This window comes from Perissodus microlepis, chromosome 17 (genome assembly GCF_051167445.1).
Source record: "Perissodus microlepis isolate ML-2025 ecotype Zambia chromosome 17, ASM5116744v1, whole genome shotgun sequence".
Taxonomy (NCBI): domain Eukaryota; kingdom Metazoa; phylum Chordata; class Actinopteri; order Cichliformes; family Cichlidae; genus Perissodus; species Perissodus microlepis.
This window is the reverse complement of record NC_140477.1, coordinates 2,179,037-2,323,215: the sequence shown is the minus strand read 5'-3', so window position 1 is coordinate 2,323,215 and position 144,179 is coordinate 2,179,037. Positions and strand designations below refer to the sequence as shown.

General features: G+C 41.8%; 5 protein-coding genes across 16 annotated transcripts in view; 1 reads left to right on the top strand and 4 right to left on the bottom strand.

Moving 5' to 3' along the window:
• Window positions 1–3,672, bottom strand: part of pde4ba (phosphodiesterase 4B, cAMP-specific a) — a 203,624-nt gene extending 199,952 nt beyond the window's left edge. For both annotated transcript variants that reach the window (XM_084909579.1, XM_084909580.1), the window contains exon 1: window positions 3,251–3,672. In XM_084909579.1, the coding sequence (XP_084765705.1) occupies window positions 3,251–3,266 (16 nt within the window). In that variant the 5' untranslated portion in view covers window positions 3,267–3,672. The remainder of the gene's footprint in view (window positions 1–3,250) is intronic.
• A 23,720-nt stretch (window positions 3,673–27,392) lies between these two features.
• On the bottom strand, window positions 27,393–38,823 carry LOC146369007 (uncharacterized). 2 transcript variants are annotated; one of them, XM_084910514.1, is made up of 10 exons: window positions 38,710–38,823; window positions 34,866–36,585; window positions 34,207–34,312; window positions 33,401–33,548; window positions 33,245–33,292; window positions 33,062–33,139; window positions 31,596–31,733; window positions 29,315–29,398; window positions 29,012–29,062; window positions 27,393–28,842 (listed from the first exon to the last, which is right to left on the bottom strand). In XM_084910514.1, the coding sequence occupies exons 2-10, from the start codon at window positions 36,325–36,327 to the stop codon at window positions 28,732–28,734; spliced, it is 2,226 nt and encodes a 741-aa protein (XP_084766640.1). In that variant the 5' UTR covers window positions 36,328–36,585; window positions 38,710–38,823; the 3' UTR covers window positions 27,393–28,731. The 2 variants fall into 2 exon arrangements, with proteins under 2 accessions (XP_084766640.1, XP_084766641.1); XM_084910515.1 differs by lacking the exon at window positions 38,710–38,823 and adding an exon at window positions 38,339–38,690.
• A 2,423-nt stretch (window positions 38,824–41,246) lies between these two features.
• Window positions 41,247–89,618, bottom strand: anos1b (anosmin 1b). Of its 3 annotated transcripts, none has more exons than XM_084910478.1 (15): window positions 89,026–89,618; window positions 76,774–76,821; window positions 59,610–59,672; window positions 58,768–58,972; window positions 58,302–58,486; window positions 56,513–56,642; window positions 51,784–51,871; window positions 51,013–51,256; window positions 46,236–46,374; window positions 44,801–45,055; window positions 44,325–44,419; window positions 43,824–43,992; window positions 43,381–43,613; window positions 42,076–42,219; window positions 41,247–41,974 (listed from the first exon to the last, which is right to left on the bottom strand). In XM_084910478.1, the coding sequence occupies exons 1-14, from the start codon at window positions 89,200–89,202 to the stop codon at window positions 42,079–42,081; spliced, it is 2,172 nt and encodes a 723-aa protein (XP_084766604.1). In that variant the 5' UTR covers window positions 89,203–89,618; the 3' UTR covers window positions 41,247–41,974; window positions 42,076–42,078. The 3 variants fall into 3 exon arrangements, with proteins under 3 accessions (XP_084766604.1, XP_084766605.1, XP_084766603.1); XM_084910479.1 differs by having other exon boundaries at window positions 43,830–43,992; window positions 58,768–58,975; window positions 89,026–89,617; XM_084910477.1 differs by having other exon boundaries at window positions 58,768–58,975; window positions 89,026–89,616.
• Window positions 89,619–96,767: 7,149 nt separating this feature from the next.
• On the top strand, window positions 96,768–123,847 carry swt1 (SWT1 RNA endoribonuclease homolog). 6 transcript variants are annotated; one of them, XM_084909261.1, is made up of 17 exons: window positions 96,768–96,856; window positions 97,240–97,312; window positions 99,266–99,339; window positions 99,466–100,120; window positions 103,959–104,079; window positions 104,599–104,700; window positions 105,110–105,301; window positions 106,075–106,168; window positions 106,611–106,852; window positions 107,106–107,254; window positions 107,477–107,615; window positions 110,387–110,526; window positions 110,730–110,860; window positions 111,177–111,323; window positions 113,931–113,997; window positions 114,113–114,180; window positions 121,729–123,847. In XM_084909261.1, the coding sequence occupies exons 2-17, from the start codon at window positions 97,244–97,246 to the stop codon at window positions 121,826–121,828; spliced, it is 2,490 nt and encodes an 829-aa protein (XP_084765387.1). In that variant the 5' UTR covers window positions 96,768–96,856; window positions 97,240–97,243; the 3' UTR covers window positions 121,829–123,847. The 6 variants fall into 6 exon arrangements, with proteins under 6 accessions (XP_084765387.1, XP_084765389.1, XP_084765384.1 ...); XM_084909258.1 differs by having other exon boundaries at window positions 96,812–96,967; XM_084909260.1 differs by having other exon boundaries at window positions 96,840–96,998.
• On the bottom strand, window positions 123,715–136,002 carry ivns1abpa (influenza virus NS1A binding protein a). Of its 3 annotated transcripts, none has more exons than XM_084909265.1 (15): window positions 135,803–136,002; window positions 131,499–131,653; window positions 130,613–130,902; window positions 130,280–130,414; window positions 129,668–130,006; window positions 129,390–129,563; window positions 128,666–128,791; window positions 127,132–127,242; window positions 126,470–126,611; window positions 126,129–126,353; window positions 125,822–125,943; window positions 125,487–125,613; window positions 125,256–125,387; window positions 124,996–125,169; window positions 123,715–124,901 (listed from the first exon to the last, which is right to left on the bottom strand). In XM_084909265.1, the coding sequence occupies exons 4-15, from the start codon at window positions 130,388–130,390 to the stop codon at window positions 124,639–124,641; spliced, it is 2,046 nt and encodes a 681-aa protein (XP_084765391.1). In that variant the 5' UTR covers window positions 130,391–130,414; window positions 130,613–130,902; window positions 131,499–131,653; window positions 135,803–136,002; the 3' UTR covers window positions 123,715–124,638. The 3 variants fall into 3 exon arrangements, with proteins under 3 accessions (XP_084765391.1, XP_084765392.1, XP_084765390.1); XM_084909266.1 differs by lacking the exon at window positions 131,499–131,653 and having other exon boundaries at window positions 129,668–129,743; window positions 129,837–130,006; XM_084909264.1 differs by lacking the exon at window positions 131,499–131,653.
• Between the last annotated feature and the right edge of the window lie 8,177 nt (window positions 136,003–144,179).

The window sequence follows — 144,179 nt, the reverse complement described above, 5'->3', positions numbered from 1 at the left end:
ACATCTTTTGGGATCAGACCTCCACAGAGGGGTCCCTGGCACATATAGTAGAGATGTAGAGATAAACAGACCCATCAAACATGAGCTGCAATGTCCTTGCTTCACCTTCACTCGAGAACTATAAGGAACCTCTTTACTTCCAGCTTATTCCTGACTTCTGCCTTACAGAAACAACACCTATCATGGTTGTAGCAGCAGACTACAAGTTAGTCTCAAGATCCCTTGAGATCAATGCTGCAAGAATCAGCAAAACACGAGTTGAAGTGTGTAGTCTGACTTTGTAAAGCTATTTACTCACCGTGCCTGTTGCTTGTCTACTGTGTAAGAGGTGAGCTGTGATCTAGGGCATGTGTCAGCTGGGTCTTGTTGGAAATGGATTGTGATGCCCAGAGCTAATCAAAGAGTACCTCTGGAGTCACGGTGCTGTATGGGCACTGAATTACTGCGAGTTAAATCCTGCTCGTTCTCCTATGTTGTTGTCTGACAGCCTGAGCAGTCTCTGTTTTCATCTGCAAAATGAAAATGAAATAAAGAGGTGAGCGGATGGATGCTCGTTGAAAGAGCTGTTATTCTAGGCAACGGTGCTGATGTACTGTGATCATATTGTGTAGCTGCTTACCGGGTGAATGTATAGAAGATGATTCTAAGCAGGCTAATTAGCTGGCGTGCACACTGGGTGAGAAATTACTGAATGTACAATGACTCCAGTTAATATGAAGGTTTATTGTGCATGGAAAGCCCACTGTATAATCCACATCGTCACCATGCACATCAAGGCTGCCACATTACAAAGTGTTCACTGTGGGTTAGTGTAACCAGTTTCTACCCTCATAATGATGCTAATTAAGAATTTGAAGATACCTCAAGTCAAAATCAGAGCTAGATACACGTGCTGAGGTGTTGGATATGCTGGTGCCTCTCCACTAAAGTCTGCTCAAAGATCAATGTTTTTTCCACATTTGTACATGGTGTGTAAGCCAACAGATCAATAGAGCCCAGAGTTTTGGATGGAGCAAGTCAAATGGATGAAACGCTGCTACATAGTTCACCCATCCAGTAAGGAAATGGCAGCTACAGAGAGACGGATTAAAGGTGAGGGAGGTGGAGGCATGAAGACAGGATAAGAGAAACAGAGAGTATCAGGGCATCTATAGGGGGAAGAATCAGAGCTACACATGAGGGATAAAAGGCCAATGAGAGAAAGGAAACACACCTGCCAGTAAGCCCATCAGTACATTGATTTTTGTGCTTGTTCACAGTTTTAGCTCCCAAAGAAAGACACCTGTCAGGTTAGGATCTCCCCAGAGTTCCTATTGTACATCTCCATACAGCACGGACCTTAAAAAACCCAAATATCCACATCTGCAGTGCTTCTTGACATAGAATAGCCCTTTACTGTAACTGTACATGTGCAACGAAACTGTGAGTGCTCCACACCAACTGTGCCGGAGTTAAATTTAAAAATATTAGACAGCAGGAATAAATGGCAAACAGGAGAAATATGTACAACTGATACAGAAAAACAATAGAAACAGAACATGAAGACGTGAAATGTCTGTAACTGATTCAATAATAACAGATTCTGAGTTCACACTTAAACTCTAAGCTGCTGTTATTCAGGATGAAAACAGATTTAAGGTGGAACTCTGGGTGAAATTCCATTTTTGTCCTCGTGGCCATTAGCTGGAAGTTTTGCCAGTGCCAGCATGAGGGGGCGTAGAACACAGAGGAGGGACAGTTAATGCTGATATAATGAAATCCAGAAATTAATTCCATTGACAAAAAGATCCTCTGTGAGGTTGTCTCACAGTGGCAGAGACTGAGGTTGTTGTGTGATATTGTAAAAGCAACTAAGAACCAAGATGTCTGTGCACTTGTCATTCTTCCACTTAAGTTTGGCATTACAAATGGTAAATGGACTGGCACTTATATAACACTTTTGTACCCTTATTGAACACACAAAGCACTTTTTATTACAAGCCTAAGTCACCCAATCAAGTCACCAACCTTGTGACTGGTAAATGACCCACAGATTAAAAAGCTATTTATTCACAGAAGATTATGTATTCCTTTGTTAGAGCTTCTGAGCGACAACTGAACGAAGGGTCGTATTTGTTTAGGATTTGCAAATAACAAGGGTTCCTGAAGTTTGGCAAGAAAAGCAACAGCTCTGTGCAGTGCTGGAAACCAAACTCAGTGACAGGCAGGTACATTGACAGCTCTCTAAATGTGGGAACATAGTAACGTAATCCTCATGCAAGAATGGAAAATTCATCTCCGTCCCGGCTGAGTGCAGGGGTTATAAGCGAACAGCTTTAAAAACCATTCAGAGAACAATAGAACAGTCGTGCACTTTTCTCAGGCTTCTCAACTTGACCTATGTGCACGCTTAGCGCTAATAAGCACTTTTGACAGCTGAGTCTGCTGTGGATGATTTTTATAACAATGCTGCAGACAGAGCTGTGACACCAACACGTCATTTTAAATCACTGACACTAAAGCTGGTGAGCAGGTACCAATAGGTGACAAAAAAAACCCCCAAAAAACCGCAACATATAGTGTCGAGGGATGCTGGGTCACGACATATGTGCCCGTTTAAATTGAGATCTGGTGACTGTGGAAGCCTTAGGATATGATTCTCAACCTTTTCATATTCATCATGTCGTCCTAAGGATGGAGACACTGTCAATGTCATCGGGCTCACATGTTAATTGGACGGTTGGTCACCCAGAACAACTGACCCATGCAGGAAAATGCCGCCAGTTTTGAAGCTTCCTTTTCATGCATTGTGCATTTGTAGCTTTTGGACTCAAAAGTAAATACAGATCAATAGATGAAAACTAATTGTAAAACCTCACATAGGAAATGATTTTATGTTAAACGCACAAACTTAAGCCTAAAATCCCTTAAACTCTTATGTAATTACCTTAATTCTATGTAATATTTATAACACAATTCAAAGGGTTGAGAGGACGCAGCTTCCTATGTTGTGATAAAAAGCAGGTGAAACACCTGAGATCACCGCCTGGGGTTAGGCTGAACTTGTCCATGGTGACAAGAGACAAACAAAGACGAACAAAATCCACATCATCAATCTAAAATCACTTTCATTCAGTAAAAATCATGTTCAGCGCTGCTATTTACATCAACACAAACGACATCGCAGATGTTTAAAGAAAGAAAGAAAAAAAAAAAAAAAAGCACAGTAAACCCAATGCGATATGATAACATTCAAAAGCGTCCCGATTACCTTCTTCACAGCGCATCCACACGTGGGGACAAAGGGAATCCCGGCGCCTCTTTGCGCGTTGTTTTCGGACGAGATCCGCTGTCACTACATCGGAAAAGGTCTTTTATTCCGTCTCAGCAAGTGTTCTCGCCATCCTCTGCTGGGATATGTTCGCTCTACAGCTCTTATCCAGGCTCGTTTCTTTCTCTTTTTTCCCCTCTTTCTTTTATTCACATGATCAAAGGTCTCTGGTTTACCCACTTTTTCCGAGATTTAAACAAAAACTGTAACAAACCCGAAACGCTTGACCAAACTGGTTACCTTTGGTCTCAGTTGCATATCCTGTCGTTTAACAATTCGGAAGCTCCGTTCCCAGACCGAGCTGCTTTATGTGTTGATGAGGGAGGTTGGAGAGCATGTGCGAGCTTTCGCATCTGAAATCCATCTGAAAGTCAGTGCGCCCGAACGATCATCCCTCCCTCCTCAGCCTCAGCAGACACGGAGCGCGGACCAATTGAGAGGCAGGAAGAGAGAGAGCGAGGCGAGATGAGAGCATGCCAGTCTGGTGTGGGACCAGGGACGTCAAACACGCAGGGATCAGCAGAGTAAAGCACAAATAAAAAGACAAGGAGACCGTTTGGACACATTTTTAAAGGACCCAATAAAAATAAACGTTATGTCACCGTGTAACTCCTATACATACAAAGGAAAATGGAATTCAACATAATAAATAATGTCTGCTTACAAATTCAAAGAATTCATAGACACGAATTTTGTTAATGAAAACCAAAAGACATAAAACAAACCACCTACAGTAGGTGTCCTCAGTGACACATGCACAGACCAGCCCTGTGAATCATTACCAACTATCACTATCTTATGAGTTATAGAAAGGCCACGGCTCTGGTACCCAGACATTGTCTTAATGCATGTTTTTGGTGCATGTGCTCCACTAGATTTTTTTTTTACCTGGCTACAGTTGCCCTTTTAAAAGCTTTAATTAAAATCTGTAAATGGTTTTACATTTCTGCACACAGACCTTTGTTATAGCTGAGCTGATAGGTGTCCTACCTGGTTGGGTTCAGGTTAAACGCGTTGCAGACATCCTGGGCAATCCGGTGAAGCTGTTAACACACTAACATCACAACCCTGAAAGACACAGTTTCGGGTATGTAAGCAGAGATGTGGATGTTTGGAGGCCTCCCTCCAAAAATTTGTTTTGGACCTTCATTTTTGTGCTCTGATCCCTGGGACAGGGGTGGGCAACTCCAGGCCTCGAGGGCTGGTGTCCTGCAGGTTTTAGATGTGTCCTTGATCCAACACAGCTGCTTTAAATGGCTAAATGACCTCCTCAGCATGTCTTGAAGTTCTCCAGAGGCCTGGTAATGAACTAATCATTTGATCCAGGTGTGTTGACCCAGGGTGAGATCTAAAACCTGCAGGATGCCAGGCCTCAAGGCCTGGAGTTGGACACCCCTGCTGTAGCATGTACAAATCCAGTTTTAATAAAGTTGAAACCCTGTATAAAATGTAAGTGCAAACAGAATACACCCAGATTTTAATCACAGTAAAACATAGAAGACATATCAAATGTATTAAGTGTTTAAACTGGGGGAAAAAAGGTCATTTTGAATTTGATGGCAGCAACATGTCCCAAAAGTCAGACAGTCCTGGTCTAGGTTCTGGAGGACTTGTTGTCCATGTTAATTTCAAATGTTGATTAATCTGACCACAGAAGCATTTTCCACTTCGTCTCAGTCCATGCCCAGTGAGCTTTGGCCCAGCGTTTCTGGATCACGCTCACATATGGTGTTCACAGACGGTGGTTTCTGGAAGAGCCCATGCGCTGATTTCCATGACGAATCGTGCCTTTCTTTAATGCAGTGCTGCCCGAGGGCCCAAAGATCACAGGCATCCGGTATTGATTTTTTATTTTCTCCAGATTCTCTGACTCTTTTGATGATATCATGTACTGTACAGGATGAGAGAGTTAAATTCTTCACAGGTTTATGGTGTGAAATTATTTCACAATTTGCAGTCAATTTGTTGCCAGTTAATCTAATTGGTTAAAATGATCATCCAACTCTTTCTTTTTAGCGCCATCAAACAAAAAATTGACCTTTTGTTTTCCAGTCCTGGCTTTTTAACTTGTTGCTGCCATTTTCTGATCTCTGTTGTAGATAAAATATCAGATTATGAATTATATTGTCTCTAAACCCACGACTGCAGTTCGACCCACAACAAAAACTCCTCATCAAGTTTGGTGATGACACCACGGTAGTCTGACTCATATCAAAGGGAGACGAGGCAGACTACAGAGAGGAAGTCCTGAAGATGGCAGCCTGGTGTTCAGAGAACAACTTGGCCCTGAACACTAAGAAAACCAAACAGGTCATTGTCGACTTCAGGAGGCACAGCACTGACTTAGCCCCCCTATACATCAATGGGGAGTGTGTGGAGAGGGTCCAAACCTTCTGGTTCCTCGGTGTCCTCATCTCCGCTGACATCTTTTGGACAGACAACATCACAGCAGACGTCAAGAAGGCCCAGCAGCAGCTACACTTCCCGAGGGTCCTCAGGAAGTACGAGCTGGACTCCAACCTGCTGCTGACCTTCTACCGCTCGCCCATTGAGAGCCTGCTGACATGCTGCACCACAGTATGGTACGGCAGCTGCACTAAAGCGGACAGAGTGAGGCTTCAGAGTTTAGTCAAGGCAGCACAGAAGATCATCGGCTGCCCTCTCCCCTCCCTGATGGACATTTATTCCTCCCACTGCCTCGGCAGAGCATCACACATCATCAAGGACAGAGCCTGTTTTTGACCTGTTCAACCTGGGAAGCGCTACAGGTGCATCAGACACGCAAGAATAGTTTCTTCCCAAAAGCCACGACCAGCCTGAACTCACACATGCACTGACAACGCAATTCCTTCATCCCTCCAATCCAAGGATTTCCCTCTATAAACCACCACTGTGCAATTCATGTACTTATTGTACATCTGTACAGTGACAATACAGGCATTCTATTCTATTCTAATAACAAAGAGATGAAAGAATTATTTAATCACTAAGTCTCTTTATTTTGTACATCTGATGAACTGTTTAATGATGAGTCCAAATAATATTAGTTAAACGTCAAACTGTTCTTTACATTTAGCTGAGTGATTTCACGCTCCTCCTGATTGTTTTGATGCACAGCTTACAGCTGCCGACTGTATGAATATTCATATTCATCGAGCTATTATTAACCTTTCAGCAACACGATCCCACAGAATTCCCAAATTCCCTCTTTTTTAAAGTACCAATCACTTTTGAAGTGATTCCCATGTTGCAATAAATAATCTTTGTTTGTAGTCAACAACATGAAGAATAATGTGGGGACATTATTTTTACTCTGCTGTGAGGTCGTGAATCTCTGATTTTGGCGTCCCCCGTTATAAATCTGCGACTAAACCGTACGCAGTATGTCACTATATCACGTTACGTGTGTGGTTTCCATCTGGCTTTGTTTATTAAGCACCACCAAACTGTGCTACACAAACCATTTATAGGTTGATTTGTACCCACGAATATATATTATTTGTCACGAATGATTCAAGTAGTCCACGAGAGCTTTTGCTGACCTAGATTAATCAAAATAATTTCAGAAAGAAAAACTCTTCCTGAGCTCTTTCAGGCTTTCAAGCAGCAAAAATCATAATCTATATGCTGTCAAAACACAGCTACAATTTATCAAAGAGAGATAAAAGCCTAATGTTAGTTGTAGCTGAACATCACTTGATAACTTTCTGCTGCTTTAAGTTGAAAAGATTTCTTTTACAACAGTCGGCCTTAAATTATGTCCCAGAGTGAAAGCTTTAGTCGTGTAATGAATTTCTACTCTAATCCAAGTACAAGAGCTGTGTTTCATTTCAATCCAATAGAACAGATTTTAGCTATGCAAAGCTTCCCAATATGAAACAATGACATATCATTGCTTTTTATCGTTTCCCCTTCACTTTCAGCCTTGAGTTGAATTTAGAGTGACTCAAGTGACCGTGAAATGGCATTTCAAACTAATATATTGTTGCTCATTATGACTTTGATTTTTCCCTTAAAGGTTTGTTTCTTTCCTTCTTTCAATACCATCACACAGCATGTCTAATCTTGTCTTGCAGCTGTGCAGGTTTCTGCTCAAACTGTTAGTTTTGAAAAGAAGCAGCAGCCCATATATAGCAAATGACAGTCAGCTATAAATGCAAAAATGTACTTTTTTCTGGCAGCACATTATTGACCCTTTGCAACCTCTTGTGTCAAGTATCGTCCAGGTTTAATGTGGGAGAGAAGACGATCGTGCACGTGGGAGTGCTTAACATCGAGACCGAGTTATGCAGATCAGTCGGCTTAGCATTGTGAGAAATCACACGATAAGACGTTGCGGTTTTAGATCTCGTGTTGTGCTGCCAGTGGCAGAGCAGTTTTGTCTAATGATGCATCTGGAGCGCTGTTCAGTGTCTGTATTTCACAGCTTTACAGACCTCAGAAACATATTGATATGAGGACAAAAGGGAAAGGTGAAATCACTGCTGCGCTGTTTGTTCAGAAAGCCAAAAAGGCCCAATTTCTCTGCAGCTTTATTCAAAAAAAGGCCCCATCCGCCCCACACCATCTCACACTGTTCATTACTTATTAGTCTGAAGAGCTGTTATAGACTTAAGGTCAGAAATTTTCATTCAGCCTCAGCGGAACAATTCAGAAGCTCATGAATGAGTCAAATGTCCTTAAAGAGAACTGATTTATTCATTTTGCCCAAAGTGGTAAAAACGTCCGTCAGTGTGCCTGCGCAGCCAATAACATTTAATTTGGTCTGAATATTTTCACTCTATAATAAAAGTATTCAGGGCATGGTTTTAGTCTGGTTAGAGTAGAGAGTTGTAGAGCAAATTAAAAGACTCAGCCGGACATGTAACATAAACACTTTGTCAGGATGAAATGAAGTGGAAGGTGGAAAATTAGCCCATTACCTAATATTAGACTAACATTTTCCAGCCTTCAACATGAGGCATTTAAAAAGTCTTTTTTCTGCAATTTCTTATTTAAAGGAAGATATAGGGTGTTTATTTTGGGAGAGTTGGATGGAAATGTTAATACTGCTCTCATGTAGAACTGGCAGCAATCTGTACTGCTTGTTTTCATTCGTGTGATGGAAACAAAGGAGAAAAATTCTTTCTGTGACCAACAAGTTTTTACAAATCCACCTATTTCTTAAAAGGCTTCCTCCCACAGTCCAAAGACATGCAGTTAGTGGGGTTGGGTTAACTGGTCATTCTAAATTACTCAGGGTTGTTAGCCCTGTGACAGACTGGCGACCTATGCAGGGTGTCGCCCTCAAGAGAAGCTCAAGAGAATAGATGGATGCATTTGATCCCTGCAGCTTGTATCATTTTGAAAAGCTCTATATTTGTTTTATTTAAGCCCACTGATGTGTGTGTGTGGGAGCCAACAGGAAGTCAGGCTGCTTGGTCGGTCAGACTGACTCTTATTCATGCATGATCTCCAATGGCTCAGTCACACTAGAGTAAAAATAGTATGACAACCTCCTTATGACTATAGGGAAAATGGGCGGTTGCCTGGTGATTGCATTGATTTTTTTTTTCTTCATTCAGTGGGCAAATGCAAGAAGTTGCATTGACCAACTGGAACACGCAAAGACATCAACCTCTGGGTGACCGTTTTAGATCAAAAGGCAACTGCACAGGTCGCCTGGTGGGTTTTCAAAACATTTTGCACAAGCTGTTCAATAATTACAGCCAGTTACATACATAGTCCACCATTTTTAAAAGTTCCAAATTAACGGGACAGGTAACTGACAGGCAGGTGAGGCCTGTAAATGCTAGATTTAACAAAATGCTGCAAAACTCACTGGACAGTGCTTCATATTGCAAATGGATTTATCCCTTATTAAATGCAAAGCTGAAGGCAGAAATACCCCCAGATAAACAGACACCGAGGATGCCATAAAGATCTCGGAGAGCATGTCAAGGGAAAAAATGCACCATTTATTTGATCTTTAAAGGTAAGATTTTCAAATTCATTTTGAGCCTCTGAAAATGCAGAACTGTGTATAAAAATGACTTCGGCAGCTTTAATGGGGACTGTGCCCCGATTCCCTGATGCTATGCTACACTAAGCTAATTGCTTTTAACATTAGTAAGGAGAGTGGTATTGATCTCCTCACACACCTCGGGAGAATAACGCACACTAGCAGCATATACCCAAAGCATTAAAATACTCCCTTAAACGTGCATCTAGAACTCTTTGGAAAGTTTTCTGTGAGAATCAATTTATGAAATAAAGTCGTGCTGACAGCAGTTTATGAAGAAGAAGCAAATCCGAAGCAAAATACTTGATTCCAGTGAATCTGAGCTGTGTTTGGTCTTTCTAGTGAGCGGAAAACCACAGAGATTGCAGCCTTTCTTTTCTATTTGAGCCTCTGGGAGCTCTCCACACACACTCCCTTTTCTGTGTCTTCACACACAGCTGCACGCACAGAGCTATTTAAACCACCTGCGTCCGCTAGCTCAGGCTTTACAGACATTTTCTGAGACTATTCCATCGAGTTCAGGGTAATAGAGGAGCAGGGAGACGGTGAACACGTGATTAGCCTTTGCCTTGTGGAGTCAGGGATTGTGAACGCACAACACACCCAGCGATGAGAAATTCAGCACCACCTCCACAGCAAAGATCTCATCTGTCATACTGCAAAGAATAAAGTCCTACACTGAATAGATATGCTTACAGGAGATAAGCATTTATGTGTAAGTGTTAGCTCTGTGTGACAACAGATTGAGATGACATAAATCCATTTAGGCCTATTTATACTCTGAAGCTGGGCTGCATTTTATTTGCAACCAAAGAGGGAAGAAAAGGATTTCGGTGAATTGAAAATGGAACAAAGGTGGAAGTGAATGCAAGTCAATTCAGTCTCAGCTCTTGGATCCGAGAAGATTGACTGAATTTCACATGCAAACAAGCCGTCGCTGATTTTAGCTATAATATCTCTTTAAATACACCTTGAGGCTATCTAAACTGTAGTAGAGATCAAAACAATGCCACTACTGCAATACCACAAGTCATATTTTTCACGAGCATCCCCGCTGATCTCATAGCCCTTTCTTCTACTTGTCAAATGCAGGCCCTGGGCTTCAAGGCAGATACGATTGGACTCCACAGCTATCATTGAGATGATGCCATCATGCATGACCAACTGCATTTGTTCAAATTATGAAACTGTGCATTTTGTACTTCTAATTAGATGCAGAGTCTCCTGTGATGAATCCCACTCGACCCGCATCCTCCGACCAATCCGAGGACGTCTGTTTGCGTCATCTTTACTTAATGGCGAGTGCAACACGTGTCACCGCAAGGTTAGGACATCATCATGTGGTGTGTGTGTCTGTGTTTATCTTGGTGTTTGCATATGGATGAACTTATGTGTAGAAAGTGAGCAAATAAAAAGATTGGCACGTGTGTGTGTGTGTGTGTCTGTTTGCATTGGGTTTTTTCAACCACGGGGATTTACTACTTAAGTAATGCAAGCATGATTAGGAAACATTGCCATCTGGTAGTTTGAGGGGGTGCTGAGACACATGCACACGAGCATGTGCGCTCGCTCAAACAAACACACAACAATGCACACATGCAAACAGGTGCACGAGACGAGACGCGCTCAGAAATACCATCATGTAATAAATAATTCAAATAAACTGAGAAAAGACAGCTACATCCTTCACTGTCCTCAGATTCTCATCAGGCAATCACACGCCTACAGTATACTCACAAAACACATACGTAAACATTGCTACTGCGCCACAAGAGGTTTGTCTGTGTCGGCTGCTGATCTCACCGATTCTTCCGCTAATATAAAGCACGGTGCACAGGTACACTGCAGATTTACTTTGATTATTGTTTCCCTTGTGAGAAAATATTCACCATCTTTTATCTCAGGTGAGAATAAACTCACTGTGAGGTCTGCAAGCAAAAATAGATCATTCCCAGGTGATGTTTCTTTAAAATCCCTTTCTGGATTACATTTAAAGCTATTTTATGTCACTTTTTTCTTTTTTTAAACTGTTGTCTCATGTGCTAAACAACCATATGCTGTTATTCATGTGCACAGCAGCTTGGATCAGTCTGACCTTGAAAGCCACAGAGCCGAGTGGATGAACCAAGCTCAGTTGCGGGGTGACTGTTGTTTTTCTCCATGATTATAGATATAATACTTCTTGGTGGTCAGATTTTTTATTGTGATAAAGGTGTCAAGAAATGATACCTTTGGATGGTAGGCAGTAAACAGAGGTATCAGTCATGACCTCATCTGGGAAATTTGTTGCATTTATTTAATTTCTTAATAAGCAGTGGAGCAAACTTGATTATCACAGCATCTTTAGCTCAGAGACGACCTTTTCCCTTTTCTGCCAACGTGGCTGCTGATAGCAGTGATGCCTAAATATCCAGTTACGTACATGATTTGATGTCATTTTAATCAAATAGCCAACACATGATTGAAGTGCAGACTTTCAGCTTTAATTCAAAGGATTCAACAGAATTACTGCATTAACTGTTCAGGAACATTTTTTATACACAGTGCAGAGGCTCAATATTAATTGAACAGCTAACTGACAGCCAGTTTTACGGCCAGGTAAGGAAGCAGATGTAGTACCTGAAGTTGATTTAAGGTGTTGCATTTTTATTTTACAGCTTTTCAATGTAATTTTACATATGAGGATGGAGGGAGGCTATAATTAGTCAGGAAAGTAAACTTATCAGAGAGATAGCAAAAGCTTTAGAAGTTGGCAAATCGAGAGTCGGTTACATTTTTATAAGGAAGAAATACAAAAAGGCCTGAGAAACCACAGAAACCATCTTTGGATGATGACAGAATAGTTTCCATTGTTAGGAAAAACAACTACACAAAATCTATCTTGTATCTCCGGACTTAAACAAATCTACAGCAGAAAAGTTGGGAAGAGTTAACTGTGCTTTCAGACTGCTGCTCAGGAAAGTTCATGTGAAATTGCTAATTTCACACATTTTACCCTGATTACAGATCATGACAGATCATGTTCTCTGTGACCAACTGCGTCACACTCTGATTTTTTTTTCATAAAGCGACATTAAACAAATATGAGTGTAGTGCTGTATAAATAACTGCTCTTCACACACATGCTCATGTCTCATTTAGAAAGCGTGCGCTGTTTTACTTTTCGGTGTGTGAGGTGTGCTGAGAGGTGCTGCCTACACACTGCTACTTCACTCTCTTTGAGTTTAACTGTCAGTCCTCACAGCAGGATTTCCAGACATGACTCACTGGCATAACCCTGCATGTGTGAACACACACACACACACACACACACACACCACTCATAATTGCTGGCATCAATACAGGTTATACAAGTAAATGTGGGGGCAACACTTTAGTCATTTTTATTCCTGCTTGATGTTCAGTCTAAGCTTAGATGACTCCACACAAACAGAGAGAGAACCAAACAGTGCGGGACACAAAACTTTCTTTCACATCTGCACTGAAGATACTCACAAAAACAAAATTGTACCTTCGTGGAGCCTGACTTATTCATCAGTCACACATCCAGCTTTTTACAGCAAAGAAATGATCGAACAAATACAAATGTCCTTTTTTCCTTACCTCTTTCAGAAGGGCTGAGAACATCAAAAAACGTTACACACTCTGTGCACCATCTGTTTAAGCTCATCATGTCAGGCAGGTGCCTCAGGTCAATCCACACACACACACACACGCACGCACGCATACGCACACACACGCACACACAGAATAAAAACAGCTTGAAAAACAGACATTTCACTGTCTTACATGTTATTTAAAGGGCTGTGTAATATTTAATGAAAGACTTCATTTAAGACTTCACTACTTGTTATATTTAACACTCATGTTGAAAATGTTAAATACAATGATCCGAGTCATTCGTTTGCTATTACTTACTCTTTTTTTTAAATGTCACTACGATCCTTTTTTCTTGGTAAATAAGTATAAAGTGTAAATGCACAATTTGAGGTTGTTGCAACTGAATTTCCATCATGCTTGGATCTTAAATTTGACCTGGAGTGGTTTTTGTGCCATTCTGATTCTGCAGACCTGCAGTCTGAGAGAGAGCAAGTAACCATCCAAGAGCCAGACAGGTTTATTATTTCAATCAGCAGACAGTTTGTCTGCAGCTCCGGGTGAGCACAGCGATGCACAAATAGTTCAGTGGTACATGTCAATGTCAAGAGTCCATACATGAAAAAAATTACCCATATAGTCAGTCATTCGCACGTTTTTACAAACAATTTTGAATCAGGTTAAAAATCACACACTCATGCAGCTGTAGTGTCACCAGTGTGCGCTGGCCGTGTGGAGTGGAGAGTTGTGGACCCAAACGCAGACAAATCACACGTGGAAACGTGGATACTAACGAAAAGCGAGCCGTTTGATAAGGCTGGTGAAAATAATACAAAACAAAAGGGTAAAGGCAAAACAACATGAAACTGAACAATAACCTAAACTGGGAAAACTAACATAAAGCAAACAAACTGGGAACACGGGGAGACGCGGAAGGTTAACAGACAATCTGACGGACCGAAAGACGGCTAAAGACCTAAATACACACGAGGGTGACGAGGGAAAAGGAAACACGGGAACGCAGCTGGGACGAATGAACATAAAGACAAGACAGGAGGAAGCAATCTGAACACACAGAATGTGGGACGCAAGACTGTCAAAATAAAACAGGAAGCACGGGGACAAAGACACGCAGGCTTGTAATAACATCAGGGAAATAGAAACGGGAGACCGAGCACGGCCATAACTAAGAAACAAATGCAGAGAACCTGATGGCCTGATGACACGAGGGAGAAAAAGACATCACTGAGACACACAGAGGGCGAGGGAGTTGTGGACACGGGGACCTGACTTACAGACTGCACACACAACACCAAAACCAACATAGGGGGGAAGCAGACACAAGGACACGCACATAAACAGAGACAGGGACACAGTGGACAAAGACACGAGGGGAACCTAATAAACAAGGAATTAAACTGTTCATAAGTAAATTCAGAGACGTAATAAGAATGAAATCTTAACTAACCAGTTAACCAAAAATAATCATAATAATAAACACAACAGACACCAAAACACAAGAAAACGCTGGGTCACATGCTAAAAAGTTCCTACAGAATCAACCCTAAACTCTTGCATTAGCCTATAATATGCTGCTAATCCAGCATGCTTTACTGAGATCATGTGCGAAACACTTTATAGACATAGAGTTATACCGGAGCCAAGTTTTAGGCTGTGTGTAGATTCCATTAAGCCACTGAGGGAAATCATACTGCGCTGTCTCTTTATTTATGCCTATAAATGTTTGTCTTCATGAATGCCAGCGGTAGAGCGAAATGTAATGTGTGTTGATGGAGTTCATGTCACGGTGGTGGAACGGACTCAGGCGCAGACTGAGAAAGCACGGTTCAACAATACTTTATTAATCACACTGGTGCGCTATGTACATGTGAAGGGGGGGAAACACCAGGGTCCAATCTCCACACAAGCAGCCCACTCACACTCACGGGGTCCAGGGGTCACAAAAGGGCTGATCCAGGTAAATCTATTAACACAGACGAGGGTAAGTCGGAGGCAAGCGCGGGACCAACAGAATCGCAATGAAGCCAGGCAATACTAACGAGAGTTACTCAATATTCCAGCGACGAGTAGCTTAAGAAGAGCTGCAAATCACCGGAGATCAGCTGCAGGTGCGTGGGCCAAGGGCGGGAGCCCAATCAGAGCTCCGCCCAGGCAGACAGGTAGGAGAGAGAGAGAGAGCAAGGCCACACTGTGGCCACACTGGGCTGGCCGGGGAGGCACAGGGACCATGACAGTCCTGTTTTTGTTTTATCTATGAAAAGGCTCCAGTCCAGTGAAAGGGTAAGTAAGGTAAGGTATCCTTTATTGATCCTTGCAGGGAGCTCGTTCTCTCCATTTATTCCATCAGCCCATCCTAAATGTTAAGAATAGTGGAGTCATCATGGAGCACCTCAGGGCCTTGTGCCTTGGTCAATAACAAAGTGGCATTAGGATTAACCTGAAGAGCCTCGCTGTGAGGCTATAGTGAATTTTTTATCACTGCCTCCATCAAGGAGGTTTTTTTCAGTTTGTGTTTGTGTCATTCTGTCTGCAAACACACAAAAAGGTCAACTTATAACTTATAACTTAGAAACTATGACTCTTACAAGTGAAGTGTGCATTTTCAACATATAGAAAGCACCATATAAAGATTTAAAATATTACAGCACCAGCTCCGTAACCAAGAAGGCCCAACATCATTTCTACTTCCTGCTGAAGCTGAGAACAGCCCATCTCCCTCCACCCATTCTCACCACCTTCTACAGAGGGACATCATCACCGTCTGGTTTGGTAACTGCAACGTATCGGATTGCAGTACCCTACAATGGATAGTGAGAGCAGCTGAGAAAATCATTGGAGCCTCCCTTCCCTCCATCACAGACACTTATCACACCCTCTGCATCCTGCTGCCTTCTGGCAAGACATACTGGAGCATCCGGGCCCTCACTGCCAGACTGCGAAACAGTTTCTTCCCCCCGTCAGACTCCTGAACACTCGGTGACCCGAATGACACACACACACACACGCTTTCATGCACCAAGTGAATTTTTGCACATTTCTATTGCACTGTTGTGTCTGTATCGTTCTGTTCTGTCTGGTGTTGCCCTGTCTTTGTTTTGGTTTTTTGCAGTTTTTGACATTGCACTTTATGTCGTCCTGTGTTGATTGTCTGTTATAAGTCATCTGTAGCACCGTGGTCTGAAAGGAACATTGTCTCGTTTCACTGTGTACTGTAGCACTGCACATGGTTGGAATGTCAATAAAGCCGCTTGCCTTATAGAAGTTTGATCCTTGTTTTATATCAAACAGCTGTTTTAAATGTTCATTGCAATGAATGTGGCAGGTGTAGTCTGCTCTGAGCGTGTTGAGAGAATAGCTAACAGCTCATGTTTGTGCAGTTTGTTTGTTACAAGCTATGTGAATCAAACAAAGTAGCTTTCAGTTTCTTTAATGACACAAAATGTAATGCAAATAGATAAATAACATTAGAGTCTTATAGCATAGAGGCCTTTTGTATATAAGACAATGGCTACAAAAGTAATGTATATTGATAGTTTCAGGATTTTATTTTTTTCAATTTATATTTTATTTTATTTTTTGTCAACATATTATTTACATGAAATTGTGGGATCTTTTTTGACTGTAATTAAATGAGGAAAAAACACTAGTGTCATCGAACAAATGCAGTAAGACCTACGAGGCCGATGGGTCTGTCATTTCAGTGTCTTTGTATTCCAGTGAAGGAAGAAATAGAAACTCAGTTGGCAGAAAATCTCATAATGAACCACATTCTGCTTTTCAACTCCAACACAACAGCTGTTTTTCTGAAGCTGCCTCTTTCTCCTCTCCGACATGTCGCATTAACATCTGTGTCAGTAAAATATGTTCCTACAATTTCCTCAGGTTGATTGACAATGCTCTGATGAATGAGTGTTCAGAGAGCAATCGGTGCAAACTCAAACACTCTGCATAAACAGCATTTACAGCACAGCCTGGGAGTGTAGACCTATGACAACGGGTGGAAAAAAAGGCACTTTGTCCATACAAGGAGGTTGGAAATTAATAAGTTCTCCTTTCCTTTTCAGACCCTTGCATTTAGTCACTTGGATGGGATAAAAAAAATATCCAGGCTGATGATATGAAAATGTAAAGGTTAATTTTATCTGGTTTTAGAGAAAAGCGTGAATTTTGCAGATTTGTTTTTAGATGTATTTGCCATCTGAAGTTCCTGCAACTCGTCTGAATGAATAATATCCCAAATGATAAACGTACAGTAAAAAGAGAACATTGCATTATAATGGGTATGCCACAGCTGCTGAGAAGAGTCTGTTTTAGTAATGAATGAAAGCTTAGGTAGGATATTGACATTGGACATGAAGGACATTGTCATGGCAATAAGGAAAGGTGGTTATTTTCAGCTCTCATGAGACAGGAAGACGAAGGAGTTACAGTAAAGTAAACATAAGTGTACTGTACGTGTGCGGCTGTGTTTGTGGGGAGGCGTCTGTTCTACATCCAAGTCAACAACAGCAGCCTGTGGGGTTAAAAACGTGACCTTTAACCTGATCTGTGTGTCTATCCCTGTCTTCCCATTTCCCTGCTGTTTCAAACCTCAAACGAGGTGGGACTAGTTCTATCGAGTAATGTCTAAAATAAACACTTAACAGAGCTAAGACTGCTTTCTGTTAATATCCCACTAAACGTTGCATCCATCTACACCAGCCAGGAACATTTACAAACTTATCTACCATCACAAATTAAAAATCCCATGTCACTGTTGTTCAAAGCATAATTTACCCCACTGAGATCATAAGCTGACCAAACGAGGAAGCTCTTTACCATGCATGGAGGGTTTCACCCAAAATCCAGCACCATGAGACAGCAAACAGCCATGTACATCAGGAAGATGGCTGCAATTAACTACATGCTTAATGAATACTTCAGACAGCAGAAACCTGAGAAAGGAGAGGAGCAAGGAGAAGAACAATCATGGAAGGAGAAGAAGTGGCAACATCCAGAAGTCCAAAGCTGGACTGAAAGACAGCACAGAGGCACTAATCATGGCAGCACAGGAACAAGCTCTGAGCACAAGATCCACAGAAGCTGGGGTCAATCACACCAGGTAAGACCCCAGGTGCAGGCTGTGTAAAGATGCCCCCGAGACAATCCAGCACATAACACTTGTAGTGGATGATGTATGTGCAGCTACCAGCCGAGAGCTGCAGCAGCGGAATGAATAAAGATGTCTCAAAACTGTGATCTCTGTACCCGCTGTGTCTCATTCACACCACACAACTGTTCAGAGGAGACTGTGTGAATCAGGCCTTTATGGTCAAACAGCTGCTAAGAAACCACGACTAAGGAAAAGCAACAAGGAAAAGAGATTTGTTTGGGCCAAGAAACACAAGGAATACACATTAGACCAGTGGAAATCTGTGCTTTGGTCTGATGACTCCAAATTTGAGATCTTTGGCTCCACCTGCCGTGTCTTTGTGCGACACAGAAAAGGTGAAAGGATGCATGGTTCCCACTGTGAAGCATGGAGGAGGAGGAGTGTCCTGTTGGAGACTGTTGAATCAATCCCCAACAGTGGTCACACTGTTGGGGATTGATTCAAAATTGAAAGACACATGAACCAGCAGGGCTACCACAGCATCCTGTAGCGACACGCCATCCCATCATTTATTTTTCAACAGGACAATGACCCCAAACACACCTCCAGGCTGTGTGAGGCCTATTTGACCAAGGAGAGTGATGGAGTGGCCTGGCCTCCACAGTCACCTGACCTAAACCCAGTGGAGATGGTTTGGGATGAGATGAAGCGCAGAGTGAAGGCCAAAGGTCCAACAAGTGCTCAGCATCTCTGGGAACTCCTTTAAGACTGCTGGAAAACCATTTAAGGCGACGACCTCATGAAGCTCACCGAGAGGACGCCAAGAGTGAGCAAAGCAGTAATCACAGCAAAGGGCGTATATTTCAAAGAATCTGAAATTTAAAACATGTTCTCAGTTATTTCACACTTTTTTATTTACTACATGATTCATTATGTGTTCATTCACAGTGTTGATGCATTTCAGAGAGAATCTACGACGTAAATAGTCATGAAAATAAAATAAAAAACACATTAAAACCATTAACCATTAGCTGCAAACTTTTGACTGGTAGTGTGTGTACATATATAGATATATATCTATATATATACCTATTGATTTGTCATGGTAAAAAGAAAAGCTAGTCTGCTACCAAATTAGCTGATTTCAGTGTTTATTTTATTCTGGGGGGGGGAAGCACGCTGCATCAATCTTGTGTCTCTGGTGGTCAGACCAGACACCATTATGCTATAATAGTAGTGTTATTGGAGGAGGGGATGATGAGGAAGATTAAGATGACCATCTGTTGCCTGACAGTCAGCTCAGATCAGCATGTGGATGTAGTGACTGCTACGAAGCTTATGCTGAAATTACTAGAAATGGGAGCTAAATGTGTAAAGAAAAAAGTGTGTATAGATAGATAGATAGATAGATAGATAGATAGATAGATAGATAGATAGATAGATAGATAGATAGATAGATAGATAGATAGATAGATAGATACTGTATGTACCAGCAAAATACTGTGAGGCAGCCAACAGGGAGGCTGGGTTTGCATAAAAACGATCTAATCCTCACTCACTGACTGAATAGAAGAAATGAATTATTGAATAACTGAATGAATCAGCGTATTGCTGAGTTACCCTTGAGGTCTCTTACTTTTTTCAAAGGTCTTTAGAAAAGTAATCATTGCTTTACTTTGATTACAGCAAAATGATCTTAATTTTAAGACTAACAGCTACAACGTTAACATAATACATACAAAATGTCTGTTACACAAACTTCTCGAGATTAAAATAAAGTCTGATTAAACTTAAAGTCAATATATTGTACAATATTCATGTTTAATACATCAGTTTTGTGGACGTTTTATTTTGCTCCATTTCACTAATCATAAGTTAAGCAAAGTGGACTTTAACAAGTCTCTGCGTGTGCTTCCAAGTCTGACCTCATTTGTCATTCACATTTTATATAACTACTCCCAAAGTCTTTAATTCATGTTTAGCTTTTGACCTGATATGAGTGATTACTGCATACTTCCTGCCCCATTCAGCGCCTCATGCCTATCTGTCGTCTCTTAATCCAGCCCCTTTACCTCTTTTCATATCCATCTTTGTCTTTTTAAGACCCAAACTCTTCTTCCGATTCTCATCTTAATCCTCAGTTTTGATTTCCATCTCAGTCTCTGCACAGTTAATCCCGCTTTTCATGCCCCTTCATTCCTCCCGCTCTTTAGGTCAACCTGCTTCTTCTACAAATCCAGTTAGGAAAAAGTTTGGACTCTGTGTCAAAATTAGAATAAAAATCCCCAAAATGCAACAATTTGCAAACCTCATACAGCCACATTTTATTCACAGAAGAACATAATAAGCATATCAAATAAGAAAATGAGAAAATGTACCACTTAGGGAAAGATTTTAGCTTATTTGAGTTTCATGACAGCAACACTTTAGGACAGTGTCATGTCTGCCACGACGTAGCATTCCCTCTTCTTCAAACAGCTGTCCAGAAACGTCCGGTAACCATGGAGACCAGCTTCTGGACTTTTGTGATGTTGCTCCATTGTTGTCTGATAGACGATTCTAACTGCTCAACATTCCTGGGTCTTCTTTGATGTAACATCTGGAGTGCAAGCAAGTCACCTAAGCACCCACACTCTTCTCCTATGAAGCTGTGCTGTTGTACTAGATGCAGAATGCAGTTTAACATTGTCTTACTAAAATGTGCAAGAGCTTCGCTTGGAAAGAAATAGTCTGGATGGTAGTACATGTTGCTCTATACCACAGGTGTCCAACTCCAGGCCTCGAGGGCTGGTGTCCTGCAGGTTTTAGACGTGTGCTTGATCCAACACAGCTGATTTAAATGGCTAAATGACCTCCTCAACATGTCTTGAAGGTCTCCAGAGGCCTGGTAATGAACTAATCGTGTGATTCAGGTGTGTTGACCCAGGGTGAGATCTAAAACCAGCAGGACACCGGCCCTCGAGGCCTGGAGTTGGACACCCTTGCTCTATACCTTTCAGCAATGATGGTACACTAAAGCACCTGCATGCTATCAGAGATGCAGGTTTTGAACTGAGAGCTGATAACAAAGGACACAGTTTCACTCCTCTTTAGTCTGGAGGACAAATTTCACATTTTTATTCTGACCACAGCAGTTTTCATTTTTAAATTCTGGCCTAAAGTTTTCTGGCTCTTGTTCACAGATATCTTCATCTTAGCAGAGCTTTAACCTACATTTGTGGATGACACAGTGAACTGTGTTCACAGACTGAGAATGGAAGTGATCCCAAACCCAGGCGCTGATTTCCACGTGATGACAGAACCGTGACTCTTTTAAATGCATCCTTAGGCCCCCTCATAAGGAGCTGATTGATGCATCAAGAAATGTTATGTTGACAAATATTATTCTGCAATTTGTAAACGTAGTTGTGAACCCCCGTCCATCTTTACTTCTGAGAAAATCATACACTTGTTATACCTAATCATGTTATTGATTAACCCAATTATCTGCAGCCTTTCCCTACAGCTCTTTCTTTATAGTACTACTAACTTTTCCAGCTTTTTGTTGCCCGTCTCAACTTTCTGAGATATGTTATCAAAGTCAAAGGCAAAGTGTTTGTGGTATATTGACTACTGTAAATGTCCTGCAGAGCCACTGACTCTACAAACTGGCCCAGATTTGACTAATCAGTTTGCAGATGTACTGTTTGAACATGATGCATGTGTCAAACTAAGTAGGTCATTCCAATCAAATAAGGATCTATTTTTGGTGCATATAAAAGTTGCTGTTGCAGAAAAAAGGCAAACCTGAAATATACAAAACTCCTTTATAATGGTAACATAATCTCACTGGATAGTTTTTACTTCAAAGAAGCTTCCCAGTGACCTGAATAGTTTTTATCTCACAGTTAATACTTCTATAATACTCATTTCTAGAGATGAATAACCGGTGTGGCTTTTTCAGATTTGCTCCTGTAAATGGTGCGAAATGTAGCGAGCTGTACCGCTCTAAGGTCAAAACTTGAGCTTATGAAAGGTCAGGGTTATATCGTTTTATCAGTTGGTTACTTACTTACATGAGCTCAGAGGCAGTTGTTGAGTGCTTTTATGCATTTCAGCCTGTGACAGACAATACCGAGGATGTAACTGTCCTCAAAAGAAAAGGTCCAAAAACTTCTTGTTTGTTACACACTGGTCATATTCAAGGAGCTGCAGCCGAGACGGTTGGATGATATTTGAACATGCTGACGTTTTAATTCAGCATTTAAAGTTCCCTCCATGCTGCTGCATTTTGCTGTTTATGGAGTTTTTCTGTTATAAAAAGCCTCTGTTGTTAAATGCTTTAACAATTCAGCCCAAACCATCAACATGTTTTTTTAGACCTCATTCCTACAAGACTGCTCAAACAAGTCCTGCCATTAATGAATGTTTGAATGTAAAATCTGATCAGTCTATTTTTATTAATGGGCTGTGTGGCCGAGGCCTTTAAGGTAGCACTTATTAAATCATTACTATCATTTGACTCAGCTGACTTAAAGAACTTTAAGAGACAGTTTGGATTGCTACCTTAAATGCTACTAAATTACCAGCACTCAATGATGATTTAGATCTTTCGCCATTTCTCTGATTGAGCAATTTTTGTATATGTTGTGCAGTTGTCATATTGGTATTGGGATATATTTATTTATTTATTATATCCTGCCTTAAATAGGAGCAATGACCTGCTGTTTGTTTGTGTGTTTTTCATGAATGTAACTGTCCATTGTTCTATATTTATTAGGGCTGTCATGTTAACGTGTCATCACGATTAACACAATTAAAGTTTTTTTTGTTTTGTTTTGTTTTAATGAGAGACAAGTGTACATTAGTTTACAATGACAATACAATCTGTTCCCCTCACATATTTGTTAGTTTTTCTTACATGAACAGATACAATAATACACACACACACTTAAATAAAATTGAAAAAACAAACAAACAAACAAACAAAACAAAACCTAAGAAGAAACCCAAAACAAACACAAACAACAAACCCCAAAACACACACACACACAAAAAAAAAAGGGGGGGGGGGGAATGATATTAATCAGCTGGTAGAGCCAATTAAAGTTTTTAACGCAGGATCGACAAACTTTGGACAAACTAACCGAAATGAGTTGACAGAGAAATTTCTGGGATTTTGAGTCATTCTGCGCTGAAGATGGGTTGATTGTGTTAAAAATTTTAATTGCGTTAATCATGATATCGCCGCATTAACGCGTTAATGTTGACAGCCCTAATATCTATATATTATATATTTGACACAATTCATTTTTTTGACTGTTTGCTTGTTTTGTTTTTTTAGGTATAGCATTGATGTATTATTATTTTTGCCAATATACATAATTTGAAGAATTAAGTACTATCGGTAATCATCTCCCTTTATTTAGTTATTTATTTATTTGTTTAGATAAATAACAGCAAACCTTTTCAACAACATAATTAGATTCAGTATTAGTTATTGGTAGAGTCTTTGTGTGCTAACACACAGCACATCACAGCAATTACAGGAAATGGTGAATACGTCTCATTTCAGTAAGCTGATGGTGGACACAGGCTGGAGTGTCTCTACCTGCCTCCCTTCTCATTAAATCCTTTGAAAGGACATTATTTGTGGTAATGAGCAAAGCTGCTGCAAAAATACAGTTTGCAGTTTAATTTTGCCCAAAACAAAGAAGAAACATTTCAGGGTTTTTTCTTCAAAGTATTAAATGTTTTAATGTGGTACGACTCCCTGCATTTGGTACTTTACTCATACTGTAACTAATACGCTTTTATAGCCTCGGAGGGTCAACAGCAAGTCTGAATAATCTCCTGATGTTGGGGTTTATCTCTCAGGAGTGCCTTTGACCCTGATCTGTTATTTATTCCAGTTATATTTTAGCTTCATTGTCCTGTTTGTGGGATGCTTTTATGAGTATTTTAAGCTCTGGCAGCCAACCAAATTTCCCTCCAGAGAGCAGAGCTGAAGTTGAAGTTAGGGGCTCCAGACAGAATGGCATCAAAACATAAATAAATAAATAAAAAAGAGAGAATGTGGTTGCATTTAAAAGGCCAACGGAGCCCAGTGGACTATCTGGAGAAAAACAGGACCAAGCTCAGCTGCAAGATGAAATCAGTCAACATTTTCCAAACTCTCACCAAAGGGAGAGCAGCTTTCTCTGACCTCTTATTGGGTCGTGCTGTTAGCTGTAGTTTCCCCACATTAGTGAGAGAAAGCAGTGCTTAGTAGCACTCAACCTGCCTGTGCAGAGCTGAATTAGATTTAATGGGAGAGGAGGCAGACAGCCTCACCTTCTACTGTACAGAGACGCTGTCCTACATCACCACATACCAAGTCGGAATAAAAAAACAAACTTAAGGCAAGTTGGTATATAGACATATTTTTATATGCATACAGGCAGTGGGCTCTTAGCCCTCTACGTTGGTCCAGACTGAAATATTTCAGCTCCTGGATGGATTTCTTTGAAAACACCATCACAAATCCCTCTGTTTGCTCAGGCAGTGGACATCCCAACGAGGACAGAATGCACAATGCTCCAAGACTCTGCAGCTCTCAGTTAGCATGTAAAATGCTGTACACAACAGTACAGTTAGAAAAAGACTGAACAAGTGTGGCTTGTTTGCAAAGCTTACCGGTAAAACCCTCTTCTGTCTAAAAAGAACTTGGCAGCAACGAATCACAAGATTTCTGGAACAATGTCCTTGGGGTGGACAATGCTGAAGTTGAGCACCACGTCTGGAGAAAACCAAGCAGGATATCAACACAAACACTTCATAATACCATAAACTCCTCTTTGTACCGAAGTATTCTCAGTCCAGGCCTCACCTTTTTCACTCACCATGTGTTAACAGACCTCTCTGCACTGAATCATACTTGTTATTAATCTCCGTCTCTCTTCCACAGCATGTCTTTGTCCTGTCTTCCTTCTCTCACCCCAACCAATCACAGCAGATGGCCCCGCCCCTCCCTGAGCCTGGTTCTGCTGGAGGTTTCTTCCTGTTAAAAGGGAGTTTTTCCTTCCCACTGTCGCCAAAGTGCTTGCTCATAGGGGGTCATATGATTGTTGGGTTTTTCTCTGTATGTATTATTGTAGGGTCTACCTTACAATTTAAAGCATGTTGAGGCGACTGTTGTTGTGAGTTGGGGCTGTATAAATAAATGGTAAATGGCCTGCATTTGTATAGCGCTTTACACTACATTCAGTCATTCACACACTGGTGATGGCAAGCTAGCAAGCTGACAGAGGTGAGGCTGCCGGACACTGGCACCACCGGGCCCTCTGACCACCACCAGTAGGCAAACATGGGGTTAGTACAGGGGTGGGCACTCTCAGTCCACGAGGGCCGGTGTCCCTGCAGGTTTTAGATGTGTCCTCGAACCAACACAGCTGATTTAAATGGCTAAAATAGCTCCTCAACATGTCCTGAAGTTCTCCAGAGGCCTGGTACCAAACTAATCATGTGATTCAGGTGTGTTGACCCAAGGTGAGATCTAAAACCTGCAGGGACACCGGCCCTCGTGGACTGAGATTGCCCACGCCTGGGTTAGTATCTTGCCCAAGGATATTTGGCATGCAGCCAGGAGGCAGCCTGGGATCGAACCACCAACCTTCTGGTTAGTGGCTGACCTGCTCTGCCACCTGCCACCCCATAAATAAAACTGAATTGAACTGAACTCAACTGAAATGCTGTAGCAGGACCTCAAGAGATCTGTGCATAAACAAAGGGCCTCAAAGCTCAAGAAACTGAAGCAACATTATAAAGACAGGTGGTCCAAAACTCCTCGACAACATTATGAGAGACTGATAAAGCTGTACAGGCTGTTGTTGCTAAAGGTGGCTCTACAATTTAAATTATGTTAGGATGGGAAGTCTGTTTCTTTTTCCCATCTGTAGGTCTAGACTCAGTCTGGTTAACAGTTACATTAGCACCGCTTTTGCTTTAAACCTGTAATGTGTAACATGGTTAATCACTAAATGCCACATGTTAGCTGTATGTTGTCTTTGCTGACTAAGATTCGCTAGGTTTCTTCTTCAGTAAAGTTCACAATGGCTGTCTGGTCAGTTGGTGAAGAAGGGATATATTTTTTAAACATCTAAATTATTGGGAATAAATAATTCCACAATGATGGGCATTATCTAGCAGAAACAACTGCAAGTAACGCTGTTCTTACAGACTCTCAAAGAAGGCGTGAAATTATTTCTTTAAAGGTAATGTGTTCCTCTTTTCCAGAGAAGACAGTTTAAATAAGTTTAACAGTTAATCAAACTTTTTATGAATTCAGTTCCTTTGGTTACTGTTTGAACAGTGAATACAAATAGTTATTTGATTCATTTATTCATATGTGTGTGTGTGTGTGTGTGTGTGTGTGTGTGTATACATACAGTGTCTCAAATTAATGTGTCATCTAATTACAGAGTTTCAAAATACCTTACAGCAAAGACAGAGAATAAATTAAAAAAATCTGTGTATGGTGGAAAAGATGGATATGTTTCAGATGAGCTCTGTGATGGTGATGTTGGGGAAATGTTAATGGAAGAACAATGAAAAAGGCTGACTGAGACTTTCAGTAACTCCCATGATGACAATACTGTTGAAGAGTGAACCCCCCCCCGCCGCCCAAAACCCCCCAAAAGCCTAATAATCAAGTGCAAAGCAGTTAGCACAGCACTGAAAATCTGAACAAGGCTCGTGTAACTGAGCTCGTGGGACGGGAGACACAGAAGCACGACTGAAGAAATAAAAATCAGAAACCACGCACGAGTGCTCAAGTCTTTCCTGGAGCGCCACAGAGTAACACACTTTGTGTTAAATAACAACTGTTGATATAGAGCCCCCTCTTCTGGTAATTATCTAGAAATGCAGGAGCTCATTAGCACCTATAGCTTTCAAAAATTCTTTCAATTAAGTTTCTGGTTTTTCCATCATCCACTTGTCTAAAATCTCTGACGACAGCAGAGGATTAGATGGTCAACTCTGTGAATTCACACACGACTGGTAGCATAGGGACAGATTTAACCTGAAGGTCATCCACTTACTGAAAATATGGATATAAAATGATAAGTTCACCGCACTTTGTCTTGAGTTTTAATGATATAACAATACAAGTTCTCAGTCTTACTCCAACAGGAATGGCTGTTTATTTACCGTTTCTATATCTCGAGGACGTCAGCTGGAAGAGAAAATTTTACGAGGGTTTGTAAGATAAATGTCTTGCATACATCTCTCCTCCCCCCCAAAATCTTTTTAATTTATCTTTTTTTCATGCTTGTACGGTTTATTTATTTATTTATTAATGAGACCGGGGGCTTTTTTCTTGTAAATAAATTACAGGAAATCATGCAGCAGTGTTTCCAGCAGTATTGGCCTTTTAATAACAACAATAAAAACAGTCCAGAAACCACTGTGGTTCTTAGCCAGAGCAAGCACATACAGTAGTAGGCCAGAAAAAGGAACAATACAATCTGTAAATACACATAATTGAATATAACAACTAAATCCATGTCGGAAAAAAACGTTGAATGAAAATAACTGAGGTCTACTTGTTTCTCTGTTCGAAAGCCGCTCTGTAACCACAACTTTCCTCGTCTGTGTTAATGCATCCGTATGAAGCAGGGACACTAATGCTGGAGAATCCACCCTGGTCCTTAGATCAGCAGCTAGCAGGACAGCTCAACTGCAGATTTACTGAAAAGCACAAAAATCTGATGGGTTTAAACGATATAGTTTAAAGACACGATTTATTTTTGCAAAAATGTCTGGAAAAGTCCAGTTTGAAACTAACTTACCATAAGGTCATAGAAAAAACAGGGGTCAAACTAAAAAGATAACATGATTCAAAACCTGGAATTTTATTAAGGTATCAGCTGGGATAAAGTCTCAAAAACCTGAAACTTTACTCGAAAAAACAAAAACTAAAAACTAAACTCTCCCTGTTTCAAGCCATTAGCCCATGTGGTGCAAAGAAGAAAACATGGATGGTACATTCAGTTGAAATTCTAGACTTCGTTGGCCTCTAACCGTGCAAATATCTCGTCTAGTCCAAGAGAACGAAACCAGCTCCAACCTTCAAGTTTTAAGTGAACGTCTGGTCCACTGTCACTCATACGTTAGCTTTATTAACATGTTGTAGAACATGCACATGACTGCGAGTGTGACGCTGCTGGGGAGTCCAGCATAAAACAAATGGTTAAAACTGTCATTCAGTTTAAAATGGCCATCTAGCATTAAGGCCACTCCATGTAGGATTAAAGGTCCTTCCTATTGGTCCAGGCTGATGTAACACTTGCTTCTTCAGTCAACATTAAGTGTTCAGTCTCTTCTTTAAAGGGAGGGGTCTCGGAAACAAAATCCTCTGAAGGTGGTAGCTGTAGAAAGCTGAAACAACCCTAAGTGTACAGGTCAGTAGGGGGCCACGTCAGTAGTTCTTGAAAATTTGCGAATCTAAAAAACAAATCTGCTGAGCTACAAGACTGTAATTGAACTCCAAAAGTGACCGAAAGACAGCCGCTCAGCTTTCAGTCGGGCAGGCAGATGGGCAGTTAGGGCTCCCTGGAAAACAGATGGCCAGGTTGTGTTAGCTTATGTAACTGGCCATCAGTGAAAAAGGCCATCTGACACACTCGGACAGACCATCACGTGTAACCAGGCGAACAAGTTAGTGAGCGAAGGCGGCCGATAATCGGTCGTTCAGTCGTTGAGACGACGGTCGCACAGCTCCTTGTAGATTCTCTTGCGAATGCGAGGCATGTCGTCCTGACTGAACAGCAGCGGCTGCTTCACGGAGAGGCGGCGGCAGTACTGGCAAACAGAAAGACGGACAGTGGTGAGGTTTTTCCTCTGTGTTATTCGCCCTCCAGTGAGGGCCAACAAATCAAATTTGTGTAGAAACCCAAGGCAGGAGAAACACTCTATATCTATTTTATTTCCTTTTCTGCCAGGGAGTCGTGAAAGAGATGCATAATCTCACCTCAAGGACAAATACCCCACAGTCGCTGTCGTTTTTCTGCTGAGGAATACCCTGAGGAATAAATCACAGTCAACATTACAGCTGCAGCTTTTGGGCTGAACTGTTTGCATATATTTCAGCTTTATTTACATGCATGCCACTTTATAATTTGACTTAGGACATACAAAGTGAAAGATTTACGTGCAAAAAATAAGCAAACTTCAACTTTCCTGAACTACTCTGGGCAAAATAAATAATCTTCCCTGTTTTAAAAGAGCAAAGGTAAGTGGGTGTGTGTTTACACAGGTCTGGGATTAGAGTTACCTTGATTATAGTAATCTTCCAGCCTTTCTGGAAAGCTGTCTGTTTCTTCTCTCTTGCTTCAGACTGAAGGTACTTCATAATGTTCTGATGGGAGGTCACACAGACAGAACCGCTACAGTGATTACGGTGCAGAGATGTAGCATTACAGCACAACCATGTATTTTAGTACAGCTAAAATTCTGCGAGACAGCAAGGTCGGAAACTACATTTATGTAAATGTTCAGGGAACAGAAGATGCTGTGGATTACACAGGTCTGCAACCAAAAAGCTGCATAGGATTTTTTGACAGTTTCTTATAGACGTTTACTCACTGAAGCCGGGAAAAATATTTGAAAAATTCCATCTCGTCAAGTTTTCATGCAAAACTCGTGTTTTTAGTGTAGTTAAGTGTATACTTTCCCTTTTTAAACTAAAATCTGGTGTCCTACAATTGAGTCAAAAAAACATGCGGTATTTTCCGCAATATAAGGAGCACTTAAAATCCTTTAATTTTCTCAAAAATGGACAGTGCGCATTATAATCCAGTGCGCCTTATTTATGAATTCTGGTTGTGCTTGCTGACATTGAACCGTTTTTATGTGCTGCACGGCGCTCAAAAATCAAATGTCAAAACATGTTTTATTACGACTTTGGTAGCTACGAAGCTGCACGCTTGATGGATTGTTGGAGCATTACGGCTACCGTAGTCAGGAGCCTCGCGGAGTAATCTGGGTCCTAAACTCAGTCTACTTCAGGTCCCAAAGTCAAACAAACACTGTGGCATCACTGGGAGTTAAAAACTGTCTAAATTCTTTCATCTTTAATAAAATCATCAGTGTTGCTGCTTAACAATTAAGTTTAACATCCAGGCATCCATGAAAACAGAATTGATTACATTTAATGGAGTTAGAAGTTAGCAGGAAGTTAGCTCGCTAGCTTCCACCTAAACATGATATAGCATGTTCTGACTGAGAGATTTCTGACAAATTCAAACGTACAGCTCTGCTATCACTTCCAACATAAATGAAGACAGAAAACTAAACAGCAGTGACGTTTGTAGGGTTACTGAAGTTGAGCTAGCTGGTATATAATGATGTGCTACGTGATCGCTAGCAACACAGCTATGTTAGCATAACATAAACAGTGAAGCTGGAGGATGAACGCTAACTTTTTTCCACTCGATAAAAGTTAACGTGAGGGTTCCCGATGGTTAGGGACAAATGCAATCGCATGGCAGGATGCTGTAAACAGAGCAAACTTCAGTCAGGAGAACAACTGAGATAATCCATCCACAATATGAGGTTAGTCATTAATATACTGCAACAACATGGGAATAGAGCAGCTGCAGAGAATTCAACATTAATGAATCGATGGTACAGAAGAGGAGGAAGCAAGAAGAATGAGATGAGTAAAATTTGATCCATCTGACTGTTTTGTTTCGCTTAATGTGCGTTATAATCCTGTGTGCCTTAGGGCCCGAAAAATACGGTATCCAATGATGATTTCTTACATTAATTCAACATTTCTAAGAGCCAGACTCAAGAGAAATACACATAGAAAATGTGAGGAATAGAGGGGGGTCAGTAGGAGGGGGAGGGGACAGTGTGTTTGGCAAAAGGAGCTCAGATGATCGTGTCCACAAAGCAAAATTTAAGGAAAGTTAAGGAAATTATGCCTAGTTAATTGTAATAAAATATGGATTCTTTTTCCATCACTGTTGTGCTTTTTCTTCTCTTCAATGTAGACTCCTCCTGTTTTGCCCCCCCCCCCCAAAAAAAAAAAAAAAAAAAAAAAAAAAAAAAAAAAAAAAAAACCTGTACATGATGGATGGAGATCATTTTTGGATTCGGCACCCTAAAAAAAAAAAAATTTACCAAAAATATTCCATGCAGCCTTTTTTCCTTTGTAGCAGACTTGTGTGTTCAGAAGTTTAAAATTCTCCATATACAAGAATACAGACTTATTCTAAGACACACAGTCAAGCTATAATCTAACCAGTTATCTGAAATTTTGCCTATAATTTATAACACAGTGTGGCGAGATGATTAGGACTGTAGTCACAATGCTTTACCGACACCCAGGAGTGTGAATGAAACAACAACTGATTTGGAGTAAGAATTAAACATAATCCTTATGATGTAATCCCTGGATTTCTTTAAAAATGAAGAAATGAACTGAAAAATGATCTATTGAACCCAATAATTTATTTGTCTAAGGAGCAGAAAAACTGAATTCCTGCCTCGTTCTCTGAAACTGAGAAAATACGACACAAAACAACATCAACATGCGCGGAGTTGCTCACATCTGTGGTGTGTCTGAACACGATGCCTTGGCTGTCATAGTAGCTGATGGTTTTGGTCGCCATGGTGACCGTGACGAGGGACCAGTGGATTTCTAAATGGATGGGAATTAGCAACAGCCACTTGGAGAACAAGTCGACCTGAAACGACCACACACAGAGTCAGAAAGGAGCGCACTACAGGTCAACAATTGTCAATTAACAATCAGCAATATAACAAACAAAACTCAAATTCTATGATGTAGTTACAGGTTTGAGAGTAAAATGTATCTGAATCACTGTCATTGTTTACATTTCCAATAATACACGAGGTGAAAGCAATCGTTCAAACCACACATTTGTGTTTTTGTCACGCTGTGTTCTCTGAGGTTCTGGAGCATACTGGTTTGCACCTGACGTGCAAAAGATCCCAGTTGGATTCTGGGAGATGTGTGCCCAGCCTCGTTGTGTTGTTTATGATGGAGAAATGGCTCTGCAGCTTTTATATTTTTACATAACATTTACTCACTGATGCCAGTTAGATATTAAAAAGTAGTTTGGACAAGGACATAAAAATAAGAAAACTCCTCAGCAGAGATGGGCAGTAATGCGTTACTGTAATCTGATTACTTTTTTCAAGTATGGAGTAAAGTAAGGGATTACTATTTCAAAAAAGTAATTAGATTACTGTTACTTTCCTATAAGCACGCTGCATTACTAAACCATGATTCTGTTTGTGAGAGTGTCTCATGACAGTGATGTAAGCACCCCCGGATCCCCCCACTGACATGACCGCTGTGGACAAACCTCCACTCGCCCCACTCCTGCTAAACAGGTGACTATAGATTTAAGAGCGACAGGACTCAGTGCTGCGGAATCTGTGATTTTATTCATTTTTACTGTGTTTTACTTGCATCTATTTGAAAGAGTGTAAACACAAAACATTATTTTATCTTATGTGCTGGAATATGCAGAAAATAAGTTTAAATGTTAATGAAATTTCTTCCAGTGAGAGAATGTTGCAGATAATTTAATTTTTGCTTGATGCATAAAGTTAAAAGATTAAAACTAATTAAAAAAAAAGAGACTTTTTCCATTTGATTCAGTTTTATATGATGGATTATGCAGAATAAATAGAATTTGGCTGAAAGGTCTATTTCTTTATTACATATTCAGGTTGTGTGTCACGTTTTTAAAAAGTAACTAAGTAATAAAGTAACTAATTACTTTTAAAAATAAGTCATCAGTAGAGTAACTGGATTACTTTCTTGGAGAAGTAATCTGTAATTAGTAACTGGACCAACACTGCTCCTCAGTTTCACTTTAAGAGTGCAGTGTTCCACCTTTTCTGGAAACCAGGCTGTGGTTTGTATTTAGATGATGGTTCTGAGCAGGAGCACACAGACGCCACAGAAACATTTCCAGTAACTGAACCTAGTTTTCTGCAGCTTCCAGTAAAAACTGACTCCAGTGAAGCCAAATGTCCTTACTTTCTTAGTCCATCTCTTCACGCCATCGTAACCTTTGGCCACAAGCTGCTTGTGGAAAAAGCTGTTGAAAAAATGAACCTAAGAAAAAGAAACAGTAACTTTTTTTGAATATCTAGATTCTCAAAAATAACCAGTGAATATTTTTTTAATCAAGCATGACCCTACAAACACACCCAGTCTTACCTTGTGCTCCGTAGCCTCCATAATGAGTTCTCCATACATGTTGATAATCTGACGAAAAGGTAACGTGATATCAGGACTGAAGGTGTAATACAGTTACAGCATCACTAACATTTAAAAAAAATAAACAAAATATAAATACTGTATTCCTCTCTTTACCTGATCATTGAGCCAATTCTGTTCCTCCAGTGTGCCGAGGTCCTCCAGCCTTAGTGTGTGTTTATTATACATGACCATGAAGCCTGCAACAGGAGCAGAAGACAGCCCCGACTTGTACCGAGACATCTCCCTTTTGATGTCCAACCCACTAAAACAGACACACGGAGAGAAAAGAATGTTAATCAAACTTCTGTATATGAGGTTCATCTGTTTATTTTACCTTTAATGACAGTCTAAGTGAGAATAGCGCTGAAAAAGACAACAGAAACTTCTAGAAGACGGATGCTAATGTAAGCAGCTCTGCTTCCACACCGATTTGTCTAAATTCTGTTGGAGCAATAAAGCATTATTCAAACAGGGATGGTTTGCCATCAGCATGTTGAGTTTTGAGCCAGTCCTCATTTCTTTATATGAAAATGGACGCAGAGATTCATTGAAACATATGCCAACATCAATGGAAATATAGACAAATGCAGAGTTTGTACAGTTCTAACAAGCTTGTGAGTCAATATTTGGTAAAAGAAAGAAGAAGTAAGCAGTCAATGTCAAAACCTTTAGAAATCCTAGAAAACTTTTGTTCTAGACGTCTTTAAGAATAACAAGAAAGACTCCACAGAAGCAAAATAAATATATAAATATAAATATATATATATATATATATATATATATATATGAGGGTAACACCTCTCAACAACGCATTTTAGTTTCCTCACTGCAGTTCAGATATTACTCCAACTATCTCAAAAGTGCAGATTATCTACGTTAATAACAGTCAGACAGGTAAATCAAACTGAGTTTGTGCCGACCTGTTGCTGAGGTCACACTTGCTCTCCTTCTTCAGATGTTCCCGGACATCAGATTCACTGAGAGGAATGAAACTGCCGTATTTTATATAGAAGCTCTCCAGAAACTCTAAAACAGAGGAAGATGTCATGAAAGTGATTATGTGACCCAGTGTGTTTGCTTTTTAATCCGAGAAATCCGCTAAATGCAGGGAATGCTACTTTTTTTTGACAGTCTTGCTTCCTGGTCAGTTTACCTGCAAGCCTCAGTAATGTCAACAAAATGCTGTCCTGGAGGAATTTATGTTGTTTCAAAATTTTAAAAGAGAAAAAAAAAAATTAACCTTTTTGTTGAACAGAAAACTACCTAACCAAAAACTGATTATTATACCATCAATCAAATCAACACATGCATTTAGTTCTCCTTCTGGGAGCTAAGAAAATATGTCATGAATGATTAATCATGTATAAACATGAGCTTAGATCAAATGTGTGCACATTAACACTTACTGGACAAGGCCAGGAATGTTTTATGGATCTTTTATGACATAAAAAAAATGCTGATCCTCTCAGCAGTCGCTTCTTTGTGTGTAAAACATCAATCATTTACCAAACGGAGAGGGTGATGAATATATTCATGCTCAGGCATGGGTTCGCACCGTGAACCCCAAACCACATCTTACCATGGATGGTATCAGTAAGCTGCTCCAGACTCTCTTGATGCTGCATCGTTCCATCTGTGTTTTCTGACCGATTCTCGTGCATCATTTCATCCATCTGGTCTTTCTCCCAGGTGCCAGGCTGACAATACAGTCTGTGGTCACTTAATGCCCAGCCATGTTGGATGCTGCTCACTGTAACAGGGCAGTAGTCTGGTGGAGGAACCGCAGCCGGACGAGAACTTTCCACCTCCATAGTTGTAGATCCACGGTTGTGGTCTGTTGGTGCTATAACATTTCCATTGGACAGCGCTACCAACAAAGCAACTCTGTCTGTTCCGTCAGGGACTTGATCCACCTGCATCTCAGAGTCAAGGTCCCGAGTTGTTCCTGATCTTGAAGCGGGGCCTGACTGCCATGAGATGGACAGCTGTATGTTTCCAGGTTCGGTCACTATCATGTTGTTTTCCTCTCCTTCTTCATCGGTGTCAGACAGGTCTACCGTGTCGCCGTTTCTAAGTGGACAATTAACTGAGCTGGGGTCATTCTGGTCCCCGTGGTGCATGTGTGCATCTTGAATTTCCCTCTGCACCACTGACGGAGCCAAGGCCTCGGTTTTAGAACAGACAGCAGCACCACCTGTATCTCCCTTTTTAATTTCAGTGTTAACTTGCATATTCGATGCGCTTGTGGCTTTCATCATTCCCCTTCCTTGACCTCTAACCACTAGTGACCCCCCGCCCACAGTACCTATCAATCGGACATCTGCGCTCTTGTAATCCCCACCTCTTTTTTCTACTACATCAGACGCTGCGGAGCCGTCTATCAACACATCCTCCTTTTTATGCGCATCTGCTTTCTCCGGAATGACACAGTTCCTTAGGGATTCTTCCTGCAAGGGGACGGTGACAGCCTTGGCAACAGGCGTATGTGACTGTGTATTAGCCAGTGCAACAGGCATTTGCACCTTATCTTCATCATTTACTTCCCCCTTGGTCAAATCAAAGCTCTTGATATGCGTCAACTGGTCCACTTTCCCTTTAGGAGTGACCCCAGGTTCCCTGCCGGCCACCCTTCCTCTTCCTCTCCCCTTTCCTGTCCCCGAGGTTCTGACATTGTGCCCCGTGCTGTTGGGGCCACAACAGTCACAGGACTTTGGAGTCCTCTTCCTGCCCGATGTGCGGCCATTGACTGGGCCCGGAACAGGTGTTGGTGTCTGTGCAGAAGACCACACTGATTCCTGGCTTGACTTAGTACTTAATGCTTTGGCTGGAGTTACAACAGGCTGCTCTGTATCAGCAGGAGTGCCGGTCTGAGTCAGAGCAGAGTTGGACGTAAGGCCTGCGGTGAGGAGTTTAGCAGGGGACTGGGTTTGGTCCTGATCTGTAGTACCTCCAGACGGAGGGACTAAAGGAGGTGCTGTAGTTAAATGAGGTGATGCTGACGGTGTTGTGTTCATTGGGGAAGCAGAGCCGCTGTGAACCATGACGTCCTCCTTTGGCTTCTTAACCCCATCCCAATACCCGCTCTCTGCTCTCCTGTCCTCGCTTCCCTTTTGGTTTGTTGGACCGGCAGTATAACAGCCTTTCTAGATGTTATGCTCTCGCTTCCCTTTAGGTGTTCTTCTAGCCAGTACATTTGCCATTGTTCTTAAGCTTTTCCAACCATAGATGGTATTGACGACAGCAGACATGAATGTGCAGGTTGGACACTTTTCTGTGTGTTATAATTCCGCTATGGTCTCCTAATTGGTAGAGAAGAAAAAAAAGGAGAGAGAAAAAGTCGGTTTGTTTTTGCTCTGCGAGGCTCAACTTCAACAAACGCGTTTATATCAGCAGCACAAACGCAGATAAAAGCAGGCCTACAATATAATAGCAGGTGGGATTTCAACTGTGGCAAGGAAACCAAAACAATTAAAAAGATGCACACATTGCAGTGCACAGAAAATAAATCAGACATACAAGATGTGCATCAAATAAAATTTGCCCTAGCTTGTCTCACTAGTAGGAGTGTTCCTCGTGCTGTGCACACTGACTGTTTTAAGTCGGGGAGCAGCTGGAAGCTGCTTCTATCTCACCCCATCTTTAGTGTCACCTTCTGTCACACCAACCCTACTGCACATCCTCCTTCACTACAGGAATCTGCACTGCGGTCTCTTTTCCTCCTGCACAGCAGCTCCATCTTTAACATCCTTTGCCGAGCGCATCCTCAATCCCTGCTTTACACATGTCCAAACCATCTCATCTTCCTGACGCTGAAAACTGCCAAATTAAGCTCAACAGAACTCACTAAATGATTAAGCTGGTCTCATGGGATACACCACAGGACTCTCCACCATCTTGTAAACTTTTCTTTTCACTCTTGCTACCATCCTTCTGCCAAAAATCACCCCTGACACTCATCACCACCCACCCCGCCCTGTCTGCAGTCTCTTTTTCACCCATCTTTTGCAGTGTGCATGGATTTCAGTGGCTGCTCGTGGGTATTTTAAGTCGTCCACCTTCACTCACACATCTGTATCCCTCCAATTCACAAACGTGGAGTGAATTGTTAATGATTAATTTCCAGGGACATGTAAACATCAACATGGTTGCCTTAAGATGACACAGGGCCATTTCTCTACCTGATACTTTAAATTAAAAAAAAACAAACAAACAAACTTTGAACCTACAAAAAAAAGAAAAAAAAATAGATAAGACAAGGCCACAAGCCTGTGTACTCTAGTTCTGGTCTCGGGCCTGAATAAATGGGGAGGGTTGCATCGAGAAGGGCATCCTGTGTAAAATCTTTCTAAAATCAAACATGCGGAACATCAAGGAGGAGATTTCTATACAGGATCGGTCAGGGCCTGGGTTAACAGCGACCGCTTCCCAGTGCTTGTAGAAACTGGGCTACTGTTGGCCGAAGACAAAGGAAGAGGGAAGGAGGAAGGCATGTTCAGAAAGGCAGGTGTGTGGGAGTGAAAGCAGGGCCTTTAAATGTAGGTACTATGACTAGTAATGGTTTTGACATGTGCAGAGAAGAAATGCTGGACATATTGGACAAAGGATGGAGCTGCCAGGAAGGAGGAAAAGGTTCATGGATGTAATGAATGAGAGGGTTGGTGTGACAGAGGAGGATGCTAGAGACAGGGTGAGATGCCGGCAGATGATCCCTTGCTATGACGCCTAAATTGAGGAGCCAAAAAGAAAACAAAAAACCGAAAACAGGCACTTTGATTATTTATCTGCTTGGTTACAAAGCATCCAAGTACGTCGCTGTTTGATTAACAGGTGGTTTGATGTTCCGACAGGATTCACTTGTTGTTACAGCGCGCCGTCACTTTTTCCCACAAATACTAAGCACATGACTAACACTGCATGCTACTGTCCTCTTAAAGTTAATGCTGCCTTTTAAAGAGTATTATGTGGCTCGGGGAAACTCTGAGCGTGATATGAATTAGCAACTACACAGGGAGAAATTGCTGTCGTTACAAATGCCTGGTAAAATTCACTTACGTTATTAAGTTAAATGAAAACTGTCCCGTTAGCTGCCCCAGTCTGACATTTGGGCTCCCACAAACGGAGCAGGTCCGCGCATCATTCAGCAATATAACGCACCACCAAATTATTTAACGGGTGGCATAATATGACGTTGCACAAAGTTCTGCACAAGTTTGTCATTGCGCTCAAGCGAGCTAAGTTAGCTAGCTGCAGCCAAAGCACAGGCGAAAACACAAAGCAACGACTACACACATTTCCTCCATTTTCAAGAGGAAGTTGGGGGCGCAAAAAGACAAAGAACGAGCTGCGAGTCATTACTCGAAGTCTGCCGGATTTGATGAGCCAAACCACAGCAAGAAGCTACAAGAAACATATTTCTACTATACCTTGTCAGTCAAACAACAAACTGAGTTTTGTCTGGCCACGATTTGCACAAATAACAATCAAAGCTGTCGTCGCTCGTTGATTGCGTCACGGCTTCGGGGTGCGCTTCGGCTGTGTCCGGAAGCTGTCGCGAAGCATCCTTGAGATTTCAGGTTCTCTCTTTTTATTTCATTTCTAACACGATGTAAAAGACAAAAGCTTTATTTAATTTATTTAATTTGATTGCATTTGTTTTGTTTTTATTTTTTATTTGTTTATTTTTATTGTTCATGTTCAAAAACTTTACGTCCATAGTTCTTTTTTAACTGGGGACGTAAAGTCTGTCAATAAAGATTGTGAAAAAAAGGGTAATGTTATAAAAGCTCCTGTTTTAACAATACGGTGAACATTTCATTGTTCGGTGTGTACACTTCACGCGTTCATACCCAGTGTTGGGCAAGTTACTTTGAAAACGTAATTAATTATAGTCAAGTTATATTTTTTACTGTAACAACCACAAACATGTTTATTGAATCATATTTCATAACTTTAAATGCAAATATAAGTTGTCAGTTTTAAAATCCTATGCACAAGTTTTGCAAAAAACAAAGTTACTTGCAGCCGTTTACCTTTTACCCTTTAGTATAACCGTTTCAAACTATTTACATAGCAATCGGGTGTTCTGCATTAGATAAGATGCCACACAGATTATTTGTTTGTTTTTATTTTTGGTCATAAGCAGAGAGTGCTTGCTGCGAAAAAACGCCGCGTATATCTTGTTTATCATGACTGTGGTTTTACGTGGCCTATCAACACAATTTAAAAACTGGCATATATCACCTTGTTGCTTTGTCTTTAAGTGGTCGTGTGATTGGCTTACCACGACTGCTTTATTCTTCCTCAGTCAAACAGCAGCACTCATGCGATTGTTTTTCCCCCTTAGCTCCAGGTGTTTTGCCAAAAAGTGATCGTCGGGCAGAAAGTGATTACCGTCTGCGGGAGCGCGCAGCTGCTCAAAGCTGTAGCGCCCAGATTACTTACAGCTGCTTCCGTGCAACTGATATAAGATGCGGTAACCTGAACACAGCTTCAACGTCTGTTTGTTGAAAAATAGTAACGCGACCACACCGCATTTTCTTATTAGTAACGGTAACGGCCTTGTAAAGATAGGAATAGTAATTAGTTAGATTACTCGTTACTGAAAAAAGTAACGCCGCTAGTAACGCCGTTAGAAACGCCGGAGAAAGTGCTGCAGCCAGATCAAACCAAAATCAAGCTCTCTGGCATCAACTATAGAAGAGATTATATGATTATAACACAAAGAAGAAGCATTGAGGGGCCATGTGCATGGGCGAGAACCTCCTTCCCTCAGCCAGAGGACTGAAGATGAGTCATTGATGGTTTTCCATCATGACAATGGCCCAAAACATACGAGCACGGCAACAAAAGAGTTGTCAGGCAGCAGCCAATAAACACGACTGAGAGAGCTTCTGTAAAGAGGAGTGGGTCAAAATCCCTCCTGAGATGTTTGCAAACCTGGTGACCAACTACAAGAAACATCTTGCCGATGTCCTTTCCAATAAGGGTTTCTCCATCAAGCGCTAAGTCATGTTTTGCTTGGGGATGAAATACTTATTTCACTCACTAACATGTAAACCAGTTTATAACATTTATGGATTTTTTTCTTTCTTTTTGGTTGATTCTCTATCTCACTCCATTAAAACGAAAGACCCATTAAAATTAAAAGTTTTGTAGTCGTGGTATTGATGATGTTGATGATTTGGTGTAAAATTGATGTCATTTTTATTAGACCTTAAATTAATTTTTCAGCCCTGTAAATGTTCCTGCACGAATCCACTGTGAGCCTGTAACTTGAAAAAAAAATAAAAATAAAACCAGCTGATTCTGGAATAATCAGTTGGGACGTATTCACTGTTTTTTCAAGAAATGACCGATGTTTAGTAAAAATTGAGCATGTCAGCCCAGAGTTTCCCGATGAGCCTGAAGAAGTTACTGTTTATTTTATTCGATCGATGTAAAACATATAAACGGCTTAAACTGCAGAAATTTCCCCCCTTGAAATATTAAAGACAGCTTGGTTATAAAAGCTGATTAGATGTTAATCAGCTTTTATACATTTAAAAAGCTTTGGACTTACTGTAGTTACTGTTATTATTGATTACCCAGCTGGTGTCATCATGGACAACTGCAGTGATAAAACCGAGAGGATTCGATATCAGCATTTAATAGCTCAGACTTCACGGTTGCAGTCAACATTTGTTCTGTGCTTTCACAAACACTATGAGCATCATCATCTTTTATATTTACCACATCAATGACACAACATATACCATATTTTGATCATCTTTAATTACAAAAAAAAGGACAGGAAAACAATAAATAAATCTACTAGTAAAAAAAGTAAAAGCTTAAACTACAAATTATGAACAGGAAAAGGTTACATAAGAGAATATTAACTTACCGGTTGCACACCAGCAGTTTCCAACAGACTTAAAGCAACAATCTGACTTTTAACAAAGGAGTCTGACGACCACAGGTGTAGCTACGTTAGCTTTCATCGTTTAATGACATGGGCGTACTATTATGTAAAAAATTATTCACACAGCCCGGATTTGATCGAACAATTACATTTACAAAAGTAAAAACAAGCAAACAGGTTAAAAACATACGAACAAAATATGAAAATGTCTGAGCTTACATTAAAACCGCACTAACCTCAGAGATTATGCAGCAGATTATGCATCGAGATATAACAGTCGGCCTGTTGTTGCTATACATAACTTATTGTACATAAGGTCAGTGCTATGTTTTCTCTACTAGCATGATCAAAAACAACAGACACACAGAGTCTCTGTCCAAGTGTCATGTGGCTTGAGTGACGTAAGGTTTTTAGACTGAATCTCATCTTTATACCAAACGCAGCCGTGCGAGAAGTCTCACTTTTTACAGACATGAGAAAAATAAAACAGGGACGTGGTTGTTGGTGCCAACACAAACTGGCACCATGCATATGTACAGTTCATATAAAATTCTTACAAAATGATAAAGGCTCATGCTGTTAACCATTAGAGCAAGCCTGCAACCTTCATAATCTTTGCAAAGTGATTCAATGAGAGAAAAAAATATACAAAAGAGGAAATGTCTTTAATCTGAGAGGAATCTAAATTTCTGAGATTAATGTTCTTTATGTTATAGTTTAAGTCATGTTCCCTTAGTGCACAGTGGAAGACTACAGAAAAGTGATGGTGGAGGTGCTGCAGCTGGAGCCTGCAAGAAAAGATCGGTACAGGTAAGAGAACCAAAGAGAAACCGATTTTTAAAAAGTGAATGTTTCAGAGAAAAAATAAATCATGTGCTTATGTGATTACCTATTAACGCGTTGTGTTGATAGCTGGAGTATATATGGTCTTGGAGACTGCGGTGCCACTGCTGCCCCCTGCTGTTAACACCTGGAGCTGCAGCTGGTAAACGCTGTTGGCCTGAAGACCATAGACGGTCACCGACCTCTGAGACTGCGGAGGAAGAAGAAAGTTCACAAAAAACTAAAGTAAAAGCATAAATAGGATGAAAAGTAAAATGAAGAGGCCAAACCTATTTTTTCTTTCTTTTTAAATGGTAACAATTCCCCTTAGCTTTCACCTCCAGGTTTATCCCTTTAAGGTGCTGCTTACTAAGCCGTATCAACCTATCCATCACAAAGTGGGTCACAATTATATATATATATATATATATATATATATAAATGTTGGTAAGCACTGTAGTTTTAAGCACAGGATATTTAAACAGAGGTAAATTAAACATTTGTTGGGGACTACTTTCAATTCAATTCAATTTCAATTCAATTTCTTTATTGTTCCACAAGGGGAAATTAGTTTAGCAGCAGGATATAAATAAACAGAACAATACAATAAAATAATAATGACAATAATAGTGATAGAAAGTCCTAGGACAGTTATTTGCCATTGAGGAGACAAGATGCAGTGGGGATAAAAGAGACCTGGAGCCTTTTAGTCTTCCTCACAGGTACTCTAAAATGGCGGCCAGAAGGCAACAACTCAAACTCACTGTGAAGTGGATGGTTCAAACAATTAATAATAGAATGAGCCTTTCTAAGCACATTTCTATTGTAAATGCCCAAAAGTCCATCTTGCCAGCGCCCTGAAATTTTGCTAGCAGTTTTTACCAGAAGTCCCAACCGATTCTTATTCTTCACCGTCAGGTTACCAAAACAGGCAACGATACAAAAAGACATCACAGATTCGATAAAACTTCTATAAAACAAAGACAACATCTCAGATGAGACATTAAAAGATCTCATTTTCCTTAAAAAGAACAGTCTTTGTTGAACTTTTTTAGTAGTGCCATCAGCATGAGATTCAAGCATGTGTGTGATGTTCTAGCAGCACAACTAAAAAAATAATAAACTACAATCAACGGTGTGTCATTGATGGGTTTTTAATAGTAAGCTCTGAAGTCTGGTAATGTTTATTATATTTCTTATTGAGTGATTATTTTTTTGTTCATTTCATCTTTGATTCCCTGAAGCTTAATTCTCTAAAAGACAAAGGCAAAAAAGAAACAGGACGTGAAACTCTTTTTGACTCACACAAACACACCGTCTCTAGTCATTTTCCTCGATAGCTGTGACTATCTACGCTTTCGCTTTGTCTCACCGGTGCGATAGTCTGTGTCTGGGAGATGAGCGTGTCTTCCAGTCCATCGGCTTTCCCCGAAACCTCTGACTGAAGCGTCCAGGTAAACTGGAAACCCTCGACAGCTGTCGGGTGAAGCGCGTGCTGGGACAACCTCCAACGAAAGGTGGCGAGCAGAGTACCGTTGACCTGTTGGAACTCTGCGGTCAGTCGTTCTGGACGCAGTACTACCTTTCTGCCTGACAGGAGGCGCTCTGATGCAAAGGAAAGCCAAAACATTATCTGAATGATTTAAAACCAGGTTAAATTAAGGAGTTTGATTCAACTACTTAACTGAAAAAAAGGCTGTTTAGCAAAACTACTTGAATGTTGTGGTTTTTCAGTGCTTGTATTCAAACTGATCATCAAAAAGGTATTTTAAAAAAGGATTAGTGAACACCACAAATACATCTGTAAATAGTTACCCCTACTCTCAGTGTTGCACAGCAAACTTTTGCCTCCCCTGACCCTGACAGAGGAGCAAGTCGGGGTTGTAAGCCAGGCAACAGCCTCTGACCGTGGGTCAGCTTTCAGCGCCACAGCAACCCGGTACTTACAGGCAAACAGCAAACCTGTGATGGTGTGATGAGTGCCCTGGAGAGAGGGGAAATTAAGCCAAGTTAAGGATAAAAAAGGAAATGTTTATAGTTAAAGTTTAAACTGACACACATTTTAGCCCTATTCTTGTCTCCACACCTGTCTCATAAGCAGCTTGTAATATAAAAAGTGTATCGAGTATTTCTTAGAGACAGAAACTACACACACAGACTGAACTGTACTGCACCATAGAAATGTACTTATTTGTGTTATGGTGATGAAATGTGATGTCTAATCCGTGCACACACACATAGTTGCAGTTACAGAATAACAACACATCTTTACAGTGTTACAAACGCACAGATCAGCCCCCACCCGTGTGCGTATACCTGCACCGTAGTTGTTCTCTCCATGCTTGTCACATTAGTGCTGCAGGTATGCGGTCGCCACCTCAAAATGTACGGGCCAGCGTGTCTCTGTCTCACTGTTAGCGAAAAGACCAAAGAGATACTTTTTGTGTAAAAATAAATGATATAGGAAAGTCAATGCTTCTTTTGTCAACTTTTTTAACTTGTTATCAGCTTGATTTGAAGAACTAACTGTTGTTTTTTCTGTGACTTCAACATTTCAGTGAGTGGATTCGAGTGCAAAAACCAAAATCATGCATTTGAAATTGATTAAGCCTTAAAAGTCAGGGGCTGGAAGGCTCGGCTTACGCTAATTCGAGTTACTATAGTGGACCTGTGGGATTATCTAACACATAATAAAGCTTCGAGCCGACTGACCTTACTCTTATTCAAGTTGAATGTTTTCATATTCTTACCAGGAGTTTGTTCAGTTGTTTAGTGTTTCTAGACCGACTCACCATGCTGAGGCCACTTCCAGAACACCTTCACCTGGAGCTGGTTGTTATGGTAATGAGGGGCGGCGACCTCCAGCCGCAGGTTTCCGAGGGCAACGGGGCTCAGAGGGGTTTCGGGGTGAGGGAGAGAGGAGGAAACCGGGAGGTCAGAGGAAGAAGGCAAGAAAGAAGAGATCGAAAGAGAAGAGGGAAGGGAGGATGAAGATGAAGAGGAAGAAGAGGGGAGCTCATTGGAGAAATCGTCGCCTTTGGTCGAGTCTGGTCGAGAGGACGGAGAAAGAGATGGAGGAAAAGAACTCAGCGTAAAACTTTACTTTTGTGTGTCTCCAAATTTTTTTCTCTGTGGATAACAGATTGACCATGTGTATGTTTTGTGTATACAGACCTGTTACACAGCACATGGAACTTATACTGTGGCAGAAATATCATAAACTGGTAATGAGACTGCAGCTGGTAGCTAGCGGAAACACTCCTTGGCTTTATCTGGCCTAACTGACCCTCATTAGCGATGAGCAAACAGCTAATACACAGAGACTATGTAAAAATATTAATACTCCCAAATTATGAATGGCAGTATGTTCCATATAAAGTTGTATGTGGTTTGGTAATAGAGCTGCAGCTGGCTATAATCCTCTGCTGAGCTGACCCGATAGGTCACCTATAAATACCTCTGTTGCCTGGAAGACCATTAACATCACCAACTTTCCACTGTACTCTGTGTTTCAACAGCGCAGCTGTATGTAGACAGAATATGTCGAGAGTCAGCAAACGAAGCAGCCCTGAACTTACAGGAAAATCATTAACTCAATAACGTATGGCTCTGCTAACAAACAGCTTCTGTAGACTGTGCTGCATAAGCAGTATTTGCTAATTTCATGACAAGCTAGCAATGACACATTCAAAATAAGTAACTAATAATTGCTGGCTTTCTTGCTGAATCGCAACAACACTAAAGTTTAAACTTGGCCAGGAAGGCTGCATTTATTTAGCACCTCTTATATTTGTAATGTTTATTTCCACATGACAAAAACTCTCCAAAATCCACTGAAGGCTCGATGGTAATCATCCAAACTGTTGATAGAGATGGCTTGGATTTATGGTAAACTATGTAATGCAAATGCACAAACATTTACACCTAAAAATAATTACTGAAAATGAACTACAGCTGTGAGAAGCAGTGGCGCTGCCATGCACTCTCACACACTCAAGTCCCACCATAAAAAAAGCACATTTATACTTGACTGAAATTAAATGAATGCTTCAGACGTTTTGGGAAATATGCTTTCTTGCTGACAGTTGGAGGCTCCAGGATGGCGCTTGCACATAACCCCACCCCGCTGTGCAATTTTACTCTTTTTGCATTGAAAAAATGTACTTGGCATTTTAACTGTAAAGTCAAATCACCTGGCCCCACAGGACAGCTGTTTGCTTTCATTACCTGCATGAGGGATGGTAGTGAAGACAAGCTGCGCTCTAGGACTCTTCAGTCTCTTCTGACCCCAGTAGGCCACCGTCTGGACAGAGAGTAGGTAGGAAGTCGCAGGCGGTAGACCGTGCAGCCACACTTCACACTGCGCCTAAAAGACAGGAATAGAAAGAATGATTATAGAGACGGAATTTGTCTTGTTTTGCACGTGTAGTCCAACACATTAGCAATTTATCAGTCTGTACTGATGCAGATTTACTAGCTAAATCTGGACAGGGATCAAGTAAAGAGTGACAAAAACACTAATGATACGTCTGCTGCAGACGAGGTCCAAGAAAACCTGCAAACTTTGATACGTCGTCAGCATCATCGCCATAGAAACCCCAGTTGTCTCCATCATCCCTCCTCAGGACTGACAGTCCAGGCCTGTTCTGCATTAGCCTGCTGTTTGACTGACAGCTCGTTAACAGGCTCTCAGTCAATCAGGTCTGTTTGTCTGCGTGGACTGGTACTAGTCACAACAAAGAGATGATCGCATGATAAATCTGTGTGTGTGTGTGTGCTTCCTGCACACAAAGTGGGGTAAAAGGATTTCCATTACCTTCGAGATAGACAAAACATATGCCTTGTACAGCTGTGTGTGTGTGTGTGTGTGTGTGTGTCTGTGTGTGTCTACGTGTGTCGTTTGTGTAGCGGATAGAGTGAGAGACGTTTGGAATAATGTCAGTGGACATTACATGTAAGAAAGCAATGAACTATATATTTAAAAGCACTGATTCAGCAGAGGGGTTTTTTCACATTTGAGTACTTCCTCTGAATTCCCCACTTTACCACGAGGCTTAAATGCTAGCTTTCTCCACTCCTGCAGAAATTCCTGATTGACAGGATATGTGTTTTATCCCAATCCTGGGAATATAACATGTTGTGCTCACAGACTGCTTTCTGTGATATGAAAACAGTTTCACACAGCATAGCTATGTTAGCTATGTTGTTCTGGGTATTACCTACCTGTTGTGATTCTGATTTGTGTGTATGTGTGTGTGTTTGTAGATGCAGCTGCAAGTAGGAAACACTAGTTAGGGGGGCTCATTTAAATTCCAGACCTCCCAGCCAAGCAGAACAGAGGACCAGACTACAGATAAATGGCTCCACCAGGATCAGTCTGGGATCGCCATCACTATTTAGGATAGCTATGTCCATATGAGTGTGCCGCACTTTGATGTTTATGCTTGAGCTTTTTGTCTGAAGTAAATGTTAACATCATACTTCAAAAAGAGCATCTAAAGCTGAAGAGTCTCGTACAAGTACTTTGATTGTGTTTACCATTTGGAGGAAAAAATGTTCAGTCAGTGCACAGGCTACCATACCTGTTACGTCAAAGCTGTAATATCTGTGTTATTTACTGTGATTATGGGTATTTTGGTACTGCTGACTGGACTTAACTGCATCATAAGCGTATTTCATCATCATCATCATCATCATTCCTATAATCAGGATAAGAAAATCCTCCCCGTTAAGTATTACGGCTGCATTAAATATAATTTAAACAGTACATTTTAAAAAATCTTTCACAAGTTAGAAGTCACTGAATTAAGCAACAAAACAGCAATGTGTTACTTTGTAAACTTCATATCCCATCATTCTTTGCATCTCATTCTTGCACCACATGAGTACAGATCGTTTTTAGCATCTATAAATTGGAGCTTTATCAATTTTGGTGGAAACGTTTCACAAACATATTTAACAAAGATAAAGAAGAGCATGTGTTTTTTTAATGGCTTATTATTTGAATCCACATCTTGAATTAAGATGCACATTGTGTCATTTGAAGGATGATTCAAAGGCCTGTTAATGTTTGTAACGCTACACCTCAGACATGCGGAGTACATCATACACGCTTAATGGGTTTTTATGAGTTGTCAAAGTTTGCTACTCCAGCACAGTAGCTGAATCAAATCCTGTTTAAGTTTAAGTGTTTAAGATTTTACTGCACAGGCCTGTAAAACCACCATAGCAATCACAACGAGGACCGTGTGTGTGTGTTTACGTGTTTACATATTATTGTGGGGACCAAATAAACGACGTTTACTACACTTGTGGGGACCAACAGTCCTTATGGGGACAAAATCCCGGTCCCCACAAGTTTGAAGGCATTTTTAAGCTAAGATAAGACTTTACTGATCCCACGGTGGGGAAATTTGTGCATTACCTCACCTGAGGTAGAGATTCACAATGCAGTTTTAGTGAAAGGGTTACAATTAGGTTATGGATAGGTTTAGGGTAACGGTTAGGGTTAGGCATTCATTTTTGGGTTAGACAAGGGGCTAGGGAAAGCAGTATATCAATTAGATGTCCCCACAAATATATGAAAACCTGTGTGTGTGTGTGTGTGTGTGTGTGTGTGTGTGTGTGTGTGTGTAAGGTGCGTGTGTTTACAGGCATAATAAAACCTCTCGTGTGCAGCTACACCGCTTGTGTATTCAGGGTATGTGGTGTTATTGTGCGCTGTTATACTTCACAGGAAATATATAATATATGTCCTACATCTTATTCCTATTCAATTCAATTTTATTTATACAGCACCAAATCACAACAACAGTTGCCTCAAGGCGCTTTATACTGTAAGGTAGATCCTACAATACTACATACAGAGAAAAACTCAGCAATCATATGACCCCCTACGAGCAAGCACTTTGGCGACAGTGGGAAGGAAAAACTCCCTTTTAACAGGAAGAAACCTCCGGCAGCACCAGGCTCAGGGAGGGGCGGGGCCATCTGCTGCGACTGGTTAATGACACTGTACTGAAAGGTGGTTGCTCACATGATAAACAATAAATAGGAGTTTGAGGTAGCGAAAATGGAATATTGATCTTATTAACTGATTTTACAATTTTCTTTTAAAAAGCCAACTTTGCAGAAAAGAAAGTCCCATCCATCTGTTATTACATGCTGATTTGCTAGAAAGGACCTAATGCCAAATGCAGCCATTTGTTTATGCATAACTGTCTTAAGGTCCCGTCACAGAACTTCAATAAGGTCTAGACTTTGACTAAACCATTGCAACACTCCACTCTTTTTTTTCAGCAAATCTATCGTGGCCAATATGGTGTCACTGTCTTGTTCCATGACCCACTTTAGGCCAAGTTTTAGCTGTCAGGCAAATCTGACTTGAGAATATTTTTGTGTACAGAGGAGTTCATGGTCAACTTAATGACTGTGAGGGGCCCAAGTCCTGTGGCTGCACAACAAGCCTAAATCGTCACCCCTCCACCAACCTGCTTGACAGTTGGTATGAGGCGTTTGTGCCCACATGCTGTGTTCGGTTTTTGCTAAAAATGGTGCAATGTATCGCAGACAAACATTTCCATTTTTGTCTCGTCTGTCCAAACGGCATCGTTCCTGAAGTCTTGGGATTTGTTCAGATGCAATTTTGCAAACCTAAGCTTGCAGGCTTTTTCCTGATAGCGCTTCCAAACAAGCTACACATGTTCAGTCTTTTTCTAATTGCATTGCCATGAACTTTAACATTTAACATGTCAACTTAGACGTGTATAGTCTGACACGTAGGGTTTGTAGTTCCTGTGAACACTGCACACTCTGACCTTGGAGTGATTTTGCTGGGACGTAAGTGCCCATTCATGGGAACACTGGCAGCTATCTTGAATGTTTTTGTCTTGTGAATAATCTTTCTCACTGTAGAAAGAAGACTTTCAATTGTTTGGAAATGACCTTATAACCCTTGTTCCAACCATCACTTCTTTTTTCTTTTCTTTACTCTTTGGCATTGTGTTAACACACACCTGAATGCTCCAAACCAACAAACCAACAGACTTCTGCTTTCACAGAGGTGCTCACTCATGCTGATGATTAGTTAATCAAGTGTATTTTATTAGCATCTCTGGCTCTCTTCCACAGCGTGCTTTTGTCCTGTCTTTCCCCCCTCACCCCAACAGGTCGTGGCAGATTGCTGCCCCTCCCTGCTGGAGGTTTCTTCCTGTTAAAAGGGAGTTTTTCCTTCCCACTGTCGCCAAAAAGCTTGCTCACAGGGGTTTAAAATGGTAAATGTATAGCGCTTCACTTAGTCCCTATGGACCCCAAAGCACTTTACACTACATTCACCCATTCAAACACTGGTGATGGCAGCTACATTGTAGCCACAGCTGCCCCGGGGCGCACTGACAGAGGCGAGGCTGCCGGACACTGGCGCCACCGGGCCCTCTGACCACCACCAGTAGGCAACAGGTGAAGTGTCTTGCCCAAGGACACGACGACCGAGACTGTCGGAGCCGGGGATCAAACCGGCAACCTTCCAATTACAAGACGAACTGCCAACTCTTGAGCCACGATGGCCCACGATTTAATCTGATTGTTGGCGTTTTCTCTGTTTTCTTTGTATAACCGTAGGGTCTTTACCTTACATTAAAGACCCTACAGTTGTGATTTGCCAATGTTTAAATAAAACTGAGTTGAACTGAATTGAATAGCAGCCCCTGAGGGCTCTCAGTTTCTGTTAAGACAGTAAGTACCTACATACTGCTGAGGTTGGATTTACCTTATTTTAAGAACTGAAACGTGAAACGTTATATTTGAAAGAGTGCACTTTCTTTTTCACCTTTTTCAGAGCCTTAAGAAAACAGATATATCTTGAAACATCATGAAAATTGAAACTGAAACGTCTCAACGTCCACTTACTATATGTTTATGTTCTTGAAATATTCTACGTAAAGAAACAAGATAAATGACCACATTTTTTATTTTGTATAATTAAACTTGCAGAAAGTTGACTTACCCCCTGAGTCACTCTGCTGTTGCTCTCCTTCCTACCCTGTGCTGGTGTACGTGACTGTGCAGGTCGTGCGTGCGTGTTACTGGCTACTGTATGCGTGTGCGCTTGCAGCGTGTGTTTGTGTTTTTGTGCTGCGTGCGTATGCCGAGACATCCAGGTGATTCGGTAGTTGTGCACAGGGAGGTCTCCTTCCTTGGGGGGCTCCCAGCGTAATAAGACCGCCACTGTGACGCCACTCTCCATCGACCTTAGGAGGCAAAATTTATACAACGTTACGGTGTAAATGTAAATAGTCCCATTATTGAAGAAGCAAAAAGTGCAGCGCTTCCCTAACAGTGAAAATTATTCTCTGCTTGTTTGTCAGCTGCTTTCAGCATCGGGTTTACAATCTCTATCTAATCTCTATTTACTCCCTGTATGTATAGACGAGGCTCAGACACTTTATATCATCCTGAACAGAAGCTACAATTTAAGTCATCACCTCTGTTATTAAATGTTATTGGAATATCGCTGTTGATCCAAGCCATGGTCTGAACTTTAAATGACCTTGTTTTGCAGAATGAAAAATAGAGAAGACACCGAAGGATGTAATTGAACAAGGATAAACTGTAATTTCAGCTCATATACACAATCACACAACAGAAGACGTGTTTTATAGGGCTGACCACAGTTTATGACTGATTTCCCAGCTGCAGTGGTAAATAGATGTATTTTAAAGATTATATATAAAATGATGCATCTGATAATCCTTCACTGACATAGCTTTTTAGATACCTTTCTGTGAACTGGGACGCTGATTGTGTCCTATTCAGTGCCTGGTTGCTCACTCTGACATTCGTGGGCGGTTCTGGGGGCGAAGGGTCTGCATAGAGACACAGAAAGAAAAACATAAAGTTAGGCAATGTTGCAGTTCTTTTTTCTTTCACTTCACTTGACCCCTGACCTCTGCTGAAGTCACTGGGATCCCAGTGAAGACAAGGCCATCACCCTTCTCCAGCTCTCGCTGTCCTCCACAGCTCTCTGGGACTCTGCCTGTCCACTCTTGGATGTTGTCCTCCCATCTCTTTCTCTGCCTACCTTGTCAGCTCTCTCCTGGTGTGTGTACGAGAGGGTGGGTGAGAGCAGACAATCCAGGGGGAGTTCAGCTGTAGGACCAAACCAGCTGCCTGTGTTCCATTCATGAGAACGGCGCCTGTGGCCTTGTCATCCAGTTGTTTGATGACTCAAACAATGTTAGTGGTCCCCCCAGCCAGCTGCAGCAGATGGCCCCGCCCCTCCCTGAGCCTGGTTCTGCCAGAGGTTTCTTCCTGTTAAAAGGGAGTTTTTCCTTCCCACTGTCGCCAAAGTGCTTGCTCATAGGGTTTTTTTCTGTAGGGGTTTTGCTGAAGCCTGCCTGTTCTTCAGCAATGATAGACTGCTATGGACACAACACCTTGGTTAACACTGTCACTGACTTAACATGTTACTATTTAAGTAGAATTACATAAAATAATGTCAGATTACTCAAAGGACCTTTTTTTTTCTTAACCAAAATCCTTTAGCTCACATTAAAAAGACATTAGTTTATTTAAAGATTCCCATAGGACACCTTAAAAAATTCTATATTTGTTCATGTTTTTCTTTTTTACAACTATTAATTGTCTAAATAAATCATAAAATTAATTTTTTTTTCTTCTGATTAAAACCCCAGAATCTATAAATTTGTTTTCATTTTTCTATATTAACTATTAAAGTTTAACTGCTGCACACAATCTATCTCTTGCTTCGTTTCACTCACAGCCCTTGAAGTTTTATGTTTCCAGACATCAAATTTGGACAGTGGAACATCCAAAGAGACAAACTGTGATTTTTATTTAACACCAAATTAATGTTAAAAAAGGTAACATTGCACATAGTGTTTTCTCTTCAGCAAAAAAAGGAAAAATAGCAGAGTACAAGCTAAAGGCTTAATTTTTGTTACTGGGTGTTAAAACCTGTTAATTTGTTTGTGTAATTTGTGTCTAAAGTTGACACTTTTGCAATTTAAATTCTGCCAAATTTTTGATATCAACAAAAAGGAAGAGGAGAGGAGTGAGTCCTTTACAACAAAGACCTTTTACCAGCTTGACTTACTTTTTCTCGGGGCTAAAAGCGCATTTCCTCTTGGTTTGATTCAAGTCTACAGAGCCAATTAGATTTAACGCATCAAAGGTGGGTGATACTGGAGAAACCTAACGTCCTTTTCAGTAGCTGCCACAACACAGACCAAAGGCCATCACTGCTGGTAACCGTATGAGTCTTTCAACAGTGACTCTGTATCTCATTAGAGCCCAAAATCCCTGATCCTGTATTTGATTAAAACTACAAAATGCATCTGATTAGAACTACATTCCCCATGGCAGGCCTCCCACAGCCCCAGGCTGTGCTTGGCTGACCTAAATGCAAAGATCAAAGTTGGGGCAAAACACTGGAAACTCCATGACCAGGACTGCTTGTGCGTATGCATACGTGGTGTTTTGTGTTAGATCTCAGTGCCAGCAGTAATTGCCAGATGAGAATCAAAACATGTTCTTCTCTGAGGGCTTTTCCTGTCACTTTCAATGAACTAATGTTTTATGTCATAAAGTGAAGACATCAAGATTACTTTTCTGATCCAAATATCCCTTCGTGATTACTACTGGCAGGTCCCACGTAACACCAACATTTTAACAAGATGTAAAGCGGTTTCCAAGTTTCACTCTGGTTAGCGTCAGGTCACCATGCAGAAAGCACAACCCTCTTAACAGCTGTCTCCCAATTCAGGGTCTGCAGCCTTAAAGTACGCATTTCAAGGCCGATTACGTCACAGCGGCGCGCCGGAGGCTGTCCCAATTCAAAGGCTGCTCGAAATGCGGCCCTGAAATGCGTCCTTCATTTCCCTGAATTTTAAGGCTGTGGCAGTGTAGACTTCGTGGTCCCATATATCCCACAATTCATAGCGCGGCAGTCGGTGTGGAGAATTCTGCCGCAGATGGCAGAAGCGGAGCGGCCGAAGAGTAAACTGTGAAAAGTAAGTACTGAATATTATGTCACTTATTTATGTGCAAATGTTTAATAACGAAGAACATTAAACATTACTGTTGGCCACATGTCGGCAAAGTCATGTGACATTAGTGACGTTTGTACTAACTTGGTTTTAAAGCCTTTACTTTAAAATATACGCCGTTCAATAGCTGAGCTTAATCTTACAGAGAATGATCAAAGCTCATGTAGAAACAAACAAACAAATGAACAGAAGATTTTCTCCTTCATTTCTGTCAAACAAAGCTATGACACGTTTCCAGCTGTTAGTATCATGGTTGCTAGGCAACCTGGGCAGCGCAACGGAGGCTAGACCATCCCATTTCACAAGCCTCGCACTTCCGGCCTTAGCGGTCTTTGAGTACGCGGCCCTTGAGGATCGTTGAGGCTGCGTACTTTAAGGCTGCAGACCCTGAATTGGGAGACAGCCAACATCTGCCAGCTTCCGGATTTGTGACCCCTGACCTCCAACCTCTGACTAATCAGACTAATGAGGTAGAAACAAGACTCTGGCTGCCATCTGATGGTATTTGAAATGTTCAAGTGTGGCTCTAACCTTTAACCCTGGTTCTCAAAATACACTCACAAACACACACCGTGTCACAGAAGAAGAACTCAACATTTCGACACTGAGCTATTGCCTCTTTCTTGCACAGATTTAGATTTTGAAGACTGATCACCCTTATTTAGTTACTTTTTCTATAGGAAACAGCCTGTTAGGTTTGCTTTGCATTAATACCATGTCTGTAAACTACACCATGTGATGATGACTTAGAGCAGCGGTCCCCAACCCCCGGGCCTCGGACCGGTACCGGTCCGTGAGTCGTTTGGTACCGGGCCGTGAGAGTTGAGGCTCAGGTGTGAAATGTATAGTTTTCAGGGTTTTTATCGGTTTTCAGCGTTATTTTGTTATCGTTTTTATCGTTAACTTGGTTTTTCTGGGTCTTTTCACGTGTGTTATGAATAAACCTTCTTTTTTTCGGTACTGGTACTAGTTTTATTTTGTTGTATTTATCCGCGACACCTTAAAGGCCGGTCCGTGAAAATATTGTCGGGCATAAACCGGTCCGTGGCACAAAAAAGGTTGGAGACCACTGACTTAGAGGAGTAACTTCTTAAAGCCAGTTAGCTTAGCAGAGCATAAATCTAGCTTGAAAAGCTAACCTGGTTCTGTCTGATTTACCAAAAAATAAAATCCCAAACAATTAGCACCTCTGAAGGTCATTTCATACAAAAGTAAACCATCTACAGAGAATTCAGGAAGCTACTCTTCCCAGCAAATAGTCCCAAATATAACGCCCTCATAAAACACTAAGCAGTACGCTAAGCCTGTTTAGCTGGCTGCCAGCAGCAGAGTTCAGCTGGTGTTAAGCTTCTGCAACACCTTTGCAAAGAGGGTATTCTGGGTCGCAGAGGGGCCGACCTCACAAATCTCAGCACTGGTCGATCCAATATCCTGTTGGAAAGTTTCCTCTCCTTTTCGGTTTCACAGTGCGGGCGATTTGAGCAAAGCGCAGGAAATAAAATCGTTTTTAATTTAACATTATTGGGCATCTTATTATCGACCCGTCCACATTTGATGAAATCCAAATTCTCTCGCATTTATTGCACATGCTCAGGGATTCGCTCGTCGTGTCCACAAAGCGATACGTTAATTTGCCTTTTATCATAGTTCTACCTGCAAATATCTTCTGTAAAGCCCAGCTACAACCCCGCTTACAAACCCTGCACTCTGCATGCCACGGCACAGGTTGAAATGTTTATAAAAATTTTGTCGGAGAGGTGGAAAATGCTATCTCAGACTGCTCTTCATAATCTCCCTTAAGTGTTCAACTGATAAAGAACCTTTTTCCACAGCTCCGTCCAACCTGAAGTCATTATTCACATTCAAACATGCTCTAGCCAATCCTGGCAGTGAATTCATATCACTAGCCAATCCTGGCAAAATACCAGCATGACCTAAGTCTGCTAAGCATTACAGCTAATACCTCCTACAGTGTGTGCGTTCGTGTGTGTGTGTGCGCTTGTCTTACTCTCACTTTCACCCAGTCTCTCAGACCTACATCAGGGACTTCACTCTGGCATCAAACCAACTGAGCGAGTCCTTACGCTTTGTGTAAATGCGTGCATGTGTGCACACTTGTGTACATTTCGGTTTCCTGCTTGTGTTTTATAGACTGCCTGACAGTTTTTTACCTTATCCATCAACTCTGCGTGAACGACAGAAAGAGCACAGAAAGGGAGAGGAAGGGAAAACATCCTGACTTTCTGACTCCTCCTGGGGGATGTGTAATATCTCTCATAAAATGACAAAAAATGAGTGCAAGGATCTGTGTTTTGCTCAGTGTCTCATGACAGAATATCAAAATTCACCGCTAGCTTATGGCAACATGCAGAGGCATCATCACTCACTTTGAGACGCTCATAAAAAACGAAGAATGAGTGCAGCGTGTGTTTGCCTTACCTTTACTGGAGATGTAGTGTTTGCTGGGTGTGGTGAAACCTCTGCTGCCGTGGCTGTTGATGGCTGCCACTCTAAACTGGTACCAACGCTGAGGTCTCAGATCTGACAGAATCGCATCTTCAGAGAGTGTCTAAACACACAAACGCATCGCACAATACACAGGCTAGGTTTTTATATTTTAAGACATACAGGGCAGTGCTTACACCTCACCAGGAAGATATCAGATTGGCTCCAAAATCATTCTGCAGCATAACAACAGACCAAGAAATACATCAAGAGGCATGAGGACTATATGAGTTCTGCAAGAGACGATCCCCACAGAGCTCTGATCCCCAACATCATGGAGTCAGACAGAGGCAAACATACAGAGGGGATCATTTTCAGAGGAAAAACAGTCAAGGCTAATATTGATTGATCTTTTTCTTTACTCCTAGTGTCTGTGCGAGTTAGAGGAATCATTTAAAACTATTTTTTAAAACACTCACTATTACAGACCTTTAAATCTTGAAAAATAGGTTTTTGTTTAAAAAAGAGAATATTCACTGAACTAGTTTAACACTCATAAGTTTTAAAAAGAGTGGTGGATCTCTTGCAACTGCATGCATGGGCAGCTGGGCCCTGTAATATGTATTCAGCATACCCGGACTCTAACACTGGCAATCAGGATAATCAGCTGCTTTGTCTGCAGCTGTGTGAGGTATCTTTGAACCCAGCGATAACGCCGATGTTACCTGGATGAGAAAAATTCCCGTGTTGGCCTTTGGTTAGCTTTGGTTAACCCCTGACAGACTGATGTTGTTCTTCTCATTTATATGAATTAAGGTGGGCTCATTAAATGACACGACACAAACTGCATCCTCCTAAACACCTCTCTAATACGATTCTAATCAAAAGTAGAAAATGATTTCTTTCAGGAAGGATTTTTGAGTGTTCAGCTGCAAAAACAAGTTGTACATCCTGTCAGATGATGTCAGATAAACACTGTCGGGCTGGAATTCCTCTGATAGTGTTGAAATGAAATGGTTTATCCAAACTATGGTTAAAATCTTTAAAGATTAATTTGTTTTGTCTCCTTGACAGTGCAAATGTGACTGCTGCGGCTCAAATCTACTCATCCACAGTCGCACACACACACACAGACACACACACGCACACACACACACAAAGACACGAGCTGCCATCTATTTAAGTCCATAATGAGCATTCAGTCATTCAGAGTCAGCCGATGGAATGACTGTGGCTGCCTGTGGTTCCTTTTTAAGCTCTGCTTATTTACCTAACCTCACACAGACGCACACACACAGACGTACAGTGCACACACACACACACACACACACACACACACACACACACACACACACACACACACACACACACACAGCGTTTACCCTGGCAGAATGGGAGACTGACTGGGGTGGAGAGGTTTAGACAGCAAGGCAGCAGACTGATGAGGTGGAAACTAAGTCTAACATCCATCTCCATAGCTGAGAAGTTTCATCATTCAAGGCAAATTGAGAGTTATGAGGTAAAGATATGTTACAAACTTTGTGGGGCTGCTCCACTTTTAAAGGCACAGGGAGCCAGTTTCACAGCCCGAATGACTCTACAACTGTCCCAAATAATCATCATATCATGTAACAACCCCCAATAACAGACACAAACATAAGGCTATTATTAGGACAAGTCCCCTCCTTAGTCTATGATAAATTTACTTCTTAATTGTTATGTAAATATCACAGTTTTTCTCACTACTTAATTAGCACATGGAAAGTGACTATTAACCATTTACCATGGCTACAGTAGCCCATGGAGAGGCGTGGTCTTCACTGGGGTGAATGCCGATGTTCCAGCGGGACTGGAGTATGTAAACGACGGGCTCCATGCTGACATTGAACTTCGACACCCACATCACCTTCACACGACCCTCCGAGTCCTCCAAAAAGCTAATGTCTCTTCGAGGCTTCAGAGGGACACCTGCGAGGACAAACCAGGTTACAAGCTTGTTGTTACATATCAGTATAACTCACTTGACTAGTAACATACTGACATTACAATTAGATGACACAGAAACATTTGGACAGTTATGGGAGTTCCCGGGACGACTTAGATACACACTATGATGCATTTTGCCTTATTAAGTCTAATAACTGGGGTCTAATTACTCACTTACAGTCTATCTATCATGACCACTTGATAGGACGATCAGTAACAGCTACCACATTACGCTTCACACAAACTCCAAAAGTTGCCTTTACCTTTGTACAGATTGGCTGGGGCTTGGCAGGTATGTCCACAGCTATTTGAGCAGCACTTCCTGGGGGAGGGGCAGTGCTGGTCTGACGAGCAGCTCTCCACGCAGGCCGCGGCAAATCCTGTGGCTCGCTGTGGCGGAGGGCAGTCTCCCTGACGAGACGACCTTAACGAGGCCAGAAACTCCCTGCTTGTCACACACTCTGTCTGCTTCTGAGAGTAAAGCACGGTGGGTGTAATTATTATTACAGTTGACACATCACAGAAATAACACACAGTGTATAGGAACACACACGAGGGCACAAAAACACACAGTAAGGGTGAAAGCGCTTCCTGTGGTATACTCCTACTGTCTGTTTAAAGGCTGGTCCAAAAAGCTACGTGTGTGTGCTTGTGCATGCGGGTGCATGCGTGTGCGTGCATGTGCGCATTTCTCTGTTTGTGCAGACAGCTGTAGATCGGGAAAATGTAAACACAAGCTTTCACTAATAGCTCTGAATTACTCTGTGTTCATAACCAGCGAGCCAATCAGCCATCCAGCGAGCAACACGCTTCAGCTATTGTGATGAAAAACTAATCTCTCAGAAAGCCACAGAAACCGGCTTTACAAATAAACAGGCCACACACACTCACACAAAATGCACATAAAACTGTTGCACAGTGTCCCATGTATACTAGAAGTGCACAAAGCTTTATAAAAACACACACAAACGCTCATTTATTGCACAAGGTCAAAACAGCTTTGTGGTGCCAACAAAAGCGTGCGTCTGCAAAGAACGACAATGCCACCGAGGCTGCTGAGACTTGCACAAGAGCACAAAAACGCCACGCACTGTTTCCGTCTTACCTCGCAAGACTTTGGAGATGCCACCTTCCTGGTTTCCCACAGTTCTTTGCATGGCTGAAGGCACTACACATAACCCAACACAATGGAAGAAAACAGAAAAAAACAAAAAATTAATAAAATAAGAAAATATGCATGAGGCACATTTCAGCATTTTAGCACATTCATGTAGATTCCTGCTCAGCACAAAAGCTGGAGGCTCCATCCAAATCTAACCTGCTAACACCTGTAAAGATTCAAATTAAACATCTGTAATGTTTCCGTGATGCAGGGTTTATGTATTTGGACCATTTGATTCTGGTTTATTTAATATTCTAAAGTTCAGCTGACGTTCCTGGTTTTGGTTCTTATTGTTGTGCTTCTGCATTGTGTAGTATTTGTATATTCTGATTTTGGTTTCGTCATCTAGCCTTTATGGTTCTTTTTCCGCCTCCCCCGTGTTCCACGTTTCATGTTTAGTCACTCTTGTCTTCGTATCTGTTTATCTCTTATCCCCCCGTGTTTTGTGTCCCCTTGTCGGGTTACTCCCAGTCCTCGTGTCAAGTTTGCATGTCTGCATCTTGTTGTTAGTTTCATAGTCTCTGTCTCGTGTGTCAATCTGATTAGTGTCAGCTGTGTTCCCACCTGTGACCCGTTCCCGTTCGTTATCCTTTGTGTGTATATGTAGTCTCAATCAAAAGTTTAAGACCAATTGAAAAATGGCAAAAAATGCATCGTTTTGCATGGTTGGATCTTAACAAGGTTCCAAGTAGAGCTTCAATATGCAACAAGAAGAAATGGGAAGGGCGTCTACTGTCTGGAACTGTTGTCCATTTCTGTAAACTTCCCTTGCCATCCATCCCCAAAGGTTCTCAATTGGATTTATATCAGGGGAACATGCAGGATGGTCCAAAAGAGTGATGTTACTCTCCTGGAAGAAGTCCCTTGTCCTTTATGGCGATATTTAATGTAGTGTTGTCCTGTTGAATAACCCAGTCGTTACCACAAAGATGAGGGCCCTCAGTCATGAGGGATGCTCTTTGCAACATCTGGACACAGCCAGCTGTCATTTGAAGCCCCTGCACCTCCTGAAGCTCCATTGTTCAACTGAAGGAAAAAGCACGCCAGATCATTATGGCGCCCCCTCCACTGTGGAGCGTAGAAAACATCTCAGGTGGGATCTGCTTGTCATGCTGGTAACATTGGAAACCATCAGGACCATCAAGGTTACATTTGTTCCCGTTAGAGAATAAAACTTTCTTCCACCTTTCAGTGTCCCATGCTTGGTGCTCTCTTGCAAAGTCGAAATGGTCAGTTCTGCGGTGTTCAAGGAGACGAGGCCTTTGAAGACATTTTTTTGTTTTTGAAGCCCTTCAGTCTCAGATGCCGTCTGATGGTTACGGGGTTGCAGTCGGCACCAGTAACGGCCTTAATTTGGGTCGAGGATCGTCCAGTGTCTTGACGGACAGCCGATTGGATGCTTCGGCTCAGTGCTGGTAACATTTTTTGAGTCTTCCACTTGAGTTTTTGTTCCATAACCCTCAGGATCATTTAAGAAATTCCAAATGACCGTCTTACTGCGTCCCACCTCAGCAGCGATGGCGTGCTGTGAGAGATCCTGCTCATGCAGTTCAACAACCCGACCACGTTTAAAAAGGGAACGTTTTTGCCTTTGCCATCAGAACATCATGACAGTGTGACTACTTGACAGAAAAGGACAATGAATCCACAGATTTGGCCTTTTAAAGTCAAGTGGTCCTAAACTGTTGATCAGCTGTAGATCAGCTTGTTTCAGTTTAACAGTTGTTTTTAATAAATTGCTCAAAAACATGTTTTGTCTCACTTCCATTTCTTCTTGCTGCATGTTGAAGCTCGACTTGGAACCTTGTTAAGATCCAACCATGCAAAATAGGATTTTCTGACATTTTTCAATTGTTCTTAAACATCAGATCGGGACTGTATTGTCACTCCCTTATTGTAAGAAGTGGTTCCGGCTGTTTGGTTTCCCTCTCTGTCAGTGAGTCAGTTTATTTTGTATTGTGACTTTATGTTGTTGTTGTTTTTGTTGCCTGTTTTTCAGCATTGACGCTGTGATTTTTAGTTCAGTTCTGCGTTGCTGAGTCCTGCGTTTTGGGTCCATAACACTGCCTGCCACACACCTACACCTGCAGATATGACAACATCTGCTGTAATTCATGCACAATCCATTACCCGCTCTTTCTGGCACAGAGGAGTGTCTTTTTCGTTCCTGAGCTCCAGAACGACTCACAGAGCAGCAAATTGTTGCTCAAACTCACTGAGAGATGGTTAATGAGCATTAGACGTGTTGGCAATCTCACTTCATTACCTACACCATGCTAGCTGTTTCCAGCCTCCCTGCACATCCAGCCTGACCTGCTAGAGTGTAACCTCTCCTCTACGCCAGAGGGGAATGAGCACATTTCCCAAGCTATTCCTTGAAAATGGCTGAGGACTAAAGAAATATTAGCAAGACAAACAATAAATAACAAAGTGTCAGATGGTTTTAAGATTTGTAGAAGCAGATCTCAGTGTCCATGACTGTAAAGAAACACACGCTCCAAAAGCACGCACTCATCTGGTTTGCCACCTCAGTGAACTGGTGAATGATGGCTCTTACCAAATTAAAACCAGACAACGTATAAAAACTGCGGTTTCACCCTCACCCCCCCTCAGTCTCTCTTTTCTCTCTGTCTGTCTGTCTCCTTCAACTCCCCGGCGTGCCTGGCTTCAATCACTCCTCCGGTTTATTCCAACTCACTGATTCCAGAAAGAGAAACAGAATTAATGAAATGGCATCAGAAGTTTATCTTTGCACAAATTAATGGCTACCCCTGGATGAAAATGTCTTCTGTACAAAGCTCGTCTAGACTGGGTTTATTTTTAAATTGACTCATCTGCCGAGTGATGCTCGTTGATGTGAAAAAAAAGGACAAAAGTGTCAATTTAACAAAGGACAAATTCGAAGCTTCGACTTGCTGGTTGGATCTTCAAAATCTCCTTTTATTAATCATATCTGCAGCGTTACAAAACCTGGAGCTCAAATGCTTCATATGAGTCAGTGAGCACATGTGTGCATTGGTTTCCTGTCGTTAAGTCATTAACCTCTTCCTGCTAATGTCACAGAAAAATACTGATCAGGGATGCAACGACAATTAGTCGACAATTGGAGTTTTCATTAACTGGCTAATAATCAGGTAAAGTGACTAATTAAAAAAGATAACCGCCGGTTTCAGCCTTAGTCTGATAGTATCATGGAAGCTAAGTTATGTTAATATTTTCATTTTTGTAAATTATTGTAATTATTATAAAATTTGTAACCCAGCAACGGCCTTTTTTTCTTTCTTTCGCTGAAATATTGGAAGGATTTTCTTCACTCGACTAACACGAGTAAACGTAAATGGCTGAAAAAATATATATGTTGTGTGCGCAGTCTCTCATTCAAAATACAGAGGCAGTGAGGCAGAACCCACCGAGTGTTACAAGTTTGTGTTGTGACAACTTAAATTCCAAACTTTTATCGTTCGATAGCAGGTAACATGGCCAACACTGGATGCTTCGCGCAGGCAGAGGGAGTCTGTGTACGGAAGCTGCGACGTGCTTTTATGGGGAGCGAATAAATGTGATAAATTGCTTTTTTAAGAGAGTTGGTTGTGAGTTGATACACACAATTTGTCTATCTGTCACCTCTGTGTGGTTTTACATGGGGAATCAAGAGATGCAGTTGTTTTGACCTGAGATCTTGGAATGGGAGGAAACATGTTACACAGACCGACCTCTCAATTTATCAACACTGTGGCAAAAATCTCATTTTTTTCTACTTGTTCTGTTTGGGTTTGCATTCAGAACAGCTTACTGAATTGTGATGTGATGGTCGGTTCTCTTTACACTAAAATGTGTTTGAAGACATTGAAAACACAATGAACCAAATGCAAACACTTCAGTCATTATTCAAAGAAGCAAACCTCAAACCTCAGCAGCCACCTCGAAGCTTTTGTCTGCAAAGAAAATCTAAGGCAAGAAGAATTACTCATTAGTTATTTCATCGGTGATTTTTCTCCTTTGCTAGTTAATGATGTACTCCAGAAAGGGTGAGGAGACACTAAAATAACACACACACACACACACAAATGTAACTAGATCCTTAAGTTTGATGTGTTTCTTCACAGAGCTCCCAGGGGTCTCTTCACTCAACCACGTGCTGCTCTGAGCTTATGGTTGTCAAAATCTCCCCAAAAACACACACACACACACACACACACACACACACACACACACACACACACACACATATACACTCCAGCACCACTTCCAAACCCAGCCCACCCCCTCCTTGCTGCCGCTGATCAGTAACAGAAATATCAAATTTTTCATTCCCCTTCTCCCATTTATTACTCGCTCCTCTTTTTCTCTCCCTTTCTAAGCCACTTATTTTATAATCCTTTCTGTTCTTTTGTTCTTTCCATCCATTGTCTTCACATTATCGCTCTTTTTTTCTCCCACATGACCTCTGCTCCAATCTCTGTGCCATTATTCCTCTCTCCTCTCGTTCATCCTCCAACTTATCCTCTTCTTCTGCAATAAAAATCACTGTAGTCGAGTGTAGAAGGTTGATTCAGTCTGGAGCACAGCGGCTCTATAGTGTAGTGGTTTACACATTCACTTTACCAGCAAGACCAGTTTGGTCCCAGGAGAAGAAATCCATTTGGGGTTGCATCAGGAAGGCGTCTGCCAAATCAAACATGCAGAGCTACCTGCTGTCGTGACCGCTCGTGAATAAATACACAGTTAAATCCTACATGTAATGTTGTGCCATGCACATCTGCCACAAAACTGAGAACACAAATGTAGCAAGAGTGCAGCCAGTAAAATAATCATAGCAGGATAACTTGCTACTCCAGTAGAGCTATATATCATTTGAAAGCATGTTGGGCATGCCTGCAAAACAGAGTTTGGGATGTTAACCGCAGTTGTTGTTCACTAGTCAAAAAAGGCAATAAGAACTCGGGCTTGGGAACCGAAAACCATGGAGCTAAGCACACGTCCATGACACTCACACTGGGCTCCATGTTATCCACCATGGTGGCAGATGTTGCTGGCAAAGATGCTGCTGATGTGGATCTGCAGTGGTGAAAGTGCAGAGCTCAACAGATGGTTTTTAGGGGCATCTTAAATACTCCAACCCATGTCTTTTATCATATTCTAACATTTTTTTTCAGTGTTATAGATAACAGCATGGTGGCACAACGTTAGCACTGATCCCCCACACAAGAAAGTTCCAGGTTTGAGTCCACCAGCTGGCTGTGGCCTTTCTCTGTGGAGTTATATTCTCTCTGGGTACTCCAGTTTACACCCACAGCCCAGAGACATGTGGTTAATGGGTTCAGGTTAATTGGTGATTTTAAACTGGCTGTTATTGATATTGTTCTGTACTATTAAACTTTAAGCTGTACAATTTTTCAAACTTTAAAATACCTCGTATACACAGTATTTACACAGTAGTGGGACAAACAGTCTCTTCCACTTGTTGAATTCAGGTGTTTTCAGTCACACAGGTGTGTAAAATCAACCAGCTACCCAGACACTCTGCCTAACATTTGTGAAGGAATGGGTCACTTTAAAAACATCCCCAAATAATAAGATGCATGAAATTTCTTCCCTCCTAGATATTTAATGTTTAGTTCAAGTGATTTTATTGCGAGAGTTTAGGAAGCACAATCACACAGCTGGTAGCTCTGCGTGTTTGATTTGGCAGATGTTTACTGATGAAACCCAAACTGTGTCTCCTCTCAGGACTGAGCCAGTAGTCTGCTGCTTGTGAGATGGATGTATAAACCACTACACTGGAGGTACACGGTGCATAAAAGCAGCATACTCAGTGACTGCACTGATCAAATGTCCTGTGGGATTAAAGCCAACACAAGAAGTGTGCCTCTGGAGTTTAATGGCTGACCAGCTCCTGTAGTGTAATGTGCAGGTGGCCCAGTGCTTTTGTCCATATAGTGTAGCTTAGATACACACAGACTGTCACACTGTGTGGAGGGATTAGGGCTCAAATGCAGGGCGCAGGAAGAAGACTTACTTAAGCGAGCCAATCTATTGAGGCTAATGCAGGAGTTAAAAGGTTAACTAAGTCCAAGAGACAGACAGACAAGCCAGGACCAACTATCTGTCTACCTATCCATCTAAATACACACACACAAATATACAGGGGGCTGATGGGAGGTGAAAGTGATTAACACAGGTGTATGGAAGCTCGTTTCCGTCACAAAAAAAGTATCCATAACTCGAAATTTTGAGAAAAGTAACTCAAAGTTTCACGTTAGCGCTGCCAATCAGTAATCTACATGAATGATGTCATTTCCTTGTTACCTGGAAGCTGAAGCCCTCAGCTACAAATGCTACAGCTAAGCTACCGGTTTTACAGCCAGTCATGAATGTACAAATTGTATTTTCAGTATTTTCAGTGTGGCTTCACAAATGATGAAATCCTTGTGTTATTAGCTGAATCACAGCAAACGTGCTCTCAAAAGCACCAATTTGTGGTGATCCGGTTTTGAGTGCGCGTTCCTCTGCGCCATATCCTTCCAGGTAACAAGACAATGACCTCATTCACGTAGATTACTGATCGGCAGAGCTAACTCGAAATTTCGAGTTACTTTTCTCAAAATTTCGAGCTAACAAGTTGAAATTTCAAGAAAATAACTCAAAATTTCGAGTTATGGATACTTTTTTTTTTTTTTGTGGCAGAAACGGGCTTCCATACAGGTGAGACCAACCAGGGAGACAGGAAGTAAAATTGACACAGATATGAAATGAACATGAAACACAGAGATAAGAAGCATCACATCAGACATGACAACAGGGACAATAAAATCGGTAGAGAAAAACAAGAGGAAGCTAAAAGTGCAAAGAGGGAGTGAAAAGTAAAAAAAAGACTTGAACCAAAACACATTACTAGAAGATCTGCAACACGAAAGATAAATCAAGACTCAAATCCATGACATAAGATCCACAACGAAGATCCGAAGCTAAAAAATCCCACAATTAAATCCATGTATGAAAACCAGGCACAGGACTCAGAGACTAATGGACCGAAGCTGGAAACGTGTGGCATGAAGGAGCTACACACCTTACACACTCAAATATTCCTTAAATGTAATAAATCACTGAAACATGCATCCACTGTATTTGTATAAGAGGAGCTGGAAGGCAAAGGGACACTGTAGGACTTGAAGGCCACATGATGAGTTACGTGTGAGAGAGAGAACGCAGCAGACGCAGCTCAGGTCAGAGGTCAGCGATGTTACTGTTTAACACAGCAACACGCTGTAACAAAGCCAAGATTAATGACTGCCTAGGTGTCCATGTGTGCGCATAGTTTGCAGAGGAGCTCTTCACATATCTCTGTAATAATTAATCACACACGCATACACCTCGTCTCTCGGCCCTCCTCCGGTCTCGCCCGCTGTTTTACGGCCTCACCTGCCACAATAGAGGGATGACAGCCGCACTCGGCAAGAGGGTGGAGAGGAAATGGGAGAGATGTGGTTTCGGAGGAGGGGGGAGAAGTGAGTGTCAGTTGAAAAGGAGAGTGGAGATGAAAGACAAACAGTGAAGCAGGTCCAGAAAAAAAAGGAGGGCGAGAGTGACAGAAAAAAGAAAGACAGCCACCAGATGTGCTCACTCTGCACACACAGGCACTAGTGCAGGGGAGGCAACGTGGAAAACTGCTGCTGCTTATTTATGTGCTCATCCTGTCATCGGCTCTTCAGAGTTTATTTAGCTCGCTGTAACCTGCGGTACAAAGACACAGGTGACAAACTCAAGGAAAAAACAACACAAAGTGATTCAGTGCAACCTGGCGTTGACTCTCCTTCTGCACCGTTCTCCCCAAATATTTCCTTCATTTGCTTTTCAGTTGATGGAGGTGGAGAGCACCATCTTAAATCTTCCACAGCCTCTCATAGGCTTTCAGCTGGGTTCAGAGTCCACAGCGTATGAGTCACACCATATTCATATTCACCAAACCACTCGGTGAGTCTTCGCGTCCTGTGGATGAGGGAACTGTTATCCTGGAGGACGCCACATCCATCATTAGAAATGTTTTATCACTCTAGACTTCTAAGGGGACACGTGGACCCGAAACCACAGCAGCAAGACTCATCCCAACGCAAAACTGGATCCCCACATTTGATTGTTCATATTGCTTTACAGTGTGAATAGAATTTGGGTGATTTAGTTGACCGTTTAAACAGTTTTAAATTAAAGTTGATATGAACTCTATAATTTATAAATAAATATGTAAATGTGTTTAACGGAGCTTTACTGATTCCCCAGTGCAAGAGAGAGAGAGTGCTTTGTATCTTTATCCTGGTAAAGACATTAAAGCTCCATCAGTTTGTATCACCTTCAATCATCAGCTATTTTAGGAACTTGAAGGCTTTTTTCCAGGTAAAAAATAGCACCCTCGTGAAGTTTTCACCTGAAAGTAACCAAGCTGATTTCCAGCAAAGCTTACCTGTGCTAGACTCGGCCCTCTTAATGACAAACCTTGCTAAGACACATAATAACTTGTCTGTCATCAGGTTAAAGGTGTATTGTCAAATGAAAGTCTGCAAATCACTTCAGAAGACAGGAGGATTCTTTCTTTATTATCTAAATACTGACACGTGCATGCACACACGTGCACGCACACTACGGGCTTTGTGGCATTTGAGTGAAAAGCAGTGGAACAAATTCCAAAAATCCCATTGAAAAGCATGTTAGACTTTTTCCAGACTTTTGGAAAAACATGCAAAACAATGAGAGCTAACTTAAGACGGCAGCTTGTGGGAGGAGGGAAAGGGCTGCAAGAAAGATGATAGAGAAACGGGAAGAGACTGGTATGAAGCATAGGAGCGAAAAAAGACGAATGCTTGTAGTTAGTTTAGTGTTTAACTTCCTCACCTCTCGAAGCACATGTGCCCACAAAGGACCTCTGACTGAATAGTACCAGAACTTCCTCCCTTTAACCATTCCCTAACCCTCTCTTTGCTTTTTCCCAATGAACAGATGCTGGACTAACAAATAAAGTATGGACAATAAAGAAACTCGTGTTTGGTGCCTGGTGGTGGTTAAACTATTTAATTTGACAGCTTGATAGAGTTAACTCTTTTAGCCAAGTACATGTTATATATGTACCAACCAGCAACTCGCGACTTGACAGCTATTTGACGTGTTGGCACAGCCAGGATGGGTGATTGGAAATGACTGTGGGAAAAGTGGAAAAGAGCTGAATATCAAAATGTTGCCAGGAAAGGACATGGAGGCTTATATAAGCTGTTGTTTGCAGCTGTTGCACTTCCAAATTAAGCAAGACAGAAGGATCTCCTCTAAAATCTAAGGAGGAGAAAGGAAGAGTGCTGCAGACTGGACCGTGGAGTCAACTATTTGATAAGTGAACCCTTTCCCATAGTCCTCGGACAGGTAGAGCTAACACAGAGAGGGAGACGACCGTTTATGTGCACACACAGCCCGTTTGGATTTGCCAGTCAATCTAACATGCATGCATTAACTTGCGTCTTTGGACATGGAGAAGGTGCAAACTTCACACAGAAAGGCTCCAGATATGATGCCAGCTAGCAATTCGGTGGCATGATTCCCATGACACATATAACCCATCGGGCAGTGTTCTCTGGAAGTTGCAGGGGGGAGAATATGAAACTTAAAGGACGTGATGGAAGGGAAGGGCACCTCATCTGGTCCGGACAGCGACAGACTGATAGCTCTTACTCAAATCTGTGGGTACATGGCAGTTAATGGAGCGAATGTGAATTCTGCAATGTGTCTACAATTTTTCACGAATGCTCTGCAATGTACTGGAGTGTCTACAAATCCCACCTGACCTGGAGAATTGCTTTAGGAAACACCAGGAGATGCTGGAGTACGGAACAAGTACAAAAGTGTAAATCTGCCACAGCTCTTATGATAGATAGATAGATAGATAGATAGATAGATAGATAGATAGATAGATAGATAGATAGATAGATAGATAGATAGATAGATAGATAGATAGATAGATAGGTTGGTTGACCCACAGACCTACTGCAGTAAAGTCATGTAAATTCAGAGCAATAAATTAGATGGGAAGAATGATGGGATGATCACTATATAAATGAGCTCCTTTGTTCCTCACCAGATCTGTTTATTGTTAGACATCCTACTGTCTTAAACACCTGGTACACATTACTACATCTGCAATATGTATGTGTGTGAGTGTGAGTGTGTACTCATATCTTTGTGGGGCCCAAAAATTGGAAGTTTACTATACTTATGGGGACCAAAATCCTGGTCCCAACGAGTTTAAAGGCATTTTTGAGACTCAAAATGTGGTTTTAGTGACAGGGTTACAATTGGGTTATGGTTAGGTTTAGGGTAAGGGGCTAGACAAGATATGAATACCCAACATTTGTGTGTGTGTGTTGAGTGTGTGTGAGAAGTGAGAGATAAAAGGAGGAAATAGAAAGATAGAGGAATTGAGTGAGGGCTGTAGTTTAGTTTTTGTGAGCTCCCATGAAAGAGAGCGCACTGACGGTGTGACACAAACCATGTGTGTTATGGCAGCATCCGCCTGGTTGGTGTTTGTCTCCGACAGAGAGACGTATGCAACACACAGATATATATGAAGCTCTACAGAGGTGCATTCCTTTACCTGTGATCTTGTTTCATCACATTCTTTAAATTCCTTTGTATTTGTTGTGTAAAAAGGCCTCAGCTCACCGGAGCTACAACTTCTGAGAAATATAGAGGACTGTGCAAAAGACAAGCACCCACTGGGTGGGAGTATGCTGCGTGAGCAGATAGACTGTGTTACATATGCTGAATGTCAGTAAGTCCATCTTTGCTCAGCTTTGCATTAGGGAGTGAAAAAGGAGCTGAAGGGAGACAAACATTAGTCCCAAATTGTTCCATAAAAGTCTCCATCAAAAGTTACTGAGCATGCTACACTGCCAAAAGGCTTTATGAGATCCTCCGGTCGAACGTCGAAGGTTAAGACTGAGTCATTGTTGTTAGATTTGCCTACCTAATAACCCTAAAATTGGGTTTATAAGCACAAGAAAATGTAGTTCCCGAGAGAAAGCGCCTGAAATCAGACAATCAGAGGCATGTTTTTCCTTCAACAGATCAACGGCTAACGACTCCCTGCTACTTCCTCCCTTCTGAGTTTCTCATTCTTTTTTCTCTCCGATTGAAATGATCTAGACCGCAGCTGAATATAGAAACGTGACCGATTCGGTTTTACAATATCAGCTTATATTTTCGCTATAACTGCTTTTGGTTAATAAGAACATTTCAGATCAGTGTAACATCACATAGTTTATCCAGCGCAGAGTACAAATCCTAACAGTGTCCATCTGTCTGTTTTCTTCACTACTTATCCAATTTAAGGTCGTGGGGGAGCCGCGCTCTATCCCAGGGGGCAGGGTGCACTGTGAACAGGTCACCAGCCTATCCCAGGGACATCACAGAGACACAGACGATCATTCGCTCCCACACTAAGACCTACAGCCAATTTTGGATCATCAATTCATGCGTGTCTTTGGACAAAAAGCAGTTTCTGAAGGCACACATGATGCTGGCTTTTAAGATCAGGTTTCATTTAACTGCAGCTTTCAATCAAGAAGGTTGTGTCTGTGTGGATGCATTGAAAGTGCATTGAAAATTTACTTCTGCCCACAAAAGCTAACTGTACGAGCAGTAACTGCAGCACTCAACCAAGACAAAACCTCACATGTGTGGTAGCTGCTTACTTCTACAAGAGCAGCTGTTGAAGCAACACCGGAGAATCAACGTTTTGGGATTTACTTACCTGGATGATTGAGCATGCATCAAGACATATACTGCACGTGCTCATGAGTATGTTTGATCGCATTCGTGATGTGTCATAAACGCCACAGTCAAGTTGACAGCAAATACCTGATGAGATTTTGAAACCTACATACTTGTAAAGTGAAAGAAACCATTTTTATATGTTTCTGCTCTTTTTTAGAGGAAAGGACTTTGTCGGGCTCACTGTGATTTTTCAGTATGTGTGTAGATATAGATATATATATGTATCCTGAAAGTACATTATTAAAAATAAACAGTACTGCATTGTTGCAACCTTTTCTGAGGAGAAGTCAGATTATCCCCAGAGTCATGTGGATATATTGAATGTTGCTGAGATGTTTCAGCGAGAACAATAATAGAGACTGTCTCACATTACAGCGACTGGAGTCTCTGGTGTGACCAAATCACTCTTAGCGATCCTTATCTGTCTTTCTGTATCTCACAGTAACCCATCATCATGATCAGGGGTTAAAAATCAAACCAGAATAGAGCAGACTAGAGTTCTCTTCATTTTTAGCAAAAACCTGTGAAACAACAAGACGTAAACTGTGCAGTGTGCAACGCTCCCAGGGTGCATAATCAATAAAAAGCAGCAAAGTCTGAACATCTCTCAAACATCCAGTTAGCAAATACGCACACCTTGAGAGCATTAAACACTGCTGGACTTCTTTCGCTATGCAATTCGTTATTTTGATTAATCTTGGCAATTACGGCAGAGGACTAGGATATGTGCTTTTCTGCTCTAATTTATTTTGCTTGGCCTACTGCGGTGACTTTTACAAATTGGGCTGTATCCTCTTTCAACAGGCTGTAAAACAGTAAGAATTAATAACTTTGCAATTCAAACAAGCAAGAAGAGACACGGTGCACGTCTGTGCAGTATCACGCTGTCTGAGAGGAAAACTGCGGTTTACACAGCGTCGATCTCCGCTGGCCAGTTTGAGAGACTGCCGCTGGACCTCGATTACAGTGCGTGCCGGTATTCACACGTGTACAACAGCAAAACACAAAGACGTGGCTTTAAACTTCTGTTTCATATTTTCTGAAACGATAGGATGTTTCTTTGTAGAAGCAGCAAACTGGGAAGAACTGGAGAAGTCGAGACAAAGGAAGGGATTAGTGTGGGCAGGTCAAAGGAACAATATCTGTTTGTGTTTTTTTGTTTGAGGTGACGGCGGGGGTAAGTGTAGTTGAAAGTTGATGTTTCGCTCAGCGTGGTATCCCCTGCAACGGTCTGGTGGTTGAGCGTTCAGTGGGGGCTCTTGGCCGCTGTTGACACTAACCCCCACTGACCCCATTATAAACGCATACACACTTGACTGAAATACACGCTATACAGAAAAGGCCTCTCGCTGTGCCTGTTTGTACCTTTTCCATTATCCAACTGTCTTGTGAATTTGTAGCAAAGCTTGGAAATGTCGTAAGAAGTGAAATACTGCTCAGGTGTGCTTCCAGCTGGGTTGAGGCTTTTCGATTTGTCTGAACTCGAACGAGGAGTTCAGAAAACGCATCAATAAAAAGTTAGAGTCTTTCGAGAAGTCGAGAGTGAGTTACGGTCAGTGAGTAAAAGGTCGTGATGGAAGGTTATTTGAAGGACATTTTTCATGTATTGTTACTTATAGCAAAGAATCATTATCTTTGTACGGTCCTTATAGTACACTTTTCTAAGAGAGCACTGCACAAACGTTTCTCTTTACTGCAGTGACCACTGTCAAAGAAACTGTCCAGATGGTTTTGCACGGTGCATCAAAATCCAACAATACGTTCCTGCATTCACAATTCCCCTAAATTTTGATAAGATCACCAACACCACCGGCTGAAAAATGCCCCAAATCGTGACAGAGCCTCCCCCGTGTTTCACTAAAGGCTGTACACACTGGCTGTTCTACCTCTCTCCACGCCTCCTCCTTCAAATTTGGATTCATCGCTCCATATCCACTGCTGCCACTGAGTTTTAGTCCAGTTCTTGTGTAATTTGGCATACCGCAGCCTTTTCCCCCTGTTTCACTTCCTTAAGAATGGCTTCTTGACAGCCACCCTTCCACTGAGACCATTTCTGATGAGGTTTTGGCGAATTGCAGATAGATCAACTGAAGTTCCAGATGCATCTCTCAGGTTCGGTGTCAGGTCTTTGCTGGATTCCTTCCTATTTCTTAAGGACATGACTTTCAGATACCGTTCATCAGCTTTAGATAAAGTTTTCAGGCCTCCCACTTATTCTTTTGTCCTCCACTTGTCCAGTTTCCTAAATTTCTTTAAGGACACTCTGCACTGTGCTGAGATATGTCAGGTTTTGGCTCTTAAGGAATCTTTTTGCTTTTTACGTTATATTTTGGTATTTTTCATAGTTTCAACAAAAGAAATTACAAATTATGTGTTTTGTGATAAACTGCTAGTAACAACGTACTTAAACAACATGCTTGAATGATTCACAGGCGAAACAAACAAAACCACTCCACTGAAAATGAACAATAAAGTAGCCAAAGTTCAAAGAAGAACTTTGAAAGATCTCAGAAAACCTGAAGAAGTCTGGCTGCTGGCTGGTTGCTCAGGACTTTTGCACAGTACTGTGCATTTCCCTGGATTTAGGTTTTTAGCATTTAGTATTTACACATTTAAAACATGATTATTAACATCCAAACAGTGGAGAACTAGTTTCAGTCTTGTGTGTTGGCCTGCTATAAGACTACGATGGGAAACACTGCTGTAGAGCGCACAGAATGGCAGCTAAAAATACCGGGCACGGAAACGCTTCCTGAACCAAACAATGAATTACCACACGTGCATGTTTGCACACACACACACACACACACACAGACCCTGAGCCTACTGACAGTGTAAAGTGAATAAGCACGTTAATTTTTGCTCCATGGAGGATGGATAATGGGATACAGAGGAGAACATTATTTGAAATGAAAACACAACCTGTGCTATTACGAAAGCAATGTGGAGGCTTAAAGATTCCACAGGAGAGTGAATGGATAGGGACACTCTCACCAAGTTCCTTTTCATTTTGAGGTGGGCCACTATGAGGCACTTGGCCTTCTAACGTGCAGTTGCACAATCAAGTTTGTTGCTACAGACTCAGGATAGTTTAGAGTATGCTCTTGTACACACCGAGGACAAAAAACACGTGTGCATATTTTTCTGCTCATTTTCAATTGACGCTTCCAATTATTTAAATGTGCCAGCTAATCAAACCGAGATAATATGCTGAAAAACGATATTCAGTAACACAGCCACAAGCATGCATGTGTTGAGTTTAAAAGGCTGCTTTAATCATGTGACAGGAGGCAAATCTGTGCCAAACGCATTTAGTACAACTACTGCAAAGATCTCACTTCCTCTGATCTTTTTCACATTTTTGTCTTTGGTTTGACTCTGCGGTCCTCACCACAGATGGGCAGCAACGCAGTACTTTTTTCAGGTAAGGAGTAAAGTAAGGGATTAGCATTGCAAAAAAAGTAATTAGATTACTGTTACTTTCCTATAAGCATGCAGCGTTACTGCGCTACTAAAGTGTGATTTTGATTTTGAGAGTGTACGACGTTCGTGGCAGCAACAGACGTGTGCAGATCAACAGTGGATAATATGGAGTGATGGAGAGAGTACGACCGTGCAGCGTTTAAAGCTTGGAAGTACTCACAATACTTTGAGTTTGATTCTGTAAAAAGCGACAAAAATATTAGTGTCCACTGCACACTCTGCGTGGGAAGAAAACTTCTTTCTACAGCGAAAAATTAAACTTCAGCTCTGAGCGAGCAGCGAGCACGCTGCCACGGGAATGTGACATTCACAGAGAAACCCCCGGATCCTCCCACTGACATGTTGCTGTGTTTTACTTGCATCTATTTGAAAGAGTGAGTGTAAACACAAAAAATGATTTTATTTTAGGTGCTGGAATATGCAGAAAATAGGTTTAAATGTTAAAACCATTTCTTCAAGTCAAAGACTGTTGCATATAATTTAAGGTTTGCTTGATATATAAAGTTAAAAGATTAAAATTAATAAAACAAGTTTTAAAAAGAGACTTTTTCATATGATTCAGTTTTATATAATGGATTATGGAGAAAAAAATTACAATTGGGCTGAAAGGTCTGTTGCTTTATTACGTATTCAGGTTGGGTAGCATGTTTTTAAAAAGTAACAAAATTACTTTTGAAAATAAGCAATCAATAAAGTAACAGGATTACTTTCTTAGGGAAGTAATCAGTAATAAGTAACTAATTACTTTTGAAAATAAGTAATCAGTAGAGTAACGGGTTTACTTAATGGAGAAGTAATCAGTAATTAGTAACTAATTACTTTTTTCAATTAACTGGTCCTCACTGCTAACTCTGGAGCCAGAGTTTTATGCAGGTGAAGTTGATTTACGGCCCTGCTGAATCTCCATAGACCTTAATAAATGCCATCATTTGCATTTGTACTTTTATGCTATCACGAGAAAACTGTAACTAAACTGTTGCTATTAGCAGTGGCTAGTGGCAACTAGCAGTAGCTAGTTGCTGTAGCTAGTTGGTACAGCAGCTAGCTACAGCAACTAGCTACTGCAGTACCACTTTGAGAAAGTTAGATAAACTTTACTATTACCTTCTGATTAACAGAATCCGACTGATACAGGATTTCTACGGCTGATATTTAGAAAAGATATATTATATTCAATATTTTTTTTCTTTCTGATACGCAAAACATAAACAGACCTCCATTAACATTTGTTATGTGAAGTTATTCATTTACTCATTTCCACGCTGCCCGACTCTGCTCGGATTAGCTGGTTTTTGTGTTTGCGATGTTTTAAACACATGTTGTGAACAGATACGTGCAGACTGCCCTCTGGTGGACAAACTATGCAACATCAACACTGATAACAGGGTTGAAGGATGTTTCTCCTGTCTCTTCTTTACTTTTTAATTTTCATTTATCGACCATTATAAAGGCAGATACCGCTCAAAAAACAGGCAGATAGATAAGATTGCAAATAGTAAGGGTCTGCTGAGGAATCAGTTGTGCTCCATTGTAGATGATTTGGTCTGTGTCAACACAATGTGTAGGTCATTTTCAGGGAAGGTTTTTTTGGCAGGCTATAGCTTTGGACACTGCGCAGGGTATGCTGCTAAAAGAAGACGAACCCGGGCATTCGCTCCTATTTTGTTTAGGGGTTAGGACTGTTTCTTGATGTCTGAGGTAACGGGACAATGAGGGGTTGTTTATATGCTTAATGTTCCTGGTAAGTCTTGGACCAAATTAACAAATTGGTATGATGTCATAGCCCAAGCTTGTGAGTGTGTGTAGTATTTACCTGAGCACAGCGTCTGTGGTTTTCACACCAAACCAGGACTTGGTCACTCTAAAAAGAACAGAGAGGATGAGGAAGGATTAGAACAAACACAGACAGAGAAAAATAAATCTTGACGTGTTTCCTTCCCCACATTCAATCCCTTTATGTGTGACTACTGCATAACGCACAAGGAGACAGAAAGCAAAATATTGTTGCTTAAAAGGTCACTGACAAAATTACATAACTAGCCATGCGAACAGACACACACTCCACCTTTCTCTTATTTAGGTAATTATCCTCTGGGTGAAAAATGACTAAACATTCTAGGTTTGCGGCTGCAGAACCAGACAGGGACAACGTCACTCAGCGAGATGTATGGTTATGTGTGCATCTGTAAGTGTGAGTGTTGCACTCTTCATTGCTGAGTGAGTCAAGACCACCGGTAAACACGGCTGCTGTAACCAATATGACAGCGGTATCCGACATGTCATGACCACACGGACAAAAATAAAGATCAACCAAACCAACCCACCCTTATCACACAGAGTTTTCCCTTATTTGACTCTGTGCACCGTCTAGACAACAACTATACTGAACTAATTAATCTATTTATTTTGTATCATTCATGCAATGACACTTCTATAAATTCATAAGAATGGGCGAGAGGCTACGTACACACTGGGCGGGCTGCCAGTCCTCCATCATACCGTATTTTAAGGCGCACTGTCGATGAACGGGTCTGTTTTCGTACATAAGGCGCACCGGATTATAAGACACATTAAGCGGAACAGTCAGACAAGTTAAACTTACTCAACTCATTCTTCTTGCTTCCTCCACTTCCGTACTATTGATTCATTAATGTTGAATTCTCCGGCAGCTGCTCTATTCCCATGTTGTTGCAGTATATTAATGACTAACCTCGTATTGTGGATGGATTATCTCAGTTGTTCTCCTGACTGAAGTTTGGTCCGTTTACAGCAGGGGTGTCAAACTCAAATACACAGTGGGCCAAAATTCAAAACTGGAACAAAGTCGCGGGCTAACGTTAATATTTATTGAAATATATTTTTTCCTCCAGATATAAGAATGAATCTTTTCTTATGGACTCAAACACGTTTTGCTGAAAAACTGAATATGGAACAAGTAAAAGCTTAATACTAAACAATATATATATTAGCTGTATAATACCAGTAGGCCAGCTCTGATAGTAATTTGGTATGGCTTCGCGGGCCAAATGTAAGTAGGCTGCGGGCCAAATTTGGCCCGCGGGCCAGAGTTTGACACCTATGGTTTACAGCATCCTGCCATGCGATTGCATTTGTCCCTAACCATCGGGAACCCTCACGTTAACTTTTATCGAGTGGAAAAAAGTTGGCGTTCATCCTCCAGCTTCACTGTGCTAATGTTATGCTAACATAGCTGTGTTGCTAGCGATCACATAGCACATCATTATATACCAGCTAGCCCAACTTCAGTAACCCTACAAACGTCACTGCTGTTTAGTTTTCTGTCTTCATTTATGTTGGAAGTGATAGCAGAGCTGTACGTTTGAATTTTTCAGAAACCTCTCAGTCAGAACATGCTATATCATGTTTAGGTGGAAGCTAGCGAGCTAACTTCCTGCTAACTTCTAACTCCATTAAATTCTGTTTTCATGGATGCCTGGATGTTAAACTTAATTGTTACACCTGGTAAAGCAGCAACGCTGATTATTTTATTAAAGATGAAAGAATTTAGAGAGTTTTTTACTCTCAGTGATGCCGCAGTGTTCGTTTGACTTTGGGACCTGAAGCAGACGGAGTTTTGGACCCAGATTGGGGTCGCAGCAGATGGCCCCGCCCCTCCCTGAGCCTGGTTCTGTCGGAGGTTTCTTCCTGTTAAAAGGGAGTTTTTCCTTCCCACTGTCGTCAAAGTGCTTGCTCATAGGGGGTCATATGATTGTTGGGTTTTTTTCTTGGTATCTATTATTGTAGGATCTACTGTACAATATAAAGCGCCTTGAGGTGACTGTTGTTGTGATTTGGCGCTAGAAAAATAAAATTGAATTGAATTGAATTGAATAGATTACTCTGCCAGGCTTCTGACTACGGTAGCCGCAATGCTCCGACAATCCATCAAGTGGTGCGGCTTCGTAGCTTACCAAAGTCGTACTAAAACATTTTTGATGGATTTTTGAGCGCCGTGTACCTCATAAAATCGGTTCGAGGTCAGTGAGCACAACCAGAATTCATACATAAGGCGCACTGTTGATTTTTGAAAAAATTAAAGGATTTTAAGTGCGCCTTATAGTGCGGAAAATATGGTACTTTGGATTGAACGTGGAGAACTATTATCCATGAACACAGTGTGGCTGTTTCACAGTGTGGCTGTAACTACTCACAGACCCGCTTTTGAGCCCTTAAACTGGCGTAAAAACAAACTATTAAGTTTTCATTTGGTTTTTCTGCAATAATTCGAGGATTTTGAGTCATTTTGATGCCTTTAAATAGCAATTTCTACCAGCTGTTTTGAGCTTCCTTTGGCAGGATAGTCAGTTTTGGCACAACAGGTGGCCCTTCCCTCTGAAATGCTTTGTCATCATCAGAAAAACCATGATGCCTTTGTGCACCTTCAAAACAACTATTATAATACTTGTAACTGCCTGTTGTTATGTGGCTATGCCTTCAGAGAGAAAGACTGAGCCTCTAGTGTGTGTTGGATAAGCTCCCTCAACAACTCTTAAACCCTCTCCTGAGTGAGCTGTATTTAGCCTGAACCAGCTCAACTCTTTGCACACACACACACACCCTTTTCAGGGTTTTAGGTTAGCATTTGTTCTTCTGGTATTATGAGGGCTATGGGGTTATAGTTAAGGTGACAGTGCTGGGGTTAAAGGTTAGAGATTAGGAGTTAAGGGATTTCACGGTACCGAAGATGCTGAACTGACGCTTTCGCTTGTAACGCTCAGAACGGATGCACATTGTTATCGATGGATGGAGGCTGACTTGTGCAAGCGCTAAGCCTGGAAGTGAAGAAATTACTGCCACTAGATCAGTCATGGGTGATGAAGGTCTTAAACCTGAGACAGACTTTGAAATAAAGTGTTCAGACAGGCCTGTCAGACAGTTAAATGCTGACTATAAGACGGGGAACACAGCTCCACATTCTTGTTTTACATCTCCAAAACCAACAAACCGCAAGTCACCTCAGATTTCTAAAGAAACCGTCCATTGAGTGTATGTGTGAAAATGATTAGAGCCCCAAATTCGACATAAATTTTGTTTGCCTCATTCCTCTCATACTCTCACGCCGTGCACTGCTACAGCTGCTTACTGCCTCACTTGTCCAGCTGTTGGCAGCAGTGAAGAATTGGTCAGCTTTCAAGAAAAAGACACAATGAGCAAAGCTTGAAGCAAAGCTTCAAGGTTTCCCAGTATCTATAAGTATCTAAAAAAAGAGGTATTCCTGACCTCTGACATTATACCTCCGTGATCACTAAATGACTAATGATGGGGCAGACACCCTTGGCTTAATAGTAACCTGTGCTGGAGGTTTAAAGGGATAATGCTGCTGCACACCAGCCTTTAAACGGCAGAGAAGAGAGAAGGAAGGCGGAAGCAGTAGCACATTACAGTAATTGTGTAAACCCCAATGAATAGATTAGCAACAAGTCTGTGGGGAACAATAAATGCAGAGAAGAACAGATGAGGCAGAAACGAAGGAACCGGTGTCATGGTACCGCATAGAGACACGGAGAGAAACACTTCCCTCCTCTGCTGACTTCTAAGCTTGCTAATACTGTCTGCAGTACAAAAACCCTGTTGCTATGGATACACATCTTATAGTAGCTTCTTCTTCAGTCTCTCAACATTACAACTGACATAACATCTCAGACTGATTCTGCTTGAAAACACAAACTGAATGTGAGCCTGGAAGTTTAGCCAGGTTCACTTTTACACTCAAGTTAAATTTATTTAGATAGCAACAATTGATTTACAGCACCAGCCGCCTCGAGGCGTTTCATATCGTAAGAGAGAGAAAACCTCCGCAATCCGATGGTGGGGAGGAAGAACTCCCTTTTATCAGGAAGAACCGGGCACAGGGAGATGCAGCTGAATGACGATGAAACAAAAGGGAGTGCACACTCTGAATCTACACTGAAGAACATAGAACGGCTAAATATCTATTTCTGCATAAATTCAGCGTTGCAACATTGAGGTGTATCATTGAAGTGTAAGAAAATATGCTTCCATTCAAAAACAAAACAGGAAAACCTTTATGTGCCCTCGCAGAAATACTACATGCACTTCACAAGGCAGTCTACTGGGAGGGTTTGTTTGTGTGAATTTTACTGGCCAATGTTAAATCTTACTCTGTGAAACATTTTTGCTTGATGAGTCCGAGCTGTTATGCTACCACGTACCCAAAAGGCAACTCAGATATCCATTAGTGCAATCAGTTGGTGATGTTCAGTGCTGCTACCTGCTGCTAGGAGTACTTTCTGATGGGTTGTATAATTTACCACTTTTAATACTTTTGGCTTTTGTTCTTCACATTTCCCAGAAGCTCTTTCTGAAGCTGCCAGATGAATTTATATGAACTTTTGGGTATTAGGCTAGCTTTTAGCAAGAACCTAATAATGACAAGAGTATGGGTGAGAGAGAGAGCGCTGTTATCTGGTCTATTAAAGCTGCTGTAAGTATGAACCCTCCATTTCTCCCCGTGTGATTTCTGAACAGTGGAACAAAATAATAAATCAAGTGCAAATCTGTCAAGTTTGTGCTGTTTTCTTAGCAAACACACACCGTGGATAGATATCGGTTGCTACGAAGTATTTGATGTAGGTATATAGGTAGTCCAAAGTTTTATGTTTTATGTTTGTCAACATCACGCTGCTTTGTGCCGCTTATAGATCCTTAAGCAGGGTTGTTTGAACATTCATGCACCATCAGAGGGATTACGGAAGCGGAGGATTAGCCTCTTTTGGTCACCCTGTCACTCCTTCTGTGTTTCATTTGGACTCACTGCCTTTCCAAGTCTCCGCATTTCTGCCAACTCCTGTAAAAATGACAGGAGAGGACTTAAAAATGACACCGATGATAAACTATAGATCTTCCAGCGAAAGTACCGAGGACAGCTAAGTATCTCCAGATTTTCACAGAGGAGATATAAAGCCGTGTTCCCCCCTGCTGGCCTCACATCTTCATCCTCGCTCTCAATCTTTTTCACGCTATCGTTCTTTTTCCTGTCTTCTTCATACCATAACATCCTTCCAATGTCAGTCAATCCACTTTAGAGCCTTCTGTAGTCTACACTCACACATATGGATGCACACATACATGAGCTAATCCCAAGTCGATTTCATGGGACATATTTGCTGTCAGAGCCAATTAAGCCAGTTTAGATGGGTCTGTGTGCCGTATGGCCATTAAACGGTGGTCAGAGTGAGGTTTCATAGGGTCTTGGTAAGTGTATGTATGTGTGTCTGCGGCAAAACAGCTGCACATGTTAAAAAAAAGTCTGAGAGAGAAAGAGGAGGTGGACTTGCATGAGATGACTAGAAAAGGAGAAAAGAAGCTGGATGTGGGTGACTGAGAGGAAGTAAGAGGGAGGGAGGACACTGAAAAGAATAAAGAGACAGTCAAAAGAAGGTGAAATGTGGAAATAAATATTAGTTAATAGGAGGAGACTGGAAAGGATGGGAAGTGTTGTGAAACAGGATGCTGTTCATCTGGTTAAAGTTTCTTCTTCAAGGATATTTTATAAATGAAAAGCCAACATTCAACACAAGAAATCCATCAAGACAGAATATTGTCAAATAAAGATACAAATTTCACGAAAAGGCCTCAGCTGCTTTTTTTTAATGAAGTCCTACAACAAGAAACCATGCTAAAAAAAAATATATATATATATATATATATATATATATATATATATATATATATATATATTACAATAAAATAAAAGACAAAAAAAAGCGATCTTAAGTTTTTCCACTTGTTGGGTCTTAAACTTTCTTTCAGTTCTGGGATCCGCAAGAAAAATCTGTCACGAGAGACCCATCAGAAGCACAAGACTGACCCTCGGAGTAGGAAACACTTGCGCTAAAGGACTTCCACATGGTTCTGACTGCTGCTGATCTTTACTGAAGGAAAAACAACCTGATATTAGCCTTTAAAATAAAACACGACGACGCGTGCACAGCCAGCGTGCACGCACGCAGCTGCACACACCTGTCAGTGTTTGAAGGGGAGAGAGATATAAATCACACTTCTGCCAGATGCAGTGATTTAAAAAAAAAAACAAAAGTGTGTGCAGGAGAGACAGAGGAGGAGAAAGTGTGTGTGTGGGTGTGTGCTGTGGTCAGCGCTTGTGGTGAGGTGCAGTAGAAAGTCTCTTTAACATCAGGCATTAACTCTGCTAATCACACCCAGATGACCAGAAGCAAACGCGGTGATGGTGTACGGCTTGTTTGTGTGATGAATATATCATGACTAACTTCCACTCAACACAATATAAAGTTCTTCCCAAAAAAACTGCCTTGAGGTCCGAAAGCTTCCCGACAGAAGCCCCTCATTAGTCCGTGTGCGCGCGCATGACTCATTGTTGTGTCCACCTTCGAGTTCGTGGTGCCCTACATCCTGTAAAGAACAAGCGTCAAAACAAAGGGGATTTTATTACGTTCCCAAATCTTAAAGCTTTCTCCTTCTCTTTCCGTCAGAAACTGGGGTTTAGACGAGAAGACTGACAGTATTCAAACTAGGAAGCTCACCAGTGAGTTAGCGCAAAGAGTGTAAAAACAAAGAAAAACAACTGTCTGCCAACCTGTGTCAAGTCTAGTCAAGTCAAGTGTAGGGCTGCCACGATTAGTCAACTAGTCACGATTACGTCGACTATCAAAATCGTCGACGACTGATTTAATAGTCGACGCGTCGTTTGAAGCTTTGTAAGATCACAAAAGACGCAGGAATAAGTAGTAGGATTTAAGAGTGCAATAACGGACTGAAACAGAAGATGGCAGCACTGCATGTACAAGGATGCCAGCTGCCGTTAAACCCCGAAGAAGAAGAAACTGTGTCCCAGAATTCATAGCGCGGCCCTGCTCAGTTGTCAACAATGGCGGCAGCTAGTTAGTTTTAATATTACTCTTATTATTCTTTCTGGGTCACAAAATAAACGTTTAACATATTTTCAGGCGAGAATGTAGCTGTGTAAACCTCAAATATCTGCTCAGTTTATCAAGACACCACATATTTTCAAAAGCGCTCCGACGTTTTCGGAGGCGTCTGTTACCCACTAGCTCGATAGCTAGCCGGGGGCAAGGCTCACTAGAGCCGGTGAGAACACCGGACTCCCGGCAAATCGTTTTCAAACCCACCGCCGTCCTTCACATATCAGGTTAAACATGATATATAAGTCAAATTTAATAAACTATCATCTTGTCTTTATTTTTAGTTAGCACATACCTTAAACACTTAAAGCTGTAAGCTAATGATAGTTATATAAGAGCAGATGCTGCTGGTGCAATAAGCTGTACGTTTTACGTTGAATGGATGATGATCTGATTAGTCGACTAATCGCAAAAATAATCGCCGACTAGTCGACTATCAAAATAATCGTTTGTGGCAGCCCTAGTCAAGTGGCTTTATTGTCATTCCAACCATGTGCAGTGTTACAGTACATGGTGCTACATATAACAGACCATCAACACAGGACAACATAAAGTGCAATGTGCAAAAATTGCAAAAAAAAAAAAACAAAGACAAAGTGCAACAATGTGCACAATGTGCAAAAAAGAACTTGGAGTATAACGGTGTGCATGTGTGTTTGTGTGGAGACTTTAGAAAGTTATTGTTCCTGACACTGAAACACACCTTAGAAGGCAGGTTATTGGAAGAACTATCCATCTGTTACGATCTATTACAGCCAATTAGATTAATGAACCACGGAGAGCATCCAGCAGGAAAAGCAAAGTTGCAGTCGAGCACTGTGGCAGCGTGCCACCTGTTGATTCTTGCTCTTTTTGAATGGAAAATGACGTCACAAAGGCAAAAGATGATTAAGCATCTGTCTATTGTCACACCTATAACAGATATTTACAACCTTACTGAGTAGTAAACTCGTAGTTTCAAAGCCGGACAAGCTGGGGATGCTCTTTAAAAAGTCATCTTGTGAATCTCACAAGGCCATACCCAAGCAAGTATTTGCTCTTTGTTTGTCCCAGACGTACGTGTGACATTTATCTTCTTATCAATGGAAATGAGTAACAAGGGGGAAAAAAGGATTTAAGTAGCACATATAAAATATCACGACAGTCTAGATGTGGCAAAAGAGTCTTTCTTTCTAAAGCTGCAACAAAGCCATGCCCTCAGAGCCTTGCCATTCCAGCTGTGATTTACTGTTTTGGAATTTCTTGTCCTGGTTTCAGGTGAGAGTCGTTCTTACACTGCCACAACTTTATCACCATCTATGCACTGATCAAATGACAGGGCAGTCACAAAGCTGCACTGGCTTTATCTTTGAGGCGAATCAAACAAGCCTTTGTTTCTTGCCGTCGCTCACCCGGATGCCTGTCTCGCTGCATGTCAGTCTACTTCTATAGCCTACGTATCAGTTCACCGAGTTGTCTGTCTTCACCTGCGTCTGTCACACCTGCTTGCCTGCTCTCCTGTCTTTCCATCCCTCTGCCCATCTTCACGCTTGACCGAGTCTGCCCACCTGCCCTTATCTCCTCGTCTGTCTCCGTGCAACCTGACCTGACCGTTGTCTCTGGTCTTTTTCAGAGCGTGACTGGTTGGCTGACCGACCTTTGGGCCGATTAGAGTTACCTACCGCAGCGTAGCCGGGACAGACAAATGCACGCATGCGCACACTTAGACAAGGATGCACAGGGAGCTCGTTTAACCTACTGCCGGCCCTTATCCCTGGCTCGACGCATCAGCGCCACAGCATGTGAGCGTCTAAGAACACGAGCTAATCTGAGCTACTACGTATGTGCAAAATAATTCACCTCTTCGGGCAAGACGGGAGTTTTTCGCTTATTTTAGGAGCTTACATCAAGGAGGAATCTGGGAATATGACAACATACCAACATATGTTTATATATATATTTAAGTGTGCTCTCTCACACACAAAAGAGCTATAATTACACTATTACGCCATACAAGGGAAAGTAGTGGAAAACCCAGAGACGCAGCATAAAGAGAGGTGTAAATAGAAAACTGGTGACTCAAATTCTAGTGGCTACACACTAGCCACACACACACACACACACACACACACACACTGAGAAAGAGCCAAAAACACAAAGTTCACCCACATGAAGCCAGAGGAAGCAATGTGTGTGTTTGTGTCTGAGTGTGGTGACTGAGGAGGATGAGTAAAGCTCGGTTTGTCTTTACTGATGTCGTAGTTGCTGGAACTGTTATCTAAAGGCTTTTTTCTTTTTTCTAGAGGGAATGAATGCTCTAACATACTCCTACCCATCAATCAATCCGTGTGCTCTCTAAGCTGTCCTATAATAGTTTCGAGGAGTGATGCAACTCTCCAGGATGTGGCTGAGAGGAAATTTGTTTCCTTGTTTCCTCAGAATTTTGATGTGCTTTTTATTTTGGTTTAAACACACAGACTCTTTTTAAAACCTCTGAGGCTCTGCGTCCTTTTCCTCTCCGATTTCTTCTAATCACAGTCTGTATATAAAAGATGGATGTAGTTTGTGGAGCACTTTGGTAGGTGTCGTCTGGGTTTTTTTGGAGCCAGAGATGACCGCATTTAGACGAATGTATAACGTGCTAAATTATAAGTTGATGCCAGCAAGCTCAGTTAGCAAGGTGGATGTGGAGATAACAGCCAGTTGGTGTTGGTGTATAAATAAATCAAGAATCAATCAATAAAATCAGTGCATTATTGATTAATCTCACATTTATTTTTAATCAAACAGACTCTACAAAATGTGTCAAAATAGAAAAAAATGTCTGATTAACTGGTTAATACTTTTGGTACACACCAAAGTCTTCCACAGCTCAAGCTAACATCCTCAAATGATTTAAAAAAGCCAAAGATTTTTACTTTAATCAGTTATAAGAACCAAATTTTGTGCAGCCGGACAAAATTATTCCAAGAGCCAGAACCATTCAGGTGGCCGAGCAGGAGGCTGACAACAACGAGGCTGGGCAGACAGCTGGTAACAAAGGAGACAAAGAGCCCCCCCCCCCAAGAGCTTGGTGGCTAACCTTGAGGCCAATAACAGTGAGGGAGCCAGTGACAGGTATGAAAGCTTTTTGAAGGGCAGAGGAGACGCCTGGAACCCACAGACTGAGACCTGCACCCTCAGAAAACCCTTTTCTTCTCTTTGCTGCAAGCTAGCAACCATTGTACTGGTAGAATAAGGAGAAAAGACTGAAAATCCTCAAATTCAGGGAGGAATATGTCTACCAGGTCTATGTTATGCTGTTCTGTGATATGTTGGAATTATTAAGACGTGAGGACCCAAATGCAAAATGCTAAGAGTCAGATGTCAATGAATAAAAGGCGACTGATTTATTGAGGGGGTGAAAGTCCAAAAAACAATAAATCCAACATCAAAGTTAAACAGAATTCCACAAAAATGCAAGGCTACAAAACACAATGGATCAAATATAAACAGCTTGGAGCACCAGCACAACTAGACTTCAATAATATCAGAAAAAATGAACTGAGCAGAAATGAGAAACAACCTGACACAATTCATGAAACTAGGGAAAGTAATAAAACCAAAGCAAAAGACTCAAACCCCCAACTCAGAAGCTGGTGCTGAAAAATCACCTGGTTTCATTTGAATCACTGAATTTGCACATTTGATTCTTGCACACTGGTTCATAAAGTTTAAACCAAATGTTCCCTTTCTCACACCTCTGTTCTAGAACACCCACCACACACACACACACACACACACACACACACACACAAATGCAAACATCTAAATGGTAAAGTCATCCAGAGGCCACCCTCATTACTCAATGCACAGGTGGCGAGGGTCTTTTCTGGATGGACAAGGACCAGACCAAACCTCGGTTTTATATGTGAGCATATGCAAACCCCCCCCCCACCCACACACACACACACACACACACACATACACACTTTTGTCTGCACACCTCAGAGCCATTGGGGCTGAACTCTGTGGTTAATGACTTTCCCACCCACTACACAGCATGCACATGTTGAAGCCGTTAACGATAAGTGGCTTTTCGAACTTGGTAACGTCCTAATGTCCCTGTTAATCTCACATTCCTCACTACAAAGGCCCCAGTACACAGCACAGCAATCCCTGCAAGATGAGCCATTTTGTGAACTATTAAAAACCAATAACCAACGTTTTTTTCGGCCTACCTTTGCCCCACTAGAGTATTGACACGGGCCGACTTCAATCTGAGCAACATCAACATCATTTGGTCAGAACTTCCTGATGAAAACCACGTGGAGAACAACAGTTCAAGTGTAGATCACAAGGTTGTTGTTGTTTTTGCTTAATAGTGCAGCACTCAGCTGCTTTACTCTGCACTGCACCTTTCTCTTTTGGCCTAGCTTATCCAAAAATCATTGTAACAACACAGCACTGAGGGAAAAAGACAGGAGGGCAACATTTATTAACAACTTGTAAACTGCACGTTTGAAATGGCTACATAGTGTATTTTCTACAGCAACACAGTCAAATATCACAATCTGTCCTAACTGACACACTGAGTGGAATTAGTACTTGTGGCTAAGACTACATCTGGAAATCACCTGCAATAATCATTATGTCCATGTTATAATTTTACATTTGAAGTTCACACCTTCGTCTTTTATGCATAATTAACAAATGCACGGACCGCCCTGGTTCAATATGTTCCAATGAAAAATGTTTAGACTGAGCTTATGTGAATGTATAAAGTGACATATTTGACAAAATAATAAAACTGTGTTATTGTAAAGTGACCACAAACAAAACCTCGATATTGATTAAGACTGGTAGCGCTGCGGTGGACCCCCCCCCCCCCCCCACCTCTCCAAAAAAAAAAAAAAAAAAAAAACAAGCAGTAATTGTAAACATTCAACATAGTACATATATAATTTTACTTTTGTACGTTATCTCATATTAGACCAACTGGACTGGGTTTTCACATCAAGCCGACCGGATTAAATGTTTCTCTGTTTATTTCAACGGTTTCTCGTGCGTTTTGTAGGCTATGACACCGGTGCTCGTGCGGTAGGTGACCCTCAGGTGAAAAACACACTAAAACAAAGGATTTGGGGCAAAATGCTTGTCCGTACCTGGAGGTGTCTGAAAGCAGCGGTTAGCTGGGTCATGTGCAGAGTGAGGCACCTGGATGTGCATCTGGCGCTGTTCGTTTTCTCCTGAACATCCTCCTGCTCCGGCGAACTCCTGCGAGCACAAGTCACCGCCAACATCGCGCAAAGCAGCACCAAACCGGCCCGACGAACTGACATTACACCGGAAGCTAATACAAAAACATACACAACAACAACAAAAAGATTTTTTTTCTCTCGTTTCCTCTTGTTTCGAAAGCGTCCTCCTCTCTCTGACTTATAAATTCAGAATGAAAACATCGGAGCGCCGCTCGTGCCTGCGCGCGAGTAGGGAGTGGAGCGCCTCCGCGGACACTCCCACCACCGGTACAAGTGCGGCCACGTGGAGTTATAACGTTCTTCATCCTCATTATCCTAAATACCGTCATCATCCTCGGCAACGTCGTGCATAAGCTGCAATAATTACTATCGCCGCCACCGCTGCTTCTTCCGATGATCAGGCCACTGGCATGCGCGCTTCTTCACTTTCATTACGATTTTTTTAATTTAATTTTGCAGTTTTTGCATCATTTGTTTTCATAAAATTGACCAGCAACCCTCAGCGTCATCACACGCACCAGCTATTAGTGCTGTAGGCGTCAGTGGTCAGGTTTACTTCAGGCCAGCACTGTGGAGAGACCAGAGCGGGGTCTTTTTTAACGTGTTTCTCCCGGAAAGTTAAAATTATCACGACAAGAAGAAGAAGAAAGTGGTTGAATTCCACTTGGTATTCAGCTTGATGTTGTGCATCACTGTCATCACATTGAAACACGTTAATTCTAATCCAAGCAAGCATCCAATCAGTTTAATTACATTTTTATTATCATTGAAACGTTTATTGCTTTAAAACATTAGATATGCACATAAGTATATTTAATAATTTTTATCCCTTTTTAATATTCTTGCACGTGTTTTGTAGGTTCAGGTGCGGAGTTATCGTCATTATTGTTGTTGCTTCACTCATGGTTGTGCTTAATTTTATCAGCTTCACTTCCAACATAATGATCTTTATTTTCATCATCGCCATCATCATCATCATCACTGTTGTTAGAGTCTTTTTGACGACCACTTTTATTCTGCTGTGAAACAAAAACAAGAAACAAGAACACCAAGATAATCTTGCTGTTGTCGTCAGTGCTCTGATAGTACTGCCTTGTTATGAGGGCAGAAACATAATAAGCACGCAAAAGAAAGGCCAAAGTTTACTTTAATGTTCTGTTACATGGTTACAAATACCAGGCATGCAGACAAAGCAAAAGGAGCAGACAGAAAGTCCAAAAGTCCAAAACTAAGACTAAGGAATGCAAGAAGGCGATAAGGACATATAGACGATCTGTCAAATGCTTAGTGGACAAGTCCTGCTGTGAGGAGAGAGGCGGGTGGATTAGGTGACAAAGTAGCACAGGTGGTAAAGGCAGAGTTTAATTATCTGAATAAATTCCTGGTCTCTCCCGTATCACTGATATACCTTTATCATCAATACTTTTCTCCCTTTTCATAAACGTATTTTCATATAATCAACATCCTCGTCCTAAAAAAAACAAAACTGAAAATAAAAACCCCTCAAACTGGATCCATCTGACATGAGGAGAGGTGCTGCAGTGAAGTAAGAGAAAGCATTTATGGCCTAATGGTTTGCATGGCAGGGTATAGTTTTAGGCCTATTAACACTTTACCATTACTACTATGAAAAACAACCTTTCCTTTATAGTCTGGGAATGCTCTCCGAGGCTAATTACTGAACTAATAAAAGCGCCTTTATTAATGGGAGCAAGAATTAAAGAATGTGTTGAGGTAGGTGTCTGTCACACAGCCAGTCAGTGTGTTAGTCACCACTTTCTGACAGAAACCACGGAGCCAAGTGGGGTTTTCTAGGACCGAGGCCAAGTCGAGATGCTGAGGACAGAGAGTTGAAAGCCCTGTTTGTTTATATGAAAGCGTAACCCAGCCGAGGAGTCATCTCTGCTGGCAATGAAAAGCAGAAAGAATCACCTAGCTTTTGATTTAGATGAAATGGACTTGTATAAATATTTAGTAAGTACTGGCAGGACTGTTTTTGACCCTGCTGTATAAAGCAGGCTTCTCATTCTGTGTCGTACGGAAAGGCATACATACTGTAGGTTGGTGTAATGTCTTGGCTTATTAACCATTTTATGGTGATGTATTTATAGACATTTGCTTCTTTTAGTAAAACGAAAAGAAAAAGACTAAAAGATATTTCATTTATTTTCATGTGATTTATCTTTAAAATCAAAGAAATCCAAACATTGCAGAAATCTGAGCTAGCATTGTTTTTTTGTAAGTTTCTTTTTTAGCATTTCTTCTTTTTGAATGTCACTTAAATGGCTTATTACTTAAAACTACTCATTACAAATTCAAAGCTCAGCTACTAATATGTATAATGTGTTTAATCATTTCAATTAAAGATCAATATTTCTTCCCAGTTTTTCATTTGAAGGTTTCAAGGAATGCCTTTGCAAATGTCCAAGTAGATACAGATTGATGATGGTGACAGAAAGTGAATGAGTAATGTGGTGTGTGAAGCCACACTGTCCATATCATTATATATGCTCACACTTATCTCAGACAACCTAAGCAGCTGAAGTGGTTTTACAGAAAGTGTCAAATCAATTTCAGCAGCAGTTTCCTTTTATCTACATCTAAAAATAACATTTATATAAAACACCCAACTCGTGTTTCTGAAGAAACCATTAGCGGTGTAAAACCTCTCACCAACACATACTCAAACATCACACGCGTGTGCATGATGCACATTCTCACACACCACAGAGGCATTCACCGGCTGCTTAAAGCTACTCGATGTCAGAAGCCATACGTGTTTGAACAGAGTGAGAGAAAGAGAAAGGCAGAGATACAGAAAGCTAGCAGCAGGTAGAACAAGTGTGACACAGAAACATTAGACATGTTTCCATTTGTGTAAGAGTCATTTTTCCCTTTAATGTTCACAAAGAAGTCAGAAGTTTTTTTTAACACTAACGGAATCTGTGCCATAAGAAGCCCTCTGATGATGAAGGCTCGTGAATCTGACATTCATCGTACCACATAAACACATTTTATCCCAACTAAACCCCTTCAAAATTACCTGCCTCCATGGGACTACAAAACAGAGAAACTGTTTCCAGTTTCAAAGCTAATCTTTACGTATTTAACATGTCACTGATCTAATCGAAACACCGTCATCTCCTGAATCCCTGTGCATTTAGCCACTACAGTCGCAATTCCATGTTGTTATCGTTTATGTCCAAGACTACTGAAGTGGTCAGAGATTATTCCTGCAGCTGGCACTGCTTACAGCTGATCTGACACTGGTCGCTTTTAGGACTCTTCAGCAGCAATGTTTCTCCAACTATGGTCCAGCAGGCCAGAGACAGTTCATTACAAACACCCAGGAACAAAAACAGAGTCTTTTTGAATACAACAGTCATACCACACCATGAAAAGCCTCTGTTGCAAGTTTGAATATTGCGTTCATAAGTAGAATTTTTTTTTTAAAACTCCCTGAGTACCTAAAACAACTCATTTGAATAATAGTTGATGGGATTGCTACAAAGCAACATATCACACTGAAGTATATGTTATTGTCAGCTGATTATTATTATTATTATTATTATTATTATTATTATTATTATTACAGAATAGATTAGAATAGATATAATATAATAGATTTTATGCCTAATGGCACTGATGGCTGCTCTCTCCATGTCTTCAATGGATCTTGAAGCCCTCTGTTTTCCTTATGTAGTTTCTTAGCATGATGGCTTTCCTGCAATGTCTAACATATTATGAACTACAGTTGTAAATATATGATAATAATCTGGTGCAAATCCTCTTCAGGTTCTGTTGGAAAATATCTCGGTCAAATTCAAACTTAATGATTTAAAAAAAAGCTTTTGATCTTGAGTTACTTATTATTTTACAGATTTTAAAACAGAAATTGACTAATATGTAATGCTGTGTTATTGCAGATAAACTTGTTGGTCTGGAGCAGCCCTCAGCTGTAATGCATTTAGAAGCAGATTGAGCACATGAGCTGCTGTGTGTTTGAATCTCATGTATTATTTTACGTAGCACTGCCACCTGCTGTTCAAACAGATGAACTACCAGATAAAGTAGGTAATCTTTTACAAATCGAGCCTCACTCATCCCTCCATCCTTACAGGCTCGTGTGCTGTAGCACCACAACCTCGTCACGCTTTGTTTCCACAAGAAAACAGTGACAGAGCTCGGACTAAAAACAACTCTCAATGCAAAAAGACTGATGTTAAGAAAATTAATCTTAATATTCTGTTATTAAAACACACTGATACTTTAAAGACGATGCAGAAGTGAAATATGTCTTAGCTGAACACAGACCTTCCTCTCTCTGCTCAAGCTGTACAAAACCAAAATAGGGTGTCCCCGACATGGGGGCGCTCCTGTGATAAACCACAGTAGAAGACAAAGTGTTGAGTGGAAGCAAGTTTTTAAACTTAGAATCAAAAGGTGTACTTTATTTTTTCAGTGATAGAGAAGCATAGAGAAGGTCACATGGAGTTGCACCGTCTTTGTGGATCTAGAGAAAGGATATGATAGCTTGCCAAGAGAGTCTTTTTCCGTGGCCTCTCCAAACTCCTCCCACACCCGAGGTTCTGCCTTAGCTACTGCCCGATCCGCGTTCCGGTTGGCCTGTTGTTACCTATCTGCTGCCTCCAAAGTCCCACAGGCTAACCAAGCCTGATAGGACTCCTTCTTCAACTTTATGGTTCCCTTCACCTCTGGTGTTCAACATCTGGTTCAGAGGTCACCACAACAGACACCAACTACCTTGTGGCTGCAGCTCAATGCAGCAGCTTCAGCAATGGAGGTTCTGAACATGGTCCATTTGGACTCAATCTGATGATATGATTACAAAATCGATCATCAACCTGCGGCCTAGGGTGTCCTGGTGCCACATGCACTTGGAAACCTCTATGTCCGAACATGATGTTATGGAGAAACTGTGGTTTGCACAGAAGTCCGGTAAAAGAACACCGCTCGGGTTCAGAGCCTCTGACGGGCTGTTCTTCCCAATCACGCCCCTCCAGGTCTCATTGTCATTGTCCACTGAGTGTTGAAGTCTCCCAGTAATGACAGAGTCCCAAAGTGGAGTGTCCTCAAGCACCCCACTTAGGGACTCCAAGAAGACCGGGTACTCCGAACTGTTGTTTGGCGCATAGGCGTAGATCACAGTCAGGACCCGTCTATCGGGGAAAATGTACAGCCAGCAAGCCGAGGGGATATTAAGATACCCACCCCAGCCCGCTGTCACCAAGGGGAACTCCAGACTGAGACAGAGGCCAGCCCCTCTACAGGAGACTGATTCCAGAGCCCAAGCTTGGTGGTGAGGCCCAACTATATCTAGCCAGTACCTCTCAACCTCATGCACTAGCTAGATTTCTTCCCCACCAGAGAGGTGACATTCCATGTCCCAATCGCTAGCCTCGGTAGCCGGGGAACAGTCTGCCACGGTCTCTGCCCCTGGTTGCTGCCCAGCACATACACTGTACCAGACCCTTAAGGTGCCTCCTGCTGGTGGTGGGCCTACAGTAGGGTGGGCTCATGTCCCTTTAGAAGCTGTGCCCGGCCGGGCCCCATGTACTAAGGCTCAGCCACCATGCACTCGCCCTTGGGCATCCTCCCCACGCCTCAATCCAGGGTGGGCCCCCGTTAACCCTATCCCAGGTAGGGTGAACCGCTCCCTTGAACCCTTCTCATGGGGGTTTTTAAAAATCGCTCTTTGTCTGGTCTCTCACCCAGGACCAATTTTCCATGGGAGACCCTGCCAGGGAGCAAAAGGCCCCTGGCAAAATAGGCCCTGGGATCCCTGGGACATACAAACCCCCCACCACAATAAGGTAGCGATTCATGGATGGGGTTAAATTTTACTACTGTTTATGCTTTAATTAAGTACATTTAATTTATAAATACAATAAATTTATTGTTGGTCATATTATATTTTTATTATATTACTAATGTGTGATGGACACCAGTCTTGTGAAGCACATTAATTAACTGCTGTTCACTAGCCAATCTTAAAAATTACTGTTGGCTACAGAAATGCAGCCTAACAAACCAGGTGCAAAGTCTCATTGACATTAAAATGTGTTTTTAAAGAGAGGTCTAGCCAAGAGAGCAGCAGAAAATGAAAGAAATATAACATCTCAGTTTAGAAATATATTTAAGGGACCAGAAGGACTGGATTAATGACAATAAGGGTACAATTATAGAGTCATAAAGATACTTCAGGAACAGGTCTTTTTTTTTATTTTACATTCGCTAAATGAACTTGCTATTAGCATTAGCTACAACTCCCAGCTGAAAACAAAGTGCCGTACGTACACTTGACATGACAAACAAAAAATGGGAAGCGCATTAAATTAAATTAAAACAATAATATCAGCACATTAGATTAAATTAAAGCAGTAAAATAAGGGTCAAACAGCGTTATAAGCCAAGGAATGAAATGGGTTTAAGACTTGTTTTAAAAATGGACAATGAAGGGGCCTCTCTAGTGTGCAGGGCAGGTTATTCCAGAGGTTAGGAGCAGCAATAGAGAAGGCCCTGTCCCGTCTGAGCTTCCTCTTGAACCTGGGTACCTCCAGAAGCAGCTTGTCAGCTGACCCGAGAAACCTGTTCAGTAAGGATGAAGAAGCTCAGAGAGGTAAGGTGGGGCAAGACCATTTAAGCACAAGGAATCACAAGGTCCACTAGGACCAAACACAATCACCTCTGTTTTGCTTGGTTTACATTTTTAAAAAATTTGGGCCATTCAAGTTTTTATATCCTCTAGAAATGCCAGAAGCAGTTTAACAGATAAAGCATCTTTCTGCTTCAGAGGCAGATAAATCTGGCAGTTGTCGGCATACCAGCGGAAGGCTATTCCATCCCTTCTAAGGATGGCTCCCAAAAGCTGTAAATACAAGGGAAATCCAGGGGCCCTAAAATTGAGCCCTGAAGAGCAGCAGAAAATTACTCATACCCTTAAAAAGTTAACACTAAAAGTTATGTCAGACAAATAAGACTCAAACCAATTCAAAGTAGTACCATGAATGCCTGCAAGATGGTGTAAACGAGACAGTAAAATGTTGTGGTCTACAGTGGCAAAAGCAGCTGCTAGGTCAAGGAGGACAAGAACATGATTACCAGAATCATAGGTAACAAAGCTATCACTAAATCTCCAAGATACCATTCTCATTTTTAAAAAAAACAATCAATCAATTAGGAATATACATTTTCTCCATAATTTTAGACAGAAAAGGCAGCTTGGAGATAGGCCTGTAGTTAGCCAATACAGTGTGGTCCAGGGCAGGTTTCTGCATGCTAAAAATTAGCAGGGACTACACCGGATATTAAACTGGTGTTTGACAACACCCTGCCCTATGCCCTATAAAAAAATCGTGGAGGGGCAGGATCATTTGGTCTCAGATGGCCAACCACATCCTCTAAATAAGAAAGAGCCACAAGCTCAAACTAGTCAAAAACAGCAGAGCAGGGGATGGAGACAGAGGGGTCAGACTCTAAGAAAAAGAAAAAGAAAAACACATAAAACATTAGGTAGTTTATGAGAGGCCTCCAAACAGCCAACTTGTGGAGCATGGCATTAATCTTTTCATGAAACGCTCCAGGAGCAACAAACGCACGCGCAGCTCTCCCGTCCAGTCTGTGGCAGTCACGTAGCAGCTGAGAAAAAATGTTCGCAGTAGAAGAAGAAAAGCCGGAAGCGCTGCGGATGTTTTGGAAAACAGTCGGCTCTGGGGTAGGGAAACTGAGCTGTGTAGGAATGTGACGTTTGCTCACATTTGACTTACTTTATGTCCCTGAAACAAAGAAAGCGACCTCTTCAGACAGTAAGGACGACATGTAGCGTGTACGGCTGCGGTTTGCTGCTTCTTCTTCGTGTACGAGATTAAACGAGCTAACGGTAACGTTTAACTTTAGACTGCTGTGAGTTACGAGTTTAACACTCGGCTTAACTCGGCAATATTTTATAGTATTAGGACGCGTTTAAGAGAGTAAAATGCGTCTTTTAGTCGTTTAGTTTCGTTTTATGTCAGGGTGACGTGTTGCTTTAAATCAAGCTTGATTTTTATGTTTATATTCACCGGGAACGTTATTTCCTCTTTAACATTGCCTTCACAGGAAAATGCCTAAAAAGGCCAAAAAGAGAAAGCACAAGAAGTCGTCTTCGTCCTCAAGTGAAGAAGACGAGAGGGTAAGGTTACAGCGTTTGTGTACTGTAGTTGACTTTGCTGCTACATGACATGAATACTGTCCAGTCACAACAATGATTTATTGAACACACGCGTGGGAGATGTATACAGTGTCATCCTCTGCATAGATCTCAACTAGGAAGCACACAGCATACTGTTTTTGTATATCAGGGTTCAGCCCCTACATAAGCAGATACCCTAACACGCATCAGTTGCAGTTAGTGACAGTTAGATACACTTCCTTTATTGACAAGCTTCTGTAAGACTTAAAGAGCTGTCTCAGCTGTCTTACACTTCAGGTGTTTCCTGCTGTGCTGTTCTCTTCATACTCATCTGTGGCACATCCTGAGTACATACTGTACTAACCTTTGCTGAGCAGGCACGTATGCAAGTTACAAGCAGAACGTTTCTTCTAAGGCCCTAAGCTTTGCACGTTCAATAGCTTCTAGGTTAATATGTCACTAATAAAAGCCCTGTTGTATAAAAATATATTTTCCACAATACGTGTGTGTTAGTGAGAGGGAGATGGATGTAAGAGTGAAGCTGGATGAGTTTACATGCCTGGGTTAACCATCCAAATTGAGGGATAACGCACAAGAGAGGTGAAGAGAAAGTGCAGAGAGAGCAAGTTAGGAGAGTAAGTTTGAGTAAGAAATAAGATAAATAAAAGTAGTCCAAACTCATTTTGATTTAAAAGCCAAGGAATAAAAGTGGGTTTTCAAAGGGTTTTGAAAGTGTCCAATGTTGGGGAGGTCTTGATGTGAGGGGCAGTTTGTTCCACAGTTCAGGAGCAGTCACAGCAAAGGCTCGATCTCCTCTGTGCTTTAATCTGGACCTTGGGACAGCTAGGAGCATTTGATCTAACCCTGATGACAGACTGACGCCAGAGTAAAGACTATTACAAAAGTCAAGGCGACATGAAATGAAGGCATGAATGGCTCTCTCTCAGTCTCTGAAACAGAGGAATGGCTTCACTTTTGTGAGTGGAGATGAGTGTCAGGGATGATTTTTGACAGAAGTATAGCAACAAGACTGAAAGGGAAGGTTTACAAGATGATGAGAGAACTGCTGTGACGTGTGGTTTGGATACAGTGATTGTTTGATTGAGCCGTTTAATTGTCACTAAGAATGTTACACGTACATGCTGTGAAATAGGACCCCTCCTGACCGTACATACGTTGCACAAACATTAGGTTGGTAAGACAGGTCAGAGAGAGGTAGGATGGTAAGAAAGACAATGAAGTACACAATACATGAGGGAAGAGGAGGGGAGAAAAAATAACTTCACCCAGACTGAGCTCCTGATGGGAGAGCAGTTTGAGAACATGTCTGAGTATATGTGTTTGTGTGCGTGTGTGGATCATGTATTCAACTCGAGAAAGAGAGAGTGCCCTTTCACCTAGTTTTAAGCAAAAGTCAACAATCCTGAAGCCGATGCAGGTGACCTTGAGGAAGTAGGACGATGGGGCAGAGCCGTCTTGTAATCTGGGAGAATTTGTTGTTCCAACTTTGGCCCTGAAGCTTCCAGCTGGTGAGGGGAGGCAGCATGAAGATAGTGGGTGTTTGGGTTTGGTTTAGGGCAACAAAAACTGCATCCCAATTCCCAGTGGCACTAGGACAAGACAGGAGGCGTGGCAGAGTTAAAGGTTCCTAAGATTTTCATCGGAAGGGATAAGAATTGGGAAGAGTATATCAGAGAAACGGCTCAGGTTGAGCAGTTTGGAGACAAAATTGGTTTCGACATGTGCAGGATAACTAAGCACTACCATGACAAAAACGTTCAGAATAGGAGTGACAGGGCACTGGAATATTACAAAGTTTTCCTAAAAACAAGAAGTCCCTCATGTAAAAAATATCAAGAAAAAATAAAAATTTCTTTTATTGCTTTTATTTCAGCTGTAGTCTGCCTTAATTGTTGCATTTCACAAAATGTTTCATGTTTTTTATGTTATCAGATATCCAGAGGACAATATGCAAGCAACAGTTACAAAACCGCCAAGAGGAAAGAAGTTTTAAAGAGTCAGAAAAGGTTTGATGGAATTTACATAACCATTTATTTATTTCTGCATTTTTTAACTGGAAATTAATCGTGTTTTTATATTATTTAAAAAAAATGTTCTTACAGCATCATTTCTTTTTATTCTTCAAAATCTAGCTGTAAAAAGGACAAGGAAAAATCCGTTTCTTCTTCTGTTAAAGATGACTCCCAAAGCACCCGGCAGATCAAAAAACCTGTCTACAGATTGGCAAAAACACAAGCAACAGAGAAGAAACCCATTAATAAGGACAGACAATATGCAAAATGCAAACCAGACTTTGTGGCATTCCATCAGGATCATTGCTCCAGTAAAGCAAAGAATTATGTTTCAGGGAAAGATAAAACTGTCACTGGAAGCGACATTGTGGAAAGAGCATACTCAAAACTCAGTGCAGGTGCAGTCCCTCAGAGAACAGAAACGAAGTCTAAAGGTGGGTTCGATGAAAAGTCTTCCCAGAGGAGCCAGTCCAAATTAAACAAGCCTCGAGTGGGTCCCAGTTTAGTTTCTGCTGAAGTGAAAGAACCAAGGCAGGATGTGCAGAAGAGGAACTGCAGAACTGAGGACCCACCGAGGACTGGAAATCACAGCAGGTATATCAAGACCAGCAAACCTACCTCCACCTCTGCTATAGAGATGTGTCAAAAGCATGAAAAAAAGGAGTTAAAGCCCCAAAGAAGTTTCTATAAAGATGATGCAAACACGTCTTCTGCCTCCATCTTAAAGAAGTCTTCCACTTCAGCCAAACACAGTGCCTCGGAAAGCAGCTCAAAGGTAAATTTCACATCAGTGTCCCGTGGTAAAGTTCAGTCATCATCAATTCCAAAGCAAACTAGAAAGTGCATTTTCTGAAGAAACTGCAGTGTGAATGCTTGAATCTGAATGTATGCACTGAAAGGAATTAATTGCTTAATTCTAAGTTACAAATGTTGAATGAGATGAAAAATACAGAAATTTGCACCTGAAAACAAAAGTGCTGAACTGCTAAAAACTGACAACCACAGAGAAGAAGTTGGAAAATAGCTGAAAATGTTTTAAATGTAAATTAGAAAAACCTAAGAAATGAGAAAAGAAAATTTAGAGTCAGAAAACATCTGAATGAATATTAAAAGTTCATATTCTTTGAATCACTGAATGACTCAAATGTGATCCCTCCACTTGGATCCACACAGTTTAAAAAGTTGACATTTCTGAGCTTTCAAAGACACTGTGTTGGAAAGAGAACAACGATGGCGACGTTTTGAGGGTAAAATGATGGCTGTAGAGCAAACACTGTGGACACAGCAGCAGTAGAAAGAGAAGTGTTTAAGATGAATCTTGGCACAGTGGCAGGCAGAGCTCGTTAAGCAGGCAGGTGTGAGCCTGGTTGCTATAGTGACTGCACCCAATGGCTCCATACACACAGACACAGACATGCACCTCACTTTTGCTGCTTAAAATGAACAGAAAAGTCAGGCCGAAACAAATCGTTCCCAAATGAAAAGTACAAGTCGTATTGACGAAATTCTTTCACCGTGAGCGACAGCAATGTCTAGTCTACTGAATTCTCAGTTTTCATGCCTGTGGAGTTTATTATATGGACGTGGTGACAGTGGAAAGACACCATGCTCTTCTGATTTTCAAACGAACCTTATGAGCCATTTTAACATTAGAGTCTATGGAAGAGTTGGAGGGCGGAGGCTGTGCATTGGTGACATTTACGAAAGAACCATAACACCTAGTACAATAATAAACACATTGGATGAAAGAGGACAGCGATGGCTATGTTTTGAGGGTAAAATTATACCTGTAGAGCAAACGCTGCGGACACAGCAGCAGTTTTAAAAAATATTTTAAGATGAATTTTTTTGCTCCTCTCACTCTAGCAGTTGAGCTGTCTCACTCTAGCCCCAACATTCCGTCCCATACACACCCATTATAAACTCTGAAACGGCTGAAAAAACATCATGAAACTTAAACTGGAACTGAAGAAAAAGTATAATAGATATTGAAAAGATAAATACAAGTTGAATAGTTGAATGTCTTGTCTTCATTTTAAAGTTTGAATGGTGGCTCTATGTCAACGTATGTGGAAGTAGTAAGAGTTTAAAAATGAATAAGTTGAATGAGGATTTGAAGGGTCTCTCCATTGAAATACATGGGAAATTTTTGTTGAAAAAAGTTGAATAAAATTAAAAATATAAATGTTAAAAATGAGAAAAATAGAAGCAGTGATGTCCAAAGGAAGAGGAATCTAACGGTGTTTGAATGGTTTTTCGAAGTTGAACGGTTTTGAAGGAGATAGAGTACAAAAAACGTACGGAATAGATAATAAAATAGAAGAATAAAGATTAGAAGAACAATACTGTGAATGCTTTTACAAGCATTCACACTAATAAATCCTGGCACATTATCGAGAACCATTAGAATGTTTTATTAGGCTCAGATATAAATACACCAAGACATCATCTGCATATAGGGCCACTTTGTGGTCTTCTCCACTTATATGAATACCTTTAATACTTTCTCTCTGTCTTAACCATTGTGCAAGTGGCTCTATATATAAGAAGAGGAGCAGACAATACAAATGCTTATCACTACACTGTTGATCTTCCCTGAGATTACTACATGCCTCCCTTCTTAATAGGCCTCAGAAATGTACTCAAATTGTACTTTTTGTGATGTTAATATCACAACTCCCCTCATCCGTCCATTTTTAGAAGACGAGTAGTATGCCCTTTTGTAACCCATTCTTTTCAGCTTCTCGCGTTCTGATGCTGCACGTTTTATTTTCGATAATATCTTACTTCTTTAACCGGACTTGAGGTCCCTTTTACATTAAATGAGACCATCTTAATGTCCTGCATGATCGTATGGTGAAAATGTGCTAAATACTTTTCTTTAAACTTGTGCATGGACAGTTTCTCTCCCTCAGAAAAAATAATGAACTCAAACATTGAATAAAAACAGAGATTAGGAAAAATAAAATAAAAACAAAAATAGTCCTTCCAAGAAGAAACGAGCCCTGCATGACCTTGTGTTGGCCAGGTCCCAGTAGGGGGTAAGCCTCCCCCTCTTTGCTGAGGGAGGGCCCTAGTAAATGTCTACACCCTAACAAGTTTATCTAAAATCCTGACTCAGGATCTAATTTTTGAACATAGTTATATATTTTTTAAAAAACTCCACAGTTATTACAAAGAGAGAGAGAAAAAAGAGAAGTAAGAAACCGAGTTAACGACTCTACTAAGTAATGTGACCATAACCGTGATGTAATATCAGATTTGTAAAACAATCTGAACTCTTCAGTCGTCAGTATCTCTCCTGAACATCCGAAGCTTCTCTGCAGCGGATGCGTTGGCTTTCTTGTGTATGATCAGGCGTCACTCCGGCTTGGTGGCCGCGCGCCGTGCGCCAAGCGGACGGCAACTGAATCTCCTCCTGCCGTCGGGTTGCTGTGGGTTTTCGCGCGGTGATATTCGTTGCGTCTTTTGAAGACCTCATTAGGGTAGTCGTGGTCCGCAAAAATCGTACCCTTCATAGAGCACCTCCTTCTTCTGCCATGCTCTCCGAAGAACATCTTCTTTCGTATGGGAGTCCCCAAACTTCACAATGGATCGGGGCTTTTCGCGGTCAAAGCGCAATGTGCTGTCTGGTCACTGGGAAAGCCCAGCGTGTTTTTCAATTAATTGTCCAAAAATGTAATTATGTCGGCCCTTTCTTAATCTTCACATATTCCATATATCCAAAGGTTGTCTCTGCGCGCTGCTCCTCGGCTAGCTTGACGTCCCGTCTCTTATTTAATGACGATGCCGCCTGTAGCGCCGTCTCAGTCTCTTTGATTCGTCCCTCTGCCTCTTCCACTCTAGCATCAACTCCTCTTAACTCACGTTTAATATCCGCCTGTTGTTGGTTGTTGTCTTTTCTGAAGTCGCGTAGCTCTTTCAGGATATTCAGGAGGGTGGGCTCAGCTGTATCCATGCCCTCTGTGGCTAACCTTAGGTCAGGAGAGTAGCTCCAATCCACGTGGCTTTTCTGTTTCCTCATCTGTCGGAGTTGTGACTCTCTTACTTCTTGTGACTACCCCCGTTTCCATATTTAAAAGCAGTCTCCACTATTATAAAAAGATTAGCCTGGGGGTCGTTTAAACCATACAGGGAAAAAACAAAACAAAACAAAGCCTGCCGTTAAGAACCGGAAGTTCTTAACGATTAATTCTAGCTATGCAACGAACCCAAAGTTGCTCAGATCTTAAACCAAGGTTAAAATTTGATGCCAGGCCTTCTGGGTATGGGCAGCTCCTGCAGACACCTGATACCAACACTGACCAGGTAACATCACTCATTTAATGTTGATCCATGCTCAGTCATCTGGACCTAGCATCTTCAGTGGGAGAAACGTTTCATCACTCATCCAAGTGACTTCTTCAGTCTCAGCTGACTGCAGGTTTTCCCAACCTTATAAACAGTACATTTCCACAATAAACCAGCCCACTGAATGAACAATCGTTCAGTGGGCTGGTTTCAGTTCATATTGTCCAGATGAACAGAATCAACCTTTTGGGATCACTCATTTAAAACAGTAAGAAAGAGCTGAAGGATAGATGTTTGTTTTTAAATGGATGGCTTTTCCACAGATACAAGTGGTTGAAGAGCTTCATCTTGCCCGCTCTGAGAAGAGATTGGAGGTGAATGTCTTGAAGAGCTACGGGGAACTCACCGCTATGGACATAGATTGTCCCGAAGAAGGACCTACAGGTACGTAAGCGTCATCTCTTTCCTAAAGACGTCCCAATTTTGTACACTCATCATGTGTTAAATTTTAAATCCCACTTTGAGGAGTTTTTGGTTATTGTTTCAAAATTTCAAGTCAAGTATGTCACCTTTCAACTCACTAATTCAAACATCTGTAAGTGACAAAACTGAAATAATAGCCGAAACTTTCAACTTGTGGCAGAAGCAATTTAACACATCTAACCCACTCGTAACTTGATCCATGGTTTGACTTTTTTTAATTAATCCTTGTGTGACACATAAAGATTACTATATAAGCATCTGATTTATGGTTTTAGTTATTAATCTAACAAAATGGATAACTGATAAGACAACTGAGATGCTCAGCTCAAGTTAGTCTTAAGTAGTTTCTGAAATCGAGTTTCCACAAAACAATTATGTGGAAAGTAATATTATTTTTTATGTTATTTTATTTATTGTTTTGATAATTTAAAAATAACCAAGAAATTACTTAATTCAATCCAATGTTTTTTTTCTTCACAGGCAAAAAGTCGTCTCAGCAGGACCTAATCCTTGTTCTCGACACAAACATTCTCCTCAGTCACCTGGATTATGTGAAAAAGATCCGCTGTCATGGCCTCGGAGGTGTTTCACGCTATAATTTGCTATTAAAGCAGTAACTAATATTAACGGTGTTTTGTAGAATGATTTATAATATTTCATGTTGTTAAGGTTTTTTCAGTCATGAGTTAAATGCTTAAGTTATCGTCAAGCAGTGTATTTAGCCTTTTATCTTGAAAATTGTCTCCATAGAACAGCGTATTGCATTTTTGCTTTCCCTAACATAACATAATTTTGTTTTTAGACTCTATGATCACACATCTGCTCCCAAAAAATGATTTCATTCCAGGATCAATACAGTTACAAGAGAACTGAAGATAAATTTTTAATTTAAAAAAACGTTATGATCACTTCCACATTGTCAGATTGTATTTTTATGGATAAACTAATCAGTACTGTCTGCTTGCTCTGTGTTTACTTCATGTTCTGTTAGGCCTGGGCTTCCCCATTATCGTCATCCCCTGGGTGGTGCTTCAGGAGATGGACTCCCTAAAAATGGGAAGAGGCCTGTCAGGCTCCGTGGCCCACCTGGCGACTCCAGCCATCTCTTACGTTTACAATTGTTTGAAGAGCCGGGAACCTCGGCTGTGGGGCCAATCTATGCAGCAGGCCGCAGAGAGCAGCAGTGAGTGGAAACTTTGTCTCTATTACACATCCATTAGCCCATGTGAGAGCTGCCTGATAGGCTGTTGGGTGAATTGTTGACTTGATAAATAAATAAATGTCACCGTCACCCTCAACAACAGCGAGCACATGAAAACCTATCCATTACAAAGGAACGTAACCATTCCAACGTTACCAGCATGACAAGCAGATCCCACCTGAGATGTTTTCCACGTGCCACAGTGGAGGAGGTGCCCTAATTTCTTCTTGTTGCATGATGAAACTCCACTTGGAACCTTGTTAACATCCAACCATGCAAAATATGATTTTTTGCCATTTTTCAAGTGGTCTGAAACTTTTGGTCGGGACTGTATTTTGTCATTGCTTGACTCCTCTGCACAGACACTAGGTGGCACTAACGCTGAACTCTTTCTCAAGAAATTAGTCACCATAATATACATTGTAAATATCTCAAGGGCACATTGTATCCCTGCATTCATTGCTGTGTCGATATTTTGTTACATTTTAAACAAGATCTGACAAAGGAGATGAGGAAGTTTATGTTTTGGGTTTATTTTGGAGCCTCTACGCCTTCAGTATCTCTTTTAAAACAGGCATGAATTCTCCATCTTGTGTTTTCAGTGTTGAGTCCTCCTGGTCTTTAACAGAGGAAAGACAGACACACTGTGTTCTTTTGTTTTTTGATGTCATGTCACATGATGTCACATGAAATAAGCGTCATGTCTTGTCCTTCTGTCCCTCTCTCTCTTCCTGTCTGTCTCCCCTTGTATGCAGATGGTCTGACTGCTGAGAATAACGATGACAGAGTGCTGCAGTGCTGCCTGCAGTACCAGAGGCTGTACCCAGAGTGTGCTCTCACCTTATGCACGTGAGTTATCCCTCCTCCCCCCCTACAGTAAACTGCTGCTGCTGCAGAGTGTGTCCTCTGCTGATAATGCACATGCATGTGACTGTGAGTGGGTCCAGCCAGATAGTTCCAGTTGGGATGAGAGAAAGAAAGCGAGAGTCAGACAGCTATTGGCAAAGAATAGATGTGCTGAGCACGGGAATGTGAGTTTAGTTTAGCAACTTATTGGCTCCGATTTTATGACGCAGCTATTTTGTTTTGTTTTCATCATTTTGACCTATTTCACTGCGCTGTTTCCTGCTGTAGTCATCGATTGTTTTGCTAAATCAAATTAGCGGGCAGACAGCGCTTCAGTGTTGCACAGTGAATTGATAATGAGTGTGGATGTCTGTGAAAATAAATAGTCTTAATGCTTTATCACTGCCCCCTGATTAAAAACATGCTTCTATTCTGTCATCTTCAGCAATGATAAGAATCTGTGCAGTAAAGCCCTCCTGAGTGGGGTGAAGGCACTCTGCAAGACTGACTTGGAGGCAGAGGTTGGGAGATCCAGACATGGCCTTCAGATCACTGGAGACATTCAGGCTAATGTGCCACCGCGCAATAACCCTCAGGTCTTATCACCAACGCTGAGCACGAGGTGCCCACCGGTTCAGCCACATGGTCAAAAGAAAGCGGGCTTTTATGTGGGAGTCCTACACAAAGGTGAGCTGGAGGTTAATGTGTTGCTTCATCATCATGCAGTAGTTAATGGCACATACTATCTATGTACTAGGAATCCCCCGCAACACATGCACTTCCTGTTTTCCTTCCCTCCCTTCCTATATTAACTGTATACAAGAAGTACACAGAGTTAGTATTACAGATGTTCATTTCTAGTCATTTACTCGTACGTGCTCTGTATCTACTGCCTAAAATCACTCAAACATTTAAAATACTCGTATGTAACTGATCACAGACAGCAAGCAGCTCAGTGAAGGAGACGAGGAGAGGACAGTTAGGGACCTCAGCGGATGCATTTCTGCATTAGAAGACTGTCTGAGGGAGGTGCTGTCTGAAGTTTTGCAAGTGGAGATGAAGGCTGCTTATGATGATCTCTGGCTTGAGGTAAAATAAATAAATATGGGGAATTTCACATCACTGACACTAAAAACACAGGTTCATTAGTTAAATGTTAGGTTGTATCAATATGCTGTTATAATATAAGAAGTTACTTTAGATACAAGAGCATGGGTACGGTGATTGATGAGTCATAAGTGACATGTTCATTCTGTAAATAAAACTGTAATGTAAGTAATTGGTTCATGATATCATTCTTTGCATTAACAGATCGTTTATTTAAAGCCACCGTGGACACTTCAGGATGTCTTACAGTGTATAAAAAAGCACTGGATTGCTGTTTTTGGCCACTTTGTCCAACGGTGGAAGGAGCAAACTGTTTTAAAGCTCATCAAATTTTTCAAGTCAGGTAAGCAAAAATATAGGTGAAAATATACTCTTATATACTAGGGGTGGGGGAAAAAATCGATACTGTGTAGTATCGTGATATTTTGTTTGCTAATAATGTATCGATACAGGGACAGCAGAAATCGATATTTTGTTACAAAAATGTTTTTGTGGACTGGAACATGCTCTGACTTCATGCATGTTGATCCTTTTTCTGAGCAAGAATCCTGACATTCCTTCACTGTCCAAATGTGTTCAACTTTTTTTTTGGCAGCAATAAACATGACAGTTTACTTATTTTAATTTAAGACATGTTTTATTTTAATTAAGTTTAAAACATTTTTATTTAATGTAAAATTATATTTTGTTTTAATTTACTTTCAAATTCTTCAGTTGCTGAATGGGCTGCATAGTTTTCATAAATTGCATAGTTCAGAATAGCTATAATTGTCCCAGATGGTTGCATTCAGTTAAGTTGGACTAGACTGTAATACAAACCGTTCAGTTTGTCAACAATAAAACTGACTGAAATGAGAGAAAGACTGAGTGTGAGACTTTGATATCAGATAAAATGAATATTGATAAAGTTTACCTTTATGTACAGAATCTGAATATCACAAAATATTTTAAAAAATTGCAATAATATCGTATCGTGCGTTAAGTATTGTGATAATATCGTATCGTGGGATGTATGGTGATTCCCACCTCTATTATATACTCAGTGGTTACGAATAGTGAGTCTGTTATTAGCCTTATTTTGGAGTCTTGTGTGGTGATTTGAAGATTTAACAGGCAGCATTGTTGTGAAGGACATCACGTCTGTTTCTTGGATCTCGCAGGCTTGAATCAGACATTCTAGATGAAAGCATGATGACGACAGTTTCCTAGGAGCTTGTGTCCATATTCCCCTGAGAGTAAACAGCAGAATTTAATGTGTATAAAGGCAAATACTATATAATTATTGTAGCTCTGTAGTCATTTCAATGTTATAAACTGAAGCTTTTGATAGTCAGTTTGCCATATAAGCAATGTTTGAAACTGATGACCTGATTATTAGCTCATCAGTTATGCAAAAAGTTACATTATTAGGCGATGAAATGTCCAATTTCCGATACTCTGCATTATTTGTATAGAAAACGGTGCTTTCCCTGCACCTTGGCAGAGAGCGTTGGTGAAATACTGAGTCATCCCTCGAATGTAAGCCTTCCAGCGTGGGGGTGTGATGTTGTCCGCCCTGCACTGTGCTAGAACCCTAAAGAACTGCGTGCAGAATCAGGTCATTTGCTATAGTAGGAGACGGAAATGTGGGTCAGAAAGATGCTGAGTCGCCCACTGCAGCACTTCTGGGTCTTACTGCTGGATCCCCTTTGTGTATTCTTACAGTGCTGAATGTCTGTGTGTGTGTGCGTGTGTGTGTCTGTGTGCATGTGTGTGTGTGTATCTCTGTTTCTCATGCTCTGTGTCCACCTGTGTTTAGCTGCCCAATAATTTTTAATCCAGGCAAGAATGTTAATAGATTAAACAGTGTGGTTTTGTCCTTGCTGTGTGTTTTTGTGTGTGTTTGTGTATCCTTGGTTCACATGCTTGATTTCTTGGTACCACGCAGCCTGGCTCTGTGCCAGGAAGCTGAGAGAAGGGCGAGCAGAAGGAGGAAGGGAAGGCTGGATGGACTGTATCTGAGGCTAAGAACAAATCTGGGAGTGGAAAAGTACTGCGTGTGATTTTCTGGTATCCCCTAAGAAGGCTGTGGGTGTGTGTGTGTGTGTGTGTGTGTGTGTGTGCCTGTGAGCGTGTATTCATATCTTTGTGGGGACCAAAAATTGGAAGTTTAGTATACTTGAGGGGACCAACAGCTGTTATGGGGACCAAAATCCTGGTCCCCAAAATGTGGTTTTAGTGTCAGGGTTACAATTGGGTTGTGGTCAGGTTTAGGGTGAGAGTTAGGGAAAGCATTATGGTGATTAGATGTTTGTTTTTTAAAAATAGCTGTGTTTGTGAGGACAGACTGTCTTCATAGACATCTGTAAGGTAACAATATTCTCACTGTTAGGGCTACAGCTGGAAATGGGAGGATAAGCGTCCTGATAGATGTGTAGCCGTTACTGTAAAGAATTTACTTTGTTTGTTTCCTTTGTTGTCCATACACAAATGATAAGTTAGGTAAAGGATTTTTAAAAGAACAAGATAAATAAAGGTAAAAAATAATGGAAGATAAATAAATGAGTACAAATTAAGTCAGGGAAGACAAGTGTGGAGATGTTGATGTAGATGGATGTACAAGGAGCTTGATGTGCAAAGTGTCTGACATGCAAATTGCAGTTGAGGTAGGTCAGCTGTTCAGGAGTCTGACAGCAGGGGGGAAGAAGGAGCTGTTGAGTGGGGACGTTCTGGGGTGTGTGGGGTCTTTGAGGATGGAGGCGACGCTCTGCTCTGCAGAGAGGGCAGCGGAGTCTCTGACTCTGACCTTCATATTTATAGAAAATAATGTGTGTTTATTGTGTAAAATGTTGATGTGCTGTAAACCTTCTTCTATGTGTGGATGTATGTTTTCTTGCACAGTATGTGCACATGCAAGCTCCCTGTCAGTCTGCGCTTCTATAGGTTTCCACCTGACTATAACAGGAACGCAGCAGCTCTGCAGCAGAGCTCACTTTCATAATAGTTCAGTTTTTATTACGTGATGTAAAACAGAGTTCATTTAGCTTCATTCATTTAGCACATTTTAGTTAGGTGAGATTAACCTTTATGTGCAGTCAGCTGATGGGCAGACTGCATGCATGCGTGTTTTCTCAGGTGAAACGGTGGAGCGTGAAGCCATCTCAGAGGTCGTTCAAGATGCCAAAGAGCTTGTGAAAGCTTTTTCGAGAAGTTCAAAGCGTGTTCCACGAGCCGTCGCTGTACTGGACGACATTTTGAACAAGCTACGACCTCAGGTCAGCTCGAGCTCATTTGAAGACTTAATGGGTTTGTATGTACGTTGTATCGTGGTTGTGTCTGTTTGTGTCACGTATATTGTAAGGTAAGTATTTTTAAAGTCTGATAACGAGCTAAACATTACCCATTTTCTTATTAAACATAGCAATTTGAGTTTTTTTGCTTGTTTGTTTTGAAACGTATTTTTCGTATTGTTTCTCAGCCAAACCTTCCTACGGGGGGAGAATCTCCCGCCTGCGACGTTGTCATGAATGACGATGACGATAACGGAGACTCTCACCAGGAAGTGTGGGCCGTCTTTGAGAGGATCTGGTCTCACGTGTGTCAACTAAGGTGGGCATGTTTGTTATTGGAGTGTTGGGATTATACTGCAGGTGCCATATTAGGATTACTTACTAGTACATATGCTTGGATTTATTTAAATAACTATGTCACCATCAGTTCAGAAGTTAGCGTATTCTGCAGCAGCACCGTACTATGATGATAGTATAAGAACCAAGTGGTTCCAATTGTGGAGGAATTACAAAATAGTGACGTGAAATCATTTGCCAGGACAAAAACACACTTTGGAGTTTATTTTGAAGTGTGTCTTGTTTTTCTTTCCGTTCTGCTGACCCCCTGAAATCTTTTGCTTTCTGTTTTGTTTTAGCTTGGAGGTGTTCAAAGCTCTGGGCTTTGACCCTCACACCAGGCAGTGCCTTCAGCCAGAGGGAGCTGCTCCACCACCACAGGATGCCTTGGCCTGCTTGCACAAACTGTCCTCCATGGTCTCGCAGCTGCTCCAAGCTTTCAGTAGGTATGTCATGTCAGTTAAAAAAATACCGCTGGAGGCCCCTTCCTGTCGCTTCTTTAGATTTTAGGAGTGTGTGCGTCACAGTCACCGTTTCACAAATCTTATAGGTACATCTGGATCTGTGTCCTTCGGTAACCTCCACAGAGGAGTGTGATCTTGCTTAACCTATCACGCTTTCCTCATGCTTTCACAGGTGTGTCTCACCTTTGCCTCAACAAGTAGCTTTTCGAAGAAGTCCTTTAAACGGCCACCCCTCTCCTTCCTGTGCGCATGTGTTTTATGCTGTCATTGCTCTCGGGCTTCATTCGGCACCGTAGCGCAGGCTGTAATCTCCGTGACCTTGTAGCTTTGCCTTATCACTTTTCCAATGACGCAGCAGTCTGTGCTTCAGTGTAGCGGGAAGTTTCTGGTACGAACTCTAAGAAAAATGTCTAGAATGCACTTCTTGTGCCTGCATTGTCAGCGTGTGGTATGTTCACATGTAAGACGCGTGTTCTTATCACACTGGGAAAGACCCGAGTCAGTCTTTGGTTTGTTCTCACGTTTACGTAACACGAATCATCACAGTCGTCTGCAGCGATGCTGCTGCAGTCACGCGCTTTTAATTTGTTTTCCATTCACTCGGTTCCACTCGGAAAATTCAACAACAGCGCTTTTTCACGGAAGACATTTCACGTTGTGCAGTAGGAAGAGCTTGTGGACATAACAAAGTTAAGAATCGCCGATTTCCATTTGACCGCTTCCGTTTCCCAGAGTTGTGAATCGTAGCTCGGTGTCAACCTCGTTAATCCCACCTCGCTTCTGTGCGTGGGACACAAAAAGTGACAATTATTTGCTATCTATTTCCCGGACAGCATTCAGTGTGACATTTGGGTCTCTTTGAGGGAAGGTAACAATAAACCGCTGCAATCCAAAGGACGTTCAGCCTGGTGTCAGATACAAAAACAGTGTAGAAAAGCTTTTGCTCTGGTAGTGACGCGGTGTTTGTGGTGACATAAAACAATCTGCTGTTGTTTTAAAGTATATGAAATTTCTCACAGTGCGATATCCTGAAAACCCCTCAAACCATTTAACCCTCCGAGCTCGTCAGTTTTTATTGTTTTTGAATGGTGGGACTTCGTTACCAGATATTACATCACATCTAACATATGATCTGGTGAAGCTGCAGATAACATTGTCTGTACAAAAGCCTCCTGACACGTTGTGCCACAGCGGCGTCCTTTTCGAACACTCCGATAATCCTGCTTTCTCTCGAGTTTGCAGCTGCTGCGTCCGTGCGTACCCCTGGGCGTGTGCGAGGCTAATAAGAGCCACTTTAAATAGATTAGTAAAGTAAACACACAGTGAATTCATCAGATGGGATACTGTCTGTATACCAGAATATGCATAATGGCTGAATAACACGAGTGCTTTCAGTCAAGCGAAAAGCTGGAAACAAAAATGGGAACTTCTGTCACAGAGTGATATTGCTGTGATTGCATTTCCACATTAGTGTGAAGCATGTCGAGTCAGGTCACGATTAAAGACTCTTAAACTTGATGTCTGCCAGCATGACAAATATTATAAATATGAATCACTGCAGGATTTGCATTCCTGTGGATTATTATTAGCAGGAATCTGCGTGTTTGTGTGTAAATCTGCGCCAGTCCGTACGCATGCATGTGTGTATTGGGCTGCACGAACATGGTTGCCTAGGAGACAGCCGGGCTCATTTTCATGTGTTTGAGCAGAGCTATGAGTCATTCCATGCACGCTATTGCGCCGTCTTCCTCTTTTTCATTTTTCTCATTCTGCAGACACTAGATGTGGATAATTTAGGACACTGTCATTTCCTATCATTTTCTCCTATTTCCTATTCTTCCATCCTCGTTGCTCTGCTGCCGTTCCTTGCTGTCTTCTTGTTTCTCGCTCTGCATTATCCCCGTGTGCGTCAGAGTAATGCACTTAATGACAGTGCAGGTTTGCATTTTATGCAGATGCACGGTTGTGGATGAATGCGCGGATAAAACATGGAACTGAAAACTCATTTTGTCTGGCACGATTTAAATCTGAGCAAATTAGTGCAATCGCAGGAGAACATTACACACCGGTTAAAACCATCTACCAAATATTTGGTGGTCGTCTCCCTTTGGCCATAAAATCAGTTCAAACCTGTCAGAGACGAGCGCTGTGTCCGGGCCTTTGGGTTGCGCACACAGTGTGTCTGGGGGGCTCTTTGTGATGGTTCATGAACCCGAGCGTTTGTTTTTCCTTTTGATATTTAGCCTTTATTCAGATATTACATTGTTGAAATCATGTAACACGCTGTACAGGTCCAAGGACTCACTGCTGAGTGTGCTTTATAGGCTGCTGTCGTGAAATAGGGGTATATGCTGTGGTTTCCTCTGGGTGCTCTGGTTTCCTTTCACAGCCATGTGAACGCATGGACAGTTAACTTGTGACACTAAATTGTCTGCATGTGTTGATGTGACAGTGCTGCTGCCTCTGTGTTAGAGGACAGACTCCAGGGCCCCAACCCTGAGCTGGCTAATCAAAACTGAAATGTATCGATCCCAGTGGGACTTTCTTGTAACGGAGATCAGTTCTGACATTGTGTTTTTCTGTTTTCAGTGTCTTGTTATCAGCTCCCGGCTTAGAAGAAGTCCAGACACTGCTCAGCATCATCAACTCCAACAATGTCAGTGGCATATGACAATTATTGGTACAAAATTAGATGCACTGGACTTTGCCATGCTAAGCTCCTCTTAATGTGCTGTTTTCTTTTAGCTCAGATAAACTGCTTTCTGTTTCAGATAGTAACTGAGAATTCCAGGTTAACCGCCAAAGGCCTGCTCGACTGTTTTTCACAACCGGACTACAGGTAGGGAATATTCATCTACATAACATAACTGTATTTTTATTGTTAAATGTAAATGGCTGCTTTGGAGCTTGGTAAAAGCGTGACGTGGCTGCGCACGTGCTCAGTGATGCGTGCCATTAGCTATAACTTCCTTCTTACCAGGTATTGTATTCAAGCATGTTCTCGAAATTCTTGCGCTCTTTGTTGCAGCGTGTCCAGGCGAGTAGCTGTTACAATGACTGTGTCATGCCAACATTTCCAAACAGTCGTGCAACTCATTGTTAATATATTTCCTTGGGGAAAAATCTGTTAGCCATACCTTAGCAACCACTAAGCTGCTAGCTTATAGGTGCAGTTAGCGTGTCCTTGTCAGTTGCAGAGCCATAACTACACGCGTCTCACAGGGTGAAGCCTAAACAGGAGATCAGTGATTAGTAACCCGGCGGCTTCATTTGAATCTTGGAGATGTAGCAGTGCTCCTGTACAGTCTCATAAAGTAAAAGAAGGGTCACAAGTGAACTGAGTTTTGTGTCACCTCATTAAGCTGCCTTTGGATTCAAGAGCTTATTTTAACCTGAGCTCTATCTCACTGTTATCTGTTGAGATGTAAATTTGAAGTAGGTCGGACTTTCAAGGAGCCTGATGAAGTGCTGAGCAAAGGGCTAAGTTCAGCACTACGCACAGAGCGACCTCTGCCCTCGTTTTATATCGTGTAACGTGACATGTGAGCTTTACATTTACGCTTTCTCTGAGATTATCTCATCAATCTTAAATCTTAAATTTTATCACTATGTCAGATGGATTTATTCAACTTCTGCTTGTATTTTTAAAGTTTTAATAAACACACTTTAATCTTACGTGAAAACTCACACATAGAAACAAGCAGAATCACTACACCCGTCAGTCCATTGTGATGTCAGCTGCCATGGAAACAAGCCACAGTTTTACGTATTCAACCGTCAGTTATTTGTTTAACACTGCTGCCTGACTCTCAAAAGGTTTCTCAGATCGTGACATCACTCCAGCCGTCACTGTTATTAGGATTGATTTTGTTTGTCTTCAGTCTATTGAACATTTATGGATGACTTCATAGATCAGGGGAGGGCCGGTGTCCTGCAGGATCTCACCCTGGGTCAGCACACCTGAATGAGATGATTAGTTCATTACCAGGCCTCTAGAGCACCGCAAGACATGGGGGGGTCATTTAGCCATTTAAATCAGCTGTGTTGGATCAAGGACACATCTAAAAGCTGCAGGACACCGGCACCGAGTCCTGGAGTTCCCCACCCCTCATATAGATAATAATAATAATAACTTTATTTATAAAGCGCTTTCAAACAGTGCTGTACAACTATTTGAAACTACAGAGATAAATAAAATAAAAGCGAAACATGGCAATACAAGTAAAAAACACAATACAAGTTAAAAACAGTAAAAATGTAAAAACTAAAAGCCATAGAATTAAGACGTAAGATAGGGTGAACAAATGTGTCTTCAACTTAGTTTTAAAAACCTCCACAGAGCATCTTGAGGGAGGTTGTTCCATAGAAACGGGCACGAAAAGAAAAAGCTCTCCGATAGTCTTTTTTCTGGCTCTAGGAACCTTTAGAAGGCCAGAGTCCTGAGATCGGAGAGCGAGAGAGGGAGAGGAAGAACATTATATATAATATATACATTAGGTGAATGTGCAGTAGTAGCATGTATGCAGCAAGCAGGTGATTTCTGTACATCATCTGGATGGCTTGGGGATAGAAGCTCCTCTTGAGTCTCTCCGTCCTTGCCTGGATGATGCAGAACCTTCTGCCGGATTGCAGGAGTTGGAACAGTTTGTTGCCAGGATGGGACGGGTCCTTCTGTATCTGCGCTGCTCTAGTCCGGCATCTACCGGTGTAGGTGTCATGAAGCAGGGGGAGAGCAATCCTGCAGCAGCGTTCTGCTGTACGGATCACTCTCTGAAGAGCTTTTTGGTCCTTGACACAGCTGTTCCCAAACCACGATGTCATGTTCTGTGTGAGGATGCTCTCCACAGCGCCTGTATAGAAAATCCTGAGGATCTCTGGAGAGACCCTGAACTTCCTCAGTTGTCGTAGGTGGTACAGGCGCTGCCTAGCCTTTTTGGTCTGGACCTGAATGTGGGCAGCCCATGTCAGGTCTGAGGAGATGTGGACACCGAGCTACTTGAAGGATTCGTCTGATTCTGGCTATGTTCCTCAATCTTTGTTATCTCTTTTACACGAGACTCTAAGGAGAGCACCATGTCGAACCACACGCCCAAGTTTTTTACCTTGTCCCTGCAATTTATGACAGTATCATCAATTTTCAAGATGAGATTTTGGGACAAGTGCTGAAATTTTTGTGGCCGAGATGACTCAAGTTTTTTTTTTTTTTTTTTTTGGCTGTCCCATTTGGTTCTTTAGTCGTCAGAATTGTTGTCTGAAGGCCGACAAGGAGACCCAATGGATTTACTTTACCAAGTGGATCATCACGGCCTTACCGTATTGATCCATTTGATCGACCTTTGTTGTTATTATTTATTTTATTTTCAGTTGTTACAGATGGGACAGACATGACTGAGGGATAGGAAAGGGAGAAAGACAGATGAAGGAACAGAAAAACAGAGGGGAAGTGGGACAGTGAGAAAGGGCACCGAAAAAGAGAAAAGAAACTCCTGGATCACCTGTTGAGAGAAAAAAATGACTCGTTTTGTGCTTGATCTTGCTTATTGTGTCATCAGAGCTGAGAGCATTATCAGATGACTTTCCTGTATTTCAGTGACTTTCTTGCCTGGAATAATCATGTGAAGTCAGATGTTTTATTTAGTGTTTAAAGACAGCATGTGCCGTGTCACTTCCCAGAAGAGCTCTGGCAGTCGCATCGTTCTGGCTTTTGTTGCCACAGATCACCGCTGACAGGCTCTTTGTTTTGATCCTAAATGTTTTATTTGTTACATTCGCCATGAACCAATCTAGGACTTCACTTAGCGAGCGCATTGCCGACAGTGTTAAATATTTGATTTCTTTGCTGAGCGCAGTGGTATTATGTCACGAGTTATATAAGGCCTTGGGAGGCGCTGGTTTCAGCTGATAAGATTTTACTGTGTCAGGTTAAATAAAACGTGTTCTGTGTTGCTTATCATTCTCGATAACATACTTTTTATAACACTATAAAACAAATTTAAAAATAATCAGTGATAGGTCTGTTACTCTGCAGTGGCACAGAAGCACCAGGAATAAGGGTACTGCTTTCTGTTATTTGATATGGGAATGCCATTGTGTGTTTAGTAAGAAAGGATATTGTGCAAATTGAGCACAGAGCTTGTGGGCAGTCACATGTGCTTCTGAAAGACCGTTTGTTTTTTGCAGATTTTGAGCTGCTGGTACCGTGGGAGGATGCAATTGAGGAAGCATTTGAGTGCTAGTTGACTGATGCAGCTGTCTCAGGGCCTTAACACAAACCAGTGACGCACTCTGGGGCCTGATCAACCCTGGCAGGGCCTCCTTGGATGAGGGTGTCTGGTGATAATGGCCGAAACACCCGATGAATCCAAGGTCCACTACTGACGATGTGTCCCACATTTTAATATGATAATCTAGATCAGATCTCTAATCCCTAAAGCTAACCAAGGAAGGTAAAAATGGCAGATTATTTGGGGTGAAAGACCGAAACACCCTGTGAAGTCGAGGCACACGACGATGTGTCTCGCTGGTAAAGTTTCTGGGCTGCATTTCCTCATAACAGCAATACCTGAAGACTTTCTCCAATTATCAGGGATTGTAACTTCCAGTCCTGTTACTGAATGAATGTGATGACCTGCGACTCAGCTCAGTTTGCCTTCTGTTAAAATCAACTCAGCTCCAAGAAATATTCAAATCCACACAGCCCTGTTTCTGCTCTTGTTTGAAAACATCTGTTTTCATGGAGTCATCGGTCTGATGATGATACCACACCTGGGTTATTTTTCACTCGCAGACGTGCCGTCAGGTTGTTGCCCGATGGCTTTAGTGCAGAGCAGCGTGGCTGTTGGTTACCGCAGCTGATAATCGAATGACTCAGTTGTCGCTGAGTGCTTGTTCACGCATTAGCCACGTCCATGTTTAACTTTCATATCGTTTTTGGCATAATACGCTGACTCACTCGACAGATTTAGCGGTGACTCCTTCTGGCGTCGTCTCATGTCATGAAATTTACACATTAGCTTTATGTAACTCGGTCACACGGAGCATCCAGAGGGAAACGCCGCTCTGCCGTTTCGTAAGCCTGTGGGGAACAGCACATCGTTCAGCACAAGAAAGCCTCGGGCGTTACATTAGTTAATTTTCTGTTCATTATACTCGAGTGCTGCTTTGTGTCTGATAAGGCAGATCGGTCTCCTTCAGTAATAGAAGCTTTTATTTCGCCCTCTCATGCCTGATGTTAGTGAAATATGAATCTTTGTTTTCATGTGTTGCATTAATTTGAACGCACCGCCTTCGCTTGCTCTTTATGTTCATCGGACACTTTAAAAAATCTTCTTATTGATCAGTAATTAGAATTCTTTGTCCGCATCACAGTGACAAAGAAAGATTTCTCTGTGCTTATTGGCAGGACCGGTGAGGGAAAAGGGAAACATGAATATAAATGCAACCATTTTCGTCTTTATTGTTACTGTTGTGATGCTTTTTGCTCAGATGCAAGATCCTAAATGTTCTTAGCGCCATCAGAGGGGATGGAGTACAATCGGAGGCTTTCTGCTCCTGCTAATCACATGATGCCCTGCTTTAGAACATCTCACCGTGCAGCACATCATCACGTGGTCCTATTTTCAGTTGAGTGCAAATCATTAGTGTCTCCCGGGGACATGCATTAGCTACCTGTCAAACACATGTAGGCTGTTATGTAACACAGAGCAGCAGCACAGCAGCCCTTCCCTGTGTACACACTGTCGATGTGCGTCGCTGACACTTGGACACTCTTTGACGTGACAAACGTGTCGCAGTAGTTTGTCAGTGTAAACACTTTGAGGGAAGCCTGTCTGTCCATGGCGCACTCTGGAATGCAAAACCAGCCCAGTTGCCACCAATCAGCGCATCCTGGGAGCAGCCTGTACCCATTTCCACAGGCTCCAAAAACACACAGCTGCACCCTGGGGTGAGGGACGGGAAGTGGATGGATAGCAGTCAGCAGATTCCTCTCCTTCCTGCAGTTGCACAATCATCCAGCGAAAACAAAAAAGGCCAACGAGCAACAAGCTCCCTCAGCGTCTCCGCTGCTAAGCAGCTGTTGCCAAGATTTCAGCAGCCAGTTTGCATGTCTGTGCATGCCGAACCCTCGTTATGTGCGTTTGCAACTGCCTGGATGTACTGTACTGTAGTAGTGTTACCAAAAAAATTAGCTCAGCTGAGGGAAATGTGCTTAAATAGCTGCCAGTGAAATCCAGAGCTTCTGGAAGCTGCCGTGTACACAGAAGCAGCATTGTCTGTTGTGAGTGCCGAGTGCGATCAGCACATCCAAAGTTCAGTTATCAAACTGTTAGTGTAGAAAAGTCTGGATTCATCCACGCGGTGCCATGTTCGGTTTCATTTTCAGGCATCAATTCAAGACGACGTGTTGATTATTTCTAACTTCAACTTTCACAGTTTCAAAATTACAAATAGGAAAAAGAGCCTTAAGCAAACGTTCGGGCACCTCATGTGGTGTGTGCACGGCACCACTCTGTTAGGTGACTGTCACAGCTTGTAAACGTTTTGAGTGCCTTCGGGTTATGTGGGGTTATTTAGGGTTTTTTGGGGGGTGGAGGGCTGCAGTGCAAAGACTGAAACTAACCCACTGAATGAGCAATGTGAATGGTACTCACGGCCATTGATCAGTGGTCTTTGATCAATGGTTGCTGATCAATGATCATGACAATTTGCATATTAATAATCAAGGAACTGACCTCAGAGCCCACTGTTCATTCAGTGGTGCTAGTGTCAGTCATTGTGCAAATGTCCTGTTTATAAGGTTGGAAACCTGCAGTCAGCTGAGACTGAAGACGTCACCTGATGATGATGAAACGTGCCGGTGGACTGAACGTGAAACGTTCTGCTGGTGGACGGCGAGGACGTGTCTAAACCTTTAGCTTTTGTTTCTAGAGATAACAGCTTGTGAATTATCAGGTTTGGTAGGATCATCCGTATTGTTGTGATCAGAACTATCGTTGTTTACCGTTCTTCATCTCACCACTGAAATGTTCCCTGTGCCACTTGCTGCAACGTCTTTACTCAGGGCCCTTAGAAACTCCTGTTGTTTAGTTCATCAGTCCACAGGCTTGTTTCGATGCTCATTTGCAGACTTGTAGTGCAGATTTTTATGGGGAGGTCACAGGAACAGACTTTTCCCAATGACTCTTCCATGAAGGTCATATTTATGCGGCAGATAAGAACGGTGCAGCGCCATCCCCGACTGTGCTTCCAGGTCTTTTTAAGTGAAACAGGTTTTCATTTCTTGCTATCCTGTGAGCAGTTCTCTTGGAAAAGTGCTGCGATCTTCCAGATCTCAACTGGACCTCCATTCCCATTGACACGATCAGGTTTAAAACATTTCATTAGCCACAGGCTTTTTGGAGATTAGATCGTTGTCCGCTCTCAACTCCTTGTCGCACACTAAGAGACATTTCTGGAGCGGGGGTTCTCAGGGTTCTCAGTTCTCTTTTATGTTTAAGTTGTTTTTTTGCTGGTTTTTAGTTTGTTTTTTTGTCTTTTTGAGAGCTGACGCAGTCTCTAAGGGGATGGGTTTAGGAGGATAACAGGAGGAGGGAAGCTGCAGAGAGGCATTGAAGACTGCAACTCTGCTTCCTGCTCCCAGCTCTGGATAGTCACATTTTGGGGGTTTTAATAAATTTGGCCAGATTTCTAGAAATGAGAGCTGCTCTATCCAAAGTGGGATGGGTGGCATCTCTCCTGAGAGAAAAAGTGTCACACACAAGGTTCCTTTTGTAACGCTTAGCCCATCTTAAACACTGTGTACTGGTGGAGTGTGCATTCCTGTGACCAAAGTGCCGTACGTTCGACACCTTTCTGTTGAAATGTTCAATTCAATTTTATTTATACAGGCGCTTTATATTGTAAGGTAGACCCTACAATAATAGATGCAGAGAAAAACCCAACAATCATATGACCCCCTATGAGCAGCACTTTGGCGACAGTGAGAAGGAAAAACTCCCTTTTAACAGGAAGAAACCTCCAGCAGAACCAGGCTCAGGGAGGGGCGGGGCCATCTGCTGTGATTGGTTGGTGTGAGAGAAGGAAGACAGGATAAAGACATGCTGTGGAAGAGAGACAGAGATTAATAACAAGTATGATTCAGTGCAGAGAGGTCTGTTAACACATAGTGAGTGAAGAAGAAACACCCAGTGCATCATGGGAATCCCCCGGCAGCCTACACCTGTTGCAGCATGACTTTTTTGTGCCTCTGGATTATAAAGTAAGCAAGTCCACTTTAGTGGCTCTATTAGTGGATCTAATTAAACCATACAGGCAAAGCTGTGTGAGAGAGGTTGATGCCACTCCCTTCTCTGTACTCATGTCTTTCTCTGTTTTCTCATATTCCCAGGGAGAAGCTCAGGGTGGGAGGGACCAAGTTAATGGAGCTTCAAGAGGCCTTGGAACACTGTGTTCAAGCTGCAGGTCAATACACGACGTTTCCCACGTAGCACCGTCGTACCAGTGTCAGGAACATTGCTCATCAACCAAACGGATTCCTCGACGTGACAGATTCTTAACTTGAACTCAAAGCTGTCGAATTAAAGGCGCATCTGCTCGTGCTGTACCCGTTTCTGCCTTTGTTCTCCACCCATAAAGTTCATGTTACAGAGATAACGCCTTTTTCCGAAGGTTTGTTTAACTCTTAGTAGAACCTGGGACCAAAAATGGTCCCGAGGACCACGAAAGGATGGGATTTTGAGGTTCTACCAAGGGTTAATGCTGTAACAGCCGGTTTGTATAATTCAGCAAGTACAGATTTCATTCTCTAATAGCTTTGCACTTGTGTCCTGAATGAGTTTTGGTGAGTTAAGGTGAAATTTAGTTTATAAATATTTAAATCTATTGTAAAAAAGCATTATTTTGTTTAGAGTGATTAGTTAAATGACAAAACATTTTTACTTGAAATATTTTTTTAATAAAAATAAAATATGTACCATTTGTTATTTAAAGGCCTGCATTTATTTAAGTTTGTTTTTAAATCATTTGTGATTACCTGACAGCTTCTTACAGAACTTAATCTGTTGACGTTGTTTAACTCACATCGATGTCGCTCTCATTCAGTATGAAGCTGGAGCCCGAACATAATTCTTTAATGTAGATCAGGACAAAAACCCTTTCATGATAAACCAGCAGGTCAGTGAACAGATAGGAAAGGACTGTTTTCACCGCGAGGCTCAGAGCTCAGGTTACATCCATAAAACACTATTTTTCTTATGAATGCTGAGATTGTTCAGTGCATTTTTTAGAGCCCATTTTGACAAGTTTTTTTTTTTATGCAGTTTTTTTTACTGTTGCTTGGTTTTGAATCACTAAAGAGACGCGTCACGTTTTCTTTACCGAGGTAGCGTTCGCATGTGCAGAGCGCTGCTGTGATCGTCAGCCCGAGCGTGGTCATGCGTGTGTGTGAAGGGTGACTAAGGGGATTATATGCCTGTGATGCCAGCAGACAGGCTTAGAATACACCTGCTGGTAGTGTGACACAAGGAGAGGCTGAAGCATCAGACACCATGCAGGGAGAGGTGGAAGATGGTGAAAGGACAGGTAATGAGGACCCCAACTTCCTGTCTCAGCTTAGTCATTTAGAAAAATGTATAGAGCATTTTTTTAGTGTTCTTTAATATACATTTAAACTCGTGTAGCTGTCGCGGGACCTCGCTGTGACGTTGTAATTAGAAAATGACTGAAAGAAAAACTATGTATCAAAGTTATAACTGTAATTTTCAGGTAAGAGTTTAAAATGCCTCAACACATGTCGATGCTCTCAGCTCTTTAGTCATGATCCCACTTTACAATGCAAGGGCAAAGTGTACAGCCACACGTACTTATACTAGCCCATTTACCCCACACTGTCAGGTATGGCCATACAGGTTACCAGTGACCAAGTTGTGAATTGAGTGCAGGGCAGGGATTAAACCAGCTCCAGCAGGCAGGCAGTGATACGAGGTCACTCAGTCCTCTTTCAACACTTCCACTATCCAGAATGACTGTCGTCATCCCTTCCTGCTGATGTCTGTTAGCCAGCTTAGCATAATCTCCACTAAAAGACACTTGGGAGGGGAAAAAAACTGGCTTAGTGTGGTAGTCACTGTGGAAAATGGTGGCAGTGAAAGCTTAGCAGTGAGCAGGACACAGCAATTACTCAGGAGCAGAACTAGAGGAAGATGAGGTGGCAGCAAAAGTTAGGGTCACCTGCTGCGTCACGACTTAAAAACGCTACAATCTGGATCAACGTTTGTATTGTTATCGAGCGATACTTTGTGTTAATTAGTTGATTAATGTCAGAATTTGCAAACTGATGATTCATCTCAAATCATGACACACCACGCCAAAAGAGTCTGGTTTAAATGATTTATTAAGAAATGTTACAAATGTGGTCGTTTTCTTGCTCTAACAATCCTTCCAGAAGAATCTGCCAATGCCTGACACTTTAAACCCAAGACGGGAAAAAAAAAAAAAAAAAAGTTTTAGTAAACTGCATGTCTACATACATCAATTTCTTAAGTCACAAAAACAAAAATGTAGTTAGCAGAAGCATGGTTTGTGCGTGTGTGGTGTGTGCACGTGAATGCAACTAAATCTGGCACTGGTTAGATTCAATGACTGAAGCTGTCTGCTACTACTACTATTTTTTTTATTTTTAAACTGGTAAATCAGCAGTGTATAAAAAAATATAAAAAAAGGCCATCGTTTAAGATCCAAAAAGCAATCCAGCTGGTTTAAAATGACACAAAAAGCCATGGTAGGTGTTTATCTACTCGCACTTTTGAGTAAGGCTTCAAACTACTGACCTTTAAATGTGTGAGCAAACTTACATTTCCCCCACCAGAAATATTCTTAAATGAAAACATCACCACTCCATACAGCCACCTTTTAAGTAACCAAAAGTCGAACGCTTCTGTGAAAACCTCAAAGGTGACAAACCTTTGAAATGTAAGGGGGAAAAAAGAAGCACTAAATGTGTTGGCATATGACAGAAATGAGGAAGAAACTAAATATATACAGCACAAAAACCATTGTATGCAATATGCAAAGGCGTCATGTTGCTTTGGGCAACAACCCCCCCCCTACTTATAAGTCGATCTTCACTGAAGACCCCTCGCCCAACGTCCCCCCCACCCCCACACGTATCCGCTCATACACACAGATCATCACGAAACACGATTACGTCACTAAGCCTGTTAGTTTGGGGAAAAATAAAAATAGGTGAAGCACTGTGAAACTCCAATCCCCTGCTCTCCCTCCTCCCGGTCCTCCCTCTTCAGTCAGAGAGGGGAGACGGGGCTTTGGCGCAGTCGTACCACTCGTCCGTCTCGGGGTTGTATACCTCCACCGTGTTAAGGAACTCGTTTCCGTCGAAGCCGCCCACGGCGTAGATGGTGTCGCCCAGCATGGCCACGCCTGCATTGCTGCGAGACGATGTCATGCTGCCCAGCATCTTCCAATCGTTGCGGGCGGGGTCGTACATCTCCACGCAGCGAAGAGCGTGGGTGCCGTCGAAGCCGCCGACAACAAACAGTTTGCCTATCGAGAGCCAGAGATGCCAACGTCAGGGAAGTCTGACCAAGAGCGGTTCAGTCTGAAAGGCAGGTCTAGCTTTTCGTATCTGTGGACTCACCTGCATGAACGGCAACGGCGGCCCCTCTGCGAGCCACATTCATGGGAGCTATCAGAGTCCAGGTGTTGTTCTCGGGGTTGTAGCGCTCCACGGTGTTCAGGCAATTCCACGACTCTGCCCCTCCGATCGCGTACATGAAGCCGTCCAACTCGCACACTGCTGCCTGGTGCCTCCCTGAAATCATATTCGCTCAATGAATACAGCTTTTCATCTCACCTCAGGCTGCAAAAAAAGTCACAAAATCCACTGTGGATACACACGGATGTTGAGGGAGGCACAGTTGGTCCAGGTTTTGGCCACAGGGTCAAAAGCGTCACAGTTCTTCAGACCCTTCTGCCCGCAGGGATCCGACCCTCCCACAACATAGAGTTTGTTGTTCAAGGAGCAGACGCCTTTAAGAGAGATGATAGCGATGAGTTGAACCGTCATTGAAGACTTCAGACATTTTTTCTAGACGTGGAAAAAATTACATGAATGCACAGTGGACCGACCTGCGTTGCAGCGATTCGTCCTCAGCTCTGGTACTTGAGTCCACTCATCAGTGTGAGGATCGTATTTCTCCCCACAGCTCAGCTCATCAGAATGTCCGTTTGAACCTCCAATCACGTAAAGCTGACCCTGCAAGAGGTCATTAGACCCTTTCAAACTTCCAATTTTTGCAACATTAAGTGCCTACTAACAGAAATGTAACAAACATATTTGAACAAGAGGAGTAGAGAAATACTTAAACAGGACAACTAATCCTGTTTGAACAGGTGCAGCTACTAAAATGTCACTGTAATCCAGAACAAATAAACCTGACATAAGATAAATGCTAAAACTCTACCATGAGCACGGCCATCTGGAAACGAGCCCTCGGAGTCCGCATGGGTGCGATGAAAGTCCAGCGGTCCTCCTTGGGGTCGTAACACTCGACAGTCCTCAGACACTCCTCTCTGTTGTAGCCCCCTGCAGGAACACAAAGAGGCACCACAGTCAAAAACTCCCTTATATAAACTCAAAATATTAATCAGTGCAAAACCTACATGTCCAGTGAGAACAAAGTGTGTACGTCTGTCCGTGCTGCACTATAACCTACAAATACACACCCCACCGAAAGAGAAAGCAGTAAGGCTAATGGATGATTTGCCAACCTGCTGCAATGAATTTTCCATTCAAGGCTGCGGTGCCCAGGCCGGAGCGAGCATAATGCATGGGTGAGAGCGGTTGCTCTTCGAGCTCTTCTGGCTGGGCCTCGAAGCTGAGGCTCTTCATCAAGCAGGGAGTGGCAGAGGGAGATGTCTGAGGGCTGTTGCGACCGTGCAAGAAGATCACACACAGCACACCGTCCAGCACAGCCAGACACAAGTAGTTGTTGTCTAGGAGTAAGATTAGGGATGGTTAGGCAACAAAAAGTTTGTTTTTCATGTACAGCATGTGGCGTTTATTCCACCCAAAGGGAAGTTCTTTCTGATTGCACAGTTAACGGACTTACTTGCGGTCTTCTCAGAGGCGATGTATTTCCACTCTCTCCTGGCGGTCTGCTTTGGGGCGTTTGCTGCTTGGTTGGAGGGAGACAGGCTTCCTGAAGAGCTGCAGCTCATCTGTCGCTGGTCGCTCTCCCGTACAGGTTTCTTCTGCAAGAGTATATTGCAGCTACAGAAACCAAGCTTGCACCACAGGCCCCAACAGTGGCCAACGCCAACCAATTCCATCCCAGCCTACTCTTTGATCCAGCTGCTCTAACGTAGACGTAGCATGATCTTGCCGGAGCGAGTACCAAAATCTCACCTCCCCATATCTGAAGCCAGCTACAGCAGCTACTACAGCAGTGTCAGACCACGACACAATTTAAAGGAGGCCGATAAAAACCTGAAACAGCAGCTGTCCACGCTCAGCTGGCTGAGATTAGCTTAATAAACAATGCGGTTTTAACATATGCTCAACAGCACTGCCAGGCCGGCATCATTGGTCGTGTTCTACGTTACATTAGCTCTTACATTGTGGCTAAATTATGGTACAAATGAGCCATATAGACTTTTAGCCAGAAAGGGACCATGTAGTTCTTTTATGCATGGTCAGGCACAAGCTGTATGCCGCACGCTGCCAAGCAAAGTGTGGTAGAGGCGGTGAAGCCAGGCACAAGCTGTTGAGTACCTGCACAAACTGAAGGTGGTCCTCCTCGCCACCAAACACCTCACTGTGCCCCTCAATCACCAGCCCTCCATCCACCAGCTTATGGTCAGGTGAGTAGTACAGCGTTTGCACCTGAAAGACAAACAGGAACAACACACCCATGTGGCTGTCTCCATGGCAACACACTGAGAGCCCCTTATAAGGGGGAGGGGGGAAAAAAAAAAAAAAAGAAGAAGGGGGAGGAGAGGCAGTGCTGTAAAGAGGAGAGGGGGGGGAGGGACAGAGACCTGGATCTTCTGCTGTTTGAATAGAAAGGCTTCCTTTAAAGACACACATACCACCAGCACTGCACAGAGTGTGTTAGGCGTTCAAGCGCAAGAAGATATCGGCCGAATGTGACAGTGCGTCTCCTTAATTTCCATCTATGAACAGAGGGAGTTGGTAAAAAAAGAAAAAGAAATAATAAAATGCGAAGCTCCATCTGGAAAGATCTTCTGTGAAGAATGAAGAAGAGGAGCTGCGTGTGGCACACTTCCCACATCAGCTACTTCAAAATTCAGCCTCTAGTTGAAGTTGTTACTGTGACAGCAGCCACAACGGGCAGGCAAATCCAGATGCCTAACAACAGTGCAGGTAAAACAACTTTGCTGGGACATAACAGATTAAATCCACCAGGAGACGCAAGCAGTCAGATGTATTCTGTTGGAGCTGCTGGAGTCACTCAGCTGCCCATCTTTAGGGCAAATAAAAAATAAAAAAGGCAAAGGATTGATGTGTGTGTATTTTAGAAACGTTTAACATGAATTTATGTGCAGTAACGGGGTATTCAATTGCATGTATCGCTTGCAAGGGAGATGATGAACCATGTGTTCTGATAAATGTGGAAATGGGATTCATGTGCATGTATGCCATGGACAGATGGGGACACAGTGTTGTTTGGCTGCAAAGAGAAGCTGCTGAGGGGCAGTTGTGCTCCTCTCCTCCCTCCCTTTTCTCTGACTCATTACCCTGGTGGCTCAGTCCTGGCTCCTCAGTCTGGTCTCCTGCTGCTGCTAATAAACCTACAGGAGATATAAATCAACGGGGAGGAGTGCCTGTTAGTGCTGCAGCAACAAACGTGCACCTGTTCAGATAGCAAAAAGTGAAAAATCAGAATCAAGGGTCAGACCTTTGAGTGTGTGTGTGTTCATAGGAGGAGAGGAGCACCGTAATACTCAGATGGGGTTGCATGTAATCCAACCACATACCCAAAAGAGAATATTGGAAAAACAAACAAACCAAAAATATAAAGACAAGAGCAGACAGCAGCTCTTTTGGGCTCACCTCTAATTGGTAGTAGGGTTCAGGGGTACAGAGTTTCTTACTGCAAACACTCCAACAAATCAGAGGGAACAAAAAAAGAACAATGCTGATAGAACAGCATGAAAATGGCATGCCATTTCTACTTCAGCCTCCTAATGACTTCTTAATGTCAAAAACAGGAGGAGTTAAGAGGGAGGGGAAGGCAAGAATGCAGATTAGTAAGTGAGCTGAGACGGCACACCCGGATACTGACCTCCTCCATCAGTCGTTCCAGATGGTCACCGTTCTCCCACAGGCTACGCTGCACCCAGTTGAGAACCTTCGAGTAGAGCTTGCCATTGCTGGGCAGGGTGAGGTTGTCTTCTAGCATTACCTCCAACTGTAAACACAGAGTGAGGAGGTGAAACAGGAGGCGTGCACGGCAGAAATGAAGTGAGCACGTAACAGAAAATGAATACCACGACCTTTACTGGGTAGCTGGGAACCTCGTCTTACTGAATGATTAGCATTTTGCCATTAGTTTGTTTAAAATGCCAATTTCAGCTCTTCTCTCAGCATAATGCAATCCTACAATAAAGGAAATCACATGCAGGTTTATATTCCAACCTTACAAAACTGGAGAGGCTCACTTTGACTCAACCACGGGGTTAATTCAGTCCAGTATGAACAAAAGCCTCACGTTAGCCTGCTGTGCTTCACGTCCCCCACACTCAACAGGATTTGAGTGTAATGATTAAAGGGCGCACGTTCATACTGTAAGTATCGTTAATCTTGCGTTAGAGTCAGAAAGGTATAAATGTAAACCTTAATCCTGAGTTATTTCACTAAACACTAACTGTAGCTACAGAGACATAAGACTGTTAACGGAGGCTTACAGTGTATCACTTCGTCGTTACAGAATGGCTCAAATGCACTTAAATAAACTGTCAATAAATACTTAAATATTTAACTACATGTGTGATCCTTTATGCCAGTACCTTAAGGCGGGGAAGTTTAAGGAAGTCCTCCTGTTCAGACACTTCCAGTAGATGGTCTTGGATGAAGGCATCTACCTGGGACAAAAATCTAGCATCTCCCATGGAGCTGGCAAAGTTTCGAAAGGAGATGGCATTCTGGGAATCCAATTTAGACAGCAGGTAGTCGCCACAAATCTGAAGTGAGCGGAACATATTGGGATTAATAACTGAGGAAATAACCTTTTTAAGGACGATGGGGAGAAAATTGTGACGAATGGGGCCGATGAGGAAAAACATACCTGTTTGACTCGCTCCATTTTGAACCTTTTGGCTGCAGAGTAAACTTCCTTGACCAGCTCCTTGTCTGCCTTGAGTCTATCACACAGAAAACGCAAAGTCGTTATCAACCAAAGGTTAAGAATCATAAAGAGATGGGCGTAAGGGTCAAAGGTCAGAGTTGCTACTGACTGGGCAGTATAGGCGTAGTTTAGCAAGATCTCCACAGCCTCTGGGTCCAAGTCCTCAAAAGTGACATGCGAGACTCCATGAGACTCAATGTCACTGTTAAAGATCTCAAACAGGTAGGGACTGCAGCAAGCCAGAACTGCACGGTGGGCCATGAGTTCGTGACCACACACCTGGGCAATAAAGAGAAAGAAGGGTCACTCAATCAGGATCGGGGGGGGAAATGCATAAAAGATCACAGTGGGTAAAACTAATAAAGTTAAAATGAAAAGCAATTGAGTTTTTTTTACAACATGTATTTAAAGGTTAATCAGTGGAGTAAGTGGTCATTTGTCCTCTAGAGCACACCCGGCTCCACCTCAGCTCATAGAAGTTCACAGAATAACTCGGTGGCTTTTCTGAGAATGTGCAATGGACCGTGCAAGTGTTTCTGCAATAAACCATACCTGCAGCCTAACGTCACAGAACTGCCCGTTTTTCCTCAGGGCATTCATTTTGGCCACAGTAGAGTCCAGGAAACTTTCATCCTCAAAGATCAAATAACCGTTTTGAATCATATTGGAAAAATTTTGACAAATTATCTAAGGAAAAAAGAAAAGAGAACAAAAAAATATGCATTTAGTCAAGCACTAATGAATATCTTCTGCAGTGTGAGACGTGCTTTCAGGTATGCAGGATCGTAAACGCTGGCTTATTTCACTGACGACTACACAGGATTAGGATTAGGCATCTGCAACGTGCACTGTCAATTATAATCCTTGGATTAGTGGTTGTCTTACCTAATAGAGAATAATTCAAATCCAGGGAAGCACCACTGCTGAGAGCAGAACAGGAAACAAACGTAGGCACCAGGCAAAGCAGACTAAGATCGCTGTGAGAACTAAGTCTTCTTCACCCAGGGAGAGGGATGGGAAGTTGTCAGAAGAAATGCCAGCTGACCACTGAGCAGAATGGAGAGGGGAAGCAGCCACAAGGACAAACTATCAGGCTTGAAGCGACTGCAATCGAGTCCTTGGTATCCCGTTGGCTATAGAGTAGTACTTATTCTGTGTTTGTTGCACATTATAACCTGCATGGGGAAAAAAGGAGAAGGAAAACAGGGAGTTAAGTTCTTGCTTAGTTTTTAAATGGATGCTGCATGTTCTTGGCATTCAGGCAATGTGAGCATGAGTCAGTTCCACGTGGTAAGAAAGTGAGAGCTGCAGTCCCTTCTCTTTGGAAACAAACAAGCATGCAGCAGAGCTCAGTTTTTCTCAATAGTCACAAGACTGCTTACAAAATTCAATAAAAGATAAATCAGACCAGTCAATCCCATCACGTTTAAGAAACTGTTGTCCCAATATCCTGTAAAGCAGGGGTAGGCAACTCCAGGCCTCGAGGGCCGGTATCCTGCAGGTTTTAGATCTCACCCTGGGTCAGCACACCTGAATCAAATGATTAGTTCATTACCAGGCCTCTGGAGAACTTCAAGACATGTCGAGGAGGTAATTTAGCCATTTAAATCAGCTGTGTTGGATCGAGGACATCTAAAACCTGCAGGACACCGGCACTCGAGGCCTGGAGTTGCCTACCCCTGCTGTAAAGCATGGAGCCTGCAGCACTGGTAGCCAAGCACCATATACTCCTCCCTTGCAACACTCCATTTGGCTCTTTAAATCTCCACACCTGCTGATAAGGCCAAGCACGACCATTTAATCCATCTCATGTCTTCAGCTTCATCTCCCCTTCTCTCCGAGGCAAGGCTCCATCAGCTCTATGTTATATGACAGGCCTACTCGGCTAGCTCCTCCCTATAGGAACCTTTATAATCAGGCACTGACCTATAAGAAAAATGCAGGAGGAAACGACTTGTGACATGTGAAGCTTCATATAATAATAATAATAATAATAATAATAATAATAATAATAATAATAATAATAATAATAATAATAACAACAACAACAACAACAACAATAATAATTTTTTATTTAAAAATAGCGCCCTTCAGAACACCCAAGGACACTGTACAGCAAATACAGCATATACATGTAACCCTAGTGCACAACCCCACCTACAAGTCACATCACACCTAGTAAATCTCCAAAAGTTGATTCTGTTCATCTGGACGAAGCGTTTTGTGGGAGAAACGTTTCGTCACTCATCCAGGTGACTTCTTCAGTCTCAGCTGACTGCAGGTTTCCCCAATCTTATCAACAGTACATTTGCATAATGACTGAAACCAGCCCACTGAAGGAACAATGGGCTGGGAGGTCAGTTCCTTAATCATAATTATGCAAATTCTCATGACCATTGATCAACAACCACTGACCAAAACCCACTGACCTAGTAAAGATCCTCCCCATCAGACATTTCGATCCAATACTAAAAAACAAATTTAGACTTCACCAAAAAGTAAAGCAGAGGGATACCTAAACTGACCCCGAAACACAAGATTATCCCAGTTTAACAAAAAGATTTTAACAGAAGTAAACACAGCTGGTCCAATCCTGTGGCTAACCAACTCACCATTCTACCACCTGCAGACTGAAGCTCAGTAAACATAAATAAAATTGTGTTTTATTACTAAATCACATGGGGAGAGAGGACAAGACGGACCACGGCAGGTGCACCAAATGGCAAGGCATTTGGTGCACCCTCAGTTTGTACAAGACTCCAACTTGCATGCAGAATGAACTCATTTAAAAAGGTGTCAACCTAACTAAGTGGTATACATGCAATGCACCTGTCATTTTGATTGGGTGGATTTTTTGTAGTTACTAAAAACTCCCGTAGCAGATTACTGCAGCCCTATTCTCAAAAAAGAAACACTCTAGGAAGCATTTCGACCGTGTGCCCAGCTAAAATACAGCCGTTCTACGTTTGACTTCACTGCTAACCCGATAAAGACACAGCAAAAGACCAGACTGACAATGAGGCAGACAAACAGCATGGTCTTTGTAAGCCGCTGCTGAAATAACAACCATGTTATCCGCTGTCAGATAGTTCAGAGGAAACAAACACATTCTTTCCATTTGTAATAAAGAAACAAAAAGGAGAGAAAACTATTCATTTGTACTCTGCTTTTTAAAAACATTTATTTTCCAGCTAACTTTGAATAAAGTGTATGTTTGTTTTTACTGCAACATTAGAAAAGGATCAATAAAAACAGTATGAATACATGAATCAATCTTAAACTTCTATCCGATATAATTTACAATCACACTCGCAGAGCAAGTACACACATGTACTGCGCCAGATCAACAAAGTAAAAGTACTCAAATCCAGTGACCTACTAAACTCATAACCATACTGTTAGCAGTTTTATAACCAAGTAATGGAAGGAGGATCTATTCTAAGAAGGGATTACTGTGCTTCAGGCTGTATCCAACAGTTTCTTTACCTCCACTGCGACCCACAAAGGGACATGAATAAATTGGGACAATTCAAGTCTGAGGGACAAAATGATCATGATTTAAAAAAATAATAAAAAAGCATTACACTACTTGTCAGTCACTACTGGCTTTATTTTTTTTCAAGTGCTGGAGTGATGCTACTTGCGTGCAGTATAAAAATTAAAGCCAGAAAGCATCAAGATGTGCCATGTTGCGCAACTGTTTTGTTTTTGGGAAAGAGCTCATTGGCAAATATGTGAACCTGCCAATAATGTGTGCCAAAGCACACACTGAAAAAAGCAAAGCTCGGTGGCACATTCTAGAAAATAGGCTTTTTACAATGCAATGAACAGCACGCACAGCGAGACTGGCACAGAAAGCTATAATTCAGCCCGTCTGCGTGTGGACGGAGGGTACGCTGACCTATTTTTGAGTCGTTACGCAACATCTGGCAGAAGACTCCCTGAGAAGGAACAAATGCTGCGAACTCCTCCACAGGCCTGGGTCCACCACACTGGCATATTGCCTCGTTTCCCTTCCCTTTTTCCCACCAAGCACTTTACGCAAAAATCTGGCAGCCAAAAACCACACCTTCAACTTTCCAGATAGTTCTTTAACAGAGTTTCCATCTTAAACCCAGCTTTCCTGACACAAGGACCTGGTGTATTTGGATAAATTTAAACCACTGACACAGTTATTCTGGGAACCAGTAAATGTTTATTGTCTCAGGCTTAACAGAATATGTATGAAACTGTTGCCTGTGGCTGTCCTTTGGGGCACTTGTGTGAGCACAAGTCATTATCAAAACTTGTATCACATCAGACACTGAGCAAGCAGTAAAATAAGAAGGGGGGGGGGTCGGGGCGCATGGTTGATGAGCTTCAAATGCTGTTGTACAGGCAGGCTTGAAAGCCACTAAACAAAGGAGGGAGAACAATAGCCTGGAAGAGAAAGAGTGACACTGTTCACAACTTTGTCACAGAGGACAGCTCTGAATGGATCCTCTCTCCGTTTTTCCATCTGATTAAACAGGCACAAAGAATGCTGGTAGGAAAGCTGAACAATTAATGCTTGTTAGGCAGCCCTCTTGTGGTGAAAAGAGGCACTGCTTAATATTACACCCAGTTTTCACCGTGTGGAAATTTACCGCCTGTAACACGTCGCAATGGGAATCTAATAAGGGTGAACAACAATAACAAAAAGCACTATACACCCAGCTGCCTCTGTAGCTTATTAAAACACAGTCCTTCCTACGCTGGAACATGTCTGTAGTTGAAATCCATTCCAATAAGCTACAAGGTGAGGAGGCCGTCAAATGCATGTAAGGAGCAAACCAACCCCCTCCCCAAGTCAACTACTGGCCATCTCATTAAAATAACACGTCTGCAAATAAAAGCACTAATGCCTGTGAGCACAACTGATCAGACTGCATATATACGCACACACTCCATTTAGCACATACTGGACATACATTAAGGAACCCGTTAAATGTTTATTTTTAGCCCTTTCATTAAATCAGTGTGTTACTAGGGAATTTTCCACGTGACTGTTAGCTTCAGAAACCGATTAATAGCACAGTAGGTCAAATACTACCATGGCGTTAGGCAGCATGCAGCCAATGAATACCAAATATTCAAGGGCAATCAATAAGCCCCAGTGGCAAAAACGGGCCATCAGTACTGTGGCAAGACTGGTCACAGCCCACAGAATGTGGCTAAACTACATGAAGGGTCAGTAAAGGACAGCGTGTCCCACCCTAACTATCTACCATTTCTCGAAGGGTAAATCTTGCAAATTGATTTAAAGTACGTGTGTTGGTCTCGTCGCTATTATGCAGTGCCATTCAATAACCCCTCTCTCCTTCCCTCTAGCGAGAGGAAACCACCACCAGGGCCATGATGTCTGGCGATGATCCAGAAGTCATATAGCCACTCTAAATACAATCCCGCCACCGGAAACTGAGTCAGGAAAGGGACTCCCCCCCCCCGCCCTAAAGTACCAAATTAGGTTAAATCGATTTTTTTCTCTCCAAAGACTACAAAGGCAGATGATACAAATACCTCTGCATTTACGCGACCTAGCCATGGGCATGCAGGTGGAATGAACGGAATGAGCTAGGAAGTCACGGAGAGATGGATCCGAGGGAAGCGCATGTTAGCCTTTTTTAAGCTAGCAACCTGCTTCCTAGCTCGGTAACCACGGGGCAGCTACACCAGCAATAAATTCAGACACTGTGTTTTATTCAGTAATTACATCTAAAATAACAATACTCTTATGTTACCGGTCAGTGTTAGCTTATTGCAGTCATCAGTAACGCTAACCTGAAAGCTGCAGCTGGGGTAAATTGTCCGCGACTCTCTGCTACGAGGGAGCATTGCGCGGCATTTTCAGCGGTTGTCGCACAAACCCAATAAATGCGAAAATTACCATTTATTTTAAGCTCCAAAATACACATCTAACAGCTGTTTTACGGCCGTGCTAGTGCCCAATAACCCATAAAACGGCTTCTCCACGCGTTAACAGCTGACTACACGTCGAAGCCATCAAGCAACATCAGTTCATCTCTGAATTATTTTTAAGAGAGAGAACAGTCTTACCTGAGGCGTTTGATAACAAATGATATGAGACATATTTAATGCGAATTCAGACTTGGTGGAGTCGATCTGGAGAAAAGACGCAACGCGGCTACAGGCACGGCGTGTGGAGCTAACGGTAGGTCTTTTCTTCCTCAGTAAAGGACCGTCGACACACAGTCAAACTTCGACTGTCTCTGTGCCAGAATGGCCGAGCAGCGCTAAAATGAGAACGCGCGCTCCCGAGAACCGCCACTCCGCCCCCCGCGTCACTGAGAGTGGGGGGTCCTTAACGCCCACTGAAAATGATGAAATCCAGGTTGTAGCGAAGCGCGGTGGATTATTAGAAACACATTGAGAAAGACGGTTTTATTTATTTTTATTTTATTTATTCGTTATTAGTTTATTCATGAAAAATTTTCAGTTTAATATTTCTTTAATAAGTAGTCCTAAAAACTCTTTTAAAAAGGCTCATTCCTCGATTATAATTAACTGTTGCGTTTAAGGTATTTCTAAGCAACTTTTCAGAGTGTGGTTGCTATGGAGATGATGACCTTTGTTAATAAAATTTCCTCAAAATTGAATCACCTTACGGTATATACCACTCCTCGTATGATTATCATGGAAATGTGTTCATTTTATTAATTCACCTGTGGTTTTTCCTACGTTTATCTAAACCTCTTTCATCCATTCATATCAGCAAAATAGAGAAAGTAGTAAAATATCTACAGTGAAACAAGATTAAATTGGCCTTATAGTGTCCTGTTTGAATAGGATTAGTCTTTTATCTTCTCTGTCTTTTGAATGCACCTGCCAAAATGTACTTGCTATTACTCATATACTGATCCTATGAGTCATGACAGCAAGCTCTAACAATTACCACAAGTGATGTCCATTAAAAAGGAACATCCAAACTAAACCGTGGCTGCTACTGCAAGGACGTTATTGTAGAAGAGCCCATTCACCTGCTGTGACTGAATGGAGCTTAGTACAAACTCAGTGCGTCAGTAATTAGATTAAAGGATAGGAATCACTTCCATAGCCACGTGTCAGTCAGTCAGTCAGAATCTGCACTGTGAGCATGTCTATTTGTCTGCAGCACAAGAGCATGTGTTGGTAACCGCAGCGATAAGAGCCGCAGTCAGAGTTTAGCCATCACATATAAGGTATCAACACAGCATAGTCTATTCATAACAGCTCTTGTGCTGGTATTATTACCACAACACGCGTACCGCGTGTTAACCTTCCATCCATGTAGGTTAACATTCCTGACAAGGTGAGATAAGTTATTGCTGGCTAATGTTCAAGAAAATAAATGAGTGAATGACAAAGATGGAGCCTGTATAATATTTGACCTCTGTATGTTTTTGCAGTGATGTGTCTCTGGACTGCAGAGGAAGCTTCTCCACAGACAGCTAAGGAAACCAAGCAATTCCAAAATCAAAGCACCAAGGATCTAACAGAACAACCTGACCTTCATGCATCAGTGATACATTTCTCCCTGTCACTGTTAAAACACTCGTATGAACATTTAAACATGACAATCAAAGTTAAAGTAGCATAAATGTTTGAACTCCACCCTAACAAAGAGAGACAGTCAACCATTCACACCTATGGCCAGTTTTCAGTTTCTCCCACTGAGAACGCTACATCCAGACAAACACAATCAACTTTTTGGGATTTCCTTACCTGGATGATTGAGCATGCATTAAGACACATGATGTGCTCACTGTAAGCTTTCTATTTGCAAAATCACTTTCATGCCCGTGTGGAATAGGGAATGAAGAACTCTTGGCAGGCACCACAGTGCCTGGAGCTTCAGACACAGACACACAACGATTATAGCTGGAAAGCAGCCACACAATCCAAACAATCTGTTAGTTTCTTAAGGAGGTGTTTTTAGCAGTCGGCTTGAAAGAAGAGAAATGAGTAGCCAGAGGGATACATTTCCAAAACATCCCCGATATTAAGAAAAATAGCCCAAAACTTTGTATTTCAAATATTCTGTTTTAGTTTGGTTGTGTACAAAAGCTGTAGTCATTTCTGAAGTGTTAGTTTGCAGTGTGACTTATATTTTAATTGTCCACGGCACTTTATTATTATAATGCTTTTTATTGGAATGAGCAGAATCAAATCAACGTTAAATTATAAATGATAAAAGCTACAACATCAACCCAAACAAAGCATGAAATGTTAACCAGATGGAAAGCTTAAAATCCCAGCTGTTAGTAGTGCAGCCTCAGGGGCAGACAAGAAATACAGATAAAAGAACATCTTATGAGCACCGCAGAGCGTCCTGTGAAAAACTAAGGGCACCCTAACAGCTTCCAATTAAGAATAAAGGTTGGAGGTTGCAGCCGGATGCTGCTAATTAAACCATTGATTAACTGATCCTCAGCACGAGTGACATCTCTATAAAAGCAGACGTTCTGGCAGCTTGCTGGTCTGGAGCATTCAAGTGTATATTAGCACAGCTGTTCAGAAATAGCAAAAACAGCTAAGAGCTACATCTCTTGGCTGCAGACCTCAGTTAGCATGTTAAAAGTTCCAGTTCATGACAGCAAAATTAGATAAACCTGAACAAGTAGTCACAGGACTGGAGCACCTTGCAGTCACTGACCATGAACTCCTCTGTTTACTAAAGTATGTTAGAGTCTCATGTGAAGCCATCTGTCTGACAGCTAAAGCTTGGCCTGAATTGGATCATGCACCGGGACAATGATCTCAAGCACAGCAGCAAATCTAATGATGTGTGGGGGGGTTACCAAGATGTCAAAGTCCAGATTTCAACTTCATTGAAATGCTGCGGCGAGACCTAGAGAGCTGTACATAAGAGAGGAACGTTGTAAAGTAAAGCGGGCCAAGAGTCCTCCGCAATAATGTGACAGACCGATAAGGCCACATAGAAAATGATTACTTCAAGTTATTGCTGCAAAATGTGGTTGCGAACAGTTATTGAATCACGGGGTGCACTTAGTTTTTCACAGGACAGCAAAGAGTCCTGCAAAAGCTTTTTTACATGACAGTAATTACACCAGTTGCAAATGTGTTTGTTTAAAAAATGATGGTATCCTATATATTCCACTTTCATGAAAGGTCCTTCTGTGGTTGCTTTACTGTAGCAAGCAAGCGTACAAGTGAAACAATGATGACATTATGCAATCCAAATGTATTTATGTGGTTATCTGTCATTGTTCACTGTAAAGCAGATAAAGCTGCATCTCTGTGCTGTATAATTCCTCTCAGCTAATCTCCATATGTCACTGCTCTTCTCTTTTGCAGCAGTACTTGTTACTAATACTATTTCTTATTTTGTGTTACTTTGTCTTGTGTATATAGCATTTATAAAAAAGATTTTACTTTGTGGTGAAGATGGGTTTTATCTCTGACGTGTTGACATTAATTATTGAATCAAGTCCAAAATAATAATTTTAAGTATTTATTGCCTGTGTTACAATGCCAGCACAACGGATGCAGCCCTTATTTCACTGAGTCATCTTGGCGCCCGTTCTTTCTACAGAGATTTGTTCATTGGAGCTGCATAAATGTGTTCTGACAAGGACACTATGAATATTTTAGGTATCTGAGCCCGGCTGTAACACGTGTCTGATCCTTGCGTGTATGAAGTTGAATACAAGCAGGAGGATGAAGTCCTGTCAGGAGTTTAGAGAGGCTCTGCAGTGTTTGGAAACTTTGAAAATTCCCCACGTGAAAACTTCTTTTGAAAGCAAACCGCTTCGTGCCAGCTGTGGTCTTCCCAACCATTTGCAGCTGTCTTATTTTGCAAAATATGATGCGGACTCATTTATTATGGCGAGCTCTCTATTTTTCTTAGGATACCGACTATATCATTCCCCCGGATTTAATGTGCTTCAGTTCTTCTGTCATTGTGGTAAATTGTAGTTGGAGCATCAAACGTGAGTGTGCCTTTCAGAGTCATTAACTGTGCAAAATGTAGAGTTTTGTTTCTAACGACATCCTAACCCTTCACCCTCTGGGCACGGGAAAAGGAGAACAGTGCCACGTGAGCTGGAGTCACACAGTCCTCTGATAAGGTAGATAAACTGCAAAACTCAACAGTGTAAATTTGATGACGGGCTGAAGATACTGGCAAAAAAAACCCCTGGGTTTTCAGTGGGTCAAAGGTTACATCTGGTTGCGTGCATTCTGTGTCCCTCTGTGTTGAGAATCACCTGTATTCACTTCCTAAAACTCCGCCCTGTAATCTTGTGTTAACGCAGATATTTTGGTTTTCTTTTTTTAAAGCAGTGTTGTTCTCTCAAAGTAGACACTCAGTGTAATGAAATTAAATCCAGTGCATTATTTCTGTGACAGGTTTTCCAATGCTTGCTGGATATGTTGCGCTTTCTCCAAATGAAAGAACAAACCCCTCAGTTTGTGATGCCGACGTTGCAGGTAGGTTTTGCTTTGCTGCAGCTGAGGATGGTTTGCATCAGCAAAGACTCTGATCTGGAAAATGTAACTTTTCCTGCTGATAAAGACCTTCCCGATGGCCATTCAAGCTACACCAAGGTAAATAAGTAAAAGTAATTTAATGAGAGAAAAGTCTTGTTTTTTTTCACTACTGTGCAAATTTTAAAGGCGAATTAACAAAAGACTTTCTGGGCAAGAAGCTACCAGAACTATTTCTGTAATTTTACACATTTATTTGTTAAAATGTAAGAATTTAACCTCTATGTTACAATTGAAGCTCATTTCTACAGCAGCATCTCTTTGCCACCTAGAGAAAAAGTAGATGTACTATTGTAATTGCAGTTTTTATTACATTAATTGTGCAGTTAAACATCTTTACACCGACAGATAGGAGTGTTTCCTTGGTCTGGGTCTTAGACACTTATGTATGACTGTGGTATGTTAGTTATATTACAGCGGTCATGAACCTTGAACCTGAGCGGCATCGTCTCCTGCCTTTTGACCTCTATGTTGAAACAGTGGCAAGTGAATCAGTGAGTGTCTCTTCTGCCTCTCATGAAACTACTTCTTCATAATTATCAACAGAAGCTCATAGTCACCATCCAGGTCTTACTTATTAAACGTATTGTTGACTATGACACACAAAGCATTGTTGTAGTAAACGACTTCTTTTATTTTTAACCACTGAACTGAGCCGCTGTTTAAAGGGGGAGGAGTCTCAGGCTTTTTGACCCATGGATATATACAAAACCACTCACATGCTTCAGTGTAGTAACATGACTCTCACTTTTCCACTTCCAACATTTCCCACACAAGGAAGTGAGTCAGTCTTGTGAAATTAGAACCACATAGAAAAACAAACATCCACAAGGAGGATTTTGTGGGAATGAAAGACTGTATGGGTTGTAAATAAATATAAGAAGATCTACTTCATTAAAATCACTCTTATTTCTCTCTGGAGTCACACAAAACATACCTGTCTATCAGAGAGCAACTTGGCATCTTGCTCAAGGATATTTGGAATGGAGACTGGAGCAGCTGGGGATTGAACCAGCAACCGTCCAATCAAAAGATATCCTACAGCCAATAGAGATGGGCAAGGCAAAGTAGAAAAATGCATGAAAAGGTGCTTCTGCTCACCTTTTTTGTGTGCTTTGTTTTTAAGCCAAGAGGTCATGAAACCAACTACTCAAAACCATCAGTCAGGATCCCTTCAAATAGTCGGTGACTTGGGAGAAAATCACATCAGCACCTGAGGTTCGATTGGTGCAGGTGTGGCAGAAATCTGTGTGCAGAGCAATTTGAATGTTACATAAATGACTGAGTCAACATTTGATTGCTTGTAAGGCTCCTGTGAGCTTATATGGTAGCAGTTTAAAACCATGCAAATCTGTAGACTCACATGTGACAGTTTGTTTTAGATCATTCCAAACACTGCCTGCTCTTTTCCCCTCTGTTCCTCCCTTTTAAAAAATAATAATAAAAAACCCCTCCTCTCTCTCTGTGAACAAAGCTCATGCCCAGAGCACAGACACTTAGATCTTCATTTCTTTGAAACACATAAATAACCTCAGTCATCCTTTCTACTCTGTATTCCTCTTGCCAGTATTTTTAATCGGGTGCCGTCTCTCATGTCTATTCCTCATGACTGTTAAGATGGGATTATCTCAGCTGAACTCATAAAACATCGCTATTTTATTCAAAAAAAAAAAAAAAAAAAAAAAAACAGAGCTCGGAGCAAGCATGCTATGATTCAGGGAATTTTACAACACACATCAGTACTGGAGCCACATCGTGAAAACCTGTAGTCAATACTGGAGGAGCCAAAAAAAGAGAAGAAAATCTGGCTTTAATGTCTATTTATTATGAAATTCACGAAACAAGGCTGCAGTTCTTTGAAGTCCTACATGCAGAGTAGTTTCATCCGGGTTTTGTTGTTATTTAAGGACACACAGCAGAGTGAGGTGAGCACACAAATATATAAACATGACAGCTCCATTATGCATTATAAAATACAGCAGTCCTCAAAAGCTTCTAAAATCATAAGAAATGAGTCTTTCTTCTTAACACATCTCACCCACACTGACAGTGAGAAGCTGCCAGCAAAAGCCAATTAGTTGCATACCAGTGGTCAGCTCATCACACCGTGGTTTACATAATGCGCTAGTTAGCAGCATATCCCCTTTGAGGATGATACACATTAGAGCAGTGATGCCAGTGATGGGGTGTTTCTGAGGCCAAGGTGAACGTTTGAAAAGCACCTTCGCCTTAGAGCCCTCTCGCTCCCTTCAGCATCATTTATCAGTACTTTCTAATCTTGTTCCCTTCAAACATTTCCATACAAATCAACTGCTTAAGTAGCAACACAGAGATATGTTTAGCTTCAGAAAATGAATCTGAATAACTATGACGATTGAGGGAACCTGGATTGCACCGTGCACGCAGTTAATCATTATTCTGTTCACACTTGAGGAAAGGGAATTTTCCGCTGCTTAAGGCAGTAGGTCAACCCCCCCACCGCCATCAATCTGGGGGCTTAAAGCAGAGCTGCTGATGCTGCAATAAGACGTCTCTGTGTTAGACCTATTGGGGCAATTAGCCCTAAAGCAGGCGGACATAAAACGCGACCTACAAATGTCATCGGTCAAACTTCAATGAGTGGCGAAAGGCGCCGTGGCATGTGGGCAAACATTGAAAAAACGCAGTCACATCCGAGTACACACATAGAAACGCACAGTGGCCGCAGGCTATCAGTGATCATCTTTGTAATCAATCAACTATTAACCAGTCTGCTTCCAGACATGAGATCTTACATCATTTGACCTCAGTAATATATCCAGTTATAACCGGAGTTTATTTGGCAGCTCAAACTTCCCGTCTCGCAGTACCTGCAGTACTTTATTATTTGCTGAAAGGCACTCATGAGTCCACAAAGCATCCAGCGCACCCAGTGCAATAAAAGCTCAAGCCTTGTTTGCACGGTTACATTTTACAATCTAATTGCATTCATAAAGTGGTTTTAAGTGCTGTTGCACTTCAGATTGAACCATATATATGCGAGCCGAGCAGCTTAAAGAGCCAATAAATAAATGGTTTAGATTCTGCACCGATTAACGTCGGACAAAGAGTTCAAACACGAGTTCAAAACCAACTAAAGTGAGACAGCAAATCTAGTTAGATTATGTCTCAGAATGTGGATCAAAGTCTTCATCTCGGTGTTTTGTGCAGATGTTTCACTCTATCAGGAAAATGTTGAGTTTTTCACGTTAACTGACAGGATGAATGAGACTCAGATGTCAAATGGATTTTTGCAGTAAGTGCTTGTAATCTACTTCTTTCACAGTCGTATCTGTTAATATAAATGGGGGATTAACTGAGCAAGTAGATCATATTGAATTACATATCCAGCTGGGGAGAGCTGTAACAAGAGAGGCCGTGGCACATACAGAGCGCGGGGCTCGAATGGGTAAAGTAATGGAGCGAGACTGCGGTGCTAATGCATGGATGTGTGCTCCTTCTTCTCTTTCTGGCATTCACTAATGTGTACGTTAAAGTAGAGACAGTCTGCATTTAGAGCTTTATCATCTAGAGCTTTCAGCATTTTCTTGGAAACCAGTTCCTGACTATTTATAGGTAAAAAAGTACCGTTGATCTTTCATGTTCATCCGGCCCACACACAACAAGAGGCGCCGGTGGTGTGTTTGCGTTTGTCTTACGCATGGAAAGAATGTTCTCATGTAGTGGGAAATTTGCTTGTCACCTTCCTTGTTGTTATGTTTTATCATTGCTGCACGTGATTTGTTTTGTTATGGCGCCAGCAGCAGATGCAAGCAGGCGCGTTCTGCCAGGGCAGACCATAATATTTACGTCGGGAACTGACTCATCACAGTTGCTGTGCATTAAATGTGAAAATAAATACGACGTCGGTACAAATATTGTAATCAAGGATCAAGTGTAAGGGATATCT

Coding starts and splice junctions, on each gene's coding strand:
- LOC146369007 (XM_084910514.1), bottom strand. CDS start 36,327: ATGGTTCACAGCGGCTCTGCTTCCCCAATGAACACAACACCGTCAGCA. Junction 33,293..33,400: donor AGAATTGGCTCAATGATCAG/GTAAAGAGAGGA, acceptor CCTTTTCGTCAG/ATTATCAACATGTATGGAGA. Junction 29,399..31,595: donor TGTTCAGACACACCACAGAT/GTGAGCAACTCC, acceptor ACCTCCCATCAG/AACATTATGAAGTACCTTCA.
- anos1b (XM_084910477.1), bottom strand. CDS start 89,202: ATGTCAGTTCGTCGGGCCGGTTTGGTGCTGCTTTGCGCGATGTTGGCG. Junction 56,643..58,301: donor CATGGGCTACTGTAGCCATG/GTAAATGGTTAA, acceptor TTGTGTGTTTAG/ACACTCTCTGAAGATGCGAT. Junction 51,257..51,783: donor GCGTCCCAGTTCACAGAAAG/GTATCTAAAAAG, acceptor TTGCCTCCTAAG/GTCGATGGAGAGTGGCGTCA.
- swt1 (XM_084909258.1), top strand. CDS start 96,912: ATGTCCCTGAAACAAAGAAAGCGACCTCTTCAGACAGTAAGGACGACA. Junction 97,313..99,265: donor CAAGTGAAGAAGACGAGAGG/GTAAGGTTACAG, acceptor TTATGTTATCAG/ATATCCAGAGGACAATATGC. Junction 106,853..107,105: donor TGTGGGAGTCCTACACAAAG/GTGAGCTGGAGG, acceptor AACTGATCACAG/ACAGCAAGCAGCTCAGTGAA.
- ivns1abpa (XM_084909265.1), bottom strand. CDS start 130,390: ATGATTCAAAACGGTTATTTGATCTTTGAGGATGAAAGTTTCCTGGAC. Junction 130,007..130,279: donor TCTGTGACGTTAGGCTGCAG/GTATGGTTTATT, acceptor TTTATTGCCCAG/GTGTGTGGTCACGAACTCAT. Junction 129,564..129,667: donor AAATGGAGCGAGTCAAACAG/GTATGTTTTTCC, acceptor CGCTCACTTCAG/ATTTGTGGCGACTACCTGCT.